Below are 105,644 nucleotides of genomic sequence, written 5' to 3'. Positions count from 1 at the left end.
TTTTCATTGAAATGATACTTGACCACAGGCAGCACGCACAAGACATTAACTTTCAATCATGATAGAAGTGTCAGACATATCATCCGGGCGACAAGTAATCCATGCCAGCAGGAAACTATTGATGGGGGTCACGGTGGTATCAGCACTGTAGTCCCTGTCGATACATGCAATGTGGACAACCAACCAGCAGAAGCCGAATTCCCGAGTCTCAATTTCAATGGGGCGGAGATGGGAGCAGGGAAGTCAGGGAACAGCCATCAACTCGACGTGCTCGCGGACGTCCTAAAAAAGGTGTTAGACATACAGAAGTCAATGGTTGGTCGATCTCAAAGTCTCTGTCGAAGATGTTATAATATATTCTATTTCCAGCGCCCAGGACACATGTAATCCACGAAGTTTCTTCAAACATCATCCAACTACAAAATGAGGATGATGCACACAATAAGAAAGTGAGATGTAAGCATTGACCGTCAAGGTACCATGGTTGTGTGAGCAGGCTGAACCATTTATTTGTATATCAGGGAGATCACAGTCGATCGGAGGAACGCTTGATCATGACTATAGACCCACGCCCCCCCGCAACACGAGTTCAGGACACACTCGCCTGAAGCGCCTGCACCTACATTGGCTGCACTTACTGAGCAGGAAATCGCCTGTGAGTGGAGTTCAGAGTATAAAATGATAGACCTGGAGTCACTCATGCTACCAACTAACAGCTCGTGCAATGGCGCAGCCGGGTGTCTGGCTGTCTGTGCTGCATAGCTGGACGACCCTTGGATTAAACGAGTGGCTCGAAGCAGCAGTCGCAATTTTTACTTGTCCATGTGTGGTATGAGATGCTGGGCAGAACACACATGAGATATGTGGACTGGAATGCAGTGAGGGCAAAAAATCGAGGATGAAGAACTGGAGCACTTCCGGCGGAACCATTTTGTGCCCCATGACGGCAATGTGCCATGGCCCCTGTCGGATTCATAGTGCATCATTCCAACCATTTCTTCGTGGTCATATTCGACTATGAGCGACGCATGGCGCACGTCTTGGGTCGCCATATTTCTGCGGATTCAATGGATGTAGACGGAGAGGATCCACATGACTGGAACGATTGGAGAGGTCCGGAATATTGGAGGAAAATCGGAGCCCTTCATGGATGGAGCACAGGAGATGTCTCAGACGTGTCCATCAACCCAATGGACTGGGAGCAAAATGGGGTCGACTGTGGTCCCATCGCTTGCTCCGTGCTGGCGCAATGTCTGAAGCTGGGTTTGGATGAGCAGGGCAACTTACCCGACTTTGAGATCCAATGCGGTCACAAACTGCGGGTTCACATGCTGCGCGCTATTGCTGCGCATGTCAAGCTCTGTTGCAGCAACTCCCTGATGCTCCTAGACAGCCCACGAGATGATTGGAAAAACGACGAGCTACCACCCGACGAGGACATCATCAATTCGATCCAGAATGGGCGATACCAGGCTGATTGCCTGAAGGTCCTGCGGAGGCTGACTGTTGTGAGCGCCACCTGCTCCATGTGTCAACGCCCCATCGTCCATCAAGATGGAGAGCATTGCCTCGTACAGTGGTGAAGAATGGAGATAGCACCCAATGCTGAGCAAGATGGTCCAGATGCAGGATCAAGTGAGGATGATGACGCCACGAATATGGTACATGCAATTGGCAAGGCGCACCTTGACAAGCTGTTCAAAGCAAACAAACACCCTCGCTGGATCTCGGAATCGCAATTCAATAGTCCCTCGTGCCATTGGAACACACCTTCAACTCAGAGCCAGAATTACCCATCGGTCGTCCATGATACCGAGGACTCTCAACGCACTGGCTAGCCTGCCACAACATCTCGGAGGCGATTGAAAAACTGGTATCTTGGAAGCAACAGACGATTTCCACGTCCCAACCGCACCAATTCCATTGGCTGCATACGGAGGTAGGAGATGGCTGCCAGACGACCATGGATTCGATGAATATGAGGGCGGACCTACCATTGAGAGGATGCTGACTCCTAGGGATATCCATACGACGATGACATTCCCTGCTGGGGGGGATGCCGATCTCCACCGCTTGGTTAGACTGGGTCGATTGCGGCTATCGAATCACACCAAGTTCATTCCACATTTTCTATCAATGCGACCCCACAGCAACCATGGACCCACATCATGCCTATCGGCACAACAGACTCCCATGATCCTTCGGACCAAGTTCCTGATCGTGTGACAGGTGCATATAGCCTGAAGCGACGGGGAACTGATCACGACGAACAGTGCACATACATCACTGATGTAGAAATACTCTCCGCATCTGAGCTCGTCGAATCCGCCCAATATGATCCCCCACTGCAGGATGAATGCAGGTTCGGACACAATGCCTTTGTGCGGGGCTGCACCAGTCATCGGTATGGCGATGGTCCTGCCTTATATGTTGATCTCGGAACGAGATGCTGTTCACTCTCAGAAGACGAGATAGAGATCTCAGTGGACATAGACCAGCATCATATGGACAACAAAGGTGTTCCGATGCAAAGGGTCTGTTGGTGTCTACATCGTTCCGCCTTTCCAACGAAACCAGGCATATACAAGCACAATCACACCTATGTAGAGATCACCATACCGCAGTCGGAAGAGGATGCAAATTCACCCGGTGGGAGGACTGAATGGCTCTCCAAACGATTTCCCATGTCTGCCATCCCTCATGTCTGTATGGGCCGCATATCATCAGCATCATCGACACTCAATCTATACATCGCGTTCCCAAGGATGATTCATCAGCACCCAACGAACGGTCGGAGAATCACTCTGATGCCAAAGGAGGTCTTGGACATATTCTGGGATAGGGTACTGCTTCCATCGATTGGACAGTGCACCGACGTCAGCTGGGAGCCCTACCTGAAACACACATTGGAGGAAGCACGTTACAAAGGCCAGAGGTGCGGACGGAGAAGGGGCGGATGGGGACCTCCTAAAACCATCCCCCTCTCAGACGATGACTTTTGTGACGTGCAGAAACGCATGGAAGCTCGCATACGTGATGGAGGACCCTGAGCTCAGCATGTATGGGTCGTCTTTCTTTATTCTGGAAGGAAAGGGAATCAAGCTGCTCACGAAGGATGGCCAGAGGGGGCGTTTCTCAGGACCAGAAGAGGCCCTGCGTCGCAACCTGCCTGACCTTGACTGGCAATATATGATGAACAGGAGGCATGGCGAACTGCTGGTAGATGTGGGTGTCTCATTCACGCCCCACTCTCCAAATGTCCCACTCGTAGGGGTGTGGCGCTTAGATGCACTGGAAGCATCATTTGGAGCGGGAGGCTACAAAAGAGGGGAGATACATCATCACAACACGCTGTCTAGATATGGGGCGCTGCAGGCCGAGATGCAACAGGAGAGATCTCAGCAGACGCACATCGCATTCAGGAGCACCTACAACCTGTACTATGAGTCGATTCGAACAAACAGCAACCAAGCGAATTTCGCATCCGACAGCGACGCCTATAAGCTGTCCCCATCATATATGGCTGAATGCACCGAAATCGCCAAGGTCGTCGAGGGTTGCAAGGAGAAAACATATGGTGTCAGGGATGAGTATAGGGTGAGCGGACATGCAGCCAGAATCATCCTGGAAAATGTGGAAGAAAAGGTCAGTGACACACGCTCCAATCATCGTCGACTATAGAATGACTTGGGCGATTCTCGTCATGCAGGCCAGAGAATACCTGAAATCAGATCCAGTCCTGTGGATTCCATCCAAGATCTGGTTCGAGCTTCTGAGGAGACGGGTGCGGGAGATTCAGAGGACCCAGATATCCATTGTCAGAAAGAATCCACCGAATCTTGGCGTTCTCACTGGAGTGCTCAACCACATGCTTCGCTCTACAACATCAACTCCTATCATCTACGACTCTCACATCCGTGAATCTCTTGCCCTACTCGAGTACAGAAACATCCTCGAAACTGCAGGAATGTTTTTCTTACACGACTTCGACATCAATAGCGACACCTGCCTGACTGAGGTGCAGCAAATCGATGACGTGCATGTACTGGCCCTCATGGGAGTCAATGCAAAGGCTCAAAGGGACCGGGCAGTGAGCAGAACTAATGTATGGCAAAGCACCGAGTCTGAACTGGAGGACTATCCTCTTGGTCGCACACCAACATGGACTCGACTCAAGGCAGCCATGTCAAACTCGCCTGCAATGATCATGAGACCCTGGGTGTGGTCACCCAGATTGTCCAACACTCAACTCTCCGTCGGACGTTCGGTGGTCATGTTCACTAGGCACATGTGGCTGATGCTCACACCCGAAATCTTCAAGGGCATCAGACCTCACCCAAACTCGCTTCAAGAGGCCATGAAGTGCTGGACAATCACCAGCATCGATGACACTCTCGCTGCAGTCGCATTTGAAGCATGCAATGCCGGGCTGAATGATAGTACGGGCGTCACTCCTGGTCGCATGGGTCCGAAGTCGAGGCCCTTCCTTGACAGGTGCACTCTGTTCTTTCCCGACCCTGATGCCGCCCATAAGGACAATACTCAGTGGTCTGGGCTTTGGGAGGGCGATGGATACATTGCAGAATTTCACAGGACGATGAAGGCGATGGATGAGGATCAGCAACAGTTGCTGAAACAGGGATTACGTGAGGTATTTTCGGAACTTCACTGCCTTCCTGCTAGCGGAGCAAGAGTGTGGACGCAAAAGAACGAATCAATTGTGTTCACGACCAATCCAATATTCTACAAGATCGATTGTATTGGAAGGGGAGGAGAGAGTCAGAAGAGGGCCCCAAAAGCACGTCGAACGATGAAGCTGATCAAGGGTAAACGCATATTTGCAGCCGACCTCATGGACTCACAACCCTTCGACACTGATGGCAATCTGCGGAGAAAGACAGAGAGACAGAAGCGGCGGGAACTTCAGAAGAAAATGACCATGGCCAGGAAAAACAAGAGAGTCCCCCCTCCCACACGTCCACGGAGACCATTTCCCATGACCCAACTAGAAGATATTGTGGAATGAGCGATGGATGTAGATGTACTGTATTAATCAATTTTGTGAATAGCACCTTGGCGCCACCATTGCATGAACTTGGGAACGCAAAACTGCCATGCAAGTGCTCATATACCAGATGAACCTCAATGGCAGCTAATGCCTTCATTCTTTGGCTTGATGTATAATGTAATGCGGGCAACGGGAAGACTAGGATTTAATTTATCATCTGACATCAGGCATTTATTCACATTTGTGAGACACATTACAAAGGACTATGAGGTACAAAAGATGTGATATTGCCACAGTGCAAGACATAGTCGCACGCGCGAGGTTTTTTTATGCAAATGCAGCATCCACATACTCTTTTACGAGTTCAACCACTGTATATTGTGAACAAACTCCATGATGTCATTATGAGATCTTCTCTAGTCCATACCTCCACAACTGTAAATACCTGGTCAGCCACCTTGATCTGAAACTCAATGCGAGCTGAGGTTGGTTGACCACATCAGATGTACCCCACAATTCTTATCATTACATTCCTCTACCAATAGGTCTTTTGACTTGCTAGTAGCAGATCAAACATATGTTTCATGATGATAGAACACAGTTCTGTCAAGCGTAGCTACCTAGGGACAGCATTTAACTTATGGACAGGCAATCATTCCTGGAGTCGCTTCTCTTGTAGTCTACATCAACAACCGCTGCCAACTCAACGAAGATGTGAATGTCACCAATAACATATTGGATACATTTACATCATCATTCATTGGTTGATTGCTAATGTAGACTGTGTTGGAGTTTCTCGGTCAAATCATAATGACATTACAACGAGGCACATTTACGAAGGCAAAGCCAGCCAAGAAGCAAAAGTCAGTCAAATCTAAGACTGGGACAACCTTTGTGTGTGAACAAAGGTCATCTGAGTCTTAGACCTGACTGACTTTCGCTTCTTGGATCACTTTGCCCTTGTAAGTGAACCTATTCATAATCCCATCAGGATTTGACCGATGTTGTTGGAATGATGCAAACAAGGTCAATAAATAGTTGCCTGGGTTGAGGGTTGGATTGGGCAGAGGGTTACACTGGGCAGAGGGTCGGATTGGGTAGAGGGCTTTGCAGGGCTGAGGGTTGGATTGGGCTGAGGTTTTCGCATTGGGTTAGTAACTGATGCTTAGCCGCCTGGTTTGAGGTTGTATTGGGCCCAGGGCATGATTGGATGGAGATTGAATTTGGCAAAGGGTTTCCATGGGCTGAGGGCTGCATGTAGCTGCGGGCTGATGGTCAGTAATGGTGATGATATTGGTGTTCTGTGGAGCAATGTGGCTGTTGGTTGGCATAGGGTACAGATCATCAGAGCATTATGGCATATCAGTGTCTGATTTATTGTCAGGTTCATGCAGTCTATCCATCAATTTCTCAAGAACAACTCATCCACATGACAGTCGGCTATGTGTTGGCCCATGATAAAAGTAGGTACACTTATCTTGCCATTGCACACAGAAAGGTTGTCCGAGTCTTAGATTTGACTGACTTTGGCTTCTTGGCTGGCTTTGCCTTTGTAAGTGTCCCTTGCCATAATGTAATTACAATGTCATTGATGTTGTTGCAATGATGCAAGCAAGGTCAAGAAAAAGTCGCTTGGGTTGAGGGTTGTATCAGGCGGGGTCGGGAGTTGGCATGAGTGGGGACACATAGAAAATACCATGACCTACCCAACGAAGTATATTTGAAAATGAAGATAGTTGCAGGATAGTCCAAATCCCAGTAATGACTGTACATCGTCTGTTCTTCTTGGTCCGGTGATTCTTCCCCAAGGCTTAGCAAAATCTTAATGATAGAAAGTGAGGCATGGGACGAATTGATACACACCTAACCTGGTGAGTACGACCCTTTTTCAAGCGTTCATCTACCATCCCTTCACCCAAACGACTCGGAAGAATGTTGTGATCCTCCTTTTCTGGCTTTGACTTCTTGAACCTCCTTCTTCATGACCCCATCACAATTTTTGCACGTCTTCGCATATATTCGGTGTCTAGCTAGTCCCTGATCCTCCTCATAATTGAAGAGATTTGCCTCAGTAGCATCCCTCAAGGATGATACTACTAGCACGCCTCTCGAGGTATATATCCTTGTGACCCCCCAGAGTTCACATTCCTATTTCCTCGCCCCAAGTTCGCTCTGAGGGCTATTTGGGTGGCAAGGTCCAGGTTTTGCCAGCCAAGAAGCGAAAGTCAGTCAAATCTGAGGGCTTTTCCCATTCATGGGCTCTGATAGAGGTGGCCAAGATTTTCGCTCTGAGGGGTATTTGGGTAGCAAGATCTTGGTCCCTCCTTTCATGGGGGAAACAGCTCTGATAGAGGTGGCCAGGAATTTCGCTTTTGTTACCTTTTCACTTTCTTGTTGGCTCTGGGGGCAATTTGGGTAGCAAGGTCCTGGTTTACCCCCTTCATGTGGGATTCATCCCTGATAGAGGTGACCATGATTTTCGCTCTGAGGGGTATTTGGGTAGCAAGATCTTGGTCCCTCCTTTCATGTGGGAAACAGCTCTGATAGAGATGGCCAGGAATTTCGCTTTTTTTACCTTTTCACTTTCTTGTTGGCTCTGGGGGCAATTTGGGTAGCAAGGTCCTGGTTTCCCCCCTTCATGTGGGATTCATCTCTGATAGAGGTGACCATGATTTTCGCTCTGAGGGCTATTTGGGTGGCCATGTCCAGGTTTTGCAAGCCAAGAAGTGAAAGTCGGTCAAATCTAAGGGTTTTTCCCCTTCATGGGCACTGATTGTAGCTAGAGTGTTAGAAGAAGCTCCGGACACCGCTTTACAAACTAACCAGTGAATTGGATATCCTTGAACATTAACTTTCTTCCTGCGGTTCCATCAGAGATGCAGTCAAATTCCACTGTATCATCCATTGCCCAAGGGCAACTTATTCATATGACAGTCAGCCACATGTTGGCCCACATGGCCTTGCCAGCCAAGAAGTGAAAGTTGGTCAAATCTAAGTGCTCCTTCCCTTCATGCAGGATTCACCTTTGATAGAGGTGGCCAACACTTTTTATTTTCGCTTCTTTTAACTTTTAACTTTCTTGTTGGCTCTGGGGACAATTTGAGTGGCAAGGCTCTGGTTTTCCTCCTTCATGCGGGATTCATCTCTGATAGAGGTGACCAGGATTTTCGCTCTGAGGGCTATTTGAGTGGCAAGGTCCAGGTTTTGCCAGCCAAGAAGTGAAAGTCAGTCAAATCTGAGGACTCCTCCCCTTCATGGGGGATTCATCTCTGATAGAGGTGGCCAACTTCTACTTATATTTTCGCTTTCATGGAGTTATGAAGAGAGACATTTATGAAGCCAAAGCCAGCCAAGAAGCGAACATCGGTCAAATCTAAGGACTCTGCCAGATTTCCCTCTAAAATAAAGTTCAAAAGTTGGCTGCCCCTGTCATGCAAGTCAATACCAGACAAGAAGCAAAAGTCAGTCAAATCTCAGGACTTGGACAAGTCTTGTTTGTGTGAAATCCACCAAAGCCAAGAAGATCGTAAAAAAGCGAAAATATACATGTACAAGATGGCCACCTCTATCAGAGGTGAACAGCTTGGTCCCTGCTGTGCATTTCTGCATAACACCTCTGCAATTCACAATTTTGGCGTTTCATAAGGCAGATACAGGCAGGATCTAACACTCTGAACCTCGGAAACAAATCAGCAAGATTTATTTGCTGGTGCATCACAGTGGCATTGAGTGGTGAGCAGGCCCCCTCTGAGAGGACCGCATTCTTGCTTATGTAAGCAGCAGCAGCACCACACTCTCCTAAGATCGATTTTTACAGCCTTCATATGACTTGGGTAGGATAAGGTAGGACTTGATTTCGAGGTTATTGAGCAATACAAAGACCATGGTCATGCCAGATTTGCACGAAGAAATCAATTCTCAAAGTTGACCACCCAGGTCATGCTGGCCCCCCACACATCGATTTTAACAGCCTTGATATGACCTGCTTGACTTCAGGCATGACTCATTTTAGAGGTTATTGGACCATACAACATGTTGGTCATGCCAGATTTCCCTCTTAAAATCATATTCCAAATTTGACTACAACCCCTGTCATGCCCCTCCCCCCCACCCAAAGATTGATTTTTTCAGCCTTCATACGGCTTGCTTGGCTGTATCTAGGACTCTTTCTAGAGGTTATTGGACCATCTGAATACATTTGTGAAGCCATAATTGCACAATAAAATCAAATTCCAAAGTTGACCCCCTAGGCCATGCTGGCCCCCCCACACATCGATTTTTACAGCCTTCATGTGACTTGCCTGGCATCATGTAGGACTTGATTTCGAGGTTATTGAACACTACGAAAAGGATTGTCGAGCCAGAATTGCACAAAGAAATCAAATGCTGAAGTTGACCCCCTAGGCCATGCTGGCCCCCCGACACATCGATTTTTACAGCCTTCATGTGACTTGCCTGGCATCATGTAGGACTTGATTCCGAGGTTACTGAACACTCCGAAAAGGATGGTCGAGCCAGAATTGCACGAAGAAATCAAATGCTGGAGTTGACCCCCTAGGGCATGCAGGCCTCCCCCACATATTGATTTTTACAGCCTTCATATGACTCGCAAGGGTTGATGTAGGACTTGTTTCCGAGGTTATTGAACACTCTGAAAAGGATGGTCGAGCCAGATTTGCATGAGAAAATCAAATTCCGAAGTTGACCACCAAGGCCATGCTCCCCCACCCAAAGATTGATTTTTTCAGCCTCCATATGGCTTGCTTGGCTTTAGCTAGGACTCGTTCTTGAGGTTATTTGACCATACAAACACGTTGGTCGAGCCAGATTTCCCTCTAAAAATCATGTTCCAAAGTTGGCTGCCCCTGTCATCCTCCCCCCACCCAAAGATCGATTTTTTCAGCCTTCATATGGCTTGCTTGGCTTTAGCTAGGACTCGTTCTTGAGGTTATTTGACCATCTGAAGACGCTGGTCGAGCCGGATTTTGCTCTAAAAATCATGTTCCAAAGTTGGCCACCAAGGCCATGCTCCCCCACCCAAAGATCGATTTTTCTAGACTTCATATGACTAGCCTGTCCTTCAGAAGCATTTTTCCTGGGGGTTATTGAGCCCTCTGAACACGATGGTCATGCCAGAATTGCCTGGAAAAATCGTGTTCTTGAGATATACAGGGTCCTCCCCCTCCTCCTGACCTCCTATATGTCACTATCCCGGTATTCCGCATCAATACCGATACTGAAAACATCTCTCCTAGGGTATTCGAGGCCTCTGAATCGATTGGGAATGGTCCCAGACCTTCCGGAGGTCGGCATTCATGTGATATGGGAGGTAGGCTCAAATATCAGTATTTTGGACATATCTCCACAACCGAACCGCCGATTTTCTTAATTGTTGGCTCGTATCCATCCCAGAAGTACCCTCCATGATATGTACCAGCCCACCAAAAGATATTTTTTTACAAGTTTGAAACCTATTTCTGTTTTGACCCTATAAATATCAGTATTTTGGACATATCTCCACAACCGAACCGCCGTTTTTCTTAATTGTTGGCTCATATCCATCCCAGAGGTACCCTCCATGATATGTACCAGCCCACCAAAAGATATTTTTTTACAAGTTTGAAACCTATTTCTGTTTTGACCCTATAAGTAAGATATATATACCGGATCAATGTTAATAGCCAAACACATATAATCACAACGCGGTGTCCAATCAACACGGATCACGCGTATGACGCAATCAACACGGATCACACGTATGACGCGTTAATCGTATGAGCGTAAGCAGCATGCTTACAGCATAGCAGATCAGACATAATTGCAGGGGTTTTCTAGACCATCCTAGAACGTCTCTAGTCTAAGTCATGTATGGGATCATTGCCACTACTCACTGGCCCTACAGAACGCTGCACGTAACACCGTCTTGGTGTCGACGCTGATGTGCAAGGAATATCACATCTACCGCGTTGTGCAAATCATGCGAATACCCAGATCGATCATCTACGAGCAGAGTTCTTGTTCTAACGCCCAGCGAACTGCCTCCGCAACATCCTCTGCTTGGTGAGTTGGTTGATGATTTGGAGGTCCACGACGGGGATCATATACACCTGTGTGAACTAAAATTGATTTCCAACCTGCAGCATTGGCACCTGCTATATCAGATTCTGGGTTGTCTACGGGGACAATAAAAGTGAGGGTACGATCGAGAGCAGGCACACTGAAATATGTACCTCCAACCATATACCTGTGGAGGGATTATGCGGTCGTTAGCTAATCGTGAGGGAATAAGCACCAGATTGTACGCACAGTGAAGGTTTGGGTGCACCCTGTAAGCGATGCTTCAGCATCATCTCGGCGAACTTGTACGTTGCCTCAGTTGGTTTGCCAAATTGGACATAAGGATAAGTGGACCCTGTCAATGACTGCGAAACAGGCGTATCAGATTGTTCTCGATGGGATTTGGCGGTGAATGACAGACTCGCCTCAAAAACAGCCTGGAAGGCAACTCTGAATGCTCCTTGGCCCATACGGGGAGCCTCAAAATCTGACTGCCATATTAAATCGGGATTGCAAAATACTAGGTCGACAGGCTTTCGTGTATGATTGGATTCATGAGAACCCCCAATAATACCCTGGATCACATCGCACATGATTTGGATGTCGAGAGCCCAATTTCTAGGATCATGGAAGACGAAGATGGCGCCAAATTGGGTCCTTGAGAAGTCGGTAGGCTAAGTGATCATGTTTGTGTAAGCCGTTCGCTTGAGCGAGTGAAAAATCTAACCCTGGCAGATGCTCTTTCTTCTTGTGTGAGATCGTGGAAAGGCCATATCCTGAGAAAATAACAAAATCGAGTCAAAACTATGAGAGGAGCTAATAACTTACGATGGGTTCCAAGCGAGAATATCGAGGGTAGTATAGACTTTCTGGAAGCCGTATCTACGTTGAATTGAGATTCTATCAGCAGGATTCAAATGCAAGCTACAAGAATTATGTACCCTTCCGCGACCCTTCGAAGGGTATCGCCCTTGCCTCCAAGGACCAAGACCGGTACGTCAGCGTAGTTGTGTACAACAGATTTCAGAACAGTGTGAGCCTGTATAAATTGGTCGGGATGAATCTGTCCAAACTCGTCAGTAAAACTCAGGAATCAGGGCAACTTGGAAGCAACACCTGTGCGTCAAGCTGCGAGCTCAATTTGCGACATCGTTCCTCTTCGCTTACGCCGCCGCCGTTGGTAAGCTGAAACAATTGAATGCTTACATCACGGAAGGACATGCAATCATTTACCAGAATAAAGGGTATCTTGCTTTCAGCGAGTCAGTAGCTGGATGATAAACAGCAGGAAAAACACGTACAGACCGAATTTATTGTTGCCATCAAGGATGGACAACGCCTCTCTAGCAGCAGGCAGAGGGTTCTTTCCACGAATGAGAACACCATCCTGGGAAGAGTACAAGATGCAGTAAGTTCTTGAACAATATCATAACATCATGTCCAAACCATACAATGTCAAATGCAAATGCCAGCTGCGAGCGAGGCTTAATTACGTTTCCCGGTCCTATTTCAAAACGCGTAAACCGTTGGACCGAATTCTCAATTGACAATTTTGGCAGCCGCTGCCAGCTCACCAGTCAAGTAACGTGCAATTTGCTTGACCGTCGCCCTGTGGCCATATTTTTGAGCAATGATGTGTCGAGGAACTAACATGCCGCGGCCTGAAAAATCGTGAGCGGTAAGAGTAAGCAGCGGCTCAGCTGTGGTGCAGTTTGTGAAACTAGCCTGGTCAGTGACTTAGTGCAAGTCAGCGCGGTGAACAACTGGTGGAGGGCGTGGATTCTGTTAATCTTTGAATCACGTGACTGACAGTCTAAGAGGACGGGAACGTGTACCGCGCCGGCTTCATTGAACTCACCACATACATTGACGAAGGCCAACGAACAACTAACTGGATTACCAGCGGACGTGTTTCGTATGATCGCAGCTCCATGCTTCCCTCACCAGTCTCATCCAACCGACGAGGAACCTCCCAGCACCTTCGCACATTCTCCTCGTCCGACCTCAAACGTGCTCTCAGCCTCCTACGCGCACGATCAAGGTTCACAAACCTAAGCATCATTATTCTCGGAGGATGCTTCTGTGTTTCATTCTTATACAACCTCGCTTTCATATTCTCCTCTTCTTCACCTTCACTGGTAGCTTACACGCCCCCTCAGAGCATCCTCTCAATCATTGCTCGTAATTCAACTCTGGAAAACTTATCTCACCTTGTCATCGTTCCAGGCCACGCAATTTGGACTGGGACACAGCCTGACCAGGTGCTGGACGAGGACCGGTGGACGTTGGAGGAATACCAGCGAGGGGGAGGTAGTTATAGGATTTCTGCGTTCGTAGAACACATCAGACGAGGGTATGTCTTCCGACCCAAAATTCTACCACGAAATCACGCAACTGATAAACTTTAGAGTAGAAATAACGCTACAGGACGATACGTCCCTACTCATTTTCAGCGGGCAGGTACTCAACCCAGGAACACAAGTCAGTCTCGCTAACCCTCTTTTTCAGAGGTCAAACTAGACTGCAGTCGACCACAACAGAAGCAGAATCTTACATGCGTCTAGCAAAAAGTCTAGGTCTCTTCCACCCCGACTCAGAACAAACGCACCGCGAGCCCTATTTCCTTCGTGCAACAACAGAGACCTACGCTCTCGATTCATACCAAAACTTTTTATTCTCGCTGGCTCGTTTTCACGAAATAACAGGCCGGTACCCCCTACAGGTCACCATCGTAGGCTACGAAATGAAGCGCCGTCGTTTCGAAGAGCTTCACCGCACAGCCGTTCGATTCCCCGCTCATCAGTTCGAATACGTTGGCATCGAGCCCACTGCCAGCGAGGAGGCCGCTCGTATCGGCGAAGTAAGCACTTTCATCTTCTCCTGCGATTTTATGCCGTATTAAACTAGAAATATAGGTTAAGAACGGATACGCACCGTATAAGCTTGATTTGTATGGCTGCCATGATTTTCTACTTGCCAAGCGACTCGCGCGGAACCCGTTTTTGCGATTTCATTCGTATCATACGTCGGCGCCGGAATTGAGGGGGTTGTTGGAGTGGTGTCCTGATGATGCGAGGATGGTGTATGATGGGCCGTTGCCTTGGGACATTTATGAATGATACATCATTGGTTTTGGGAGACCTGTGGGTCAATTGTATCCGAGAGCTACTGGGGGACTTGCGCCGAAATCTTATTGCTCAGAACGTCATCACCCAGCTGGTCATGTCAGCTAAAACGTCGGTGCAATGTTGGACTGCAACGATACTTCCCCCCCAATTATCGTCTTCGTTTCAACTACGAGAGCAAGGACTTCAGCGATCACAAGAACTAGAGAATTTGAAGGCTCTGTTATGCTATTAATGACATTGACTGTGAATTGTTTCTACGCTCCGCCATCAACAGCAGGATCCGAACTGTTGCTAGTAGTACGGTACCTGCATCGCAGCACACGTAGCCTGACAGTCGCAGACTCGTCGACGCACATCGCCTCCAACACTACACCTGCATCACCACAAACACCGCCTTTGCAGAGACTTGCAGTCACCATACCGAATCTAGATGATCTGTAACGAGAAACTGACAGTCATTTGCCTTGAAGTCATGTCCCGCTAGTATTCGTGAGGGTCGGAAAGCAATCGTGTCAACTGACGGATCTGAGGAGGCCCATGAACGGCTGTACGTGTGTCCGGTCTTCCATCACAATTTCTGGTTGGAATGTCCACTGTCAAGCTCGACTTGCTTCAACACACCTGCAGACCAAAACTTAGGCCATACCACCATGTATTCATTTTTGGCGGAGTGGAAGCAGTGATATTTCTGACGTTCAGTGGACAAACCCATCAACAAACCCGTCACTCGCAGCTGGAATAGCATCTTTCCTCGTTCGGCTGTCAGGCAAAGTCCCTGCGCAGCATGCCGCCATGTCCGAATCACCGTACAGCCTGATGGAGGTGACAGGTCGAGATCAGACGCCGCCACGGCGATTATGAGTTTTCCAGCTCCACAGCGCAAGGGAATTATCACTTGACCTATTTGGTTTTCCCGATATCAATCTGCCATAACGCACCTGATACTTAATATCCATTACTTGTGTATGCATCCATGCATGAGATACTAGTATGACTGTGTCGCTACGCTGTGGAGTCTGTAGATCCCACACCAACGACGAACTTGTGGACGCAAAATGCAGAGTGCATGGAGGCATAGAGGTATGTTACGTTGCGGCACCTAGCACTGTACTTGCAGTGAAGTCTCGGACAAGTGAAGCGCGGGTGAACGTGAGATTGTTTGGCAAAAGCTTTGGATCCAAACAGTATGCAGCCTCATTACGTGATCGAGGACTTGAACCGAATATAATCTCCTTCAAGTTTTACAACACCTTGCAGGCTAACCATATTACTGCGATTCTAGCACATCTGGTTGCACGCATAGATAGGATCTCCATGGAAGGTTGACCTTATCTCAAGTTCTATTCATCTACTCGGTTAGCAACCCGTGTAATTGGCAAGTCAATTCTTGCAGCTGTCGCGTGTTATTGCTGCGTTGAGTCGTTGACAACCCCGCTGTACTATCGGCTACCACAACTTCGGACAACCACTGGTTCGGTTTGTGCTTTGCACGCGAATCAGGCCCAAGCAAACACTAACCAGCTCCAGGCTGCCGCAACACTAACAACGGCTGCACTTGGTTAGACCCACTGACAGAACCCCCGTGAAGTCAAACCAACTCCATACAGGAGGTCGGGTAGATCATGTGCCATCTCTCCGTGAAACGTTCTAATATCTTGGAGCATTTCAAAATCACTCAGCGGTAGCACGAGAATCGCGGAAATGCATGTGCTAGTCGACATGCGAACACGCGACATCGCGGGATTAATATCTACCAAGGTACCCATTCAAAATCAAAGATAGGCCACTACACCCCTAACGCTACGTATGGGACCAACTCAACGGAACTCTGGAAGGGGGATGGTGGAAAAGAGGGGGTAATGTACTTCGTTCGCCACATGATTGACTGATTGACTGAGTACTCTGACGGTTCTGGTAGTCTCCCCTAGACAGAGGCTCAGTTTTGAAGAAGACGAAAGGCAGTCGGTCATCCCTGGCACCTTCCATGCAGACAGACCTAAAGGCCCACGAGAGAACAATTGTTCAAACCGTGATGTTGCCCCTGTCGCGACCTCCCGATGCTGGCACAAAGGTGATGCGGACAGGACCCATTTTCAAATCTCGAGCAATTGTCCAAGTTGCGTGATTGGATCTTTGGTCAATGACAGTCTGAAAGTGCCATCACACCTGATAGGCTACTTCTGCGATTGCCAATTAATTCCCTATGTTTGAAATGGGGATGGCGTAGCGCCGGTCAAGTTCGAGCCACTTGATAGCATTTGGGGAGATCTTAGAGTGTAAGATAATCATAACCGAAAGGTGGGATCCGGCTTATGTTGTGCCGAAGCCAAATGAGTGTGGCCCAAGACCAAGACTGACTTCGGCATCTGGAACCTAATGGACTTTTCAGGCAGGTATAAAGGTCGCAGCATATCCTGCCATTGATCAATCACCCTCTCTTACTCAGTCCTCAGACTATCAACACACCTCACAATGCTACACTCCGGCGATTACAAGATGCAGAATTTTTTGCACAACACCAGATTTGTCCACATGAAAGCTGACGGCATGGTCGTGGGCTTTGAGGAGGCTGATATTGTACGCGTGAACCATTAACGTACATCCTCTGCTCATCAATGCCTATAGGTCGAGCTCTCTGTCACGAACGCAACTCTGGGTCTTGCTACTCTCTTGGATAGATTGAGGGACAAGTATATTGTTATCAACGAAGAGGTTGGTCTATTTGTTGTTGACAGATACGAGACTGCTAACAGCGTGAAATAATAGACATGTGATGTCGTAGGCAGCAACGAGCCCCAGGTGCTCCAGTTTTCCACCGAGGGTGACGGAAAATATACGTGAGTGTGGTCTTTGGTTCTCATACTGGTTGCTGGTGACGAGATCTCATTCGTCTCCCCTATCTGCAGAATCCATATCATGGACGTCAACCAAGTGTGGGTCCTCAATAGAGACGAAGACTTCACCCCGGTTTGTTTGTTTTTTGTCCTTTTCTGGCTTTATGACCGACGTCACTCCAGATCACTACTGCTCCAGCTCCTCCCCCGAGCGTAAGAGACCACGAAAAGAAGTACTGGATGTTTGTGAGGGTTCCGTTATGAGCTGTTTCGGAATGGAAGGAGACCTAGTTCCTGTTGCTGTAACTTGTTTGTCTGAGAATGTTTGTATGATTAGCCATCGGTCGTGATATACGGAAGACAATTTTGTGACGTCCTAGTGAGACGGTGAGGTGTACAGAAAACATCTTTGTCCCGCGGTCACTTGTGGTCATCACTTCACTATTTTTTCTTCTCTTTGTCTCGTCTGGAATCTCCGAACGCGTGGTGTTGTAGAATAGCAAGGCTTTACCCGACACCATCAGTTCTCCCTTCTCAGGACTAAAGACCAGTCACAGCGTTGGTCACTGCACTCAGCCACCGAGCCCTTGATTGAGGCTCTGAGCCCAGACTACACCCTTAAAGCTGAAACGACTTGTTACTCAATAAAATTACAAACGAGTATCAAAAAATGCATATGTTACAATGTCGATCGAAACACAAGTAAGTTATCGCAAGCACCATACAACAACAACAACAACAGCAATAAAAACGACAACGACAACAACGATAGAGAATACAGTCAAAAATGCAAGAAACACAACAACACACAACACAGCGTCTAATAAGTAAGCCCTGGCCATGAACGAAAGCCTGACGGGCATATGCATAAAAAACGAAGACACACCAGCGTGCGCATCACACAAGTCCACCCCTACACCAAAAACGCAAATCAAGTCACTAAGGACACACCTACTTCCCCTGAAACCCCCTCACGATTGTCCGTATCCCCCCAAATCTCTGCTTCGCAGGCGGAGAACACGCCGTTATCGGTGCCGGCTGCCACCCCTCCAGCGTCGAGAACCCCATCCGAGATAATTTATTCACACTTCGTGCAGCCGGCGTCGCTGAGATGTCACGTGGTCCTGACGATGATAGAGTCCGTGCTGCAGGCGATGCATTACGTGCTGATGACTTCGTTGGGATGTTCCGTGCAGCCGTCAATGAGATATTACGTGCTGGTGGTGATAGCCTACGCATTGTTGAGACGTCATTCCGCGCCGTGGATATGCGCCCAACGTGCGTAGGGGCTGTTGAGATGCGCGAGAGAGGTATACCCATGCCCATACCCAAACCGATACCCAAACCCGGCAGTTCTGCATCTTCATCTGGGTCTGTATCGTATGGGTCAGGCGTACGCGACCGCGGTGGCGTATACGCGAACGCCTCATACGATTTCTGCGTGCGTGGGCTGGGGAGTGGCAGGGGATGTGGATGCTGTGAGTCCTGGTGGGGGAGTGGGAGTGGGAGGTGTCGCGATGCGACAGGGGGACTGCGCGTGCGTCGGGTGTTATCCGAGGTTCGCGTGATGCCGTCAAAGGGCGAATCTGACATCGTCCGCCTGAAATCAGCAGAGGCCGTCCGCCTAATTTCGTCTGATGCTATCCGTGTGCGATGCTGGAGCGACGCGTCCTCACTAGATGCACCTATATCATGCGTTAGCACGTAAAACAGTGAAGAAGGAAAGACCACGAACCACTCCCGCTACTACTCCTCGAAAAAGTCATATCCACAGCGCGAGGCCTACTGCTCGACAACAAGGACCTCTCGCCCACACCCAAACCGCTGGCAGGAGGTGTCGTCCCCGCATCAACAACTAGCAGTCCCTTTTCGACAGCCTCCTCCTCCTCCTTCATCATCCTCTCAATAGCCAAACTCTCCCCAAACATCGCCAACCTCAAGCTCAAAGGCGTCCGTCCAGTCCCTTTATCTCTCTTCGAATTCTCCTCCAAATCAACAGCCATGTCAAGGACAGATTGCTGCGCCCGCTGAACGAGCGCTTCTACCGCCGCTCGTGAGGATATGGAGGAAATGTCGAGACCTGAAGGCGTTCGGCGAACGCGGGGGGACATGGGGAGTCCGTCTATACCTATGCTGGTGTCCGTGTCCATGGAGCGGGACGCAATTAGGGGACTGGCGCCGGAGAAGGAGGGCGTTGGAGGCCATGCTGCGTCGCTCGAGCTAGATTGCGTGTACGTGCTCGCAGTACCCGTCGTGCCTGCGCTGCTCACAGAGTCTCCACGCAGACGACTTTCAGAAGACATAATACTGTCGTCAGGAGGAGGCACGTTGATGCTGAATGGGAATTGAGCGGACACTGGGACTGCGCGGTCGGGGGTGAGCATGATGTTGGGCGTGGATGCGGAGTGGAAAATGGGTACGCCGTATTCTTCTTCTTCGTCTTCGAGGTCATCGAGGTCGATGGCGTTGACTAGGATCGGGGGAGGAGACTGCGGTATGCGAGGGGATTCTTCGATTGTATCTGGTATACGATCGACGTCCGAGGCGCCTGCTCCCATGCTAAGGGTACGCAGGCGGCTGTCGTGTGGAACGCTCCCACGTGATGGTGGGCTACGCGCGCGTGCGGCGAGGGAGGAGGAACTGGAGGTAGAGTTGTCAAAGCGGATAATACGGGATGTGGGGAGTTGCTGGGAGGCTTGGCCTGAAGATGAGCGAGCGTGCATGCGCAATATGCCTGGTCTCACAGGGGCTGTTGGCTCCGGTATTTCCTCGCCAGGTGTGGACGAGGAACTGGTAGAACGATGCCATGGATTTGGGTCGGGGGAAGCGCGTGCAGGATTGGTTTCAAGCCTGCGGCGGTGAAGTTCATGCGCGGGTGTCTCGTGCGGAGATGATGAGAGAGGTGCGGGGAAGAGGCGTGGGGAAGATATTATTGCCGCAGTTGATGCGGGCGATGCTGTCCCAGGGACAGGAACTGGTGATGAAGAAGAAGGGGGGGAATTGATCGGGAGCTCTGAGACGGAGGTAACGCTAGACGAAGAAGCATCGACATTTGATTTCTTGAACAAGCTGAGGAGTGACAGCTTAGAATTTAGTTTTCTGGGAGGGGTAGCCTCGGCGCCTGTGCCTGCCGATCTCGGACGACGTGAAATTTTTGGGAGTGAGGGACGGTGAGGTTGTTCGTCGTGAAGAGATGGGCGACGACCAGACGATGGCGAGTCTTGAGGTTGTATGTCATCTTGTTCAGAGGATCCAGAGCGCACAAAGGGTGGTTGTTGGTCGATATCAGGAGCGCCACTTGCGACTTTGAGTGCGGTAAGAGCGTGGTCGATAGAGCGCTTGAAGTGGAGCTTCTTTCTTAGGGAAGATTCAAGGTGCTCGACAGGAGCATGGGACCGCTCCCTAGAGGAATGACCGTCGCTATCGGGTGTATTATCACCGCGTGCACGTGCAAGAATCTCGCTTGCGAGGATATCAGCGCACTCAATCCAGCCATTTTGACGGGCGACGACCTCAGGGGTGATGCCGTGCTTATCTGGACGATTAGGATGGGCGCCATGGATAAGAAGTGTGCGAACGACGCTTGCGTGACCGTTTGCAGCAGCGAAATGAAGTGGGGTTGCACCAGAAGGACCGACAATAGGAGCGGCGGCACAATCACGGCTGCGATCTGAATACCTGCGGGGAAGTCTGTGGAAAGAATTCATACGTGATCGGAGTTATGGGTTATGATGAAAACTGACCTTGATGCATTGACGTCTGCTCCGTGTTTTATGAGAAGATTGACTACGAGATCATTACCACCTGCACAAGCAGCGTGTAGAGGGAGAACGCCGTCTAGTACAGAATTGACGGGTTGACCATGATTGAGAGCAAACTGAACTAGTCCGATATCGCCTGATACAGCAGCTGAATGAAGCCCTAGATGTGGGACTAGTATATGGTCAGAAAAGAAAGAAAGTCAATGAAACATGGCATACATTCAGTGGCAACGTTAAACTTTGCTTCTGCTCTGTGGTTTCTGGAAGGGGCCAGCATGACAAGGTGCCTAGGCGATTACACGATTGAAAGATAAAAGTACCATGGGGTGGAATGGCTGTACTACTATACAGAGGTGCGGTGTCGCTGGTGATGATCTTAAACAAAGGCAGGTCAGCGCGCAGGCCCGGTATCTTCAATTACCCATCCAAAATCGCTGACAAAGCATCTAATACCCACAACCTGCAAGCTTCACATTTGTATCGGAGCTAATATCTGGGGCATGCCTCCACTCTACATGTACAGCAATACTGGCTACAGCCATCTCCCATATCATTCGTAATCCGATGCCAGATCAGATGTCGTCGTTTTTCCATCAAACGTAATGTCCTTTCATGGAAATGTGGGACTTAGGCTGCCGCTCTAAAGATGTTTCAGAAGTTTACTGCTCTTGTTCGCAACATACTACGATCACCAACGATGATTGCATCGATCGCAAACTGAGCTCACGGGAGGCGTCATGTACGAAAATTTACGCCACGTCGATAGCACGGCCATGTAGCCACAGGAAATCCGACTTGGACATGTTTATTACGACAGAGGAGACGCCCGCGTTCCGAGCTATCCCCAACGTCTAATTCCACGCTACTTTGATTACGGTATATATGTGAGTCTTAAACTGCTTGTACTTCAGTCAGTAAAGAATCTGACACTCTTGACATAGAGTCACAAGGTCGTCGAGCGAACAGCAGCGGTGCACACACGTTACCACTTGTTTTTGTGCCACGACCGCCGTCGCGTAGCTACACCGCTAGCTCTCGCATTTCTTCTTCTGCAGCACCATCTCAACTCCAGAATCTCTCACCCAAACACTGCTCTTTTCCCGGAAGTTATGCAGGTGTCCCTCCGTTCGACGCAACCGAGCACGCAATACGATGACTCCGTTTCAAGCTATTGTATTTTCGGTTGACCCCCACAGCCTCCTCACATGGATTCCCGCACTTATGCTCACACGGACGCCGGCATTCATGATATGCAGGCTGGCCTACACACTCCCACTTTCGCACCACCTCCCCGGACAACCCGCGAAACTGATACCAGTGTCCGATCTCTGGGGCTCTTCCCCGAGGCAGTCCGCCTCCTAGGTATTGGACGTACGCTGGGCTAATAATTGGGAATCACAACCAACCTCTTCTCTTAGACCCACTCCTCATGGGCCGAAGGCGTTCTCGCCCAAACGAGTTGAAAACCTAACCAACGTAATTGGATACGTTACAAATGTCGATGACTACGTATACGTGCGTAGCGTTGGTTATATACGGTATGTATTTGAGGCACGCATGAGTCGATACTGAAAAACCTTTGTCATGACGCACCAAATCTCTACACGCCCAAAAATATCATCGAAAGATATTTGTTCACGCCTTCTGCGCCACGGACATTAGCCCCAATTACTTTGTCCAACTGAATTACAAACACCTTCGTCTTGTACACCTTCGTCTTGTTAATTTCCAGGACGTAAGCCGAATAAGCATAGCCCTCTTGATCAATAAGAACAAGGTCAGCAGGGGATACAACGGCGAGTCACTGGCGCCGATGACGGCAGAACGACAGTTGTGCGCACAACACTTCTGTCGCATGCCCCCAGTGCGTCCACGGTCAGGGTTGCATCGGCGCGAGTACAAGCACGGTGTGATACCACGGTCTGTATAGACCAAAATGGTCTTCACGACAGACTCTCCACCTCCCACCCGGAGCATATTGGGCGCATCAGGCGTCCTGTCCCCAGCCTCCAGATGCCCTTCATCAATCATCCCGTACGCATTGATCGGTTTCCCTGGACTCGCAAACCCATCGAGAACGATGCTGTTGAACTTGCAGTTGATGCCAATCATGAAAAGGATGGAGTTTCATCGGATCGGCACGTCTCCTGTTGTTATTGTCTGGTTCAGCATTGAGGTGGCCATCTCAAGCATCCCAGAGATGACAGGCAGACGCTCAGAATTGTATGCCGCGAGAAGAGATTTGTCGATGAGTCTTTTTTCGAAGAGCGCAAGTTTCCATTGACAGAAGAGGGATTGGGAATTATCCTTATCTTTCTCTTTGTCACCTTCCTGACTGTCAGCACCTGGGCGCATTGTGGCAAACATGACCCCCCGGTGACCGGGTGACCATTTAGAGCCAGTTCGTCTACCAGATGTTGACGAACATTTGGCAAAACAACCTGCGCAAATTGTCGGCTTGGGCCGTCCCGAGAGTCGGAGTCCGAAATTTGAACCTTGCTTCACCTTGCACCTGTACATCATCATGAATTCGTATTCCTTTGACAATCAACGTCGTACACAGATCTGTGCTTGGGTGGTCACTATTACTGCCATCTGTGCCCATTATACCAGTGTTCTCATGGCCCAACCAGTTCAGTTTGCCGACAAGGCCCATTGGAATGACCTCGAGATTCACGCACTACTTGACTACCTCGTCCTTAATCGTGCACAGGGTGGCGACGGAGGAAACTTTCCACAGGAAACTTACAACAAAGCGGCAGTTCTCCTGAATGCCGATGAAACACTCGAATCAGTGGGGGCACTGAAGACTGGGAAGAAGGTCAAGACTAAGTGGACCTCGGTAATATGTTATCTTGATCTTAATCTATCATGAACTGATGTTTGTTTTTAGCTCAAAAAATCATTCAGTGGCATTGAGACATACCGCAACCAATCAGGTTGTCACTGGGACAAGGACACAGGAGCATCGATCGAAGGTACAGACGCGGGAGTTGTGTGGAAGGCCTATGTTGAGCCACAGGTACGCTATCATGCTCGTATGTGTCTTGTATACAGACTGATGATATTAGTCTCATTCGTCAATGCGTCCCTTCCGGAACAAGGGCTGGGTATTCTACGACAAGATGCTGGAGATCTTGGGGACGAACAGCAGTGCTCGTGGAAGTTATGCCTTCCACCCTACCTCCGCGGGTCCACCCCCCACCTCATCAGCCAATGCACCCGAGGCCGAAGAACTTGAGGACGAAGATCTTGAGGCCGAAGGGCCTATTATTCCGACAGCTGCCAGCATGGATCCTATGGGGAACATCAGCACCACCCTGCAAATCACCCCGCAAGTAGTCCGTGTACCTCCTCTTACCGGTGTTACCACAACCTCTCAGTCCTCTGGCAACAAGCGCCTGCGCACCGACACTCTTCTACTCGATTCCGCTGAAGTGACATCTTACACCTCCACGGGTGCTCCACCAACTACTTTCTATGATGACAGCCCCCTGCTGTCATCCCTCCCGCTGTCATCCCTCCCGCCACCGCCGTCATCCCTCCCGCCGCCGCCGGCATCCCTCCCACTTTCTGCGACTCTGGTGTCGTCTGCGCAGCCAGCCATAAAGAAGGCCCGTGTGACCAAGCAGACTGCTCAGGAACTCATGAGCAGTGCCGCCAGGGCAGCAAAGATCACCCCTGCAGTCGCTGTTGTGGGTATGCAGGGTGCAATCAACCGCTTGACTGACGTTCTGGAGAAGTCATTGACGGCTTCCCCATCTACACCTTCTGCGCCGTCGCTTACCTTGAACTCCAGCACGAACAGCATGACCCGCGCCTTGGAGATTATGCGTATCCAAGATGGACATCTGTCGGTCATGGAGAGAGCAAAGTTGATGCAGATCTTCAGCCGTCAGGGAAATGAGAATTCTCTTGCCGCTTACATTTCGCTCGACGGGGACTTTGAGACACGTTCGTTATATATCACTTTGCTCATGGCGAAGGTATAGGTATCATGTACCACTCGTGTTGTGTTGTAACTTGCCTCATACTCATACTAACATGTAGTTACTATATCATGTACTGTTCTCATACCACTCCTGCTCTCATATCAATGTAATCGTTTTCGTGCAAGTGCCAGTTACATGTGCTCAATGTCACCTATTCTAAGACTAGAACCGCCCCAGCCCATCCTCGTCCTCTGATAAAGCCTGGTCTGATAGATCACTGTCTGAATCACCTTTGAGAACACTTCTTTCTCGCAAAACCCGCTGATAATCTAACCACATATGTTCTGCGATGCGATCGCGAGATGTGTGAACATCTGCATCAGCAAGTTGATGGTCATCTGCTACTGCCGGTTGCTCCCAGTTTCCGGTGTGCAAATCACCAGCGTCGTTGTCTGCATCAACAGGGATGGCGCCCTCGGTAGGGTCATGGAAACGGATAAAGTTGTGTATGCTGCACAAAGCAGCGGGGATCTGTGCCTGAACCGCCATTGAATACGACGGCGATAGAAGGAGAATGCGGAAGCGCCTTTTCAAGATGCCAAAGATTCGTTCGATGACATTGCGCGCTGACGCATGACGCAAGTTGAATAGTTCCTTTTTGTTAGCTGGTCTGTAGGCAAAAATTAGTACACTCTGGTGGCTGAAAAAATAAATGTTTGTAAACTCACCTTACGCTCGCGCGGCCCCATTCCGCAAGGTGGTAGCGGACACCACAATATGGTACGAGTAACTCCGGCCGTAGAGGAAAGCCAGCATCTGCAAGAAAATATTTTCCTGCAGGTAAGTGAAGGTCATGAGCACGGGCATCCTCATAGATGCGGGCATCCGTGGCCGACCCTTCCCAGCCAGTAAGTGCGTATGTAAAGTTCATCTCGAAGTCACAAGCAAAAAGACAGTTTTGAGATACAAACCCCTTGCGATTACGATAAGGCCCGCGTTCAAACGCACGAGGCGATGCGTGAATATGGCTTCCGTCAATAGCCCCAACAGTATCCTTGAAAAACGGCCAGAACTTGGGGTTCTGGCGAATTTTGCGTGGGATAGATGCATCCGGCAAGTGAACGTATTTTGAATAGAAGGGGGGGGACGAAAATATATTGAGCATCCTACGAAAATAACTATGTACAATGAGATATAGCGCACAATTAAAAATATCACCCTCACCGAGATATAGTCTCGTTGGAGCGTTGAAATCTTTCACCAGTGTGTCTGATGGGCAAGCCCGTGACTACCGTGTAGAGGAAAATTGCTAGCTGTTCCTCTAGCGAGACGAACTTGGAGTCCGTGTGCCCAAGGGTACGCATCTCCGATATGAGCTCCCCGAAGACATGCGCATGCACGCCAAGCTCGCATCGTATTCGCGCGGGGTGACCAGTTAATAGTTCTATGACCCACTCTTCTCCCGATAGAGCAGACGTGTGGTATGGCTCAGGATCTTTTGGATAGATTGAATGTAATATACTAGTGGTAGCACTAATCAAGATGCTGATCAAAAGGATCGTGGATCGTATGAGACGTTGCTGGACTTCAGGACGATGGGGCATGAATAGCGGGACATCCAATCGAAGATCCATGGGAGCAGGGACGGCTGGTAGAGCATCCATTGTCAAGGGCATACATTGTACCTACGATGCGGCTAGATAGCATATTCAAGTTCCGAATCTCCGTCGGCCCAAGCCGACAATTTGCGCAGGTTGTTTTGCCAAATGTTCGTCAACATCTGGTAGACGAACTGGCTCTTAAATATTCACATTCCGCCATGAGATATAATTTTCTCACGCTTCTCGATGTCATGGTGCAAGCCCCGGGCCAATTTCATGTTTATCAGCATGTCATACTATACCGCTGTCGGCGATGAGAAGACGTCCACCTCGCAGCCGCGCTGCAGTTTTTCGGGTTCAAGAGCGTCATTGGCACGCTGTAGGTGTCCGACGACGACGTCGAAACTTCTGTGTTCAAGGGGATTGAAAGAGGGCATGATAAATTAATAATGGACTGTATGAAGGCGGCCTCCACTGGTGTGTGGCTCTATATTTTATTTTAGTTACAAACGTTATACACCAGGTTGATTGAGATATACAGGGCTGAGTTGTCCTTGTAAATAAACGTAAGTAAAGAATGAATATTCGATCACTACGCATCCAAAAATATATTCGAGAAATACTTCTTCACGCCCTCCGCACCATGAACAATCGCCCCAACCACTCCATCCGGCCGTATCACAAACACTTTTGTCTGGCCAACTTCCATGAGGTAAGCCGAATAAGCATGACCCTCCTGATCAACAAGAACGAGGTCAGCAGGAGATGCGGCGGGCGTCACTGGAGCCGATGAAGGCAGAACGACTGCTAATCGCACGACACTTTTGTCCCATTCCTCCAGTGCTTCCATGATCGGGCTAGCATCAGCGAGACTCGGCGCGAACACAAGTATTGTGTGGTACCAGGGCCTGTACAGACCGAAAAGTGTCTTCACGTCAGACTCTCCGCGCCCCACAAGGAGCATATTGGGAGCATCAGGCGCCCTATCTCCTGCCTCCAGATGTCCCTCGTCAAGCACCCCGTAGGCGTTGATAGGCTTCCCCTCGACTGGAGGCACAAATTCATCCAGGACGATATTACTGAAGCGGCAGTTGATGCCGAGCATGAAAAGGATGGGGCTTCGTCCGATCGACACGTCTCCCGACGTGATTACCTTGTTGAAAATCAAGGTGGTCACATCGAGCATCTCAAAGACAACAGGCAAACGCTCGGTGCTGTATGTCTCGAGAAGAGACTTGTCGGCGAGTCCTTTTTCGACGAGCGCAAGTTTCCATCCTAGATTGAACTGGTGAGGGCGCGGTCAGCTGTGTCGTACATATTGGATCTACGTACTCACAGAATCTTGTACACCTGAATTGAGTCCCTGTTCACAGAGAAATGAGTAATTATTAGCACCGATTGGACTAGCCATACCTGACCACCCGATGGACTGTGGACACTTGGAAAAAAAGTGTTAGCAGCAGTTTAAGAAGAAGGCATTCAAAAATAGACATACTGAGCAGCATCTACGACAACTTCCATCAGCACAGCTACACACGTCTAAATTAGGACACATTATGTCACACATACCGCCCGCAACAAACACTCGACCCTCGCTAAACTTATTTACCATTCGGGTATTGGCCCTAATGCAAACCTATGAACGCGCGTCGACATGTACAGAAATACAGAACGCACCTGAAGTAGGTCATCCAAACCAGTTTGTAGAACATAATCTCTGTTGGTAATAACGATACGATGGTCTCGAAGACAAGCTCCTCGTTCTCAGCGATCTTCGTTAGGTCTAGTTCGCGGCCGAAGATGAAAAACTGCCAGCCGTCCTCGCCAATTTCGTCTGTTGGACGCAATGAGAGGCTGGGCATCGTCAATACACATCTACAAGCCTCAAAGCAGACACTGGACATACCCTCGTCCATTGAAGTTTCCAAAGTTGTGCCAATGCTTCGAGACAGGATCAAGACAACTTTCCAATCGAAAATGTAGAAAACGAACGCACCATTCTATCGAGACCAGCGCCCTTTAGGCGGATATCCCCTGTCACAATGCAGTTATCGTCTCTAGTCTCCCCCAAAAACGTGAGCCCAAGTTGCTTGCGCACGACACCTGCGGAACCACCTTATGAGTCTCGTTCATCCGGTGCATTTAACTGCGTCTCACCTTTAGCACCATCAGCGCCGATGATCCATTTGGTATCAAAAGTCTCTGATATGCCGTTCTTTACTACAACCGCGATAACGCCCTCATCAAACTGCGCGAACGAGCACAGTTCGGTGCCCATCTCGACAGAGCAAGAGAACTTCTCTAGGTGACCTCTCAAAACCACATCTAGGAGCTGTTGACCTATCATTTTGTAGCAATGCTAAAAAAACAAACCAATCAGCATGAATGTTTGACCAGACCACGGTGCTGCGCACGAATGGTATGGCTGGGGTAGGTTCCATATGCGGGGCTATCAAAGAGTCTTTCAGAATTTCAAACGTCCCGGGCTTGTATGAACGGATGGGAGGGGCTGGTTTCCCCATATCATTAACTTCTGGAACGTTCAGGAAGTTGAAGAGTTCGAGGGAGCGTGGCTAGATCATGCGTTCAATAAGACCACGGGGTGACTCGGATATGACAAGTAGATGTATGATAACTCACCCATATTCCAGGACCACGCTGTCCGAAGCGGGGGCTAGGGTCTTTGTCGATGATACGAACTGGGATACCGTTTTGGCGGAGTGTCAATGCTGCTACCAGACCCACTGGCCCAGCGCCTACCTATGATGAAATTCAGATGAGGTCCAATCATGTATCACAGGCAGGTTACTTACGACTAGCACGGGAGGATGAACAGGATTCATATGTAGCGCTCACACTGGCAGGAGGATTAGTTGGTTGGAATTCCAGAGGATTTGGATCAGCATAGAGGGAAATCGGGTCGTTATAACATAGGGGCGAAGCCGATCAGACGGGCATGTAATGATGGCATCTGTTGCCGTTCGACTGCGTATCGGCAAGTAACCTATCAAGGTGACATCACATCATCTGATAATGATTCGTCAAAGCTCTCACCAGAACCGTCATGATGCTTCGTGGACGGCCCGCTTAGACGTACTGCCGTCGGTTTCCGTGCCGCTAGACGTTTGTCTATCTGACAAGCAAACTTGAAGCGTGGTATGGTTTTGGTTCTGAGCAACCGAATAACCTTGCACGTGCCTTCTTGAAGTTGCAATGAGTAGGTCAAAAACAAACTCCCATCTGCGGCTCGTAATGTCTTCCATGCCTCACCGTCTTGTATGGATGAGCGCTTGCTAGGGGTAGCTTGGCATGAACACCAAGCATCGAGATGTGCCTCGATGCCATCTTGGGACAGAAGTCGAAAAGCGGGTTTTGAGGACAGCAAAGTTTATCTATAGCCATCTTGCCACGTGGCTTCCTTTCACCCAGAACGCAGTGAGAGGTTTCGTTTGTTAAAAAACCAGATAAGGTATGCATCGAGTCTGTTGTGTTCCCTTTTCCCTTGTTACGCCCGACATATTCGGCAGACCCTTTGAAATCAAGTGGCAAGAAACCTGCAGTGCAAGCATGCTTTACCTACAGTTCATTCCTCACGGTAGAGCTGTAATATATATCCCCTATTATGCGTAGTATCACTTGACATACATATATACCAGTCATTGCACTCCAGAGCAATACACGTCCAGATGACTCACGAATGCAAGGAGAAGGGCCATCATGATCAAAATGTGTATGGCTGGACGCGCCTAATGCACTTCGGTTGAGGCTTCCTCCATTCCTCCGTCGGCGTCGTCGGACCTTCGGGTGGGGGTCCAACTCGATCAGCAAGATGATCTGGTTCTGGTGCATCCGTGGCGTTCCATGGGTCCCGCGGAGGTGGACGTGGATGCCTTGGCCTGGGCGCATTGACAGGCCAAGTAGGGAGATAGCACATTTCCTGGAAGTAGATCATGCTCAGCCCGGTTAGATCGGAAAGAAGTCCTTTATATCCCACCTCTGGGCCGCAGGCAGGTCGGCATTTGACCCACACACTCCAGTCTAACCAAGACATCAGCTTCTGGATGTCGTGTCTCCAATAATTCATTATTTGAGTTGTATCAGGTTCCGCATTAACGGGGAAAAGACTGTCGAGCCCGCTCATGACACCATGAGCCCACATTTTCGTAGTGACACGGCAGATCTCTCTCGTTGTCTCCTCGACGGCTTTCAGCAGTAGGCGTTCCGAAGGCGTCATTGAAGAAGTATGATCTATCATCTTCGAAGTATGTGTTGTGGCGCATAGCCTGAAGATTGGGGACGCCCACTGCGATGCATCTACGCCTGGAGTGCCTGCGCTGGGGACAATGGTGGAATCTAATAGATACGGCGTAAGCATGACACTGAGCTGTGTTTGTGCGAGCTTCACTCGCTGAAAGAGTTCTTGCGAGTCTGATGACGTGAAATTGAGGAGGTGCTGCATCAACTCGAGTCGATCCGCATATCGATCGACGATGACGTGGATAAGGGTCTTCCAGTCAATGCCGCTGCCCACAGGCTCTGGTCGACTGACAGCTTCGGTGAGCTTTCTCATGACCTGCGATATGTCGTCTGATGATATTCCGAACACGCGGTGGTCCCACCGTTCAATACCCGCGCGAACCGAGATGAGAGAAGGCGCAAGTGCAGCATCATACAGTGAGATAAGACCAGTGAGGTCGAGCACAATGCGAGAATCTCCTGGGTAGCGATTGTGCCATGAGCCGGAGTGCATGACTTCAAATTGGCGCGTCCCTACACTCAGGACATATGTCGTCAGTCGTATTGGAACATGTGAAGAAATAACTGACCGGCATCAGAATCAAACGCAGGGGGGGAAAGAAGGTGAGGAAAGTATGGGTTTCCGTCCTGTGGTAAGACTCGGACATGCAGGAAAGATACTACTTCAACACCAGCCGTAAAATCACACATCATAACTTCACTAGATGTTCGTCAGTCGGAAGCGCAACTCAGAATCGAAAGGCTACGCACAAGTCCATTTCCATCCTAGAAATCTGAGAATCAGTTAAATACCATGGCAAGATGAGTCACCACTAACCTCGCGAAACCGTCGATTCCAAACTCCTTGCCCCACGTACAGAGATCTCTTATTCGTTGTCTTTCATCAAAGAATCGCTCGGGTTGCACTTCTCCCCAGGCTAAAATATCCTGCGTATCCATCGTACCTTCGGATATCTTAGCCGCACTACTTCCATCAAAGTACAAGACTTTAAGAGGTCGCGTTGCTGCTAGCGTAAGGTGCCAGCCACCTCCATCCCTTCCACGAGCGAAAATGATAGAATGCTCCGGGTCCGTAGCGATCCACTCGGGCCCACTGGGGATTGCGTCGCTGTTCCCGCCGTGATACAGCAGAGTACCCATCGGAATCACTCCTGGTACTATATTATGTCCTACAACAAAGGTGGGCTGTTTTTCAAGCGTGAGCAAGTGGCTAAAACTTACCATTACGATACCGAGTATTTGGCCAGTGTTGCAGGAATGAATGGACAGTGTCGAAGATCAAGTTCCCTGTCGCGTTCTCGGGAGGACCTTCGTCGAACCTCCATTGCTCAGTGTTTGAACTGAGGCTATATGAAGGTGTATTCAAGTTGATGATATCCGATGGTCGAACGCAAGTTTCTCCAGCAGTGTTGGCAGGAAATTGGACGTGTAATGCTAGAGCTGCTGACCCTATGCCCAGAGCTGCCACGAGAGACTGAGAGCGCATGGTAAGAGCTATCAAATAGGCATTAGCGTTATCGCAGCTTTATCAAGGCACTGCGTGGCAACACTTGCGGCGGCGGCACTAGTATCTCAGTATGTAGGCGTCTACGAATGAGTTAACTCATCAGCCTGAGGTGGCTAAAGCGCCGATACCCTCGCTTCTCCTACGGATAAATAGTAAACGGTTGAATAGAACTTGATCAAAGTGTAGAGAAGTACATACTTACCAGTTACCATTGAATTTGCCCGGGCCCCGAAACATCAATATAGGATCAGCAAGAAACAATCGGAAAATGGGAAACCGTATCTATTAATATCCATCGCGGAAGTCGGCCACATCCAACTGTCACAATGTTCACATGTCACGAACTTCGAGTCTGCACCGTGTTCTTCTGACTCTGAGTATGTAGAGAGGTACGACTACTACTTTCCTTCATTCGACTAAAGTCTGTCTATGACTACTAAATACTAAGATGTAGTGCAACAAGGCTACTAAGATTCACCTTGCCAACTTGGTAAGCTTGCGGTGGAGAAAACATAGGCGGAGGAAAACAGTCACCGTTCCTCTCAACTAGCAACTACAGGAGAGTATCGGTAAGATTTCTGATTTCCAAGATTGTGGTGCCGCCATGATATTTTGAAGTATTCACATCACTGTCTTAATTATTTAAGACTTTGCCAAGCAGATCTCACACTGGAGGGAGAACATTCTACCACACGAGACTTCGAACAACACCGCGTTGGTGCCACATACGTCTGCAGAGACTGGTGCGAGCTATATGATAATGTCGCTGTCAATTGGCGAGACCGCCAACTTGCTGCCGATGTATTTCGCGAAAGTCCAGGTACGCCCGATTTAAATGTCTCTTGTAACATAAATTAAACGTGTTGTATAAGATATCTCGCGAACATCTGTTGCGATTTGCAAGTTGTAGCGGATTTGAATGGGTCACCAGTCGCCACAACTCCTTCAGCCTAACTATGGTGCCAAGTCATGAAAAGATCTCGCGATCGTTTGACGGTGCTACAGAGAAGTTTAGACAATGTGCGGTGACGCTAAATTGGCTGAAATTCTTACAGCGATCCATTACATGCCTCTTGCCAAGAATATAGGGCTCAATGCCTCCTTTCGAAGCTGCAACAGTGGCATAAGTTCCTCCTAAATTATTTATTCAGCATAGATTCAATTAAACGCTAGTCGCCCACACCTACCTCCTACAACATAGAGCGGTGCAGCCATCACATAGACTGCAAATACCGAAAGGAAGGCAAAAATCTTGGCAACCATCCCACAACAGCGATGTGGATATAGTGGAGAGAATGGGGGTCCTTTCACAAATTTATATCCACGATGCAGATCGGGTTTAGTCTTGTTAGAGACTCCTCAAATAATAGCTCTTGATGCCCGCACGTCGGTGACTGTGCACGCTGTGCAAGATGATTCCAGGTTCCTCTACATCAGCGCCCGTGCGACTGGCTGTTACGAGCTGATTCGGGCCAGCACACTGTAAAAGATGGACATTGGTTTCCCCACATCAGTACCTGTGCGATCGATTTGAATTGCTCTTCGGCGAGGGACTGAAACCCGGAGACTTCGATCTGCGCGGTATCAAGTGGAATGTGGATAGGATCTTGGGCACTCAAGATAACCAAGGCGGCGGGTAGTATGCAGATGCATGGCAATATGATGCCAGTGCCAAATGGGACCAGAATACTGTACAGCCTTGCTCTACCAGTTCCACAGCAGTCGTGAAAGAACCATTAATAACACCACACAAGAAGGCATCCATTGCAATGGACGATATGGCCTCTGTGACCACATCGAAATGGCGCGAGGATGGCAATAGAGCGTCAATGTGTTGATCTAGTGTGGTTTGGCAGAGGTGGACCGTGATTTGACAGCACTAAGATTATTGCGAGAGGCTGCGTAAGATATGGATATGTCAGCGAGTTTGAAATACAGCGTAAACATTTTGCCTCATCCAGATCAGATTGGATACCCGCATTTTGAATCGGTCTCGAAGGCCACTGGTAAGTTTATCAAGAAACACAGGTCTCTAACTCCTTCCTCCATCATAATGGAACCAGTTTTCCTGCTGGTGATTGTAAAATTTGAATATCAGGGCATTGGCAAGGTTACTGAGAAACATCGACATCCTGGTTGACAAAGTAACCATGGCCGTAAAAAATGTACTCATAGTAGTGAAGCATCCACATACCTAGGAAGCACCACCTCTACCGGAAAAGAATACTCACCTTATTCAAGAAGTGCATGATCACCATCTGAGGTATTCCCACCACAGGTAGCAGGCTGTGACGCTAACGGTTTGCCTCTTGGTGACATTAATATTCGTAGCACGTTCGTACGGACTGCTTCAAGTACAACCTGCACATATTATGCTGCCTTACATGACAAGCGACCCGGGTCCTGAGTATCGGCGAGTTTTAAAATCGTAGGGAAAACAAGAGACGAATGGTATAACTTGCAATTGACAAGCCAGAGGGGATGAACCACGGGCCGGCCCACGCGCCAGTTCACGACGGCTGTGCAAAATATTAATCGAGAGAAAATTATCCAGTACCCACCTCGCATAGGTGTCCCACGGATTTGAATCGGGGAGGATTATTGTTTTGCTTGGTGAAGTCACTAAATACATATTACAAACATGCCACCGTCGTCGTCACTCTCCAAATGCAATGAGAAAAATACACAATGCACATGTCGACCCTGAGGCCTGAACCAGGGCGGCATACTAGGCCCCGTGACTCAAGAACGCAGGTACTCGTTTGCGAGACCACAAATATTACTCAAGATCGAATTATTAGTGTTGTCTCATCAAAGATCTTACAGCACATCCGGGCCCTACTGGTAGTGTGAGTCAAATCAAGTTGGATAAGAACCAGATAATGCGGGTATTACTAGCTATAAAGCTTATAAGGGAAACTATGTACCATGTAATGACGCAGGCAAGGTCCAAAGTCCAATGAAATTTAAAGGATTTAAAGGTTGAGGTTGATGGGAGTGCAGCCAATGTTAACAAGGCCGTTCTAAAATTGCCCCATCAGATACGGGTGGAACAGAGAACATTGCTTGCAGCTCACCATTTTGTTGTTGCTGCAGCACATGGGTTGCTGGTTGCACGTGGCGCCACTGCCGGTGCCAATGGCAGTAATAGGGCTGCAACTAAGGCCAATGGTACCGACAACATCAGCGGCTATCGCCGCAAGGCCAAGAGACTTTGCCGCCTTGTTGTAATTGGAAGTCTAAACAAATCATGAGAATCAGTGAAAAACAAGTAGTGATTCGTTACGCACAGTGGTAGAACTCTGGCAGCACTGGATGTCACCGGTGTTGCACTGACCATCACGGAGAGTGAGGGGAGTGGCGACAGCGAGGGCCGCAAGGAAAGCAACAGCGAAGAAACGAGCCATCATTGTGTTGACTAGAAAGGTTAAGAAACGGTGAAAGAGTGTGAAGATGCTTGATGCTGGAGAGCTGGTTGAAGAAGAGATGGATTCTGAAGAATCAAACGCATTGCAGTCCACTTTTTATATGATGAACACATGCTCCAACCCGGCTGCTCCGCCGTCTTTGTCGATGTTTTTTTTCAGATCAAAATTGTAACCGATGGCTAGTCCGTGGTCTGGAGCATGTAGCCGTAAAGAATAAATTCATTACGTGAATGATAAATATGACCTTGGCGTGAAACGCGGGCGCGTTTCGACTGTGTGATCTATCACCCTCGCCATCCGATGTCCGAGGAGTATCTGACTCGGGCGGGACCAGAAACCACCGTCGTAGGGCTCAAATGCTCCAGCCTGGACACTGTGATTGAGCGATACGCGCCTCGGTAATTGGTTTGTTTACACCCATGTCCATCCAAGCAGATTTCTTCTCAATGCTAATTTGTGCGTAGTCTGACCAGTCTCGTGGAGTCGTACTTGAAGCGAGTATGTACAGCTGCCGGCACCACTGGTACGGAGAGGCATTTTAGGCTTGCAAAAAGTCTTGCTGGATGAAAATTGCCATGACAAGTACAGGAAGAACACTGCGACAGAGCTCAAAAGCTCCCAGTGGTCGATTCTTTGGGTGCTCATCGGGATTCTACTCTGCCAGTGATCTTGAATCTTGATCCAATCATATCCAAGCCCAGGTGCGCACAGTTCTGCCGGTCTCGGCAGTACCGCACCTAAGTACGAGATACTGAGGCTGAAACATGTCAAGGGATTACGCGACCGACCTACAATCAACCTTCAAAGCTTTCAGAAGCTTGACTGCTTGATGAGCACGGGTCCGAGCTTGTCGCGCCGAGTGTAGCCAAGTAAGTGCTAGATGTTTACAAGTTTCAACGCTCGATCTAACCGAATCGTGAGCATAACTTGAAATACATAATATTGTGAAGGATAATAAAAAAGACGTGATGGTGTGGATATCAGATCGAGTTACTCGAGATAGTTGCCGCATGAGTTAGCATCTCGATCATTCGTCTCGTTGTGCCAGTAGGGATGGTCTTGCCCAAACAGAGGTAGGTTTTCCGAAGCGAACGGTGATTTGTGTACGCTAAATTTGCATAATTTCAGTTGAGCTTTGGGTAGGCTGTGATTTTGAAAAGTCGTAAGTAAAGAACGAACCACTGCACATCCAAAAAATATTGTCGATAATCATTTCTTCACGCCTTCTTCACTATGAACAATCGCCCCAACCCTGTCCGGGCCCTGGCGGTATCGCAAACACCTTCGTCTGGTCAGCTTCAACAAGATAAGCCGAGTAAGCATAGCCCTCCTGATCAACAAGAACAAGTTCAGCAAGGAATGCGTTCGGTGTCACTGACGTCGGCTATGGCAGAACGACAGCTAATCGCGCAACACTTTTATCCCATGCCTCCAGTGTCCCCAGGTCGGGTAGAATCTGCAAGGCTTGAAGCGAACACACGCACCAGGGTCTGTACAAACCCAAAAGCGTCTTCACACCAGTTTCTTTGTGTTACATCTAGATCAGTTTCAGTGCATCAGGCGCCACATCACCCGCAACGGGAGTGACGTGGTGGCATACACCAGAACGCAAGACAAAAGTTACTTCTATATCCGTAGTCATGTCATCTTCTGCAGGTTATTGTGTCCTTGTCACGGCGATGTCGAGTACAACTGCTCTGCGGAAGCAAGTTGAGCAACTCTAGCAATAGAGCAGACTTGTTTGCTTTCGGGAGTTTTTGAGCGGACATAATAATGCTCTAAAAGCAGTGATTCGAGGACGGGTGGGGACGCCAGGGAAAAGGTGGTACTACCGAAGGATAAGGTGGCTGAAAAGAAAACTTATCGTTGATACTGCATGACAAAACACGAGGCCCTGCCTAGTCTCCCCTAGCCAGACCTAGGAAGATAGACATTCAACTTCTTATATCAATAAAGAGGCCTACCTGGAAAAATGTCGCCGTGCGAATCATCTCGCCCCTCCTCAATGGTCACTCTCGATTGTAGAAGAGGATCGACCTGTGATGGTTCTGTAAGCAATGCATTGGAAGAACCACAGTCAAATGTGCAATGTGAGAGTCCAGTAGCTCTGCGATACCTCCAGGACACAATGCATATGCCACTCGCTGGTGCAGATATTCGGTACTTGGTCGGAGTGCAGATTTGTCGGTCCGAGGTTGGTCGGAAAGTAAATTTCAAATTAGCGCTCACTGGTGGCACTGCTGTCTAATTCGGACTCTGACCACAACCCACCGATTCGCGTCACATACTGACCCAGGTGCCGACAACAAGTTCGTATCCAGGATGCAAATAGTATAGTTCTAAGGTTATTTTGTCTCCTGAAGGTGTATATGCAAGAGAATACACCTTCAATTGCCAAAGTCGCTTCTAGATCTAGTGTCCATTCATCGTTTGCCACATTTACCAGAGGTCAAAAATCTCGCGATACCGCCACTTACGACTCGCTTCAACCTGTAGAGTATGATAAGGTCGGAAAATCACGTCTGTTGTGGTGGTGCATCTTGGATCTTGATGTCCGTGCTTCCCAAGGTCTGATGGGACAACGATGACGAGGTCAACCCTAAAAATCATACCCCTGCAGAGTTCAAGTCATAGCCGTGCCTAGGCTGACATCAAATCTACAATAACACCCCTACCTTGCTACCACTCAGATCATCGTTTATTCTCTGTGGTCCTTATTTTTTGCTTCATCGCTTCACATGCCCCAGCTTCAAGTTGGTCGAAGGCAGGTCAATCCATATCACCTTGATATCTGTTTCATGACCTTTTCGCTCTATATACAGTCATCAGCGGAAAGAATATTAGAGTCCCTTCCGAGCGCATATACTGGAAATCAGCTATCCTCGTACTATCATCCAAGAGATCTGTGGCGCGTCAGGACACTGACAGGCTCACGGACATGATCTGAGTCCTGATTCTCGGTTTGTAGATAATTATATACGTCACCTGAATCGTCACTAGAGATCCGGGCATCCTTCGAACTTGATCGAACACTATCTCGTGGAGAAGTCGTCGGAAAGCTTGAAATGTCGATCCTTTCGATCACGGTGACGATACCTTTCAGTGAGCGATCTATCTCGTATTCATCTACATCTCCTCATTGGTTGTAGATTTATCCTTTCCACCCATGCTCGATCTCATGATCCATAATTGCAGGTGGATTGTCTGGAAAACTAGTTGCCTGACTCTGTCTCCACATCCCCCCCTCGCATCCATACTGCCGTTGCTACTAGTCCTGGCGCTCAAATCTGGCTGAAAGTTATCTATCATAGATGGCTGCATATTGTTGTTTCTTGTGTCAAGCAGTTTCTCTAGCATCACCATGTAGCTAACTCGAACGCATGCGTAAGGTTACATCAATATCACATCTTCATTTCGTCGACTCCCAAGATCTGATGTGCATCAGATACAGCTAAGTTCCAACCATTTTTTCTCGCGTCTCAAATCAGCTACTAATGATGCGACGGAGTTGCGCCTTCCCAGGTGCGTTTTATCCAAACACCTATGTGATAATCATTTTCAAAATTGTCATAGCCTTACTTACAGCGTTGTCGCTCATCTCATTTTATCGGCCAACCCCCGGCCCAACTAGTTTTCGGTGTTTCTCGTTCACTAATTGCCCTCCTCATGTCCATTTGGCGTAGGTGTGGAACGATGAGACCAACGCCACAGATTTTCATCGCCCGAATGTCACTCCATCTTTTGTGGCAATCGGGCAAAGTCAATTTGGTGCCGGTCAAGGCCAGGCGCTCTTATCTGTCGACAACAGGCTTGAATAGGGTGAGACGCTACCCATTACCTCTAGAGATTCACGACGTTAGAGCGAAGCTCAAGAGCCGACGCGGGACTCATCAATGAAGGGCGATTGCGAAGGTACAGTTACGCAGGCGGCCTACAATATTGTCTCGAGTGTTCCAAGGGTGCTTGCATGCCAGAAGGGTGACAAGGATCCAGTGGTGAGAGCATTGCATGAGTAAGTGCAATACAGCAAGCAGTTGTAGGTACTATTCGATGGTTCGAAGGAGGGCATGATAATGAGCTGTATGAAGGCAGCCTCGGCAGTGAACAAGGCTGTGTAATGCGTGAGTCCCGCTCGAGCAGCGAACTGTTTTCGAACAAATTGGTGTAATTCTATATTGTCATCCAGTTACAAACGTGATACACCAGGCCTGGATGAGTTGTACGTGTAAAGAAACCGCGAGTAAATATTTTTAAAGAGGGGATATTCAGGTAATAACTACGCGTCCAAAAATATTTTCGAGAAATACTTCTTCACGCCCTCTGCACCGTGAACGATCGCCCCAACCACTCCGTCTGGCCGTATCACAAACACCTTTGTCTTGCCAGCTTCCATGAGGTAAGCCGAATAAGCATAGCCATCCTGGTCAACAAGAACGAGATCCGCAAGAGTTGAGACATCCGTCACTGATGTAAATGAGGGCAGAACGACTGCCGATCGCACGACGCTTTTGTCCCATGCCTCCAGTGCTCCCAAGATCGGCGCAGCATCAGCGAGACTGGGCGCGAACACAAGCACCGTATGGTACCAGGGTCTGTACAGACCAAAAAGCGTCTTCACATCGGACTCTCCGCGCCCCACCTGGAGGATATTGGGCGCATCAGGCGCCCTGTCTCCAGCCTCCAGATGCCCCTCGTCATGCTCCCCGTAGGCGTTGATAGGCCTGCCCTCGACTGGAGGCACAAACTCATCCAGGACGATGTTGCTGAATCGGTAATTGATCCCGAGCATGAAAAGCTTCGGGCTTTGTAAGAGCGACAAATCTCCTACGATTGCCTTGTTGAGAATCGAGGTGGTTATCTCGAGCAACTCAGAAATGACAGGCAAACGCTCGGCGGTGTATGTCTCGAGAAGAGACTTATCGGCGAGTCCTTTTTCGACGAGCGCAAGTTTCCATCCTAAATTGAACTGGTGTAGAGCACGGTTAGCTGTGTCGTATATGTTGGATCTACCTGACTCACAGCATCTTGCACACCTGAATTGAGTCCCTGTTCATAGACAAATGAGTGATTGTTTGCACCGATCAAACCACCATACCTGGCCACCCATTGGACTATGGACACTTGAATATGTGTTAGAAACAGCTTATGAAAAGCCTCGGAAGACATTCAAAAAGAGACATACTGAGCAGCATCTACCACCACTTCTGTCAACACAGCTACACACATTTAAAATCGAACCACATACCGCCCGCAACAAAGACCCGACCCTCGCTAAACTTATTCACCATCCGAATATTGGCTCTAAAGAAAACTCATGAACGTGCGTCGACACCTACAGGAATACGAAACACACTGAAATGCGCTCATCCAAACCACCCTGTCGAACGTGATTTCCGCTGGTATTAACGACGTGATGGTCTCGAAGACAAGATCCTCGCTCTGAGCGATCTTCGTCTTGTCTAGTTCAGGGCCGAAGATAAAAAATTGCCAGCCGTTCTCTCCAACTTCGTTCGATGGCTGTAATACCACGCTGTAGCTCGTCAATGCACCGTCAATACACATCTCTAAGCCTCAAGAGCAGAAACATACCCTCGTTCACTAAAGTTTCCAAACTGGTGAACATGCTTCGAGACTGGATCAGAACAGTTTTCTGTCAAAAATGTACAGCATGGACACACCATTCTATCAATACCATCGCTCTTGAAACGGATATCTCCGGTCAGAAGTTGGTCATCGGGTCTAGTCTCACCCAAAAACGTGAGCCCAAGTTGCTTGCGAACGACACCTGAGAGCCAAATTCAGTCTCATCCTGTTGTATTTGACCGTATCTTGCCTTTAGCGCCATCAGCACCGATCATCCACTTTGCATTGAACCTCTCTAATATGCCGTTCTTCGCGAGAACAGTTGTAATGCCCTCGTCGGACTGCTCAAATGAGCACAGTTCTGTGCCCATCTCGACAGAGCAAGAGAACTTCTCAAGGTGGCCTTTCAGAATTACATCTAGGCGTTGTTGACCCATCATCCTGAGGATATGCTAAAAAAAACCCAACAATGAACATGAAGACCTGAGCACTGAGCAGACGACAGTGTTGCGCACAAATGGTACCGCAGGGTTAGGTTCCATAGTCGGGAGCGCCGGGGGATTTATCAGAGGCGTTAACGACCCGTACTTGTACCACTGAACGGGAACGACCGATTCCCCCAGATCGTTGATCTCTGGGACATTCAGGAAGTTGAAGAGTTCGAGTGACCGTGGCTGACCGTGCGGTCAATGAGACCACAGGGCGATATGAAAAGAAGATATATATAATATGACGAACCCAGTATGTAGCACCACGCTGTCCGATGCGAGGGTTAGTGTCTTTATCGATGATGCGAACTGGGACACCGTTCTGGAGGAGCGTCAACGCTGCTACCAGGCCCACTGGCCCGGCCCCTACCTGAGAAAGAGAATTCGGTAAAGGTGCTGGCTTCTATCATAAGCAGATCACTTACGATTAGCACAGGAGGATGAGTGAAATTCATATGTAGAGGTTGTTGAGTTCAGAGGTTGTTGGGTTAGCACAGACTCGATAATTCATGGTGCCCTCTTATAACTTGGACGTCCCGGACCTTGCTCGATTCCTTCATCTAATGAAATGGCAAGGAATTCCCTATATATGCAGCATGCAAGAATCTTTTTCTTTTCCTTTTTTGTGTCGGAAGTGCTCCATGAGTTTGTGGCGTGATGTAGGATACACTATGATTCATAACCGACGTCAATATATATGCAGGACAGAAGGGAAAATATCCTACCGTTCACCTGCGTGACATTATAGGCGTGCTCAATTCTTACGATGTCAAGTTCAAGGTGTTTCCAGGCCCATCGTGCCTTAAGCCAAACAACATAGCCGACTGGCGAGACCCCATTTGGCTTGCCAAAGCCAAGCTTACCGTGAAACAATAACAGGATATAGTGAAATCTGTTTGTCCGTACCCTGAGAGAGGGAGTGGTGGGTGGGTGCGAACGAAATACGAAAGGATAGAGGAAAACAGCGATGCAGATCTACTGCGTGAAACGACGGAAGTTCGACTACCGACTTGGGACGGAACAAGGTGCGCTGCGCCACATTGCTTACTCACGCGTAACTAAATTCTGCGCAAGCCTCGTGCCTCGGCTAGCGCAGAAAACCAGATCTGGCCACTGCATTGAGTTATATAGTCCGCACTGGTTCTTCTGCACCGTGACATTTCTATCACAAAAGGATTGAGGCTCGCTGATATTCAAGAAGACGATAGCATGGGACCTTGAACGCAAATTATCAATCAATTTATCAGACACAGATTCGAATCCAGTTTACCTCTGGCCCAAATAAGTACCTGGACCGGGATGATAAATCGCACTACAATGCAAATTTGAACTCGCACTGGTGACAACCCGACATATATCACGCACCTCGCACTCACTACGGCCGTAAGTGAAAACAAACAATCCACCCACCCGCGCACGGTGATAGTCTCAAATTAATGCGAAACACGAGTGATGAAGATTCGACTGCGTTCGTGCACTCCCAAACCACGTTGATCAGGGCTTATAAATGAGTCGTGATATAAAATCATGTAGAAAGAACAGACCGTCACACATCCAAAAATATACCAGAGAAATATTTCTTCACGCCTTCTGCACCGTGTACAATCGCTCCAATCACTCCGTCCGGCCGAATCACAAACACCTTCGTATGGCCAGCTTCCACAAGATAAGCCGAATAAGCATAGCCCTCCTCGTCAACAAGAACAAGGTTAGCATGGGATGCAACGGACGTTACTTGTGTTGATGAAGGCAGAACGACTGCCGATCGCATAACACTTTTGTCATAAGCCTCCAGTGCGCCCAAGATTGGGGAAGAATCTGCGAGACTCGGCGCGAACACAATCACTGTGTGATACCACGGTCTGTACAGGCTAAATAGCGTCTTCATGTCAGACTCTCCGCGCTTTACCTGACGCATATTGGGTGCATCAGGCGCCCTGTCTCCAGCCTCCAGATGCCCTTCGTCAAGCACTCCGTAGGCGTTAATCGGTCTCCCCTCAACTGGAGTCGCATATTCATCCAGGACAATGCTGCTGAACCGGTAGTTGATGCCGAGCATGAAAAGGACGGAGCTTCGTCCGATCGATATATCTCCCGACGCGATTGCCTTGTTGAGCATCGAGGTGGTCATATTGAGCATCTCAGAGATGACAGGCAAACGCTCGGCGCTGTATGTCTCGAGAAGAGACTTGTCGGCGAGTCCTTTCTCGACGAGCGCAAGCTTCCATCCTAGATTAAACTAGTGCACAATCCGGTCAGTTGTGGCATACACGATGCATTTCCAAGACTCACAGCATCTTGTACACTTGAGTTAAGTCCCTGTTTATAGAGAAATGAATACGCATCGGCATTTGATGAGAGCACACAGACCTGCCCACCGGTTAGACTGTGGACGCTGGACATATGTCAGTAGTTTGTTAAGAACGCGCTCAAAAAATACATACTGAGCAGCATCTATGACGACTTCCATCAATACAGGCACATCATTCAAAAGTAGAACCACATACCACCCGCAACAAATACTCGGCCCTCGTTAAACCTGTCAACCATACGGATATTGGCCCTAAAGCAAACCCATGAACGTTAAACGTGCATCGATTTACAAAGAGAAAAGGAAAACACACCGGAACTCGCTCACCCAAACCAGCTTGTTGAACGTAACCTCCGTAGGTATCACCGACGCGATGATCTCGAAGATCAGCTCTTCGCTCTGAGTAACCTTTGTCATATCTATGTCATTATCAAAGATGACAAATTGCCAGCCATCCTCGCCGATTTCGTCTGTTGGACGCAATAACATGCTGTGGGTCATCAATGCATCTCCAAGCCTCAGTGAATCAATACCAATGGTGCATACCCTCGTTCTTGGAAATTTCCAAATTGGTGGCAATACTTTCGAGACAGGATCAGGAGCGCGCGCTCTTCCATCGAGCAAGTAGAAATGGGACGCACCGCTCTATCAACACCCTTCAAACGAATATCTCCAGTGATAATTCGCGTATCGTCTCTAGTTTCGCCCAAAAATGAAAGCCCAAGCTGCTTGCGGACAACACCTGCAAACCAAAATTTAGATTCATTCTGCTGTATTTTAATTCGATCACATCTCACCTTTAGCACCATCGGCACCGACCATCCACTTGGTATCGAAAGATTCTAATGTGCCATTCTTTGCTAGTACAGCGGTAACGCCCTCTTCAGACTGCTCAAACGAACGCAGTTCGGTGCCCATCTCGACAGAACAAGAGAACTTCTCTAGGTGGCGTCGCAGAATCGTGTCTAGAAGCTGTTGACCCATTACTCGGGAAGTCTAGAAAGCAAAATGAATCACATTTCAGCACAGCTGCTTGAGAAGACGACGTCTCTGCGCACGAATGGTATCGCAGGCGAAGGTTCCAAATATGGGGTAAAGGAAGATTCCTTCAAAATTTCCAAAGTCCCTGACTTGTACGAACGGATGATAGGGACGCGCGTCCCCAGGTCGTTGACTTCTGAAACATTCAGGAAGTTGAAGAGTTCGACGGAGCGTGGCTAGATCCCACGTTGATGAGACTGCGGGGCATCAGAGAAGTAGATGTATGGCAAACCTGTATTCCGGGACCACGCTGTCCAATGCGAGGGTTGGGGTCTTTATCGATGATGCGGACTGGGATGCCGTTCTGGAGGAGTGTCAACGCCGCTACCAGGTCCGCCGGCCCAGCGCCTACCTAAGACGGAGAATTTAGTTAAGGCGCGATCTTTTATCATAAGTAGGTTACTTACCACTAGTACATGAGGACATGTGAAATTCATGTGGAGAGAGTTCAGAGGTTTTTGGATCAAAATAACAGACAATCGCGTCTTATAACATAGGGCACAGCCCATCGAGGCCATAAGGTCGGAGACATAACCATTATGTGGCATTCAACTGCATATCCCGTATCGGTGTCCAAGAACAAGTTGCCGATGTTCCACGTCCCCGTCGGATTCGGATGATTTGTCAAAACCGCTCACTCGATATTTCATGTGGAATGTGCAGCCTTGGGGTTTTTTCCAATAGAAACTTGCACGTGCTTTGTGGGGTTTCTCCTTAGGAAAGGCAAAGTAATCTTCATTCCTTCACGTAGGCTATGTTGACCGAATCCCAGTAACGAGCGCGAACTTGCCAACGGAACTAGGGTATCACAAATCCATGGAAACCGGAGTCGGTAGGGACGGCCATCGCCTCGTCGAATTGATATTTGGATCCGGGGAAATGGAGATTTGGCGAGTATAAGTGGACTCGATAAGCAACACCTCGAAATTTGAAGGATGCAAAACGCGGTATATTCCATTGAAAGATGCTCTCCGCCTCCCTCTGCTAAGCGATGTAATGTATGCAGTGGACAGGCAACTCGCAAATGCCGGGCTGCTTGCAGCACTCCAAAAGATGCACGAGGGCAAGTTGGGATTGTATTGAAGATGGGCCGGAAACGCTCAGGAGGAGCGCTCAAGCTTAGATAAGTACCTCCACGTGAGCAGGATATCACGAGCCTGAGAGCCTGAGAGAACGGGAACGATGCTCAGGTAGTATACCCCAGCGTGCTCTAAAAACAAGCTCGAGGATCGAATGAGAATGACATCGTCTTAGATCATGGGTGCTTACCTCCAACCATCCATATCACCGTCACGCTAAAGGAGCAAGTGTCCGAGTCCATCTTGAAGCCTGTCTTGAGGACTAATCGTCAGTTCAGACCTATAAAGTCAATCACCCACCTTCAAAGGGAGCGGAAAGGATGATGTGATTAACCAAATGAATGATAACAACTGCAGATGTAAAAGCCGTGCCAAATGCTCGGATAGCCACTATTATTGAGATATTGTGAGTGGAAAATACTTAGCAACCAACGTACAATTCTTATGGTGGTGACCCGAGTCCAAGTCTCCAAGACTCCAAGCGAGCTTGTCAGACTGCATCGGAAATTACCGCACACGCCACTTTGAAGTGCTTCGAGCACGAGGTCGCGCGAATGTAACACGATCCAGCTAGAGACTGAAGGTTCTACATGCAAAATTGAAGGTCTCATTGCTAGCAGATTTCAACGGAATAAAACAACTCGTGTCATGGTAGCGCGAGCGTAGCGAACGCGCACGAACGAGAAGAACGGCGTAGTGGTTGGGGTGTGATGTCTGGGAGGCCCCTAGTTGTGGGATCGAGGAGACTAAATTTACAAGGTACAAGTGCCCGCCTGCAGGAGAAATAGTAGGCCGTGACCACCGCACGTTCCTCCACTTCATAAATAGTCATTCTTGATTTATGGCCACGTGTACTCTTCAATAAATATCATGATTATCGGATGAAATATAATATCTTACACCGAAAGACTCGATTTATCGTCGGTCCTCGTATTTCGGCGTTGGTTGAGTAATACCAGCTCGCTCCTGAAGGGTAGTAGCCATCACCATCGGAAGAATGACCAATTTCGCCTTGTCCCACTTCCCAAAAGACGATCAGCGTGTTCGAATAAACAAATGAAACAAGCATCACTTACAACACCTTCCTTCCAATACAAATCAGCTTCCACAATCCTCCTCACATCCTTCAAGCTCTCTGCTTCATAGATGAGCGCGGACCCTACGAACTTTCTGTCCTGTGGCTCTGCGTGCTGGGATTCGGGCGTCAAGAGACCACCAACTACTTCTGAATGTTCGAATGTTCGTGAGACGAGAAATGATAATGTGAATGCATGGGAGACTGACTGATGACTCCTTGCGTGATGAGCTCGTTAGCGCCTAGGGACGGACGGCCATGCGACGCGCAAGGGTACCTTCGTCGGTGTAGTCTGGTGCCCACACCATATAGTGGTGCATCTTTGTGGATGACGAAGATATGAAGCGAGTGCAATACCATTTCGATTTAGCTGAGGGGGGTAAACGTGCACGACGCATGCAGCTCAGAGAGGATTGGGGAAGCATGGTCGTTGTGGTGAGGGTTTTAAAGTTGTGAGTGTAGTCAGCCAGGCAGACGAGAGCCAGGGCGCCGAGTAAGTAATTTCCGGTATGATACACCTACTAGCATACTCCCTTTGTTTACAAGTCGAAGGATCACCTGATAGCTGCATGATGGAGGAAGGATAAGTATATCCAAGTTGCCAAGCGGCAGGTAACCAAAAAACTCTGATAGCATCATCCAATCCAGCTATCCAAACATCCTCTCTGGATCAATTAGAGAAGAAGATGTATCAGTGTTTTTGGCTAATAGCGTTGGAAGGCGATGGTGGCCTGGAAGGACAACTTGCACTGGCGAACTTATTTGATTAGTAAGCCTTGGCCCTCGATCGGTCCGAACAGGCCCGCCAGGCGGCCGTTTCAGGAATCAAGCAGTTGCCAACTGGCATCATCGACCACACTACATGTCACGAGCTCTCAAGATCCCACTTGTCATCCCACAGCGAAGCATCTACAACTACATCCACAAGAGAAACATGTCCTCGACGCCATCCCTACCGAAATTCATCGTCTGGGCACCCGACTACGCCGACGAGGGTGCTCTCCAACGAAGATTAGCAGTAAGACCTACGCACCTCGAGAACATCAAGACACTCATCAGCCAAGGCGTTGTACGTAAGTTCAGCACGAACCATATACATGACACTACACCACAGAGCGTTGATATCTGGAATTTGACATTTGAACAGGACTTGGCGGAGGGTTCATGACACCCGACTCCGTCGACGCAGCTGCAGCAGACAAAAAGTTTCTCGGGTCGTGCTTGATCTACGAAGGCGAGACCATCGATGTCGTGCGTAAGCTCGTGGAGGAGGACATATATTATAAGACCGACGTCGTGAGTGTCTTGGCTGTTACGATGGGATCAATACTGGGGCGCTGATTCGGAGATTGTTATGATGTGCAGTGGGACAAGGAGAAACTCGTTATTCTCCCTATCGCATTAGCAACGGCCCTTCCTTGATACCTGCGTAGATTGAGATACCGAAGATACGACCTATGAGCGAAAGATGTTAGCAACCAACGTGATAATACCACGCAATCGCAGACCTTGACGGAGTATCGCAATCAAGGGCAAGCTATCCGAGCTTATCTGCAATTCTCTGCCGCTCTTTATCCCTCACAAGTCCCAGAGATAACAATATCTCATTGTCCTTTCGAAGCGACGGAAACTTGAACGCACAACCCCAGGAAAACACTTGGGGCACGCCATTTCCCGTGACGCCCCTGCATGTTACCCTGGGTTAAATATGGACCAACAGTCACGAAGCCAGAGGAACAATAGCTCAGTGTGCGATGCCGTACAATTCTGTCGATTTTCATACCTTCGAACCCTATTGTCTTCCCGAAAAAGACATCCCACGAGGGTTTTATCGCGGAGTTTACCATGTCTAGAACACTAGCCAGCGAAATAACGCGAAAGTTTATGCCACGACTATCATAGGACATGGACTTGGCTGCGGCATGACAAGATCGTGAAATTTCATTACGGTAGATTACATTGTACAAGCAAGAAAAAGTACACCTTCGGCTAAAGAATACTGCCGTTTTTATTTGATATCGATGAAAGAAGAGACGGTACTATATGAGTATAAGGAAACCAGTGGAGAACAATGAGAACATGGTATATGTTAATTGAATGATATGACTGAATGAAGATATAGCAATAGAAAGTCAATGCAAGTCGTCAGCGATGCAGGAATGAGATGATGATAGATGGACCCAGAAATATTTGCGGGTGGGTATGCGCGGGCATTGCAATGCGTGATATAATTAGATGCGATTTGGATATCACATGGGATGATAGAGCGGAGGATGCCGCGGTGACGTGGTGAGGGCGGTTATGGAGGAAGGGCGGGCGAAGTGAGACAACAAAGATCTCGGGGGGACTTCAAACGCCGTGGATGTGAGACAGTACGAGTCGGCGGGGGTATGGGAGTAGCAAAGGGATGACCCTCGCGAGGAATGAAAACCGCCTAGGCCCTAGAATTAATTATACAGAGCAAAAAACGAACAAAGCGATCCAGTCGGGCATCTATAGCACAGGAAAGCGAGATTGATAACATGATTGTATGCGGGGGATGCACTGATGGTTCTCTTTTGATTGACGGAACAGAACAGGAGGGTGTTCATTGACGACTGGGAACGTTCCAGGTCTGAGCAGGGTCAATGGAGTCACCGGGGATCACAAATGAGGGCTTCCAACTCGCCCCAACCCGACGCGTCGACGAATGAGCTGCACCCGCGGGGGGAACATACCCGGACTGTGGAACAGCGGCGGTATTCGTCATCTGTGTGAAGATGGGCGATTGTGGGGCCGGAGGGGGAGGTGCGCGCACCTGCGGAGCCGGAGCGTTCTGCGACCCACCCTCGCCCGCCTCGAAGTTGATGAAGTCGAGCATATCGCGCGTGAACCCACTCGTCTGGCGCTGTTGCGCTGCCATGTAAGTCTGCAGCTCAGGGTTGTGAGGCGCCCGGAACAATGATGTAAGGTCGTCCAACGAGGCGTCTGTGTTGGTGACCGTGTCTGCGGGATACCCGGTGCCCGAGGAGGTCCCTGCATCAAGCTGATCCCCCTGGGTTGTAGCTGCAAGTGCCTCAGTAATATCGAAACCTTTATAAAAGTCTTCGATTTCCTGCGACTGTGCATCAGGGTGGGGAGCTAGCTGGATCTCAAGTTCACCCTCGGGCTGCGCAAGGATGTCCTCGGCGTTGATGTTCCCCATGTTGAACACACCGTTCTGGTCGGTAGACGACAGCATTGCATGCAAAGATGCGATGGAGAGATCATCCATCGAGCCCATGTCATTGGCCCCTGGCACCTCAAAGTTCAGGTAATCCTGAGTGACGCGTGAAAAGTTAGTGACAATGAGGATAGCGATGAGAAGTAGCGTACCTCAGGTTGATACTTGAACTCGCCCTGTGATGTGCCATATTCACTCCATTCCGGAGCAGGTGGTTGTGGGAGAAGATGCTCTTGCGGAGCGTTCCATTGCGGTTGAGCAGCATCCGGTTGAGGGAGGACGTGCTCTTGAGGATGCTGCCATTGAGCGTGCGCAGCCTGGGGCTGCTGAACAACCATGGGCTGCATTCCGTAAGCGTGATGAGGGAAGGAGGGAAGACCATGAGGGGCCGGCTGCAAAGGGTGGGATTGAGCATCAGGAATTGAACATACGCGTGTGGAAAGAAGTGCATCTACCTGTAAGAGATAGTCATCTGAGAGCGACGGAGACTCAGATGCAGACGGGTGCGGCGATGACGCAGCAGACATAGGCGGGGATGGACCCGCGGTTCCATACTGCATTTCGGGGTTGAACATCGCGTATTGGGGAGCAGGCATGTAGAAGGAAGCAGGCTGCACAGGCACTGCAGCAGGGAGTACGTAGGGGGGCGCGTATGCCATTGGTGGCATTGGTTCTGGTTGTTGTGGCCCCTGGGAAGGACCAGCAACCGCATTGGTGCGACCGCGACTTTTCTTCTGTGCGCGAGCCTGTTCCTTTTTTTGCCGCTTCTCCTCCCTGATACGTTCCTTCTCCTCCTTCTTCATGGGCTGGAAGCGATAATCAGGGTATTGACGCTGATGTTCCGCCTTCTTCGCATCTGCGAGACGCTCGTACTCGAGCTTCACTGCTTCCGACTCATTTCGCCACATCTCAGAGATGAGCTTTGAGACATCAGCCTGGGCTCTGCTGCGCTGGCCAGGTGCTTCTGGCAGAACCTTGAGCTTGTCGGAGCGATAGAGGATCCAGGCGTTAGGTGGGCGAGGTGGTTGTGGCTGGGCTGGCTGAACTTCATTAGTTGCGCGAGCCTTCCCAGTGGATCTAATTGGGCCTGTCATTGTATGTAACGGTGACCAGGGGTGAAGAGTGTAGTATGAAGAGTATAGCTTGAGATTCAGAGGATGAAAGTTCCTCGAAGAATGGATGTTGTGGTTAAGAGGAAAAGGTGAAAGGTCGCGTCGTAGCAGATGAAGTGCGGGAAAATGAGTAAAGTGAGCTTCCATTTTAGTAGGTCCTTGTGGGTCCATCCTGTTGTGGAATTGTTTGGCCTGTGGACCGGTTCAGCACAGCCTTCTCCCACACTCTGCACTTTCGATGGTCTTTCCACCACCAAAGCACGCAGATTTGACAGAAGGGTACGCATTATACAAGAGCAGTTTAGGTCCACTTACCATGTCGGCCGTTGCTTGGACGTTCTTCGAGACAAAGCAAGCTCGGCACCACCTTGACAGCTGCCACGGATCACAAAGCGTTCTACAAGACCAACTGCTCGAGTCTACTGGTCCCCGGTTTCAGATGACTTGCTTCAACACTGCGTTGTAAGAGCGAAGACCAGAACTGAGAAGACCGGCGGAAAAGTCTTAAAGCTCACTAGCTTTGCCCAGGCTCGGCGTGGCACCGGGCGGCGACCTTTGTCCAGGGACCAATCCTGGAAACGAATTAACATTTCTCCGTCCTCCACGACGCCCCTTTGACTTTTTTGCTTTTTTCTTGGGCCATGGAACAACTGAAAAGGTCACTGTAAAGGGTCTTGTCAATATTGCGTAGCTACCTCACCGAGAGTTCAATGTTTTTCGTGACACGTTTTCGATCGTATATTGCCTTTTCAGAACCAAAACCTAGACTATCATAGGCCTCCAAGACGTTGCAACGCTTGGCCATTAGCGCTGAACGGTCCCGGAGTTAGGCGTATCGAGCCTCGAGGCCGCATCTGTGACGTTGGCAACCCTACTGCTCCCTACTGGCGCTGAGAATCGCGTAACCTACGCACGTTCGCACTTCAAAGCTTCAAGCTTCAAGCTTTTCTTCTCAAATTCGTTGGAACACTTGGAAATCAATCGAGGACAACACATGTTTTGATACAAATCTCGACCAAGTATTTAAGTTGTGTTATGATCAAACAGATACTGTAATGCATGCGGAAATATCGTAGGCTTGACGCGGATGAACACGACCTTTGGACAACATACAGAATTGCGATACCAACCATCTTTGAAAACACGAAACAATTCAGCACTCAGTAGCCTCCGCCGTAGCCGCCGCCACCTTGGTAGCCGCCGCCGCCGCCTTGGTAGCCTCCACCGCCGCCGTATCCGCCTCCACCGCCGCTGTAGCCTCCTCCACCGCCGTAGCCTCCTCCTCCTCCACCACCTCCGCCACTAGGTCTAGCGTTGGCCAGGTTAACCCTGAGCCGGCGACCGTCAAGCTCCTGTTCGTTCATCCCTTGAATGGCTGCCTCTGCATCTTCGTTGCCGCTGAAGGTGACGAATCCGAAACCACGAGAGCGGCCAGTTTCACGGTCCTTCATTACGATGGCCTAAAAAAAAACGCCAACGAGCAAGGAGCAGGAGCGCACATAACATATTTAGTCAAAGAGAAAAAAAAATCAATGGCGATCTGCCATCGTCGATGTCTATCTTTGACCACGATGGTAGATCGCCTCAAATAGATCGCGCACATCGGTGACTGATCCAAACTCTCCGAAAGCCTAGAAGGAAGATGTCAGTATGAGAGCGCCATCGGACTACTCGTGCAGGAGAACTGACCTGTCTCAACGAGTCATCTGTCGTGTTCCAACTCAGATTACTGATCGATATGCCGACATCAGTAAAATCGCTCCTAGACACGATCGAAGCAGCATCAACGTACCCAACATAAACTTTTGCCGCCATGATGATGCGCGATGACAAGTAATACCCTTCCTGAACAATCAGAGTTCAAAGAGAACGGGTTGATAACGAAGACAGAAGGGGTGATGGATTTTATACTGGGGCGCTCTGATTTTCAGACTCCCCTAGCTACTTTGGGACATGCCAACGTGATTTTTGAGTTTACAGCCAAACTTCGCGTTTGGAGTTGCCCGAATTCTCTTTGCACCTCCCGGAATTCCCGTGGTCATTTGACAGAACTTGCATGCGGCCAGCGCACCACAGACTGAAACAGATTCTGATCATCCAGCTGATCATCATCTCGCTTCGTAGCGAGATGATATTCGTGGCGTTCGCGAAAAAGAGGTCTCTTCGCGGATCTTTACAAGTTTACTGATGAAAGTGATTTATCTATCGCAGGAGTTGCAGCGAAACGCAGCAGATTGAGATACATACATAGCAGGTTTTGAGCAGGATGGCATCACTTCTTATCTGATGAGTGCCAGAATTGCGGAATCTCAGTTAACGCCCTACTTTCCCCTTTCCGGTCTGCTCTGGATTCTAGTGCCCCATGGGTGCTCTTTCAATTAATTTTGATAAAAAATTTGATAAGGCAAAACCCTCTCTTCAACTGGTTAGCTGGTTGAACACCATGAAATAGCAGGTTATCGCGACTTCAAGAATTTTAGTCAGGTGGGTGTACCCCGGATCTTCACCATCCAGGCCTCGACCGCTATCTGCAGCTGATATCATATATATAAATTTAGTCCCCCAGTTCGCAAGCTGTCGTCATTTAGTATCCTCTCGTGCTTCCAGCGGAAGCAAGAAGCAATCGCGAATGCCAGATGCTCATTACAGCAAACCTAGATTTGCTACGGGTATAGCTTGTGCTAGCGCGTCCTTGGCAATGCTTGTGAGTATTATGAATATCTCTGCAGCGAACGCCACCAACCACCTGAAAAGATATATTGTTCAGGAAACAGGAACTGTTCTCATTACCCCCAGCACCACGCACGTATGTGCCTTCGAACCAAAACTGCTCTGTTTTTCCGCTTCCGCTTGTCTTTTCATCCCAAGGTGGTAGTAAAAAGACTGTCCAGACGAGTTGTTGCGCGCTACCTCTGCGCGTAGAATCACTGCGTCAGTCGACTCACTCTCTGAGAGCGATGGAGCAGGAGATGTTTCATGACAAGGGGAAGGGACTCCGCAAGACGATCGTAGGCGCTGCACGACTTCATGTACGAGTCTGCGTGCGATCCCTTGTCGTTGAAACTCGGGCGATACCCCAAGTGTCAACAAGGTAACCCGCAGAGCGCCTCCTCCACTGGGTCGATCCTGAACCCCACACGAACCAAGCGCCCCTGGCGTCGAATGCCGCGTCTCCATGAGAGCAGAGGCAAATGCTACGACGTTGCCGTCGTACGTGGCTATCACACACATATGTTGAGGTTGCACGAGCAGCTGCACGAAGAATGCGGTAGGGTATGCGATTGGGAGGAGTTTGGTCTTTGGAATTAATTAAATGACCTGCTAATTGGGGCTTTGGTGGGCAAATGAAAGTGTTTCCTCACATGGAGTGCTCGAACTTGTGGCATATCTGATGCTCTCATCATCCGTATGCCGATTCCGTCCGGCAGCACTAACATATCTCCACTATCGCATTGAGTCATGATAGATGATATCCAAATGGAATACTCGTATGCGCGAGTTGGCAGATTACTGTAGTAGATGAAGTCGTAAGGATGGGTATGGAAAAAGGCGCTTGCAAGTGTAGCCCGAGGTTCAGCTTTTAAAATTTTAGCCCGCCTACACTGGTTGCGGGCATTGTCGGCATGGACCCTTCAAAATACGATACATATCGATATTAAGGGGATAGTGTAATCCCCTCAATGACGTGTAATAACATAATAGGCTTAGCATGAATCTTGGTGACGCAATTGCTAAGGGACATTGTGCGGTCAAGTAATTGATCTATGTTACAAACATAGTTCGAAAAGGAATATTAGTGCATCGTAAGTGGATATCATAGTCCAGGGTCCTTCTACAGCGGGGACAGCGAGCACCGAGGGTGCCCTTGAGATGAAATGGCAATGACCGAACTCTAAAACCGGTTACTCATTTGATTGGCGGTCTTGGCTGAAGATTCGAGATACTTCGTTGGCCAGTAGATGATGTATGTGGAAATACCAATCAACAGTGGCAAGGAGTCGAGGAGGTAGAAGTAGACTTGTCAGGGGAGGGTCAGACCAAGCACCTCAATTTTAGTATTCCGCTCACTTTCATGTGTGATGAGATAGCCACCGCTACCTTGAGCAAGCTCGATGACACGATAGATGCAGCGAATCTATATCACGCAACATCAGTGAAGATGGACGATGAAGTGTGGATGAAAGACTGGTACCAAGTAAGCTGTTGACGAAAACATCAATATCCAAAGAATCGGCCCCCATGGCTCCTGACGGGGCATAATACCGTCTCGAAGGATACTACGCCATGCATGCACAATGAGGAGCATGAAGAACACAAAGGAGAGTGTCTGAATGACCAGTCCTGCAAGCAGTATATTCGCGCCCAGCTTGTTACTTGTCACGTTTGTTGACGCTTCCAGACCACCACCTCCACCCTACATAACGTCGCGATCAATCTCGTGACGGAGACACAAACAAACAAATTTCGAACCTGTATGAGGAATGTCGTGATATCGCTGATAACGAAGTACCTGGCGACTTTCTCTGGCTTTATCCAAGAGTAGCGTCTGTCTACGCAGTTCACAATAAAACGCCCGTATAGGATGTAATTAAAGGCGAGGTATGCGGCGGGCGGTAACAAGGTGAACAGTTGTTGGACCATAAAAATTGGGAGAGAATTTGGATACATCGCCATGGGTATGCGCATAAAAAAGCCAACGGACATGACTGTTCCACCAGTTAACATGTGTTTCGAGGGGGAAGCGAGGTCTTACAGGTTGAGGCTATAGGGAGACAAAGTCCCCACCATGCCTTGTTCATGAATAAGCGCATGAACAGGCAAAGACTGGCGATGAAGTACAACCCGCCTGCAACGGCCGCTGCGACTTTGCTTGGGCTGTATTCTGGATAGAATGGATTAGATACAATGCTAAACTTGATACTTTGTGGACTGACGAAATACTACAGAGACTATTGTCGGCTCGTCAACACTGATCGTGCTGTTGTCGCTCGCTATGGTATTTGAATATCAAGTTCAACAAATATTGACAGATAACTTACCTGCCCTCACCGCGCTGATGAGGAAGGCGGCCATAACCAAAGTGTTCGTAGACTGCATACTACGTATAACAGGAAGCTTGAGTGTGGCCCAGGAGGCTCTAGCCGACAAAGGCGGTATACCAAGAGGCAGCAACTCTCAAGGGTTATATATACCCAAAGTGTGACCCGGTATCATTAGACCTCCGCGAAAAGGGAAGGTAGCGGCGGGTGTCAAAAAAAACCTCATGTCTACAACCTGTGAAAGATAGTGTTTTACAGCCGCGCGGCGATGTCCAGCGCAGTATTGAACGTTGTTCCAATTGCCCGGGAGTGTTACGCATGACACAGCGATGTAAGCCGACACAATGTGTCACCCGTCGGAAGAGGAACTGAGTACAGCCGACTGGTGATGTACCGCAGCATGGCATGCTGTAGATGACATCCGACGGGAAAGCAAAGCAAATTAGTATCCTTCAAGTACAACGGTTTGATGTGCTCACCAGAACGCTGAGGTGGAATGCCCTCAATACGTACACGCGATTAAAATTGTTGATGCATAACTAGAGAATTGGCAATCCGATTGACTCTGTGCAGCACCGAGTACAGCTCTTGTCGAGTTCATCTATATTAAAAAGCAGTTCAGATTGCGCGTTATGATAAAGCGCAGTTCAGTAACAAGACTGGGCTTACTGCGCAACCCACGTCGGAAGTGGCTGTCCGCTCTCCACCTGCTCTTCCACACATGTCAAAACATCGACAATCCACGAACTTAGCATTTCTACCATGAGTAGCGCGACAACATCACTGACGTTTGCCGCCATCCATATGTCAATGGCCCGAGTATAATTGAAGATCATGTTGATTTGAGCGCTGAGCGCTGAGAACCTGGTTTGTCTCATTGGTAGACCTCCTTATCATGACGCTGGACGATTAATGTTGACTGAAAATAGATTAGGTTGTTTAATTTGAAATGGAGAAAAGGCAAATGATGTAGTATCCTGTAGTATCCAACACCGTATAGCATCGTATAGCTAGGCATATTCAGTCTCAATGCCTGATTATCGAGTTAGACGGATAATTAACCTCTTGAATGAACTACACATGGACGATCATCGATTATCAATGATCTTGATTGCAGCTTGCCGGGAGATGTCGATTGCCTCTATTCTCGGAAATGATTCAGAAGTCGTGTGTCGATGCTGGTGGTCCATGGAGCAGACTCGGAGCATACATGACAATATCTATATCATCATGTCGACGCTCCCAAGGAAGTACGTACTATATCGTACCATACCGCCGGTTGATAGAAATAAAAGGACGGTTCAAATCTTGTTCATATCCAAAGCAAAAGTGGACGGAACTTCCCGAAGTTCCAGAAGCTTATTTATTATGTCAGCTCATAGCTGGCGTTAATACTCGGTTGCACCTGGCTACATGTTATGACAAACAGGACCTTAGTAAGTTAGTAAGGATGCTGATACTGATACGCAGTTGAATTGCACACGATTCCGTTGACCAGCTTTTATAACGACCTGTTCTCTCTCCATGTTCGTCCAAATCCCAGGCTGGAATTCGAAATACTTGTCTTAGAAGTCCTCTCGCGAGCGCTACATATGAATTCCATCCACTCATCTATGCTAGTTGCAAGTGACCTGACTATGATGGTTGTTAGCATCTGAACTGAATTTATTTGTCTTAGGTATGTGCTGGGCCTAGCAGCAGCGTTGACGCTCCTCCAAAACGTCCTATCATCGATAAAGCCTCGATATAAACCAAAACCCTCGCATCACACAGCGTGGTCTCAGAATCTGGGTTTGTTGTGTGCTACTTCTGAGATATCGGACCGTGGTCTTCTTGAACTCACAATATAGTCACCCTCCCTCATCTCTCGTAGCGAAACGTGAATGGTAAGGCTGCTTGCAAATATCTTTTCTCGCATCTCAAATCAGCTACTAATGATGTGACGCAGTTTCCGCCTTCCTAGGCGCGTTTTATCCAAACACCTATGTGATCATTTTCACAAGTGCCACATGCCTTGCTTACAGCGATATTAGTTTTTCGGCTAACCCCCGGCCCAACTAGTTTTTGGTGTTTCTCGTTTGCTAATCACCCTCCCATGTCCATTTGTCGTAGGTACAGAACGACGAGGTGAACGCCGCAGGATTCCATCGCCCGAGTGTCACTCCATCTTTGTGCCAATCGGGCAAAGTCAATTTGGCGCCAGGCAAGGCCAAGCGCTCTTATCTGTCGACAGCAGGATTGAATAGGGTGGGGCGCTACCCATTACCTCTAGATATTCGGTTGACCTCACCCACTACCCCTCTCCGTCTCTCCTAAACTTCATTTACAGTTTCCTTATCCCCACTCCCCGCCTTTTTCCACCACTCAGCCCATTATTCATCATGTGTCGTTTTCTTCATCGCGCAAATCATGCCCAGTAACTGGGAAGGCCATATTTGATTTCTTGAAGAAGCTGATGATTGATAGCTATGAGTTTAGTTTTCGGGGAGGGGTAGTCTCAGCGCCTGCGAGATCGGCAACTTGAAGTTTTTTGAATTGAGAGACGCTGTTGAATTGAGGGACGCTGGGGTTGTTCGTCATAAATGTGAGGAAGAAATATATGATAACAGCCATTCGATGGCGAGTCATGAGTGTGTAGGACGTCTTGTTCAGAAGAACCGGAGCGTACAAAGGATGGTTTTTGGTCGTTGTTGTGAGTCCCACTTAAGACTTTGAGTGTGGTGAGAGCATGGTCGATAGAGCGTTTGAAATGAAGCTTCTTCCTCAAGGAAGATTCAAGGTGCTCGACAGTAACATGAGATCGCTCCCTAGAGGAATGACCGTCGCTATCAAGTGTATCATCACGCGTGCACGCGCAAGAATCTCGCTTGCGAGGATATTAACGTACTAAATCCAGTCATTTTGACGGGCGACGACCTCAGGGGTGATGCGTGCTTATCTGGACGATTAAGATGGGCACCATGGATGAAGAGTGTACGAACGACACTTGCGTGACCGTTTCCAGCAGCGAAATGAAGTGGGGCTGCACCAGAAGTACTGACAATAGGAGCTGAAGAGTCACAGCTACGATCTGAGCACGTGCGGGGAAGTCTGTGGAAAGAATGCATGCGATCGGAGTTGTGGGTCATGGTGAATTAACGTCTGCTCCGTGTTTGACAAGGAGATTAACTACGAGATCATCACCACCTGCACAAGCAGCGCGTAGAGGGAGAATGCCGTCTAGTACAGAATTGACAGGTTGGCCATGATTGGGGGCAAACTGAACTAGTCTGATATCGCCAGATACAGCAGCTGAATGAAGCCCCAGATGTGGGACTGGTATATGGTCAGAAAAGAAAGAAAGACAGTGAATAATGGCATACATTCAGTAGTAACGTTAAACTTTGCTTCTGCCCTATGGTTTTTGGAATGGACCAGCATGGCAAGATGCTTAGACGATTACACGATTGGAAGATATAAGTACCAGAGGATGAAATAGCTGTACAGCTGGGTCTTGGGGTCCGTGAAAATCAAAAATAACCGGGGTGTCAGAATGATGGTGTATGAGCAATGTTAATGACCGATCGAGGTCTGAAATGCAAATGTTTATAACATTCATACACTCTTCTGGCATGCAAGCACCCTTGGAACACTCGAGACAACATTATAGGCCTGCGGAACTGTACCTTCGCAATCGCCCTTGATTGATGCGCCCCGCGTCGGCTCTCGAGCTTCGCTTTACGTCGTTCACGTCCTGCATGAGACTCGTTGTGGACGCGTGCTTGTGTAACGTTGGCTATTTAGCGTGTGAAGCTCGAAGGCAACGGTACAAGGGAAGAATGCGTTCGGACCAGAATGACAGTATCAAAGTCTATAATTCCGGGGGTTCAAAACACACTGCCCTATCTCTACGACTAGGAACGGTATTTAAGGTAGTCAATACGATAGACGTCGGAGAGACTCGGGAACTAGAATAAATGAGATAGCAAACGGGTGGTAAGGTACTCCTGGTGAAAGGTAACAAATAAGTGGTCATGTTTCGAAACAATATCTAAAGGGGCGATGTGGTGCATTGCCACTGTTACATCCCTCCCTCCAGGGAGACCTCCGTCTCCCTCGACTCCTGTTCTAGCCACGTCAAGCGGCTGTGTTCATGCTCTCCTCAGCGACTGGAGACAGGTTGGACGGTCCCGCTGAAGACTGCGCGGACGGGAGGTCAGAAGCCTTCCTGATCTTCCCTAATCCTTTCTTGGTGAGCTTCTGTTCCTGCTTACGCCCATAGTTCTTCGTCTTCCTCTGTCCTGCGCGTCTCGCGTCCATTTTCTCGCGTTGGTGGGAGGCGCTCAGCGCCGTGTGCCACACCATTTTCTCCACTTGCTCCATGCGGGTGGAGGAGAGAGTGATCTCCGTGTCCTCATCGTCGTCAATGATGTCCGTTAGCTCCATGGACGAGCCAGTGCTGACTACAGCACCTAGCTCGTCAAGATAGGAGGCGGTGGAGGTTAAGCCCTCGCTGTTGAACGCGTGAGCAAAGAACTCGTAGCCAAGCGGGCTAGGAGGTCGCGCGTCAGCGGATTTGTTGCGAAGGGCATGCGAATAGGCGACGAAGAGCTTGAGTTGATCACGGGTGACGAGGTGAGAATCGTCCTCGTTTTCGGGGTTCCCGACGAGCACTTCACGCCCGTAGGCCGAGAAGTATAGTAGCTGTTGGTCGTCGGTGGGAATGGTCATTGCGAACAGACAGCACTCGTCTGCTTCGAGGTACGTGGGTGGTGCGCGAGGGTTGGGTGATGGGAGTTGGCGAGTCTTGAGTTGGGGGTTGCGAGAGACAGACGGAGTATTTATTCCATCCCTCCCGCCTAGCGAAACGAGCCCAATATATGGACGCCGGTCGTCTTGGGGAGGTACTCCGTTTCCAGCTGTCAATTCCGAAATATTAGTATGTCCCAGCAAATCAAGGTACTCGCCTAGGGCGTCCAAATGTGATACCTGGTCATATGTCAACCAGGTCACATCCCCGGCCCGCCATTCTACTTCAAATACAGCGTCCTCCTTGGCACCAGAGTGAGATAGAATTTTGCTCACTTGCCATTCGGCTTCGCGTTCACCGTCGAACTCGAACATCTGGGTTTCCAGGCGTCCGGGGAACAACCTATCGTCGTTGGGCAGGTGGATTCGCAGAAGAGAGGAGTGAAACACCGGATGAATGCCTCGCTGTCGCAGTCTGCTGGGCAAGTCAACTAGGAATGAGTTATTACCGTAGTCTTTCAGCAGACGGTAAGGACCTATAAACTTAGGCGCCAGTTTGCGAGCAAGACCCTTAGGTAATGACATGTTCTTTGTCGATACGTACGCCAAGTCCTTTTCCCTAAAGGGGCAAGACTGACGCTTCCTGTTAGCGTTACGTGTTTGTTTAACACGCGCCTGTAGCATGGAATCGTGTGCCATGATCATCGCTTGCTTCCTTTTCTGCAGGTACGCTCTGACGCTAGGATACTCGTCCTTGGTTGGATTATTCCATACCATGGCACGTGGAGTGCGTCCCGTATTCGCCTCGAACGGTGAGAGTAGTGTTGACTCTGAGCTCGCGGTGTTGATAGCAAATTCGATTGCAGGGAGTCGGGCGACCCAATCGGTTTGGTTGGGTGTCACGCAGGCCCTTAGCATCTGCGTGACGGTTCTGTTTGCCCGTTCTGTGGCTCCATCCGACTCAGGATGATATGCACTGGACATTTGCTGGTTCACTCCCAGCATTCGGTTCAGGTCAGTCCAAAAAGCGCTGGTGAATAACACGTCCCGATCGCTTACTATTGATCTCGGCAGACCATGGTGTTTATACACCTCGTCGAAGACCAGCTCAGCCACCTCGCGGGCAGTATAGTTTACCCGACTAGGGACCAGATGGACCATTGATGTAAGTCGGTCTATTATTACGGTTATGGCATCATACTCACCATCCCTGTCTGTTGACATTGGCAGAGGTCCCACAAAGTCTATTCCGATAGACTCCCACGGACGGGTCGGAACCGGTAATGGGTGCAGCAGGCCATAGGGCTTCTGGTTGGAGGGTTTCACCCTTCGGCACGTTAAGCACGTCGAGCAGTAGGCGTTTACGTCTGCCACCATCGTTTTCCACCATACGTGGTCCCTTAGGTAAGTCAGGGTTTTCTGCGCCCCGAGATGAGCTAACAATGAGTGCGCTTGAGATATTATTATCTCCCTGACGCTTCTGCCGCCCATCCTGATGTCCGGGACACATAGGAGTGTTCTATCTTTCAATCTGATCCGCACTAGACCCGCTTCTTCTTCGAAGTTGCGATAATCTGTTGGTGAGTCCAAGATTGTTTTAAAGAAAGGATCATCCGCATAATGATGCCTCATTCCTTTGATTAGTTCATCTTCCTCTGGATACCAGGGTGGAGGCTTAGGTGGGTTATGTTCCCCCTCCTCAGGAGGTTCTGACTCTTCTGGAAGGATTGATACTGATGGGCTTTGGCTTTTTTCACCAGGATCCCCTCCCTCCTTTCGTACCTGCGGGCCGCGCAGGACGAAACGACCAGCCACCCGTCTGGCAAACTCAGTCGCTGTTTCTGGACGACCAGTTTCTGCAGGGAGCACCTCCTTGCGGCGTCTCACTGGACCCACCGGGGCCTGTTGGTTGACCCTGCCAGGTGTGTCCGCGTCCAATGGCGCAATCCCCGGATTAGTCCCGGGTTGGTTAACCCTGCCAGGTGTGTTAACGCCCAAGGGTGTCATCCCAGGTGTCTTCCCGGGTTGGTTAACCATGCCTGGTGTGTCCGCGTGCAATGGCGCAATCCCCGGATTAGTCCCGGGTTGGTTAACCCTGCCAGGTGTGTTAACGCCCAAGGGTGTCATCCCAGGTGTCTTCCCGGGTTGGTTAACCATGCCTGGTGTGGGCTTACGCCTTGCAGTCCTTATTGCGCCTGAGGTGATAGCAGGCGCCCCAGAGTCAGTCACTGCTGACTGCCTTAGCGCCCAGACGAGCACTCCGCCTCACCAGCAGCGCAGGAGAAGCTGCTTTCGCCTCCGTGCCAACTAAAACGGGCATGGAGATTATCGTGGTCAACGACGGCCGTGCCACCTCACCCGTGACATCATCGAACATGGTGAACTCGCTGGTGGCCCTCACCGTACCAGGCTCGTCGTACGAGTACATCCTTGAGAGAGCATCAGGTAAGATGTTCTCTTCTCCCGGGATATATCTGACCTCAAAGTCAAATTCCCCCAGTTTCTCGAACCATCGCGCCTGCCGTCCCGACACATCACGCTGGTTCATAAGGTGCACCAAGCCCTTATGGTCCGTCAACCAGACGAACCGAGCTCCTTGCAAGATGTCGCGATGTCGCAACATACCCTCGACGCCGGCGAGCATCTCCTGCTCGTGTACTGCGTAGTTTTGCTGAGCTGGGCTCAGCTTTGCGCTATAAAGGGCTGCTACCTTCGAAGACCGCCAGTCCTCACCCTGGGCCACCACAGCGGACACGCCTTTAGCGCTAGCGTCCGTCATGAGCCAAATGGTAGGTGAGTCATCCCCGTACTCCAAGGGCACTCGATGATGGTCCTTACAGTGATCCACATATCGTTTGACGTCGTCAAACGCACGCTGATGGGTGTATTCCCAGCGGAACGGGACAGTATCCCCGGTGATCTCTGCCAGGATACCCATCGGTACCCGCACCCTGTGGATATCGTCGGCGAGGAACCCCACGGCCCCCAGGAAGCTGCGCAGGGCATCCCGATTAACGGGGGGCTTCCAGTTCAGGATACGGTCCACCTTGTCGGGATCCATTCGGATGCCCTCGTCGTCGACAACGCGACCCAGTACCTTCAGCGTGCTGCACAAAAACTGCAGTTTACCCTCGCTGAGGTACAGCTTCTCCCGCTCAAGGATTCCCAGCACCGTCTTCACATGCTGCACGTGTTCTTCTAGTGAGTCTGAATAGATTATTAGATCGTCGAGATACACGTCTAACCAGTTACCAATATACTCCCCAAATAGGTAGTTCATCAGCGCCTGGTAGGTTGCGGGAGCATTACAATCTCCCTGTTGCAGTACCTCGCTGACCATATTACCGTCGGGCGTCGTTACGGCCGATCGATCGACGTGTTCAGGTATGATCCTGATCTGCTCGTAAGCGTCCTGACCGTCTATTATAGAACGGTAACGTTTACGGGCGACCCGCCTTAGTATACCATCGATGTCTGGCAACGGGGAAGATAGCTTCTTCGTGTTGGCATTGCGCTCTCGTAGGTCCACGACCGTCCTCAGCTTATCGGACCCAGGCTTACGAATAAACAGCATTGGTACCGTATTGCCGGCGCTGGTCATTCTCCAGCGCCCCGAAGCTAAGTAAGCTTTTCTCTTTTCCCCCCATTGAGGGCGCAGAGGTTCGGGGCACCTAGAAGGCCTCCACTTATACACCTTTTCAGGATCGATTAACGGGATCGTGTGGTTTATCACCCTTAGCGGCGGCAATCCCGTTTCACTCGCCTTGGCGCACAATGGTTGTGCGAGGCGATGTAGTTCCCGACGGGCACGTTCGAGGCTCTCCTCATATGCCTCCGCCATGCGGGATTCCAACACTGATACTTGTTCCCCTTTAATAGGTAGGGCTGCCTCACTCCCAATCACCATCCTTGGAGGGTTTAGTCCAACCAGCGCTTGGTGCTGGAACAGGAAAGGTGTTCCAAGCACCAAGTCATAGTTCTGTAAGTTTATTATATCGAAGAACCGTGTCTCGCTGATCTTTTGATAGGCAAAACTCACACTGGTCCCGAAATTCACCTTAGACCGGGACCCTTGGACAGCCAATTGGATGGTAAGCGGTTTCTCCAACGCGACCTTCTTCACGCGCAGCTGATCCGCCAGTGAGCTAGACATGAAGTCTGCTAGGGATCCGGTGTCCACCAAGGCTCGCGCGGGACGTCCATTAATATGGACGACAATTACCATTGGCTTGGGGATTAGCCGTTTGAAGTCCCTCGTGGTTGCCGAATTCCGTTGGATCGCAGGGTACGCACCCTGGGCCACTTGCTGGCCATTCAGTTCGACCAACCGAAACTGATTCCTTGTTTCAGCGAATCGGATGTCAGGCACGGCGAACAACTGGTGCAGCCACCTCCTCCAGAGCACAGTCAAGAGGACTTAACGGGTCCTTCTCCAGCAGTCGCAACTGGAAGTACTCCCCTTCCAGCTCCTTATCTCGCATTAGGGTATCCAGCTTTTGGTAAGCGCGCATTAGTCTCTGATGGTACCAGCGGGTTAACGTTTAACTTAGGATTGCTAAGGTAGACATCGTTGGCCCACAGCCGGAAGTTCAAGTCCCTATCGTGGATCTCGAACGTTACTTCTTCACGGAAGACAGTTCGTTCGCATTTGAAACGCTTAGGTGAGTTCACTCCTGGAAAGTTGCGCTCACTATTCAAGATATCACCAACCCTGCTGGATATAGGGTCGCCCATTGGGTCGCCATTGTGCATTAGACGTACCAGGTGCTTTGGCATAAGGAGACGCTTTGCGAGGTGAGTGGTATACCAATTACCTATTAGAAACTTCGGGTTTGCTAACAGATCACTAGGGACTAGTAGATCTTCCTCCGATCTCCGAGCGCCATCCAATATAACGTGGTGAGTGTCCGATGTCCGGTAGACGATGAATCGTTGACCCGAAAAGGACTCTTCCTTCTCCAGGTCATCTCCTGGATAGGGCGCGTGTGACGCCAGCAGATGTTCTGCTCTTTCTGCGAGAGGATCTCCCAACGGTACGTCCCCGATCTCATCGGTACGAGGTTCGTTGTTTCCCGTTTCCTCGTAGCTGAGACTCATACTTCCCACAGATATTTCATTGAGCACCTCGGTGCTTTCAGCCAAGGCTCGCAGATGCTCTGTCTCGTCTAGGTCGACGTGAATAGCGTAGCTGGGAACACCTGGAGGTCGATTCTGACCTGACGAGTACACGGTGCGTTTCTTCGGACACTGACGGGACATGTGTCCTGTTTCCTTACATACAAAGCATCGCCCTTCCGACATTAATTTGTCGTGTTCCTCTTTACTCAGCTTATTTTCGTGGCGCTGATCAGATTGTCTAGGTTTTTGACCAATCCGCTCTTGGCGTCCCTGGTCCTTATTCGAGCGGTGATCGTTATTCGATCTTCGTCCGCCGTTTCGGTCTTTGGACTGCCCAGACTGATTATTCTGGCGAGTAGCACCCTCGGCACCCTTAGCATGCTTATCTGGTTTGTCCTTCCCAGATTTTTTAGCGCCGTCATCGCGAGTCCTGGACGTTGACGCGGAGTTCGCCAATTCTATGATCTCTGCGGTCTTCTGTACTTTAGACAACGAGGATACCTCAGGGTTCAACCTCATTTTGTACAGCTCGTTCTGTATAGTCGGGTTCAACCCGAACCAAAATTTCACCACCTTATCTCTCTCAGGTATGTTCCCAATCATCATCCATAATTCATTAAGTTCAGACATATAGTCCCGCACTCGCTTATCCCCTTGATAGCACCGGTATAGCTTCTTTCGCTGCTTAGTGCTGTAGTCCAGAGGGAAACAGTAATTAAATAACTCGGTAAAGAAATCATCTAATCTCCAGGTCCCTGGACTATCTGACACCTGTCTTAGATAGAACTCGTGTGCCTTTCCTTTGAGGAACCGCGATAGCGTGAACACTCGACGTTTTCGCGAAACGTTCCCATCCTCGAGGTAGGCTGTGCCCTCGGTAATGAATCGATGGAAGGCCCGAGAGTCTTCTGCCCCGTCATACTCGGTTGGCGGGATGGGCTTTAAGGTATTCTTCCTTTTTAAAACCTTATTGCTCTTATGTCTGCGTTTCTTTGCAGAACGTTTCCGCCGCTTCTTCACATCGGAGTCCGAGCTGTCGGTCGTCTCGCTGGACGACGTTGTTTCAGTGGTGTCGCTCGACGATGAGCTCGACGATTCAGACGAGTCCGACCCAGTATCACTACTGGATGAACTGCTCGATGAGCTACCGTCAGGTGAATCCTCAGCGTTGCGTTTCTTATGGTTCTTAGTGCCCTTTTCCTTAGGCTTCAATTTCGTAAATGCGCGCCCCAAATAGCTCTTTGGCGCTATTTGGGCCGTGGCGTCCATAGCAGGGGGAGTCGAACGACTCCCGGGTTTCTTAGACGGCTTCCTTGTCGCCTTTCGCACCATGTCCTTTACTGGATCTCCAGCGGGCAGGACAACCACCCTCTTGATGGGTTGTTTCTTCCCCGAGGACTTAGTCTTCTTTTCCAACGCTAAGTCCTTCTGATTCAGCTCGTCTTGCAGCTTCTGAATCTGCGACTTGTATTGTCTAGCTAGTCGCTCCTCAGCGGCTCTAACCGCTGCCTGGACTGGATCAGTCGGTTCAGGGATCTCGTCCGTTTCGGACTCATTCACCCTCTCAGGTTCTACCCTGGGCACGGACTTCGACCAGTCGCGAGTGTTCTTCCAGGTTCGCAACGCCTCCCTCTGGGCTTCCAGGTCCACCTCAGACTCGTCCAGGTTCGCATCACCCCAGTTACGGGGATCAACGCCTTTTCCTTTGGAGGGCCCTTCTTCGCGGGACGTGTTGGTGTGCTCGTCCGCTCGGGCTTCATTCTCAGCTCGCTTCCTTTCAAGGATGCGCTGTCTTTCCTCCTGGGTAAGGTGGCTTTCAGCCTCCTTGACCAGGTCTACCTTTGAGGTAGGTTTCTTACTTTCTGGCGCTAGTTTAGACACCTTCTTAGATCTCCGATGTTGGCGCTCTACTGTCCTCCAAGGTGCGTCCACCTGGTCGTCGTCTGACGATTCACTCGAGCTAACGAAAGGGTTATCCAACACTTTTATTGCAGTCGCAGAGCTCGGGGCTACCGAGGTCTTGTAACTACTTGGAGTATCTCCGGTGCTTAATGCACTAACGGACACGTTCTCAGCGCCAGGCTGAGGCGTGTCCGTTCTCGTCCGTACCACGTCGCTATACGAGCGGACGGGTCTAAGGACGGGACTGTCAACATGAGGGTCGTTCGACCTCTCCACCGTTGCAGTGTTGTAATTAGCAGGGACCGAGGTCAACGAAGACTCACTTCGGGTATCCGAGATGTTCTCAACGCTGGCTGTGAGCGCAGAGCGTTGAGAACGCAATTGGTAACGAGAGGGCATTATAGATGTCGAGTGGGACGTTTCGGTGGGCCTAACCGTAGGTTCCAGAGTCGACGATGAAGGGTTATAAAGTTAAAACGATGTAGTAGACTTTCGGATGTCAAAAAAGATGTAACGTTGGCTATTTAGCGTGTGAAGCTCGAAGGCAACGGTACAAGGGAAGAATGCGTTCGGACCAGAATGACAGTATCAAAGTCTATAATTCCGGGGGTTCAAAACACACTGCCCTATCTCTACGACTAGGAACGGTATTTAAGGTAGTCAATACGATAGACGTCGGAGAGACTCGGGAACTAGAATAAATGAGATAGCAAACGGGTGGTAAGGTACTCCTGGTGAAAGGTAACAAATAAGTGGTCATGTTTCGAAACAATATCTAAAGGGGCGATGTGGTGCATTGCCACTGTTACAGCTTGCTCATCGGTACTAGCTTAGTCATTCAAATGTCAAACTCTGAGACTCTGACTGCTTCTAAGACTTTTTCCTCACGTCGTGCTCAAGTCGTGCTGGTCTTTTCTCTCAGGTGCTCTCTAGCATAAATGATGTATCAATACTCACAAAGATCATGTTTCTCAGCATTCAGGTCATTGTTGGTTGTGTTTGAGTCGCGCCTAGATTCTGAGACGTCTGACAATGAAAGCGGCCTCGGCAGTGAACAATTGGGCTGCGTATTGCGTGAGTCCAGCTCGAGCAGCGAATTGTTTTCGAACAAATTGGTGTAATTTGATGTCGTAACTCAGTTACAAACGTGATACTATTGACGCGTCAAAAAATATTTTCGAGAAATACTTCTTCACGCCCTTTGCACCATGAACGATCGCCCCAACCACTCCGTCTGGCCGTATCACAGACACCGTCGTCTTGCCAGCTTCCATGAGGTAAGCCGAATAAGCATATCCATCCTGGTCAACAAGAACGAGGTCCGCAAGAGATGCGACATCTGGTACTGATGTAAATGAGGGCAGAACGACTGCCGATCGCACGACGCTTTTGTCCCATGCCTCCAGTGCTCCCAAGATCGGGCTAGCATCAGCGAGACTGGGCGCGAACACAAGCACCGTATGGTACCAGGGTCTGTACAGACCAAAAAGCGTCTTCACATTGGACTCTCCGCGCCCCACCTGGAGCATATTGGGCGCATCAGGCGCCCTGTCTCCAGCCTCCAGATACCTCTCGTCATACTCCCCGTAGGCGTTGATAGGCCTGCCCTCGACTGGAGGCACAAACTCATCCAGGACGATGTTGCTGAATCGGTAATTGATCCCGAGCATGAAGAGCTTCGGGCTTTGTGCGAGCGACACTTCTCCTACGATTGCCTTGTTGAGAATCGCGGTGGTTATCTCGAGCAACTCGGAAATGACAGGCAAACGCTCGGCGGTGTATGTCTCGAGAAGAGACTTGTCGGCGAGTCCTTTTTCGACGAGCGCAAGTTTCCATCCTAGATTGAACTGGTGTAGAGCACGGTTAGCTGTGTCGTACATGCTGGATCTACCTGACTCACAGCATCTTGCATACCTGAATTGAGTCCCTGTTCATAGACAAATGAGTAATTATTTGCACCAATCAAAGCACTATACCTGGCCACCCATTGGACTATGGACACTTGAAGCAGCTTATGAAAAGCCTCGGAAGACATTCAAAAAGAGACATACTGAGCAGCATCTACCACCACTTCTATCAACACAGCTACACGCATCTAAAATCGAACCACATACCGCCCACAACAAAGACCCGACCCTCGCTAAACTTATTCACCATCCGGATATTGGCTCTAAAGCAAACTCGTGAATGCGCGTCGACACCTACAGGAATACGAAACGCACTGGAATGCGCTCATCCAAATCACCCTGTCGAACGTGATTTCTGCTGGTATTAACGACGTGATGGTCTCGAAGACAAGATCCTCGCTCTGAGCGATCTTCGTCTTGTCTAGTTCAGGGCCGAAGATAAAAAATTGCCATCCGTCCTCTCCAACTTCGTTCGATGGCTGTAACGCCACGCTGTAGGTCGTCGATGCACCGTCAATACACGTATCTAAGCCTCAAGAGCAGAAACATACCCTCGTTCACTAAAGTTTCCAAACTGGTGAACATGCTTCGAGACCGGATCAGAACAGTTTTCAGTCAAAAACGTACAGCATGGACACACCATTCTATCAATACCATCACTCTTGAAACGGATATCTCCGGTCAGAAGTTGGTCATCGGGTCTAGTCTCACCCAAAAACGTGAGCCCAAGTTGCTTGCGAACGACACCTGAGAGCCAAATTCAGTCTCATCCTGTTGTATTTGACCGTATCTTGCCTTTAGCGCCATCAGCACCGATCATCCACTTTGCATTGAACCTCTCTAATATGCCGTTCTTCGCGAGAACAGTTGTAATGCCCTCGTCGGACTGCTCAAATGAGCACAGTTCTGTGCCCATCTCGACAGAGCAAGAGAACTTCGCAAGATGGCCTTTCAGAATTACATCTAGGCGTTGTTGACCCATTATCCTCAGGTTGTGCTAAAACAAAACCCAACAATCAACATGAAGACTTGAACACTGAGCAGACGACAGTGTTGCGCACAAATGGTACCGCAGGGTTAGGTTCCATAGTCGGGGGCGCCGGGGGATTTATCAGAGGCGTTAACGACCCGTACTTGTACCACTGAACGGGAAGGACCGATTCCCCCAGATCGTTGACTTCTGGGACATTCAGGAAGTTGAGGAGTTCGAGGGTCCGTGGCTGTCCGTGCGGTTGATGAGTCCATAGGGTGATATGACAAGAAGATATATATAATATGACGAACCCAGTATGCGGTACCACGCTGTCCGATGCGAGGGTTAGGGTCTTTGTCGATGATGCGAACTGGGATGCCGTTCTGGAGGAGCGTCAACGCTGCTACCAGGCCCACTGGCCCGGCCCCTACCTAAGAAAGAGAACTTCAGCAAAGGTGCTGACTTCTATCATAAGCAGATCACTTGCGATTAGCACGGGAGGATGAGTGAAATTCATATGTCGAGGTTATTGAGTTCAGAGGTTGCTGGGTTAGCAGAGAATTCACGGTGCCCTCCTGTTATAACTTGGACCCGTACCTTACTCGATTCCTTCTTCTGATGAAATGGCCATGCGGTCATAAACGCTTCCTCGCGCGACAATAATCTGCCTAGACATATCATTCGCCACTACAAGGATGCTACTCCCGAGCTTCGCCGGACATTCATTACAAACAAAACAGATGGTGATGGTGATGAAGTTCTCTCACACCTGTACTTCGGCTCTCAAGCTCCGAGAAGAACGATATCGCCGACCATAACTGTTTTTCCACGTCAGTAATTGAATGGCACATTGACCTCATACTGAGAAATCTTCGCTTCGAGTGCCATTCAGCCACCAGGAGTTCTAAAGATTCCTCTGGACCCTGATGGTGTGTGGGTTTATTACGCCGCCATTTCGTATTGGTCTTGATGTACATGGTCGATAATAATTGATCAAGTGCTAGCCTCTCTCACAAGTTTTTAGAAGCCTGCAAGGCTGGCGAGGAGTGGGTTGTGGGTTGGACGTACATCGTAAGGCGGTCAAGTACAAGCTAAAAGGAATGGTAGAGTTGGATCACTATTGCCGGTAATCGGATGGGCCAGTCCAGGGAGCTTGCTGCCAGATAAGCTGGCAAAGAAATTCAGGCGCGTAACGCTAATTGATGTAGAGCTAGCGCAGTCTGCGTGGATAACAGCCGCGTCGGCTACTATGAACTCCCAAATTCCCTCCCGAGTAACACCACAGGATGAAGGAGTAATGATATCGCATTTGTAACATATTGGCATAGCGAACATGTTGAGTAGAATCTGGGGTCTTTTCATTGTAAATTCCATGAGGGTGTTCGGACTCTGCATACCTCTGTTCTTGCAATATTTTCCAAAGTGATGCCAATACGTTTCGAGACCAGATCAAGAGTGCGCTTTCATCGAATAAGTAGAAATCAGACGCACCAATCTATGAGGACCCTACGCCCTTTAAAAGAATATCTCCAGCGATAACTGTGCGTTGGACTGATCGAAAAATGCAGTTCGGTGCCCATCTCGACAGAACAAGAGAATCTCTAGGTGTCATCGCAGAATCGTATCTAGGAGCAGTTGACCCATTATCCTGGAAGAAAATTAATTTTCAGCACGGCCGTGGAGATCATGTTGAGTTAAGCGCTGAGCGCTGAGAACCTGGCTTGCCAATTGGTAGGCCTCCTGACCATGATGCTGGACGACTAATGCTAGCTGAAAATAGAAATGGTTGTATAATTTGAAATGGAGAATAGGCAAGTGATGTAGTATCCAACACCGTGAGCATATCAGTTCGGATTCAGTCTCAATTCCTGAATATCAAGACATTGATGATCATCGATGATTGATGGTCTTGATTACAGCTTGCGGAGAGATGTCGATTGTGATTCAGAAGTCGCGTGTCGATGCTGGTTCATGAGCAGACTCGGAGCATGCATGACAATATCCATATCATCGTTTCGACGCTCCCAAGGAAGTACTGTATCGTACCGTGTCGACGGTTGATAGAAATAAAAGGACGTTCAAAAGCAAGTTTTGGAAGTTCGTGTGCAAGTGGACGGAACTTCCCGAAGTTCAGAAGCTTATGTCAGCTCATAGCAGGCGTTAGTGGCCGAAAATGGCAACTGCAGGCCAAAAACGTATGTCTGTGACAATCTGGCAGTATCCTTTCACTCTCGTCATGAAGTATGTACGTACGTCGTATATCTCATTCAAGGTCCTCTGAGTTACTTCAACTGTGAGTATGAGAACATACTCAGACTCAAGGTCGCGGTGATCTGCTTTATAAGCCCGATCCTCATAAAAGTATTCGAACCAATCTCTTCCGCAGCCGCTGAAGCAAGTTGACTCATGTGCAATATGCGCAATCGCGACTAAGGTAATCACGATCCTGGGACTCGAGAGAGGCACCTGAAAGCACGTTCTGCAGCCATCATCAAACTTTTTGCCCGTCATCACTTTACTTTGACCAGAAGCGAGGAGCCAGTATTGTTACAAAAGTGTTAAGGCTAAATGTGTATACTAAATACATCACATTGAAGGAGTGTACAATAGCAAGATATACGTATAAACAGTTTCATACCCATATAAGTTTGACTCAGGCCGTGTCCCGAAATTAATACAACAGTGGACAAGGCGTGCAGAACGAAATATTACAATAGGGTATCGATAGGGTATCAGATGCATCATGATTCATTGGTGTCAGTCACGGAAAGAAAGAGAACGAGAACGAACGAAAATTTGTAACACTGGTTGAGCCTATGCACGGCACTGCTTGGCGTGCTTCCTCATGGCATCTCGGCGAGAATACTCCTTGGAGCAGCGCGTGCAAGATGATTTAATGAACAAGTGGCAGCTGGCTATGTGCCGCCTGATACCGCCTCTTTGCATCTTCCGGCCGCAACCCGGCCAGAAGCACACAATCGGTTTCCTTTCATGTCCGTGTATATTGTGAGCGTCACCAAGATGAGTGCCGAGTTTGCGCATGTCACCCGAAATCGGTTGACCGCATCGTACACCATCTTCAATCCACTCGCAGGGAGATAGAGCCGCTGGAGCAAGGACGATGTGAGATGTATAACTGAAAAACGGAAAGAAAGACTGACATTGTGCTTGAGGCGGAGTCGCAACTGGCAACGGTTCCACCGGCGGCTGCGATGTCATAACTTGCAAGGACGGAGATGATAATTCGCCAGGGCCGTACCAAGGAACTTGGCTCCTAGTAATTGAGTCAATCACTTGCGCAAGTAACTAAGTTCCATATATCTACCAAACATATGCTTGTGCTAGGTTGTTGTCCACAGGCGGAGGATACCATGAATCTTGAGGATAGTAAACGGTTGTATCATCTGCTGTCTCTGAGTGTAATATAGGGTTCTCAGGAAAGCTGTGAAAGGCTGTGCGATCCGTTGAGCGCTGGTGTCCAGAGTTCCTGTGGTTTCACAATGAGGAACCAGCGTAATATCTTTTCTCGCGGATAGCAACGTACTGCACTGTCATGCTCTCTGGATAAAAGGGGCCACCCGAGAAACGCTGGTCTAGACCATCAATATTGTAATCAGGCGACAACGCGGTCGGAGCGCTCAAAGTTCCAGGGGCGTGATTTAGGCTGCTGCACACACGATAACGTTAGACCCCTTAATCTTTGCACGATGAATTTTCAGGTCACACCTCGTAGTGCCATTTGTTCGGAATGCAGTCTTGCCGGCGATTAGATTAGACGACTGCATGTGTGTTATCAAGTTGGATTGAAGATGGAGGGTCGGGAAAGTCATCTACCTTCCACCAGGCCAGAGGTAGTACTTTATACCTTTGCCGTTCCGGAATGACCCTCTGCTTGCACAATCCACCAACCTCTGGACCTGTCAAATACAGCTTTAATGGCTGGCTGAGATCTGAAGAACGTGATTAGATACGGACTTATTGAGACATTCAATGCCATTAGGTGTTGCATGTGCGCCAATGCCAGTAACTGCCAAGACAGCATTCGAGTCATAACGGAGGCGAGGGGGTCCACTAGCGGGTACATTGATGAACGGAGAGAAACAGTACCGATAAGTTTCCACCTAAGTGGTTTCCTCAGGCCAAACCGCATATTAGGAATTCAGTGGAATCGGCGGGCAACACGACTATCACGGCAGCCAGATGGCGTGGGTGTGAGGCCGCAGCGTGCGGCGTTCAGAACAACTCTTTCCAGAATGTTGGTAACAATGATGCGGTGCGCACACACATATATTGGTGTGGTAGGATGGCAGTGGTGTTGGTGGTGGTGGTGGTGGTGGTACGACGTTATTTTGTACAGTCGGCGGAGTACGCCACCATCTCAGCACATATAACGAGACAGACGGAGCCCTTAACCGAAAGTCTGAGACTGTATGTGGACGCGCAGGATAGCATACCCGCCCCCTGTGTGACGTGTCGGTTCGTGTTATCTACTTTGAGATCGGAAATAAGAACGTACATAATTGGGATGGCTCGGCCGACGCCACAGAGGACGCCAGAGGGCGTATATGCTTATGCGCCAACATGTTCATGCAGTGCATGGCAAATGGCTATCGGTGTCGTTGGCAGCTTGGCCAACCTTTGAACGTACTCGTGTCCATCCGATTCCTCCCGACTGAACCTAGGTGACGGCACAGCTATATCTACAGCTGTGGCCTGGCGCAGCAGCCCCCATCTGCCAGGTGTATGAAATGTGAAATCCGGCGGCGACAAAGTTCGAAATGAAGTGGCGCCCGCGGCGCCAGGGCGGGCGGAGGCGCATGGGAAAGGCGCCACGGGCTTATGAGAAAAACAACTTCCCAGGGCCACGATCATGTTATGGGCGGAGGCGTATTAAGATTCAATTCAACGTTCAGCATCGTTGGCCTCGTGGATCAGACAGTCAGAGATGGTATGAAGACAACATTAGAATACACTGGATCACAACAACCAAGTAAAGACACAGAGGAGAGATATGCGATGCTATGAAAAGATGACAGATATAGTTGCTCTGCTTTTGCTGAGTTTAGTAGCGCCATTTTACCCCCTACTTCTTCAGTGTACCAATGACAGCGTCTGGCGCATATCTTGGAATAACCTACATCGCGAATTAGCCTAGAACAAGGAGTCACGACAGTTTTTCATACCTTCGGGTCGTGGAGCATGTTAAACTCCTCTGTTGCGTCACGACCAGCGTAGAGAATAATAGCTTTCTCGCCTCCTGGGTGATCAGGCAAGAACTATGTCGCGAAACAATCAACAAAAAAGTCACAGGATTGGAAGGGATGCACTTACGGATGTGACGTCCAGCACCTGGCCATTGACAATGACCCAGATGTCGTCCTTCTTGTTGTGCTTAGCTACATCCGCGGAAGTGAATTCCTTTGATAGTGATGACGACTGTGCGGGACCACTCGTGGCAACGGGCTGTGTAGGTGCAGACGAAGAAGCAGGACTCGACTCAAGTTGTCCAACAAATGCGCCAAGACGCCCGCCCGCCTTCTGTACGATGGCGCTAGTCGTCTGGAGGAGATAGGCAGCAGCTGAGTCGCCAGAAACGCGTCCGAAAACAACACATCCAAGCAGTGACGAACCACCAAGGCGATTGGCACCGTGTACACCACCAGCAACCTCACCAGCAGCGAAGAGACCGGGGATCGGCTTGCCGTCCTTGCCAATGACGCGTGACTCGGGGTCGATTTCCAAACCGCCCATGGTGTAGTGCAATACAGGGGTCATGATTGCGACATTGAAGAAGTCGTTCATGCTCCACTCTCCTGTTGAGAAGTACTGCTGGAGTTGAGCAACAGCACAATATATCTTGTTGAAAATGGGCATTACCTTCTTGCCAAATGGATCCTTCTTGGCCTTGACACCGGTGTTGTACGTGTCGAAAGTCTTCTTGAGATATTCAGGCTTGACACCCATCTCTTTAGCAAGAGCCTCGCCAGATTCGAAACGCTTCATGAGACCACGGCCGACGTAGTGCTTGCAGTGCCATTCGATCTCACTTGAAGCCTGTCCGTTAAGGATCAAGCGAATGGGGTACTAGTGAGGGTCATTGGGTAAATGGCAAACAGAAACAAGCATATTCTCATACCTTGCCGTTCTCCCACATCTTTCCAGTAACGTAGTCACGATGTTGAAGTTCATCGACGAAACGGTCGCCGTTCTTGTCAAGAAGTAAACCACCAACACCACGAAGAGCCTCTGCAGCCAAGAATTTCACTTTCGCGTCGGGCTCGTTAGGGTCAACAAGACCCGTCGGGTGCACTTGCACCTTCTCAAGGTCAATCGCACTCGCACCAATAGCCATGGCGATTTTCTGACCATCACCAGTGCAGTGGTCACCATTCGTCGTCGGGAGATCGTAGTATTCAGGACGGTGCTTCTTCAGCAGAGAGTCACCGCCAGTGAAATCAGCAGCATAACCACCAGTAGCAAGGACGACGGGGCCATATTCAGTTTCTGTCTTGCCGTTCCGGACAAACTCAACGCCCGTAACTGCGCCAGACTCGTCTTTGACGAGCTTTGTGACACGGGCCTTCTTGTAAATCTTCACGCGGTCAGGCTGGCTTACTGCCAAGTCTTCCAGGCGCTCCATTTGTGCGTAAGTAATAACCTATCAGTGGAGAAATGCGGAGTTAACAGAGCCCGACACGGAGATTGCAGCTACATACCATACCAGGGAATTGTGCATTTCCTCTGTGTGTGCGGGGCTGGCTGTGGCCTCCTAACCGCGCGACCTTTGAAAGGTCAAGGGCGAATTTGTCCTGCAACCAGTTGACAGCATCGCCTGAGCGGCCAGTCAACACACGGATGAGGTCATCGCGCGCAAGTTCACGAGCCTGGAATGTATTAGTATAAGGTCCAGGCAGAAATATAGCTCCACTCACAGATTTCTTCGTGTCCTCGAAGAAAATCTTTGCGTTATCTGGAATACCAGCCTCCTGCTGCGTCTGGGTACCAGCACCATTGATACCAGAAGTGGCCTTGGTGGAGTTTCCACCCATGAATCTGCGGAACTCCATCAATAATTGCTTCACTCCCAATGTGAATCCTCGTACCCTTGCTTGTCAAGCAACAATACGTTAGCGCCACGCTCAAGAAGGGTATGAGCTGCGGAGAGACCAGCGAGGCCACCTCCAACAACGATGACCTGAGACATTACGATAATTGTTAGGAGTGTGAGGAAACGATGGTAGTGGAGAGAGAGTAAGGATGGGTAGCCACGTCGGGGTAGCGGGATCCGGTCAAGTACCTTTAATTGCTAGCCAATCACAAGGCGCAAGGTATAAATTAAAACCAACATGTGATTGTCGCATTATGTCAGCTTCGGGTATTGAAAATCACGGTCGGCCAAATCGCGGCATGACAAGGAACAACGCCCTCCGCCAACCCTCCGTTGATTCTCCTGCGGGGGAGCTATTCCCGGTGTGACTTGTCCCATTTTCACGAGCAAAAAACAATTATCAGTTACACCAGCCGTGCAGGGGAATCATTTAAAAATTCTATTTACGTGATCATGGTATACATCAATCGTGCACCGGACATCAAGATTTAACCCCCTCACTTGCTCGACCCTTCCGCCCTGACAAGCTGATATAACCCCTGGCAGCACTTTTCAACGATATCCGTCATGCTCATTGATTTGTCCTCTTTCTGCTCAATTAAAACAAGCCCTTTCACCTTACTCGTCAGGTCCCCATTCTCAACATCACCACCCTCGAATATTCCGCGGTGTGCGTCCAGGTATGCAGGGAGCACGATCTTCTCCCAGTAGTCAGGGGGGTCTACCCAGGCGTCCCCCTCTTCATTAAATTGCACTCCATGATAGTAGCCGCACATATCGTGGATGTCGTGGACAAAGAACGGAGGCACGCGGAGTTAGGGGGAAATTAGAGTGGAGGTGATGAATGAGGAGCAAAAGTCAATAATCATCGGAGCGGAATAGGAACGAAGATAGAGCGGAAACACTGAAGGACATACTTGCTGTGATGTAAACCTGCCGCGCTTTCCTCCGACCCTCCAATGTCTTGAGTGGAACACGGAGGAAGAAGCGAATATCTAGTTGCTCTATGACTTCCTGCGACCGAATCACATTGATTCAATTCATCGAGGCGTCAATGCCGATGACGCACCTGATCCCAATACAACAGAAACCCGTCGACCAATCCCCACACTATATTGATGTTGTCACTCTCCTTGATTTGATCTTGCAAAACTCTGAAGCGCTCAGCCAGACGGTTTTGACACTCTGCTTCAATAGGCAAATCCGTCTGCTTGTTCAAATGTTCATGGCTTCTATGATCATCCGGTATGCTTCCCGTGTCTTTCACGTGCTTCAAAAACTTGGATAGTCGTGGGTAATCGATTGCGCTATCTGGAGCATCCCAGTCCTGGTAGCCATGATTTATGGGAAGCAATTCCTCAGGCTGCGCGACCGCTCAGCGAAAAAGTACGATCTGATCGAGTACCCTGTCTTACTGGAGCAAAATCCTGACATAGGTAAGTTAATGCTGATAACATTTGAGAAATTCACTGACATCCTGGTGCACGATGACACTGTTGGGCAGTATATTCTTTAGATGCTTTGCGAGCGTCGTCTTTCCTGAGCAAGTGGCACCACTTTTTATAGAGCAAATCAATCGGTAGTTCCTATGCAAATGTGAAGCGTTCACATACCCCAAGCCTACAAGGATAACCTTGGTCTGAAGTTCGGTCATCTCAGCTACAACGCCCGACAACACAAAGACAGTGGTGGATGTGCACTACACAAGTGCAGATCAGCTATCAGCGATTTCGCCGGCCGAGTCAGCCGAGTCAACTTACTCAGGATTGTCACTGATAGGCTTCGTCAAACTAACAGACTAGTGCGGGAGAAAGATACCCTTAAGATAAAACGCACCCGGCTAATACCGGGGTCCGGTACCTGGACCGGTAATGCAAAAGTCAAAAGTCAACGCAAAGTTAACAACCCTTTTCTTGTCACCAGGGTGCGGAACTCCTTGTGGCACACGACTATGTTCTCATCATCTCCCAGCATGTTACTGGTGAAGCTTAGGGAGAATCGTATGCGATGTAACAGTATAGGGAATATAGGTGATGTATTACAATACTATACTAATTCAGACGTACAATATTCATTCAAGTTTACCGCATATCTCATACCTGTCTCTCGGCTTTCTTCTTAACATCTTCTGCGCCCTCAGCAACTTTCTGAGCACCTTCGCGTTTCGCCTCGTCTGTCTTTGACTGCCCCCAACCAAACCAGCTTTGGCCAGCGTCCTTGGCTTCATCCGCGCGTTGTGCGACAGCATCCTTTGTCTCCTCGTACTTTTGTTCGGATGTCCTCTTGGCATCCGCCAGAGATTTCTCAGCTGCGTTCTTGTACTGGTTCAGTTTTGCCTGCGCTTCGTGTGCCGTCTGCCGTGCCTGTTCTGTCAGATCGTAGCGAGATTCGTCCACCTTTTGGCGGGATGCAGCCGCTTTCTCTTTAGCTGAGGCCTACATGTAGTAGGTCAGACGAATCGATCAACTGGGACGCTCAAATGACCGACCTTCACAGCATCATAGCTCTCCTGGCCTTCTCTAAGGGCATCCTCGGCCCTTGCCTTCCCTGCCTCCCCAGCTTGCCTTAAATCGCCCTCTACTGCGCGCACTGCCCGTTTTATATCCTCCTCATCTCTGCGCTTCTTCTCCTGAAGACTGATGCTTCGGTCGCGGTTGTAGAAATAGTACATTCCTGCAAGTGCCGCAACAGCAGACGCGATGATGAGGCCATTGTTGTGTCCGCCACCATTGGTGGAAGGACTGGCCTTGGGATTGGGCGACGCTTGCCCTGGAGGGGTCTGGGTTGCGAATGTCCTACGGGCCTACAGTCGGCAATTAGTTTTGAGAATTATGGAACACCAATCGACTTACGACAGGAGGGATGTTGGCTGGGACACGACCGTGACGGGTAGCAAGGATAGAACGCAAAGTGGGTGCTCGGTACATTGTGAAGGAAGCAGTATAAATCAAGTGCATGTACAAGTGTGGTGTGTAGTTGGTGTCGGTGTCGACGTTGGACTTTATATCCAACGCCGGCTCCTAATGACGACAGACTGTATGACGTTGAGCAGTCACGTGTGCACCTGGCACTGTGCGCCCAATCTCGGCGCTTAGCTCTTCCTTTTATTAATGGCCCTGCCATTACAAGTTACTTGACACAATATCCGGTGGAACGTGCTGCAGGGACGTGTAATGTCGGCAAGTTGTTTCGATAACGATCCGCACCCAAACACTCAACAGCACACCGTTGGTTACGTGCGACCTTGCCTTGCCGTTGTGATCCATTTTGCCCATATGTTTCAACGACCCAATCTTCCTCTATGCTCTGAACTCGTCAACTTCTACACACGACTCATCCTCCTGTGCTAATCGTAAGTGACTAGTTTATGATAGAAGATCGCTCCTCAGCTGAATTGGTCTGGAAGCAGCGTTGGCACTCATCCCGAACAGCATCCCAGTTCGCATCATGGATGAAGAACCCAACCCTCGCATCGGACAGCGTGGTGCCAGAATATGGGTTTGTCATACATCCACTTATCATATCACCCGCGGTCTCATTGAACGCACATTCTAGTCACGCTTCCTTGAACTCTTCAACTTCTTGAATGTTCCAGAAGTCAATGATCTGGGGAAATGCGCAGCTGTGATCTGTTCGTACAAGCCGGGGACGTTGGAACATCTGAGGGAGTGTCGTCCGGACCATTTGTCTCGCGTTGTCTGCGTGCAATGACATTGTCTATTGCCGATTTCTCCTGCTCTAAGCAGCATCGATCTCTGCGTCTCGTCCATCAATTCCAATATGTTCTTTGGCTACGGATGCTTCTCACCGCTGGCTGCGTGAGGGAGAGCCACATTGGCAGACGTGAAAGCACGCAGACCCCCGTAACCAGCACGGGGCCTAGTTTTGAAAACTCGTTGGGTTCTGCGAGAGAGTACGATTGTGTTTTTGCTTGGTCCGACACTTGCCGCATTGACGAGAGCTAGTACTGCAGAACTAGACGAAGCCATTCGCTTCATGTTCAAATGGAACTCCATCACGTTTATATGCATAGTACACCTCGTTGGCGTGAACTGATGATTGATTGTTTAATGGCAAGCTTCAAGATGGACTATTTACTCCTCGATCATGCACTTCAGAGAGTGTACAAGGAGATTTCGCTTGTCAGGAGATCGATTTCACCCCTCAAGTCCAGAGGCAGGCCAGGGTGCTGCTGGTTCTCGTCGAATTTCCATTACAGGTCCGAATATCAATTTGCCAGCGCAGCCTACGTGGGGGAATCAGAAATATTTTCCCAAGGAGAAGCAGCCCTGCACAGCATGTGCAAGTGTCTTCAAAGTTGGAACAAAATCAATATCATACTCACGTCTCGTTGGCATCAAATGTATTGGGGTGCGTCCGCAGCCGTCCGGTCGGCGTCTTGAAGTATCTGGTGAGCCTTATTGGCAGATCATCCGATGGATCGTGTAACGTCGGCAATCTGTTTCTGTAAGGATATAGCATTTACAGGACACGATTGTACGGCACATTGCTACCTGCCCCCGGCCTTTTCGCTTCGATCTGCTGTGTCTTATATATGGTATGAGACGTGATTGTCTGCTACTATCATTCAAAAAACTGTAAACTCATCTACCTCTACATACCATGACTTCCACTCGTCCTCCTGTACTAGTTGTAAGTGGCCTGCTTATGATAGAAGATCGCACCTCCTGAGCTGAATTCTCTTTCTTAGGTAGGTGCTGGGCCAGCGGGTCTGGTAGCAGCGTTGACACTCCTTCAGAACGGCATCCCAGTCCGCATCATCGATAAAGACCCCAACCCTCGCATCGGACAGCGCGGTCCCGGCATCTGGGTGTGTCACAACACTACTTCTCTGATGCCTCGTAGTCTCAATTAATGAATGATCTAGCCACGCACCATCGAACTTTTCAACTTCTTGAATGTCCCAGAAGTTAAAGATCTGGGGAAATCCATCCTTAAGGTCCGTTCGTACAAGCCAGGGACGTTGGAACCTCTAGGGGAATCTTTTGTGGCCCCGCATATGGAAACTACGCCCGCGATACCATTCGTGCGCAGAGACATTGTCTTCTCAAGCAGTCATGCTAAAATTTTGGTTTATTTTGATTTCTAGCTTCCGAAGGCGATAGGTCAACAGCTCCTAGATGTGATTCTGCGACGACACCTAGAGAAGTTCTCTTGTTCTGTTGAGATGGGCACCGAACTACGTTCGTTCGAGCAGTCCGATGTGGGCGTTACCGCTGTTCTAGCAAGGAACGGCATATTAGAAACGTTTGATGCAAAGTGGCTGATAGGCACTGATGGTGCTAAAAGTAAGACGCGGTCAGATGAAGCAGAATGAGACTGAATTTCAGTTTGCAGGTGTCGTTCGCAAGCAACTCGGGCTTACATTTTTGGGCGAGACCAGAGACGATTTCCGAGTTATCACCGGAGATATTTGTTTAAAGGCCGTTGGTCTTAACAGATCGGTGTGTTCGATTTCTACTTATTTGATGAACGAGCGCTCCTAATCCTGTCTCGAAAGTATTGGCATCAATTTCAAGTTGGAAAATTCCAAGAACGACGGTATGTACCAATGATGTCACTGATGATCGGAGATGTATTCACGGCTCACAGCGTCTCATTGCGTCCAACAGACGAAGTTGGAGAGGATGGCTGGCAATTTTCCATATCTGATGGTGCCTTAGACCTGACAAAGGTCGCTCAGAGCGAGGAGCTTATCTTTGAGATGATTGCATCGTTGATACCTACCGAAATTACTTTCAATAAGCTGGTGTGGGTGAGCGAGTTCCGGTTCGTTTTGTGTTTTTTTTTGTGAACGATCGATGCATTTTCATCGGTTTGGTTCAGGGCTAATGTTCGGATGGTGAATAAGTTTAGTGAGGGTCGAGTGTTTGTTGCAGGCGGTATGTGGCTCCATTTGAGGCGTATCTAGCTGTGCTGATGGATGCTGTCGTAGATGCTGCTCAGTAGGTCTATCTCTGTGACGTTCAAACAGCTGCTGACACATGTCCAGCGTCCACCCTCCAACCGGTGGTCAGGTATGTGTGCTCTCGTCAAATGACACAGCTTCCTCATTTATCTCCGAACAGGGACTCAACTCAGGTGTACAAGATGCTGTGAGTTTCGTAAATGTAGCCATACGACATGATGACTGACTGGGTTGTACACCAGTTCAACCTAGGATGGAAACTCGCGCTTGTTGAGAAAGGACTTGCCGATAAGTCTCTTCTCGAAACATACAGCGCTGAGCGTCTACCTGTCATCTCCGAGATGCTCGCGATGACCACCTCGATTCTCAACCAAATAAAAACTTTGGGACGCGTGTCGGTCCAACGAAGCCCCATCATGTTCATGCTCGGTATCAACTGCCGGTTCAGCACTATTGTCCTTGATGAATTTGTAACTCCAGTCGAGGGGAGACCTATCAATGCCTACGGAGTACTCGACGAGGGGCACCTGGAAGCTGGAGACAGGGCGCCTGATGCACCAGATATGTTACAGGTGGCGCTTGGAGAGTCTGATTTAGACCCAAAGACGCTTTTTGGTCTGTACCGACCTTGGTACCACACTGTGCTTGTGTTCGCTCCAAGTCATGCAAATGCTATCCCGATCTTGGGCGAGCTGGAGGCTTACGACAAAAGCGTTGTGCGACTGGCAGTCGTTTTGCCTTCATCCGCACCAGCGACACCCGTTGCATCCCCTGCTGACCTCGTTCTTATTGATCAGGAGGGTCATGCTTATTCGGCTTACCTTGTGGAATCTGACCAGACGAAGGTGTTTGTGATACGACCGGACGGAGTAATCGGAGCAATTGTACACGGTGCAGAGGGCGTGAAGAAGTATTTCTCGAGAATAATTTTGGATGTGTAGCGGTCTGTTCTTTCTACATGGCTTCGATATCACAACTCATCCATATACCCCAATCAACGTGGTTACTAAGGAGTGTAGAGTTGTTGCTTGTTCACGTCCTGTCTCCCGCTGATCTCGTAGGAGAGCGAGTATACGACGAGACAGCGGCTATCCAGTGACCCGGATAGGCTAACTGTTGTAGACGAGTGTACGCTTAGAGGTCCTCGATTACTGGAACGATGGCACGGATAAAGGTATTTTGAAGGCCAATTCAAGAGTACATCTGCCTATTCCTAGGAGCAGAGGTATGAAGCCTGAGCGCCGTGCTCTTCAAAGTGAGAACCATCAGAGCCATCGGAAGTCGAGGGGAAACCCATCACTACGAGGTGCTTAATGATGGACACCTCGAGGCTGACATGCGCCTAATGCATCAAGAGTGCACTATGTCCAGCCTGGAGAATCTAGCGTTAAAACGTTTTTTTAGTGTGTAGACCCTGTCATCACACAGCGCTTGTGTTCGCGCCGAGTTCCGGAGATGCTACCCTGGTCTTGGGCGAAGCATGCAACAAGGCGTTGTGCGACCGTCGTCATCCCGCCGTCAGCGACGCCCATCGCATACCCCGCTGACTTCGTTCTTGTTAATCAGCAAGGCCATGCATATCCCGCTTACCACGTCGAAGCTACGCAGCCCAATGTATTTGTAATGCGGCCAGACGGAGTTATTGAGATGATCGTCCATGACGCGCGAAGAGCTGGACGTGTGAGCAACGAATAAATAACTTCTTCAAATAATTTTATATCAATAACGCATAAATCAACATAGCAAATTACATTCGCAACTGCAACAATTCCCAGATAGTTATGTAAATAGACGTACCACACCTCTCGGAACGCATCAAGGCTTGTAAATGGGCAAGTCTTCTCTCTTATCGTAAATGTCGTATTTTGGCAAGGTTCCTGCAGCTTGCAATTCTTTGGCCACTTTCTCTGCACCTTCGAATACCCGAAGGAAATTGCCCCCAGTGAGCCCAGCCAGATCGCGCTTGCTCCATCCGCGTTGGTGCAATTCAGCTATCTTAGAAGTTAGAGCAGTCAGTCGTCGCTTAAATATAGGTGGTAAGATGTCGCGTACCAGAGCAGGATACTTTGAAACGTCCTCGAGTCCCTTCGGAGTAACAGAAATGCCATCATAGTCGCTCCCGATACCGACGCTGTAATAGCCATTAGATCGGTAGGCTGCAGGCGAGAGAGTATTGGTCATCACTCACTGTTGCACTCCAGCAACTTTTGCGATATGTTCAACGTGATCGGCGACGGCTTCAATGTCAGCCTCGCCATCGTCAGCAACAAACGGACCATTGAAGTTGACCTGCACAATCATTAAAAAGGTAGTAGATTGATTATTTTCCAGACAGACCATGACAACAGCATCTCTTTGCCCTTCGCCGAAACCGACGAGACCAAGTACTTCGTCAGGCACATTGCGGGCAACATCATGGATGGCCCTGGCAGACGAATGAGACCAGATGACTGGGGCCTTAGAGTGCAGGAGGGCCTGGGTTGCAGTCATGTCAGAAGTATGAGAAAGATCGACAAGCATTCCAAGTCTGTTCATCTCCTCCACGAGCCTGAAGCCAAGAGGGCTGAGGCCGTAGTGCCGTGGGACACTCGGAGCCAAGAAACCGCAAGAATCAGCGAAAGCATTGTGACAAGTATGGGTCAGAGTGACGTAGCGAACCCCAAGTTCGTAGTATTGGCGGAGGACAGCAATAGAGTTCCCGAGTTGATGGGCACTAAAATAGCAATAACTTTAGGGGGGTGGAAGGAGCCAGCAAGGTCGCGCTCACCCCTCAACGCCTAGGATGCTCGCAATTTTGCGGTTTCTGATTGCTGATTTAATGTCACTTGTGCTGACAGCGTATGCAAAGTCCTGCGCCAGACATTATTTATCGTTACTAACATGAAGGTATGTAAGACTCACGCCAGGATACTTCGATATCAAGCCCTTTGCTACGTCAATTTGCTCGAGGGTGTCTCTATCGTTACGTGCGGTCAGCAATATACTAAGCTTAACAAGGAATACCCAGACCGGACGCGCCAGGTAGCTTTCAAGAAATCGGCACCCTCATCTTCAGGGCTTGCGCAACCTACATATACAGACCTGAGCCAAGTCAGTTTGTGGTGCAATGTGTGGATGCTGTTGTGTACCAAAAGAATCCTCCAACTTTCCCTTCCCTCAGACGCGGAATATCCACATGCATGGGCATTTGACCGTCAAGAGGAACATCGGTGACGTTGTTACGCCAGCCGAAGCGAGCAACCATAGGAAGATCTCCAAAGCGAATTGTAAGAGGGTGGGCAGGAAATATTTGAGAGGGAACATACCAATGTGCCCATCCTGTGTGTTCCGTCAGCGAGGGATGAGCGGAGGAAACGGGTCAAGAGGCGTACGATTACAGGAGCAGTGTCGAGCAGACGCTGTGCTGCAAGCTTAGGATCCCGGGGCAGCTTTCCCGAAAGTCCAGTGTCGCTTACAAAGCCTGGGTTGACCAGAGCAACGACCGCAACAACGATGAATACAATAGCCAGGCCGGACCAGACGAGTGCGCGGTCACGAAGTGTGCGAGAGTCCCGCCGCACTGTCTCATCTTCGGCGCTCGAAATTAAGGGTTCGTTTTCACTGCTCATCGTCGTTGACGAACAGAAGTCGCTCCTAACGGATTTAAACTATTATTTTGATATTTGTGAGATACATAAATATAAATGGATCATGTGACGTCCTAATTAGTAATTACAACTTCGAGCAAACTTCAAACTGATCATATGCATGACATGCATTACAGCTTTCAACACGCTGCTTCACACTCGAGGCAACCATTGAGTAATTCCGCTAACAACTATACTTGATATCAGTATTTTCAGGACATAACTAGCCGCAGCTCCAACACATGCGACTTGTTTATCACTTCCTTTTTGTTTCCGTCACGGTGTCCCGCCAAACGGCAACTTGGGAATGATGCTGGCACAGGTTCTAGCTGGCATATCATTATGAAGTAGTCGTTAACGTTCATCGGCCTTTGCTGGTGTATGTTCCTCAGCAGATCAATCCTCAGTCCCCAGGCCTAGGCCTCAACGATCACATCCCTTCTTTCTCCACGACGGGCTGCTGACGTGTAATCGTTGATATGCCGTGACCGTTGTCAGCCGGATTCGGGCAGCCTTTCGCACAATATTGCGCACGCAAGTGCACCACTTGACTTTGCTGCGCTGCTTTTGATCTTGCCGTGCTTGGAGCGGAATCTTCTTCGCCCATAACGACATGGAGATCAATGACATCTTGTCTGGGCATCTTGTCACCAGTCGCATCGAGAACATCCTCGCGGCGCGCCAGCTGTCTTTAGTGTCTAGTGTCTACACGTGGCAGTGTGGTATAGTCAGAATCTCAGGCTAGTAGGGCAGATTTGCGAGTCACTATAGGGGAAAATTGATGCCAACAAGAATGACGCGGATGCCTTCAAGAGTCCAAATGTTTGGTCAAGCCTGCTGCTGCCAGCACGACTGACCCTCGTCGACGATGGTTGTCCATGATGTTGCGGCAGTTGCGGCAGCATTTTCCTAAGTACATACTACTCACTCGCTCGCCATGGCCGACGGCCGTCATACCCATTGTGAGCAGTTCCTTGAGCTGAAGCCTAACCGTCCCTGATGCACATGCTTTTTGCTATCAGGATTGCAGGACAAGAAGTTTCACCGTCGCTTGTTTTATTACTCGCATATCATGTCCCTTTTCAAATCTTGCAATTGGTGTTGAGTTCATGTCGCGAATCAAGAATTTCCACATCTTCAAGTTGCCGTTGAGTTCAAGTTGCCCTGGAATTCGGGGGTCGTAACTGCTGCGTGTCTCAATACATTGATGGTGCAGAGCTCATTCTGAATTGCGTCGCACACAGAGACACTCCCTGTCTTCTTTGGGATCATTCCGCTTCGAACTTCCTTGGCTTGGGAACACTTGGGCAATCAAAGGACCCGCACAGACATGTACAACTTCCTGTATGGCACAGACCGCGGCGCTTTCGGTTGGCTTTCGGACTTCCCATGGGGTGTCATGGGGTGTCGGCAGCAGGTGTTCACGCTGTCACAACTATCGCATGGTTTCACGTACCATGTTCCCATTTTTACCGTTGCCGCGCCCATGATCTCCCAAATATCAACGAAGCGCCACAAAAGCTGATGATCTCCGGTCGCAACCATTCGCTGATGGATTGGTTGGTATGAGACGTTGGCACTCCTGAATTCACCCAAGCCAAGTGAAACACATGACCCACCTAATAATGCATTTAGGGTACCCTTTGAACACGCCTCCGTCCCTCCATTTTTTCTATCAACCATGATCGAGTCTCTGGCACAGATGTATATCACAGGTATCTGGCTGGAGGCGATCTTGTATGGTACGTACCTGACGAATTTATGTTGGGTCGCCGACACACTCCCTTCTCATTCAGGTATAAAGTGCGCTTTGCCATAACATCCGGGGTCATTTCTGATGGAGGTTGTAGCTGCGTCTTATTCAGCATTTGTCTTTTCATCCTTCAAGGCCACGACGGAGCATCTCGAAAGTGAGCGGAAGCCTACATCTTTTCAAGCAAAAGCGCGATTATGATATAATTTCTAGAACGCTCCTGTTTTCGAGCGTTATTCAATTTTCACTAGCTACAGCACATGTCATCGTAAGCTTGCTGGAGCTGATGGCTGCATTCGCAACTTCAGCCAGCGCTGCTAATGACTACTTCACCAACCCTGGTGGCAACGAACTGTTCGTTGGCGGCTTCTTTGTATATATCGTCAATGTCGGTGGCGAAGCATCTGCATCTCCAATGTTGTTTGACTGATACCAATCTTTCCTAGACGTTCGCTCAAGAACTACTCTTAGTGAGTTTCATGATCCAAATCGCAACACAGAGATAAATGTTTGTATTTCAGATTTGGAGATTATACGTGATCTGGGAGCGCAACTTCAAGATTTGTATTATACCTGTACGCTGTCTTTGTTGTATTCACCATTAATGTGACATTGTTGATAACCTTCAATCCATAGCTCATTCTATGGATGCTTCACTGCAGTAAGCTAGATGTGTAAGTCAATGAGCTATCTGTAGTGACACTCTGTCAGGTATAGCGTCGATCGCCGTTTCTGGCTTTATACCCGCCACAGCCACAGCACTCTCACGCAATGTCCATTCGTACGGGCTCGCCGGGTGGGGTCTTGAGACTTGTGTCAATTTTCTTGCATCAGGCGGCATAGCCTATCGTTTATGGCACGCGGGACGCCGCACGGCCATTCTCACTGGACGACTCAACTATAAGGCTAGCTTCCTCATCGTCATTGAATGTGGGGCCCTGATCACCACATGTACCGCAGTCATGTTCGCCCTCTATGCAGCAGGCAAACCAGAGGGACTCGTTGGGGTCGGAGCAGCTACTCAAATCGCGGTGGGTGCAGAGTAGGCTATCCATGACGTATCGTTAAATATTTTTTTTCTCCATAGACTATCTCACCGTTACTAATCATTGCGCGGGTGGGATTCGCTATGTCCAAGAGAAAGACGATTTCGGCAGCGGCTACCCTTTCTGCCTTCCCGAGTCCCTTACAAGTTAATGTTGCCAGGACATTGGATACATACGAGGATTACCCACTGGGTGATATTTCCGGAGCTGGGGGACGTGGACTGCGGAACAGGGAGGAAACGAAGATAATGATTGCAGCTTGAACTCGAGTAATGCTCGCTACTTGACAGTTATTTATCAGTCATATCTTTTCTCTGTGTCGTGCCATTTATTTCGCCGTCAGTGAGTTGGCTTGGCGCCTGAGCGCCTCTGAGCTGGTAACATGTGCCTTTGAACAGCAAGCCTGCATTAGCTGGCAGCCGTATTTCAAAAAATCCGTGCACAAGCCATGTCAGACACGGGTGTGTCCCCCAGGCTGTACCGTACATCGGGAAACGTCTGAGGAAATATGTTGCAAATATTTATGCTGGGTCAGTCAATACACATGCGCACTAATGAGGGTGCAACCATAAACATAGTAAGCAATGCAGAGGCGACAAGATTCGTGACGGCAGTGTTAACACAATAAAATATGTCAAGGTGGAAAGCATCATCCCGAATACGATCCACGAAGGCCCAAAGGCTCATCGATCTGCGTAGCATGCCAATGTATCATCCGACGCCTTTCTTTACCATGCCCGACACTCGATCATACTCTCAATTTACCAGCAACTTCGGCTGCACTGGAACTCTGTCACCCACCAGTACTACTCCAACATCCCTCGACACCCATGTATGCCACTGGCAGACAACCTTATAAGACGACGTATCACTAGGTCATCGAACAAGCATGGGCTTCTAGGGACTTCAGAGTAGTATTGGCGGGTTGCAGTGTTCTAGTGGCCGCGGAAGGTGTTGGTGAATCGAGTGGTTAGTCGAGTATCGGGCATGGCAAAAAAAGACATCGGATGATCCAATGGCATGCCGTGGAGATAGATCGACAAGCCTTTGAACCTTGGTGTGTCGTATCCTGGAGCATGATCCCCACCAGGACATATTTTACCGGTATGCAGTAGTAGTAAACTACTTCACACCTATAACGTCCTGCCTGACACTTTGTTACTTAGTCTGAATAGATCGCATGAGGAGATGATAGTAGTAAGAGAGAGAGAGGAAAGGCGATAATGATGCAGAGGAAATGTCTACCCTTTATATACTATGGCTCAGGTTCACAAACAATTCGAGATGTGGATGTGGAAGGCGGACTAAGCTGAGACGCCAATGCGGGCCCCACAATGGCTTCTCAACTTGGTCATGGTTTCAGTGTGGGCCCGGGTGTGCTTATCATTATTACATAGGAACCACACCCTCGAACAATAGAACAATAAGCACCATCGTGGCACCTTCAAGTTTTCATCTTACCTCCACATCTTCCCCCGCTCTCATCTTCCGCAATGGAACTTCCAATGTTGTAACATAAGTAAGTCTCTGACGACGTTCCTTTTTTGTTAACTTCCGCAAATCCCTATTCCTTGAGAACGTATGTCGAGAGTCGAGAATGAAGTAGCTCTTACTTATATGGCTGGCATAGAAAATCATTACTATGTAGAACCCACAGATAAGCTGGTTTATTGTTGCAGTATGTACGCACGAGGTGAGCTCTAATCCAAGCCGTTAGCTATTGGACAGCAAAATAGAACAACAACATATGAAGAATAAATAGGCCAGACAGGTCATAGCTATGATATCGGCACCATGAAGGGCAAACCCTCAAAAAAAGAACAAGAGACTCATCCTGTGTCACATCCTTCATTAGAGTTTGACCGAGACGCCACACACGAGTTCACATCTCGACTGCATTCAGCTCGAAACGGACACTTGTGTCCAGCTGCTTCCACGAGGAATTATATGTAACAGTTGACGTCCGAAAATTCCAAGGCGACTCGTCAGGCGCGTGTATTAACATTATCATCAACGTCAAACAAACGACAATCCGTGACTTCTGGCTTTTGAAGTGGAGTCAGCTATCAAACCCACCAAGTTAGGGTAGGGGGTCATGTAGCTCTCCACCGAGTCCCATGTGATCATTGTTACTTGATCGTGTCCGCGCAGTGATCTGCAGTATACACCATAAGTAAGCAGGTATGTCAGTATGTCAGGAAATAAAGAATATTTACCAACGTACATGCGGGCGTTCCTAGAACGATGGTTTTATGGGTGCTTAGCCAAGAGACTTGCGCAGCAAGTTATACAAAAACGTGAGCCAAGAACGATCAGACCCAATTAACTTACTATATGCTCTCAGAGACGATGTATCCGACCATCAAGATGGTCGGTCCGAAGTAAGCTTTCAAAATACGAGCTGAGACAAGGCGACACCAATTTTCAGCTTAATTAGAAATATATGCTTCCATATTCAATGTCTTAGTGCTCCATTGACCGATATCGTTTAAGACTAGAGAAAAATTCCACATCTCGCTGAAATTCTGGTGAGTTGGAGAGAGCAAAAGAGTGACAGACGTAGCGTTAATGACTGGAAACACAGTTACTATCAACGTGACAACTATCATCAGCTCCCAAGGATAACGTCTAAATAAGCTGCCAACTTCATTGAGTGGAGGCTCTGAGGTATTCAAAGTAGAGAACTGCGCCAATAAACACACAACAAAATAACATGACAATGACCCGACAGGAAATGATAGCTGTGAGGCGCAGAAAAATCGGCGGGTACACAACAGGGGTGGGTGCAAAATCAATACTGGCAGTCGGGTGGAAATATAATCATTTTGACGGTGCTCGAACCTTGCTGCTCGATACAACCTGGACTTTGTGGGGATATAGAAGCATTGGAGCGGATCACATAGCGATTGTTCTCGGTGCGGGATGGACGGAATGGATACTTCAAGTCGTTCTCTATTGCCTATCCATCATTGGCGAGTCGACACATCGTATCATTTGAATTGTTAGGTTTCCTGGTCCTCGAGAACTTGAAAGTGAAGACGAAAGAATAAGCTGAAAAAGATTTTAGTATACGTCCGTGCTTCAACGTAATGACGCCAAACGTCCGCGAATATGAGGTCGGACCTTGCAGACTCTGGCTAACAAGGTTCCTCGATGTGATGGTAGCGAAACAAAGGGACTCGGGTAATTAAGAAAAATTGTCAACGTGTTGTGATCACGTGTCGCCAACATGGAAGCGCTGGAGTGGCAGTCCTAATGCCGCACCGAGCTCATCAATATTTGCAGCCGTGCACGGTGACCTGCAACCTTTCACTCGTCCAGCATGTCCATACATTGTCAATAATTTTACCTTCTACCAATCGCTGAGATACCCTGGATATGAAGCAGGACAAACTCGGACAAGAACCACCATCACCCATATACGAGTCTCAACCTCCGCCCTGGCTACCCAAGTCTCACAGGACTGCTGATGTCGGTGAGTACCTTCACCCTATGTAAGGCATCCTACTGAATCATTCTAATTAATCTCTAGGATACCCTGGTTTCCATCCGCCCCGCCCGGGACAGGATGAGGATGTCTTGTCCGACAAACATATAAAGGAGGGCTTCATGTTACCACTTCCTGTGCCTGTAAGTCTGAGGTTCATTGAGTCGAGTTTAACGGCTGACGATGATCAGGATGAGCATCAAAGCGCTGCAGTTACATTCCTACAGCAGGACGAGAGGGGAGGTCGCATGTTCGACCAGAGCGTGCTCACAGACCTCGAGCACCTCATGAATGATATCTTTACTCGAAAGGCTGACAGTGCGGTACCTATACAGTAAGCTGACTATCTTGGTGCTGTACTTTATCCAACGTTTTCGTAGGTCATCAGCATTCAAGATTCCTTCTCGAGTTACCATGAGTGATACCAAACGACAGACCTGGTTCGCCGAACTCGCAAATCCCGATGTCCCCTTGAGTAAACTCGGGAAAAGCGTTCCACATGGCGCCAAAGGTCACGATTTACTTGACCTTCTTCATACCAACAACGTTGCCATACCTCGTGCGGTCTGGTTTCTTCGAGTATTCGGCGCCAACGAGACTGTAAGTGCTGATGTGGAATATCTCAACTGCATGATTTATATGATAAAAGGCTGGCCTGAGAAACAAACCGTCATACAATCCCACCCAGTACAGCGTAGATTGGGCGATAGTAGTAACAAGCTATATCAAGAAACAGCTTGCCGACATTGCTCTACCGAGTGCACCTAGACCCGGAATGAATATCAAACAGACATTCAAAGGCGTCCTTTCTGACGCAGAAAGTCGCGACCGATGGGTTTCCCGTTTCACATACTGGTACAGTGTTTGATCATACTATTCGAATGTTCTCTAACAAAATCAGTCTGAAACTATTGCGACCGTTCTATGACGAAGGTCTCGTAGATCATCGCACTTTCCTTACATGGCTCGTCCATCAGATGGCGGCCTGCAACCTTGCTCAATCAGGATTTGTAGCGCATTTGGCTGATGAGTATCTGGATGGAGTTCTTGAAAAGCGCCCACTCGCGAAGCTCCTTCTAGACGCGTGTATCGCGAAATTAAACGAAGTAAGTTTTATGGCCGTATTTATCTGTCTATCACTAACTATTCTAGGTCAAGACGACTTCCGCTCAGGGTCACCTGAACAAGCTCGAAGAGATTTTGAAATCTCTGATTCAGGTATCCGTTAACCTCTGCCACACTATCACGTAATTGAACATCCAACATCAGCGCACTTGTGTAGCCCTTCCAGACACATTCGTTTCTCCCAGCACATGGCTAGCGCATTCATCGCTCTTGTGTTCTGTACTTGCGGGCCCCGCTGATAGCGGTCCTAGTGACTGTCGACGACGCGATTTTCAGCAGTTGATTTCGGATAATCTGATGGATATCCAGCGTCGCAACGACGCTATGCTATTTCGCAATCTCCCACCACGAAAACTCGAACGTCTTGGGTCCTTGGTGGTTGATATTCAAATTCTAAATTCGATCTGCAGTAGCACGGACATGTCCAGTATATTGTTTTTCTCTTCTCAAATTCCTGATTGCACATCAAGTTCAAGTTTTGTCGACAAACTCGACACTTTGTTAACTTGGGCTGTGACGCCACTGCAGTATGGCTCACATCGACCGTACGCAGCTGTGACCTTACTCCAAGCACATCACGAACGCAACGCACGCCGCGAACTATCTTCAGCCACCCTTCACGACCATCTCTTCGATTGGCTGGACTCCAAACATGTTGTCCGGGAGGCTGGCAATCTCAGGGCAGTAGCGGGTCTGTTCGGGAAATTGATCAAGGGTGGGCTCTTTGATTACGCAGCTTATGTGCAAAGACTCGTCGCGAGAGGCGAGAGGGGACTCTCGATGAGCGAGGTTTGGGTGCCATATCAACGTTTGTTCTCTGACTCACGTTATTCTTCAGCCTGACGAAACGGCTTCCTTTCATCGCAAGATCCTTCGCTGGATACCGTTACACAACCCGACATCATCTCTTTTAAACCAGCGCAAAGTTATTGTATACGGGACGCGTGCACGACAGACCCCTGAAGATGTCTGTGAACGTGAGATGCGAAGGGAAATTCGTGCAATTTTGCCACTTGTGTTTGGTGGTAGGGCCAACAATTTCATGTGGTTTCGTATTACTAATGAGTCATAGGCAACGCCCTTCCGCTTTCGGTTTCCATGTCATCTCTCCGAACTAGTTGTCCTACTGTGCTCGACGCACCATGTTTTGAGCAAGTACGAACCTTCAAACAGTGGTTGCTTCCGAATTTCCTTAAATTTGCCTCAAGGTGCGCAAATTCAACCCCTTGAATCGACTGCATTGACGGAGCGCACAGATCGGGATCACTAGACGAGATCAGCGCTCTGAAGACATATAGTACAGCAGTCGAACTCCTCAAGTACACTCATAACTACGGCTCCTTGCTGGAGGTGTGTATTCTGCTCCCTTCAACGTTTGGATTGTTGACGGCTCTTATGCAGCTGAGTCTCTCGGTCTTGTCCCAGACATCCCACGCAGAATTACTGACCGCCGTCGGGGAAGTTTTCCACCGCTTCGCAACTACATGGACGGCAATGAACGCCACTGGCATGATCACTTCCGCACTTTATTCTACTCATTTGCTTTTGCGAACGCAAGGGGGGAAAACCAGATCCCTCCTGACCTTGCTTATTGAAATGGATGATGGGCGACAGCTAGATGCGACGGCCAGAACTCAGGTGGAAAATGACATTGCGTCGTTCACACAAGCACTGGCTCCCAAGACAGACCACCCAGAGGTCGTACCGGCCGTCATGCCCGAAATTTTACTTCTAGCTGAAGATTCCAAGCCGGACGCTCCCACGATTCTCGCAAATAGCCTCTGGTACAGGTATCGTACGTCCGGAGACTGGGCATGGAAAGTCTGGGACAATATTGTCGCTTCGTTACGCCAAGTCCCCGTCATGAGCGAGGACCAACAGCGACGTCACACGTACGCACTTCGCTATGGTCAATTTCTACTCAACGTCGACCACCACCTTCCTGGTGGTATCGATAATGACGTGCTCCAATGGTTCCTTGGTACTGGCAAAAGTGAAGTGTTAGGATTGACGCTCGAAACCTGGGATGTACTTAGAGTCGTCCTTCTATTCCTATGCGTTCACGGAGCGCTATCTACAACTACGCTGCTTCAAGGACTAGTTTACCCCGCATGGCAACTGGGAGCCGATGCAGGTCCGCTCTACCAGCCACAGAATATGGAGACTTTTATTCAGGCAGCCAGTGAGCTTTTTGACGCGCTCGTGCTCCAGGAGGAGTGTTTTATCAGTCCGATTGTCCCACAAGAGCTCCTTGATGCGCAACGGATCCACACTTGGAGACAGGACGCCTTCCGGGAACCTCATTTCACTCTTCTGGCCTGTAATATACCAAATTTAGTGCTCCTGGAACACAATAATGTCGTTTCAGATGGACTTCGCGGAATTGCGCGAGACCTTCGCCTGCGGACATGCGAGAGTCGCGACATCAGGCAATCATGCTACCGCAATCTTGACGCTGTCCGCAGGGGTTTTGAGCATCCGATTCAGTCGGGAATGGTTGCAGAAACGCTCTGCGAACCGCTTGTCAACGCACTCAAAATGATTTTAAGTGAACCAAACGAAGGTGCGTGGAAGACACAGTATAAAATGCGCCCCGAGATTCACGTTTAACCGTAGATACAGATGTTAACTCGTTCTTAAGCACTAAGATATCATCCGTTCTGAGTCCATGCAGGCTCGCGGCAACTGCAGTTCAGCTGCAGTTTGGGCTGAGGCAACTCGGAAGGGCGCTTGCTTGTGAGTCGACGAAACAGGGTGCAAGTGCATCGCTCGACAAAATGACGTCTTTGATCTTCCACCACTCGATGGCCTCGGAAGAAGCATACTTCATCGCAGAAATGGCGAGGGGCGTTGATGGACCAGTGGCGATTAAAGTGAGTGATTCTACGCTCGGATCTGACACACACTGAAAGCGACGAGTAGTTTATAAATAACGGTTTCAAGAGTATCGTTGATATTCTTAATCAAGCCCCTGCCCCTACGACTCCCGAATCATTACTGGCGCGGGTTGGTCGTGCAAGTGAGGTGCTTCGCGTACTATCACATGTCTCAGAGCCCTTGCGAGAGGAAGGGACTGGATTGGATCTTGACGTCTCAACACAGGAGCGGCTTGCGAAAACAATTCTGGAGTCGTTTCAATTCGCAAACTCGTCATTCTCCAAAGCACCGGATCATTCCCTGCACGTCCTCACCGAAGCTGTTATCTTTCTAGCTCGGCTCCTTCAATTTGATCTCGGTTTCCCGGGGATATGGACGACACAGTTTCGAGCAACATGTGAGAAGATGGCGCCAGTTCTCTTTGACCTTGTCGTGGTGTGTATATAACACATTCAGTATGCGAGCTCTGAGATGACACGATCCCAGATTCATGCATGCGGTCCTGCACACGACGCCGTTGCGTTTGCGCTTCTTCTTGATACTTTGTACTTTCTCATCGACGGTATGCTGACCTCCAATCGCAGTGTTTCTACCTCGTTAAAATCCAGTTCTCATAGATCTTTCCTTGTACTCCAAAACGTCATCGCCAGACCCATTCAAGTATCATCCCACAAAACTTCAGTCACCCCATCTTCATTCCCTCCCTAGTTCACATCGCGAGCGACTCCTGAGTCTCTTCCCGCATATCCGGCCGAATGCAGTTGTTCAAGACCTCGCTCTCGCTCATCGAGACAGCACAGGCCACCTCGTCTATGGCGCACCCATTCAGAACCGACCATGGGAATGGATCGAGAACCTCGACAAAGATGATGGCACGATACGAAACACTGCCTCACTGTCGCTCGAACTATTCGGGACAAAGGCCACAGGCGACCGTTTGATCGGCTATGTACATGATGAAGAGCGTTGCATACCATCGAGACTGGAAAGTGTCTTCGAGGACAAACTAACGGCCGAGAGCATCTTCCGTCGAGATTGGCGTGAAACACGTCTTCCAGCGCACTCCGACGTCCGTGCTGGGGAGCGTGGGGTAGGAGAGGGAGTTGATGAACTGGGCAGCCTGCCTACTTTCGGATTGCAGAAGCCTGGGTCGAGAAGGGTGTCGCCTACCTCATCCGTGCGTTCTCGCGGATCAGGCAGCTCAGTACGTCGTAGTCCCGGGTCACACTCGGGCAATCGGTCAGCTGTTTCTACAAGGGAAGGCACTGGGGATAGTGGTATTGGTTCTGGTCCCGCAGCAGGGCGCAAACGAAAGGCTTCGGCTTCGGCTTCTGTGGGTGATGACGATGAGGTCGAAATAGTTGAGGGGCCCGTGCCAGCAAATCCGAAGAAACCCAAAGTAAAGCAAAAACCAAAGAAAAAGTAGCTGCGTTTGTTACTGACTCGTCGTGGTTGTCTTGTTACATTGTGGTATAATGGTGCTCTACAGTGCAGGTACTGTACCCTAGTTTAGCCTGTGTATCATATATCATGTCTCATAGAATAAGCAAATAACGTAGAATGCTGGAGTATGCGTGTCAATTACACTAATTATGAGGGAAAAATCCGTCAAAGGGACCCGTCCGCTGGCCACGACCAATATTCTCCCGGCGAGTGTCGGGTTGCCCAAGAACGTTTCCGACGTTGGAAACCATGTCCTTGACTACATAGTTGATGACTGGTTTTCCGGTGACCTCCTTCCGACATCCCGGACAAGTATACACCGGCTGCTGTTGTCGAGAAGTATTATACATGGCTTGAAGTTGCGTCTGAATTGGACGCGAGACGTATGGACCAAGGGTCTGAAGAAGTTGGGGGAAATTTCGAGGCATGGGTTCGCGGTCCATATTGTATGCGGGATGTTCGCGGATATGTTTGGTGAGCGTTTCGTCGAACCAGCCCTTGAGGCATCCCTCGCAATAACAATGACCGCAGTCAAGAAGTCTAGGCCAAATGGTGAGGTGGACAGAAAGCAACAGAAGATGAGAACTTACATGTACGGAGAATACATCAAATGTGCGCATATGTCACAAGACAGCAACTCCTCCAACTTGGTAGCCTCCTATATAAACGACTGAGAGAACGTAAGGAAAGATGGACATGAATACGTACTTTTGCTTGCAAAGCATCAAGCTTCTCCTGCTGCAATTCGATCTCCTTGCGTCCAGCATTGATCTCTTGTAATCGCGCGGCAAGTTCTTCACTTTGCTCCTTGAGACGCTTCCTTGAAGCGTCAAGTTGTGTGCGCTGGTCGGCGAGTTGCTGCTCTAGTTTCTCGTTTGTCTAACCCATCCCTGTCAGTGGCGAAATTGGAATTATGATAATCGTAGAGACGTACATGTTTCAATTTCGAATTCTCCCGCTGCCAAGACGAGCTTTCGGATCCATTTCCCGGAGCTTTGGAAAGTATTGGTCCTTCATCCGACGAAGACGATATCTCCAAGACCTCACCCGTCGAAAACGGCTTCTTTGAAAGCTTCCTTTTAGATCTTGATGATGAGCCAATTATGGTCGGTCGGTCATCATCATCATCCGAAGACAGAACGATGACTTCAGGTATAGTAGCCACACTTGACTTTGGCTTCGATCGGCTGGGTAGGGCTCGTGAAGCTGACGCGTATGGTTCATTTTCGCGAGGACGAGTGCGTTGTTGACTGGACGAGCGTGTAGCAGGCATCTTGACGCGACTATTAAAATGGAGGATTTGTAGGACTTGTTGCTAGTTAAGGAGCAAAGTGGACTCGGCCCAAATTGGTCTGACTTTAAGTGCCACGTGACTTGTGGTCCTCGGTGGAGAAGAAAATATGGTCATACGAAGGGGTCCAGCACGCCGCAGGCGGCGGGAAATTTGCGAAGGGGTCGTTCTGTCGGAACTCGGAGATGTCGCGAAGGGCTCATTCGAGAGCACAATCAGTATCGCGTTTGTACCAGGTCTGTACCTGCTGTCCTATTGACTCATCAACTCAGATCCACTTATGAAAGCCGCACCCTAGATCCAGGAGTGATCAAACTCAAATCAAACCAGTGAGTTGCCACGATCTGGCTTGTTGCTAACCAAATCTCCGAATCTGCCAGTGGTCCATCAGTATACCAGCGCCTTACCAGCGCTGTCTATCGTGCGATAAGATGTTCCACATTGCTGGTGCCTTCTATGTGAGTCCTGTCGTCGTCTCTCTGTCGTCTCTTGAAGAACTGACTGATATTTAAATTAAATGACTCACTCTCGTGTCTCAAGCGAACAGAGAATTGCAAGCGTTCATTTTTCTGGTGCCTTCTTATGTGAGTCCTGTCGTCTCTCGAAGTGACTGATATTCAAATTAAATGACTCAACTCTCGTATCAAGCGAACAGAGAATTGCAAGCGTTCATTTTGCTGGTGCCTTCTATGTGAGTCCTGTCTCGTCGTCTCTTTGTCGTTTCTCGAAGTGACTGATATGTAAATTAAATGACCAACTCTCGTGTCACAAGCGACAAGAGAATTGCAAGCGTTCATTGATGGGCCGGCGCTGCATCATAAATCAATGAACGCTTGCAATTCTCTGGAACATGTCAATGAACGCTTGCAACTCTCTGGAACATGTCAAGCGACCAGAGAATTGCAAGCGTTCATTGATTCATGATGCGGCGCCAGCATTTATATTGACCGCTGAATTTTTTTAGTAGACTCTGTGGTAAGACACCGTGATCACAGTTTCGTCATTACGCGATTATCCTCTCCACCGTGTGTCTCCAAATTTCGGATATGAATCAAGTACGTGTTTTGCTGTTTCTCGCTTGAGAAGATAATTTGCTTTGGCGTGGCCTTGCTGTGAGTCCTGTTCGGCCGTCCCTTGAAGTTATTTGATATCTCGAGTCTTACCACATAATTACATAGCTCGCTCTCATGTCCCGTTCCTCCAGCGAATTGCAAGCGTTCATTGATTCAAGGTGTAGTCATCACAGATACAATTTGATACGTGTACGTGTTTACTTCTGATCTCTGACTCCGTCATCCTCAGACTCATTGCCACTGACATAAAGGTCCTCCGCCTCTTGCTCTTCGATATCTGTTTTGGCCCGTTCGAAGGCAGCGGTGCGCATGACTCGCATGGTTCTCTTTGTCCGTTTGAAGGTGGTGACACGTCCATACACTTCATAGACAACCGCTGCCTAAAAACCCGACTGAATTGCGAGTTGCTTGACTTGTTCATCAAATCCAAACTGCACGAACTGTGCAACATCCTCGAGGTGAATCTGCGAATCCACGTTGATTCTGACAGAGCTGACATCTGTGCCGCTGCTGCCACTGAATACCTGGATAGCTTGCTCTGTGTTTTCGTTCTTGATAGCCTTTTTCCCTCCCGCAGACTTCGATGAAGAGACATGATGGATGTGTGGAGCCATGGTTGAGATTGAGTAGTAGACTGTAGCGCTAGGTTAGTTTTGAACTAGAAGATTTTAATTCAATTTGTTCCATCCCCACCAATCAGAGAAGCGAGAACGAAATTCTTTTGACGGCGACTTGGCACAGCAGTCTCACAGTATCTGAATGAATAAGTAGTCGAGTAGTATAAATTGCTAGACACGTAGTGTGGTGAGAGTCGTTAAGGTCAAAGAGTCTCCACCCCTAATTGCCACAAAAGCCTCGGGTCCTTGCCTGCCCTGTACACACTTGCTACACAGCATCAGTGCGTTCCTCCCTGCCACCTTCTTCTACAGTTCTACCTTTACTTTGCGCAAGAATGTCCGTGTATGAACCAGACGTGATGCGCAAGCTACTGTCAGCTCTCGAGCCGAAAGACTCGCAAAATAAGTTCGAATCAAACTGGAAAAACGCAGTAAGCAGGTGCAGGCATCTATTAAGACGAGGACTGACCTTGCAATGATCAACTTCGACGCAGGTCAAAAAACGTGTTGAGTCATGGACTGGCCATGACGAGCGCATGAAAAATTCACGGCCAAAGCGTCAATATGAGTGGGAGGCCGAAATTGTCGAGTATATCAACTACATTTCAGACAAGACTCGAATACGGTCTGCAAAGGCACTTACACGACCGTGCCTCAATCTCAAGACTCCCATTCTTGGCCCACATTTTGTGCCACCATTGTACCTGCACGCCCTTCGACGAAATCAGTCCGAGCCCGCGGTCAATCCAGAGACCTTGTACCTGAAGCCACTTCGGGTGATTCACCCATTCTACCATCCTGAACTCGCACGATGTCCACGATGCGACTGTACGGACAGTGTCCAGTGGGATGGGTGGACCGGCACAGGTCCACGAGATGTCCATGGCCTGTTTGTTGACGAAGGAGCAATTGGCACCCAAATCCGCTGTGAGAATTGCAAGAAGGACCCGACAAGCAAGAAAGGACAGCAGCAGAGTGACTGTGGTGACTCAGAGCAACAGGAGCAAGGGCACGATTCTAGGACTCAGCTCAAGGGTCACTGCTTCGCCACGACGAATCCGGAGTTCTGGCACACCTGGCCACATTGGTCCATTCCAGGTGAGAGCACCATTGCAGGCCTTCGTCAAGCAAATTGATTATTAATTTATACTATGAAGCGGGCATACCTGTATTTTTTCGGAGATGCGCTGTGACACGTGAGCTCTTCGACTTGTTGATTGAGCTGCGGCTGTCATCGACCGCAGGTGGTCTCGCGGAGAACATCAGACGTGAGCAGCATCAGTTCTAAATTTAGACCAGCCACCTGATTGTAGTTTAACCATACAGAGCTTCACTTACTTGAATACAACCGACGTAAACTAGCTTACCTGCAAGCTTTTAGGTCCCGCTGCATTGCACGACACGGCATGGACTACTTTAGCCCCAACCCCCTGCAGGCATTCTCCGATCCTCACGACAAGAAAAACTACAATGATAAGCCAATATCGAACGATGTCATTACCGAGGTCTTCCAGGAATTTGTCTCGGGGACACGGGAGAGGGAATCAGAGGATTATCTACGGACATTATCAGGTGAGCCTCGCTCACACAAAAGTTCAACTGTGAACTCACTAGCAGATCAGGTATCAGTGTTTCCTTCGACAATACTTTCCGTGCGGCTGGCAAAGCTTCAGTGACTAATCGAGACAAGCAGAAGGTAAAGGTCTTGAAGGGCGGGATCATCAGCCTTATGAACGAGAATGGCGAGATCATTGGCTGGGTGAGTCTGGGTCTTGTCATAGATTATTGACATATATATCTGACAGACGAGGATCAGCGTTTTTGTCACGGTCAGTCCAATGCTGAGATCACCGAACTTCTCGATGGTCTCAAGACTCGGTGCAACAAGCTTGATGTCCCTCCACCTGAGATCTTCCATCAGGAAAAAGGGAATTTTTCTTAACAACACTTATGGTGACTTGAAGGTGATTCTAAGTAAGATTCAGTAGAATTCTGCTAAGTACGTCATTGCTTAAAACAAGTAGGGTCTTCCGATGAATATGACTTATTGTTACACTTATCAGCGCTTGACATAAGTACACAGTTAAGCAATGACATTAAGTGTGACTCATCATGTCAGATTCTCTCAAAGACACATTGTAAGCTAAATCAAAATAAGCAGACCAGAAGTAGAGGGATTCAGCTCTAAGCAGCCACATAGGTCCAAGTATATATTTATATTTTGTCTTTAAGGCTCCCAAGGTTACAAAATCAACGGTAAGTGTAGAATTCAGACAATAAAGCGGTGAGAATCATGTGTATTCATACCATGCAAAAAACATCCAAGCATATCTTTCAAGTTAAGACTCCCAAGTTCTACACAGTTGATAGGTAAGTGAACAATTCAAGCACTCACAAAACTGTTCAAGTCGGATGTATACCATTAAGATCGTGATCAAGACAAAGCGGTCAGGAAAAGCATCAATTCAAGTGGTGACTAAGACAAAATGCGAATGAAGACGGCCAAGCGAAGGAAATAAGCGTGATCATAAGAACTGCCAGAGTTGAATCAGGTCAGTAAGTGAATACAGCGCTGGCAAGCAAACCACCGGCAGAATGACAAGAACAAATGTTACTACTCCACGTCAGAGCCATCCGAGTCTTCGGACCCAGACTCGGACTCCGAGATGTCCACGAGCTGGGCGCGTTCGTCGAAGTCTTCATCATCCACAGCGTCATCGACGGCTCTATCGTTGCCAGAACGATGGCTCTTCTTGGAAAATTCCTTCGCAGAAGTGATGATGGCTTGGAACTTCTCCTCTCGGAGGCTTTTCACGATCGACTTCACATATGAGCGCGTGGAAGAACCCCAGGTGACGTCATTGAAGCCCGTTTGGCGATTGGAGACTTTGCCGGTTGAGTGATTGAGCGTCTTCGGCAAGGGTATAGATTTGCCCTTGGCAGCGAGAACCATTTCGATGGTTATGGTACGAGTAGCGATAAGCGTCAATGCTCGTTCAACCTAGTAGTAGCAATGAGTGATCAGCGAGGTGTGATTAGAAAATAAAATAAAAATATATTACCGCAGCACATGACAGTGCTAGACCCCCAGCAGGATTCAAGTCTTCTTCCGGCTTGTCTAGTAGTCCATGTATCTTGCGAGCGCCGTTGATAGCAGTGAAGTGGGCGCCAAATGTTTGCACCACGAAGGCACCTTGA

The 105,644-nt window shown here is 49.1% G+C and overlaps 39 protein-coding genes across 39 annotated transcripts; 11 read left to right on the top strand and 28 right to left on the bottom strand.

Moving 5' to 3' along the window:
* Nucleotides 1–956: 956 nt before the first annotated feature.
* Nucleotides 957–1,583, top strand: DEU56DRAFT_918809 (uncharacterized protein; the record flags this gene model as incomplete). Its single annotated transcript, XM_041358180.1, has 1 exon — nt 957–1,583. The coding sequence occupies one exon, from the start codon at nt 957–959 to the stop codon at nt 1,581–1,583; it is 627 nt and encodes a 208-aa protein (XP_041202261.1).
* A 585-nt stretch (nt 1,584–2,168) lies between these two features.
* Nucleotides 2,169–5,026, top strand: DEU56DRAFT_918808 (uncharacterized protein; the record flags this gene model as incomplete). Its single annotated transcript, XM_041358179.1, has 3 exons — nt 2,169–2,935; nt 3,012–3,645; nt 3,710–5,026. The coding sequence occupies 3 exons, from the start codon at nt 2,169–2,171 to the stop codon at nt 5,024–5,026; spliced, it is 2,718 nt and encodes a 905-aa protein (XP_041202260.1).
* A 1,893-nt stretch (nt 5,027–6,919) lies between these two features.
* DEU56DRAFT_761187 (uncharacterized protein) lies at nt 6,920–7,711 on the bottom strand (the record flags this gene model as incomplete). The annotated part of the gene is made up of 3 exons (XM_041350510.1): nt 6,920–7,130; nt 7,388–7,528; nt 7,584–7,711. The coding sequence occupies 3 exons, from the start codon at nt 7,709–7,711 to the stop codon at nt 6,920–6,922; spliced, it is 480 nt and encodes a 159-aa protein (XP_041202259.1).
* A 3,005-nt stretch (nt 7,712–10,716) lies between these two features.
* On the bottom strand, nt 10,717–12,852 carry DEU56DRAFT_837844 (HAD hydrolase). Its single transcript, XM_041354856.1, has 13 exons — nt 12,791–12,852; nt 12,640–12,726; nt 12,517–12,569; nt 12,367–12,452; nt 12,299–12,317; nt 12,182–12,250; nt 12,007–12,128; nt 11,894–11,947; nt 11,793–11,841; nt 11,491–11,739; nt 11,315–11,430; nt 11,239–11,252; nt 10,717–11,181 (listed from the first exon to the last, which is right to left on the bottom strand). The coding sequence occupies exons 2-13, from the start codon at nt 12,716–12,718 to the stop codon at nt 11,009–11,011; spliced, it is 1,083 nt and encodes a 360-aa protein (XP_041202258.1). The 5' UTR covers nt 12,719–12,726; nt 12,791–12,852; the 3' UTR covers nt 10,717–11,008.
* DEU56DRAFT_865713 (uncharacterized protein) lies at nt 12,853–14,442 on the top strand. Its single transcript, XM_041355385.1, has 5 exons — nt 12,853–12,870; nt 12,924–13,418; nt 13,474–13,521; nt 13,574–13,925; nt 13,981–14,442. Exons 2-5 carry the CDS (start codon nt 12,997–12,999, stop codon nt 14,182–14,184), a joined length of 1,026 nt encoding a protein of 341 aa, XP_041202257.1. The 5' UTR covers nt 12,853–12,870; nt 12,924–12,996; the 3' UTR covers nt 14,185–14,442.
* A 2,223-nt stretch (nt 14,443–16,665) lies between these two features.
* DEU56DRAFT_918805 (uncharacterized protein) lies at nt 16,666–17,291 on the top strand (the record flags this gene model as incomplete). The annotated part of the gene is made up of 5 exons (XM_041358178.1): nt 16,666–16,770; nt 16,819–16,905; nt 16,960–17,030; nt 17,100–17,160; nt 17,211–17,291. 5 exons carry the CDS (start codon nt 16,666–16,668, stop codon nt 17,289–17,291), a joined length of 405 nt encoding a protein of 134 aa, XP_041202256.1.
* A 356-nt stretch (nt 17,292–17,647) lies between these two features.
* DEU56DRAFT_904970 (uncharacterized protein) lies at nt 17,648–21,181 on the bottom strand. Its single transcript, XM_041356693.1, has 4 exons — nt 21,008–21,181; nt 20,771–20,960; nt 18,763–20,717; nt 17,648–18,712 (listed from the first exon to the last, which is right to left on the bottom strand). Exons 1-4 carry the CDS (start codon nt 21,063–21,065, stop codon nt 17,979–17,981), a joined length of 2,937 nt encoding a protein of 978 aa, XP_041202255.1. The 5' UTR covers nt 21,066–21,181; the 3' UTR covers nt 17,648–17,978.
* A 1,207-nt stretch (nt 21,182–22,388) lies between these two features.
* Nucleotides 22,389–23,143, bottom strand: DEU56DRAFT_918803 (uncharacterized protein; the record flags this gene model as incomplete). Its single annotated transcript, XM_041358177.1, has 3 exons — nt 22,389–22,546; nt 22,594–22,879; nt 22,931–23,143. The coding sequence occupies 3 exons, from the start codon at nt 23,141–23,143 to the stop codon at nt 22,389–22,391; spliced, it is 657 nt and encodes a 218-aa protein (XP_041202254.1).
* Nucleotides 23,144–23,408: 265 nt separating this feature from the next.
* On the top strand, nt 23,409–23,928 carry DEU56DRAFT_747565 (uncharacterized protein; the record flags this gene model as incomplete). The annotated part of the gene is made up of 3 exons (XM_041349287.1): nt 23,409–23,630; nt 23,682–23,810; nt 23,860–23,928. Coding segments are annotated over 3 exons (420 nt in total), but the record flags the coding sequence as incomplete, so codon positions are not given.
* A 2,847-nt stretch (nt 23,929–26,775) lies between these two features.
* On the bottom strand, nt 26,776–29,378 carry DEU56DRAFT_140424 (FAD binding domain-containing protein). The gene is made up of 13 exons (XM_041344740.1): nt 29,376–29,378; nt 29,135–29,325; nt 28,962–29,081; nt 28,736–28,894; nt 28,479–28,680; nt 28,318–28,424; nt 28,228–28,262; nt 27,999–28,175; nt 27,891–27,946; nt 27,817–27,826; nt 27,735–27,759; nt 27,658–27,684; nt 26,776–27,606 (listed from the first exon to the last, which is right to left on the bottom strand). Exons 2-13 carry the CDS (start codon nt 29,162–29,164, stop codon nt 26,914–26,916), a joined length of 1,641 nt encoding a protein of 546 aa, XP_041202252.1. The 5' UTR covers nt 29,165–29,325; nt 29,376–29,378; the 3' UTR covers nt 26,776–26,913.
* A 664-nt stretch (nt 29,379–30,042) lies between these two features.
* DEU56DRAFT_747568 (uncharacterized protein) lies at nt 30,043–32,064 on the bottom strand (the record flags this gene model as incomplete). The annotated part of the gene is made up of 6 exons (XM_041349288.1): nt 30,043–30,258; nt 30,316–31,091; nt 31,148–31,278; nt 31,329–31,343; nt 31,396–31,747; nt 31,800–32,064. 6 exons carry the CDS (start codon nt 32,062–32,064, stop codon nt 30,043–30,045), a joined length of 1,755 nt encoding a protein of 584 aa, XP_041202251.1.
* Nucleotides 32,065–35,060: 2,996 nt separating this feature from the next.
* Nucleotides 35,061–35,657, bottom strand: DEU56DRAFT_984686 (fungal hydrophobin-domain-containing protein; the record flags this gene model as incomplete). Its single annotated transcript, XM_041360005.1, has 3 exons — nt 35,376–35,657; nt 35,163–35,324; nt 35,061–35,108 (listed from the first exon to the last, which is right to left on the bottom strand). The coding sequence occupies exons 1-3, from the start codon at nt 35,493–35,495 to the stop codon at nt 35,061–35,063; spliced, it is 330 nt and encodes a 109-aa protein (XP_041202250.1). The 5' UTR covers nt 35,496–35,657.
* Nucleotides 35,658–35,672: 15 nt separating this feature from the next.
* DEU56DRAFT_837792 (uncharacterized protein) lies at nt 35,673–36,423 on the bottom strand. The gene has a single exon (XM_041354855.1). The coding sequence runs from the start codon at nt 36,156–36,158 to the stop codon at nt 35,925–35,927; it is 234 nt and encodes a 77-aa protein (XP_041202249.1). The 5' UTR covers nt 36,159–36,423; the 3' UTR covers nt 35,673–35,924.
* A 3,366-nt stretch (nt 36,424–39,789) lies between these two features.
* DEU56DRAFT_984684 (FAD binding domain-containing protein) lies at nt 39,790–42,039 on the bottom strand (the record flags this gene model as incomplete). The annotated part of the gene is made up of 12 exons (XM_041360004.1): nt 39,790–40,479; nt 40,533–40,559; nt 40,609–40,633; nt 40,696–40,705; nt 40,759–40,814; nt 40,867–41,043; nt 41,103–41,137; nt 41,192–41,298; nt 41,365–41,548; nt 41,612–41,770; nt 41,835–41,954; nt 42,010–42,039. The coding sequence occupies 12 exons, from the start codon at nt 42,037–42,039 to the stop codon at nt 39,790–39,792; spliced, it is 1,620 nt and encodes a 539-aa protein (XP_041202248.1).
* Nucleotides 42,040–43,130: 1,091 nt separating this feature from the next.
* Nucleotides 43,131–45,373, bottom strand: DEU56DRAFT_918795 (FAD binding domain-containing protein; the record flags this gene model as incomplete). Its single annotated transcript, XM_041358176.1, has 11 exons — nt 43,131–43,823; nt 43,877–43,903; nt 43,955–43,979; nt 44,029–44,038; nt 44,092–44,147; nt 44,209–44,385; nt 44,442–44,637; nt 44,693–44,891; nt 44,954–45,112; nt 45,169–45,288; nt 45,344–45,373. The coding sequence occupies 11 exons, from the start codon at nt 45,371–45,373 to the stop codon at nt 43,131–43,133; spliced, it is 1,692 nt and encodes a 563-aa protein (XP_041202247.1).
* A 1,525-nt stretch (nt 45,374–46,898) lies between these two features.
* Nucleotides 46,899–47,421, bottom strand: DEU56DRAFT_895339 (uncharacterized protein; the record flags this gene model as incomplete). Its single annotated transcript, XM_041356383.1, has 2 exons — nt 46,899–47,240; nt 47,300–47,421. Coding segments are annotated over 2 exons (364 nt in total), but the record flags the coding sequence as incomplete, so codon positions are not given.
* Nucleotides 47,422–48,024: 603 nt separating this feature from the next.
* DEU56DRAFT_747573 (uncharacterized protein) lies at nt 48,025–48,512 on the top strand (the record flags this gene model as incomplete). Its single annotated transcript, XM_041349289.1, has 3 exons — nt 48,025–48,163; nt 48,238–48,386; nt 48,456–48,512. 3 exons carry the CDS (start codon nt 48,025–48,027, stop codon nt 48,510–48,512), a joined length of 345 nt encoding a protein of 114 aa, XP_041202245.1.
* A 1,165-nt stretch (nt 48,513–49,677) lies between these two features.
* Nucleotides 49,678–51,386, bottom strand: DEU56DRAFT_918792 (uncharacterized protein; the record flags this gene model as incomplete). The annotated part of the gene is made up of 2 exons (XM_041358175.1): nt 49,678–50,388; nt 50,445–51,386. 2 exons carry the CDS (start codon nt 51,384–51,386, stop codon nt 49,678–49,680), a joined length of 1,653 nt encoding a protein of 550 aa, XP_041202244.1.
* Nucleotides 51,387–52,381: 995 nt separating this feature from the next.
* On the bottom strand, nt 52,382–53,271 carry DEU56DRAFT_837757 (putative glycine-rich RNA-binding protein). The gene is made up of 4 exons (XM_041354854.1): nt 53,197–53,271; nt 53,094–53,133; nt 53,006–53,035; nt 52,382–52,864 (listed from the first exon to the last, which is right to left on the bottom strand). Exons 1-4 carry the CDS (start codon nt 53,217–53,219, stop codon nt 52,565–52,567), a joined length of 393 nt encoding a protein of 130 aa, XP_041202243.1. The 5' UTR covers nt 53,220–53,271; the 3' UTR covers nt 52,382–52,564.
* Nucleotides 53,272–53,652: 381 nt separating this feature from the next.
* On the bottom strand, nt 53,653–55,025 carry DEU56DRAFT_139771 (acyl-CoA N-acyltransferase). Its single transcript, XM_041344739.1, has 4 exons — nt 54,767–55,025; nt 54,211–54,701; nt 54,148–54,150; nt 53,653–54,095 (listed from the first exon to the last, which is right to left on the bottom strand). The coding sequence occupies exons 1-4, from the start codon at nt 54,863–54,865 to the stop codon at nt 54,086–54,088; spliced, it is 603 nt and encodes a 200-aa protein (XP_041202242.1). The 5' UTR covers nt 54,866–55,025; the 3' UTR covers nt 53,653–54,085.
* Nucleotides 55,026–55,296: 271 nt separating this feature from the next.
* DEU56DRAFT_918790 (RTA1 like protein-domain-containing protein) lies at nt 55,297–56,477 on the bottom strand (the record flags this gene model as incomplete). The annotated part of the gene is made up of 7 exons (XM_041358174.1): nt 55,297–55,421; nt 55,473–55,539; nt 55,597–55,818; nt 55,875–56,110; nt 56,158–56,286; nt 56,339–56,395; nt 56,444–56,477. The coding sequence occupies 7 exons, from the start codon at nt 56,475–56,477 to the stop codon at nt 55,297–55,299; spliced, it is 870 nt and encodes a 289-aa protein (XP_041202241.1).
* Nucleotides 56,478–59,521: 3,044 nt separating this feature from the next.
* On the bottom strand, nt 59,522–60,175 carry DEU56DRAFT_837734 (uncharacterized protein). The gene is made up of 2 exons (XM_041354853.1): nt 59,806–60,175; nt 59,522–59,758 (listed from the first exon to the last, which is right to left on the bottom strand). Exons 1-2 carry the CDS (start codon nt 59,861–59,863, stop codon nt 59,568–59,570), a joined length of 249 nt encoding a protein of 82 aa, XP_041202240.1. The 5' UTR covers nt 59,864–60,175; the 3' UTR covers nt 59,522–59,567.
* A 304-nt stretch (nt 60,176–60,479) lies between these two features.
* Nucleotides 60,480–61,595, bottom strand: DEU56DRAFT_139727 (uncharacterized protein). Its single transcript, XM_041344738.1, has 2 exons — nt 61,508–61,595; nt 60,480–61,455 (listed from the first exon to the last, which is right to left on the bottom strand). Exons 1-2 carry the CDS (start codon nt 61,512–61,514, stop codon nt 60,560–60,562), a joined length of 903 nt encoding a protein of 300 aa, XP_041202239.1. The 5' UTR covers nt 61,515–61,595; the 3' UTR covers nt 60,480–60,559.
* Nucleotides 61,596–65,845: 4,250 nt separating this feature from the next.
* Nucleotides 65,846–66,253, bottom strand: DEU56DRAFT_699008 (uncharacterized protein; the record flags this gene model as incomplete). Its single annotated transcript, XM_041347286.1, has 1 exon — nt 65,846–66,253. A coding segment is annotated over one exon (408 nt), but the record flags the coding sequence as incomplete, so codon positions are not given.
* A 363-nt stretch (nt 66,254–66,616) lies between these two features.
* Nucleotides 66,617–68,808, bottom strand: DEU56DRAFT_837728 (uncharacterized protein). The gene is made up of 4 exons (XM_041354852.1): nt 68,284–68,808; nt 67,070–68,211; nt 66,951–67,016; nt 66,617–66,876 (listed from the first exon to the last, which is right to left on the bottom strand). Exons 1-3 carry the CDS (start codon nt 68,588–68,590, stop codon nt 67,005–67,007), a joined length of 1,461 nt encoding a protein of 486 aa, XP_041202237.1. The 5' UTR covers nt 68,591–68,808; the 3' UTR covers nt 66,617–66,876; nt 66,951–67,004.
* A 237-nt stretch (nt 68,809–69,045) lies between these two features.
* DEU56DRAFT_974837 (FAD binding domain-containing protein) lies at nt 69,046–71,798 on the bottom strand. The gene is made up of 11 exons (XM_041359560.1): nt 71,669–71,798; nt 71,383–71,502; nt 71,160–71,318; nt 70,894–71,095; nt 70,739–70,845; nt 70,650–70,684; nt 70,414–70,590; nt 70,306–70,361; nt 70,168–70,202; nt 70,092–70,118; nt 69,046–70,038 (listed from the first exon to the last, which is right to left on the bottom strand). Exons 1-11 carry the CDS (start codon nt 71,750–71,752, stop codon nt 69,331–69,333), a joined length of 1,710 nt encoding a protein of 569 aa, XP_041202236.1. The 5' UTR covers nt 71,753–71,798; the 3' UTR covers nt 69,046–69,330.
* A 1,805-nt stretch (nt 71,799–73,603) lies between these two features.
* DEU56DRAFT_139530 (uncharacterized protein) lies at nt 73,604–74,765 on the bottom strand. The gene is made up of 4 exons (XM_041344737.1): nt 74,616–74,765; nt 74,397–74,558; nt 74,233–74,345; nt 73,604–74,178 (listed from the first exon to the last, which is right to left on the bottom strand). Exons 1-4 carry the CDS (start codon nt 74,624–74,626, stop codon nt 73,886–73,888), a joined length of 579 nt encoding a protein of 192 aa, XP_041202235.1. The 5' UTR covers nt 74,627–74,765; the 3' UTR covers nt 73,604–73,885.
* Nucleotides 74,766–75,893: 1,128 nt separating this feature from the next.
* DEU56DRAFT_837696 (Flavocytochrome c) lies at nt 75,894–78,379 on the bottom strand. Its single transcript, XM_041354851.1, has 8 exons — nt 78,175–78,379; nt 78,004–78,124; nt 77,788–77,955; nt 77,208–77,729; nt 76,949–77,155; nt 76,403–76,897; nt 76,255–76,347; nt 75,894–76,205 (listed from the first exon to the last, which is right to left on the bottom strand). The coding sequence occupies exons 1-8, from the start codon at nt 78,273–78,275 to the stop codon at nt 76,155–76,157; spliced, it is 1,758 nt and encodes a 585-aa protein (XP_041202234.1). The 5' UTR covers nt 78,276–78,379; the 3' UTR covers nt 75,894–76,154.
* Nucleotides 78,380–78,488: 109 nt separating this feature from the next.
* Nucleotides 78,489–79,960, bottom strand: DEU56DRAFT_837690 (uncharacterized protein). The gene is made up of 6 exons (XM_041354850.1): nt 79,793–79,960; nt 79,654–79,735; nt 79,595–79,606; nt 79,249–79,542; nt 79,097–79,193; nt 78,489–78,918 (listed from the first exon to the last, which is right to left on the bottom strand). Exons 1-6 carry the CDS (start codon nt 79,831–79,833, stop codon nt 78,677–78,679), a joined length of 768 nt encoding a protein of 255 aa, XP_041202233.1. The 5' UTR covers nt 79,834–79,960; the 3' UTR covers nt 78,489–78,676.
* A 126-nt stretch (nt 79,961–80,086) lies between these two features.
* On the bottom strand, nt 80,087–81,282 carry DEU56DRAFT_837682 (uncharacterized protein). Its single transcript, XM_041354849.1, has 3 exons — nt 81,032–81,282; nt 80,668–80,982; nt 80,087–80,614 (listed from the first exon to the last, which is right to left on the bottom strand). Exons 1-3 carry the CDS (start codon nt 81,134–81,136, stop codon nt 80,273–80,275), a joined length of 762 nt encoding a protein of 253 aa, XP_041202232.1. The 5' UTR covers nt 81,137–81,282; the 3' UTR covers nt 80,087–80,272.
* Nucleotides 81,283–82,802: 1,520 nt separating this feature from the next.
* DEU56DRAFT_918784 (FAD binding domain-containing protein) lies at nt 82,803–85,049 on the top strand (the record flags this gene model as incomplete). The annotated part of the gene is made up of 12 exons (XM_041358173.1): nt 82,803–82,832; nt 82,891–83,010; nt 83,068–83,226; nt 83,290–83,488; nt 83,538–83,644; nt 83,701–83,741; nt 83,793–83,969; nt 84,027–84,082; nt 84,136–84,145; nt 84,193–84,217; nt 84,269–84,295; nt 84,351–85,049. 12 exons carry the CDS (start codon nt 82,803–82,805, stop codon nt 85,047–85,049), a joined length of 1,650 nt encoding a protein of 549 aa, XP_041202231.1.
* Nucleotides 85,050–85,804: 755 nt separating this feature from the next.
* Nucleotides 85,805–87,741, bottom strand: DEU56DRAFT_837668 (membrane dipeptidase-domain-containing protein). The gene is made up of 10 exons (XM_041354848.1): nt 87,480–87,741; nt 87,414–87,426; nt 87,237–87,360; nt 87,118–87,189; nt 87,010–87,064; nt 86,876–86,958; nt 86,446–86,821; nt 86,297–86,397; nt 86,161–86,239; nt 85,805–86,103 (listed from the first exon to the last, which is right to left on the bottom strand). The coding sequence occupies exons 1-10, from the start codon at nt 87,714–87,716 to the stop codon at nt 85,924–85,926; spliced, it is 1,320 nt and encodes a 439-aa protein (XP_041202230.1). The 5' UTR covers nt 87,717–87,741; the 3' UTR covers nt 85,805–85,923.
* Nucleotides 87,742–89,436: 1,695 nt separating this feature from the next.
* On the top strand, nt 89,437–90,796 carry DEU56DRAFT_918782 (uncharacterized protein; the record flags this gene model as incomplete). Its single annotated transcript, XM_041358172.1, has 9 exons — nt 89,437–89,476; nt 89,531–89,537; nt 89,585–89,644; nt 89,701–89,875; nt 89,934–89,957; nt 90,009–90,062; nt 90,124–90,148; nt 90,199–90,518; nt 90,575–90,796. The coding sequence occupies 9 exons, from the start codon at nt 89,437–89,439 to the stop codon at nt 90,794–90,796; spliced, it is 927 nt and encodes a 308-aa protein (XP_041202229.1).
* Nucleotides 90,797–93,065: 2,269 nt separating this feature from the next.
* On the top strand, nt 93,066–93,708 carry DEU56DRAFT_837658 (uncharacterized protein). The gene has a single exon (XM_041354847.1). The coding sequence runs from the start codon at nt 93,247–93,249 to the stop codon at nt 93,529–93,531; it is 285 nt and encodes a 94-aa protein (XP_041202228.1). The 5' UTR covers nt 93,066–93,246; the 3' UTR covers nt 93,532–93,708.
* A 91-nt stretch (nt 93,709–93,799) lies between these two features.
* On the top strand, nt 93,800–99,531 carry DEU56DRAFT_138951 (uncharacterized protein). The gene is made up of 16 exons (XM_041344736.1): nt 93,800–94,008; nt 94,066–94,163; nt 94,212–94,354; nt 94,401–94,620; nt 94,670–94,875; nt 94,922–95,126; nt 95,173–95,238; nt 95,290–95,934; nt 95,984–96,170; nt 96,218–96,353; nt 96,402–96,495; nt 96,547–97,708; nt 97,762–98,018; nt 98,068–98,457; nt 98,509–98,584; nt 98,640–99,531. The coding sequence occupies exons 1-16, from the start codon at nt 93,912–93,914 to the stop codon at nt 99,446–99,448; spliced, it is 4,791 nt and encodes a 1,596-aa protein (XP_041202227.1). The 5' UTR covers nt 93,800–93,911; the 3' UTR covers nt 99,449–99,531.
* A 77-nt stretch (nt 99,532–99,608) lies between these two features.
* Nucleotides 99,609–100,738, bottom strand: DEU56DRAFT_918780 (uncharacterized protein; the record flags this gene model as incomplete). The annotated part of the gene is made up of 4 exons (XM_041358171.1): nt 99,609–100,005; nt 100,056–100,123; nt 100,174–100,344; nt 100,400–100,738. 4 exons carry the CDS (start codon nt 100,736–100,738, stop codon nt 99,609–99,611), a joined length of 975 nt encoding a protein of 324 aa, XP_041202226.1.
* A 1,219-nt stretch (nt 100,739–101,957) lies between these two features.
* Nucleotides 101,958–102,462, bottom strand: DEU56DRAFT_837646 (uncharacterized protein). The gene has a single exon (XM_041354846.1). It carries the CDS (start codon nt 102,422–102,424, stop codon nt 101,975–101,977), a length of 450 nt encoding a protein of 149 aa, XP_041202225.1. The 5' UTR covers nt 102,425–102,462; the 3' UTR covers nt 101,958–101,974.
* Nucleotides 102,463–102,805: 343 nt separating this feature from the next.
* On the top strand, nt 102,806–104,388 carry DEU56DRAFT_918778 (uncharacterized protein; the record flags this gene model as incomplete). The annotated part of the gene is made up of 6 exons (XM_041358170.1): nt 102,806–102,877; nt 102,941–103,544; nt 103,604–103,714; nt 103,773–104,018; nt 104,069–104,205; nt 104,281–104,388. The coding sequence occupies 6 exons, from the start codon at nt 102,806–102,808 to the stop codon at nt 104,386–104,388; spliced, it is 1,278 nt and encodes a 425-aa protein (XP_041202224.1).
* A 672-nt stretch (nt 104,389–105,060) lies between these two features.
* On the bottom strand, nt 105,061–105,580 carry DEU56DRAFT_761159 (uncharacterized protein; the record flags this gene model as incomplete). The annotated part of the gene is made up of 2 exons (XM_041350509.1): nt 105,061–105,447; nt 105,509–105,580. Coding segments are annotated over 2 exons (459 nt in total), but the record flags the coding sequence as incomplete, so codon positions are not given.
* Between the last annotated feature and the right edge of the window lie 64 nt (nt 105,581–105,644).

Source organism: Suillus clintonianus, assembly GCF_016758775.1.
Source record: "Suillus clintonianus strain FC179 chromosome Unknown DEU56scaffold_144, whole genome shotgun sequence".
Taxonomy (NCBI): Eukaryota; Fungi; Basidiomycota; class Agaricomycetes; order Boletales; family Suillaceae; genus Suillus; species Suillus clintonianus.
The sequence above is the reverse complement of the archived record's forward strand: the minus strand, read 5'-3'. Positions and strand labels throughout refer to the sequence as shown.

What these genes read in the sequence shown, in the direction of transcription:
- DEU56DRAFT_837844 (XM_041354856.1), bottom strand. Translation starts at nt 12,718, where the DNA reads ATGTTAGTTCCTCGACACATCATTGCTCAAAAATATGGCCACAGGGCG. An exon ending in ATTCTCGCTTGGAACCCATC is followed by an intron (nt 11,842 to 11,893) that starts GTAAGTTATTAG and finishes TTATTTTCTCAG; the next exon opens with GATATGGCCTTTCCACGATC. An exon ending in CCTTCCAGGCTGTTTTTGAG is followed by an intron (nt 11,431 to 11,490) that starts GCGAGTCTGTCA and finishes CCTGTTTCGCAG; the next exon opens with TCATTGACAGGGTCCACTTA.
- DEU56DRAFT_865713 (XM_041355385.1), top strand. Translation starts at nt 12,997, where the DNA reads ATGCTTCCCTCACCAGTCTCATCCAACCGACGAGGAACCTCCCAGCAC. An exon ending in TCCCTACTCATTTTCAGCGG is followed by an intron (nt 13,522 to 13,573) that starts GCAGGTACTCAA and finishes CCTCTTTTTCAG; the next exon opens with AGGTCAAACTAGACTGCAGT. An exon ending in AGGCCGCTCGTATCGGCGAA is followed by an intron (nt 13,926 to 13,980) that starts GTAAGCACTTTC and finishes CTAGAAATATAG; the next exon opens with GTTAAGAACGGATACGCACC.
- DEU56DRAFT_904970 (XM_041356693.1), bottom strand. Translation starts at nt 21,065, where the DNA reads ATGCTGGCCCCTTCCAGAAACCACAGAGCAGAAGCAAAGTTTAACGTT. An exon ending in GTTTAACGTTGCCACTGAAT is followed by an intron (nt 20,961 to 21,007) that starts GTATGCCATGTT and finishes ACCATATACTAG; the next exon opens with TCCCACATCTAGGGCTTCAT. An exon ending in GCAGACGTCAATGCATCAAG is followed by an intron (nt 20,718 to 20,770) that starts GTCAGTTTTCAT and finishes TTCTTTCCACAG; the next exon opens with ACTTCCCCGCAGGTATTCAG.
- DEU56DRAFT_140424 (XM_041344740.1), bottom strand. Translation starts at nt 29,164, where the DNA reads ATGAATCCTGTTCATCCTCCCGTGCTAGTC. An exon ending in TTCATCCTCCCGTGCTAGTC is followed by an intron (nt 29,082 to 29,134) that starts GTAAGTAACCTG and finishes ATTTCATCATAG; the next exon opens with GTAGGCGCTGGGCCAGTGGG. An exon ending in GCGCTGGTCTCGATAGAATG is followed by an intron (nt 28,263 to 28,317) that starts GTGCGTTCGTTT and finishes CCTGTCTCGAAG; the next exon opens with CATTGGCACAACTTTGGAAA.
- DEU56DRAFT_837792 (XM_041354855.1), bottom strand. Translation starts at nt 36,158, where the DNA reads ATGAGCACCCAAAGAATCGACCACTGGGAGCTTTTGAGCTCTGTCGCA.
- DEU56DRAFT_837757 (XM_041354854.1), bottom strand. Translation starts at nt 53,219, where the DNA reads ATGGCGGCAAAAGTTTATGTTGG. An exon ending in GCGGCAAAAGTTTATGTTGG is followed by an intron (nt 53,134 to 53,196) that starts GTACGTTGATGC and finishes CATATCGATCAG; the next exon opens with TAATCTGAGTTGGAACACGA. An exon ending in CAGATGACTCGTTGAGACAG is followed by an intron (nt 53,036 to 53,093) that starts GTCAGTTCTCCT and finishes TCTTCCTTCTAG; the next exon opens with GCTTTCGGAGAGTTTGGATC.
- DEU56DRAFT_139771 (XM_041344739.1), bottom strand. Translation starts at nt 54,865, where the DNA reads ATGACTCAATGCGATAGTGGAGATATGTTAGTGCTGCCGGACGGAATC. An exon ending in CACAAGTTCGAGCACTCCAT is followed by an intron (nt 54,702 to 54,766) that starts GTGAGGAAACAC and finishes TTAATTCCAAAG; the next exon opens with ACCAAACTCCTCCCAATCGC.
- DEU56DRAFT_837734 (XM_041354853.1), bottom strand. Translation starts at nt 59,863, where the DNA reads ATGCTGGTCCATTCCAAAAACCATAGGGCAGAAGCAAAGTTTAACGTT. An exon ending in GTTTAACGTTACTACTGAAT is followed by an intron (nt 59,759 to 59,805) that starts GTATGCCATTAT and finishes ACCATATACCAG; the next exon opens with TCCCACATCTGGGGCTTCAT.
- DEU56DRAFT_837728 (XM_041354852.1), bottom strand. Translation starts at nt 68,590, where the DNA reads ATGCCCTCTCGTTACCAATTGCGTTCTCAACGCTCTGCGCTCACAGCC. An exon ending in GGTAGCCCCGAGCTCTGCGA is followed by an intron (nt 68,212 to 68,283) that starts CTGCAATAAAAG and finishes AGGTGGACGCAC; the next exon opens with CTTGGAGGACAGTAGAGCGC.
- DEU56DRAFT_974837 (XM_041359560.1), bottom strand. Translation starts at nt 71,752, where the DNA reads ATGATATGTCTAGGCAGATTATTGTCGCGCGAGGAAGCGTTTATGACC. An exon ending in CGGTGCTGATGGCGCTAAAG is followed by an intron (nt 70,846 to 70,893) that starts GCAAGATACGGT and finishes TTTGGCTCTCAG; the next exon opens with GTGTCGTTCGCAAGCAACTT. An exon ending in ATTTGGATGAGCGCATTCCA is followed by an intron (nt 70,362 to 70,413) that starts GTGCGTTTCGTA and finishes AGTTTGCTTTAG; the next exon opens with AGCCAATATCCGGATGGTGA.
- DEU56DRAFT_139530 (XM_041344737.1), bottom strand. An exon ending in CTAGCACAAGCATATGTTTG is followed by an intron (nt 74,346 to 74,396) that starts GTAGATATATGG and finishes CTCAATTACTAG; the next exon opens with GAGCCAAGTTCCTTGGTACG. An exon ending in GACTCCGCCTCAAGCACAAT is followed by an intron (nt 74,179 to 74,232) that starts GTCAGTCTTTCT and finishes TCCTTGCTCCAG; the next exon opens with CGGCTCTATCTCCCTGCGAG.
- DEU56DRAFT_837696 (XM_041354851.1), bottom strand. Translation starts at nt 78,275, where the DNA reads ATGTCTCAGGTCATCGTTGTTGGAGGTGGCCTCGCTGGTCTCTCCGCA. An exon ending in AGGTGCTGGACGTCACATCC is followed by an intron (nt 76,348 to 76,402) that starts GTAAGTGCATCC and finishes TTCGCGACATAG; the next exon opens with TTCTTGCCTGATCACCCAGG. An exon ending in ACATGCTCCACGACCCGAAG is followed by an intron (nt 76,206 to 76,254) that starts GTATGAAAAACT and finishes TTCGCGATGTAG; the next exon opens with GTTATTCCAAGATATGCGCC.
- DEU56DRAFT_837690 (XM_041354850.1), bottom strand. Translation starts at nt 79,833, where the DNA reads ATGACCGAACTTCAGACCAAGGTTATCCTTGTAGGCTTGGG. An exon ending in GTTATCCTTGTAGGCTTGGG is followed by an intron (nt 79,736 to 79,792) that starts GTATGTGAACGC and finishes CTCTATAAAAAG; the next exon opens with TGGTGCCACTTGCTCAGGAA. An exon ending in GCAGGTTTACATCACAGCAA is followed by an intron (nt 78,919 to 79,096) that starts GTATGTCCTTCA and finishes AATTTAATGAAG; the next exon opens with AGGGGGACGCCTGGGTAGAC.
- DEU56DRAFT_837682 (XM_041354849.1), bottom strand. Translation starts at nt 81,136, where the DNA reads ATGCACTTGATTTATACTGCTTCCTTCACAATGTACCGAGCACCCACT. An exon ending in CAGCCAACATCCCTCCTGTC is followed by an intron (nt 80,983 to 81,031) that starts GTAAGTCGATTG and finishes TGCCGACTGTAG; the next exon opens with GCCCGTAGGACATTCGCAAC. An exon ending in AGAGCTATGATGCTGTGAAG is followed by an intron (nt 80,615 to 80,667) that starts GTCGGTCATTTG and finishes TACTACATGTAG; the next exon opens with GCCTCAGCTAAAGAGAAAGC.
- DEU56DRAFT_837668 (XM_041354848.1), bottom strand. Translation starts at nt 87,716, where the DNA reads ATGAGCAGTGAAAACGAACCCTTAATTTCGAGCGCCGAAGATGAGACA. An exon ending in AAAGCTACCTGGCGCGTCCG is followed by an intron (nt 87,065 to 87,117) that starts GTCTGGGTATTC and finishes ACGTAACGATAG; the next exon opens with AGACACCCTCGAGCAAATTG. An exon ending in AAAGAGATGCTGTTGTCATG is followed by an intron (nt 86,398 to 86,445) that starts GTCTGTCTGGAA and finishes ATGATTGTGCAG; the next exon opens with GTCAACTTCAATGGTCCGTT.
- DEU56DRAFT_837658 (XM_041354847.1), top strand. Translation starts at nt 93,247, where the DNA reads ATGACAATGACCCGACAGGAAATGATAGCTGTGAGGCGCAGAAAAATC.
- DEU56DRAFT_138951 (XM_041344736.1), top strand. Translation starts at nt 93,912, where the DNA reads ATGAAGCAGGACAAACTCGGACAAGAACCACCATCACCCATATACGAG. An exon ending in TGTTACCACTTCCTGTGCCT is followed by an intron (nt 94,164 to 94,211) that starts GTAAGTCTGAGG and finishes GACGATGATCAG; the next exon opens with GATGAGCATCAAAGCGCTGC. An exon ending in TATTCGGCGCCAACGAGACT is followed by an intron (nt 94,621 to 94,669) that starts GTAAGTGCTGAT and finishes ATATGATAAAAG; the next exon opens with GCTGGCCTGAGAAACAAACC.
- DEU56DRAFT_837646 (XM_041354846.1), bottom strand. Translation starts at nt 102,424, where the DNA reads ATGTCTCTTCATCGAAGTCTGCGGGAGGGAAAAAGGCTATCAAGAACG.